General features: G+C 40.9%; 1 protein-coding gene across 2 annotated transcripts; it reads left to right on the top strand.

Moving 5' to 3' along the window:
• Window positions 1–4112: 4112 nt before the first annotated feature.
• Window positions 4113–120427, top strand: braf (B-Raf proto-oncogene, serine/threonine kinase). 2 transcript variants are annotated; one of them, XM_047389846.1, is made up of 21 exons: window positions 4113–4159; window positions 4577–4667; window positions 4757–4928; window positions 8433–8534; window positions 8630–8911; window positions 9838–9941; window positions 23043–23145; window positions 26130–26278; window positions 39728–39847; window positions 40397–40556; window positions 40910–40949; window positions 89073–89209; window positions 89286–89403; window positions 91071–91155; window positions 93188–93364; window positions 93437–93483; window positions 93603–93721; window positions 93826–93957; window positions 95486–95620; window positions 105218–105371; window positions 119576–120427. In XM_047389846.1, the coding sequence occupies exons 3-21, from the start codon at window positions 4773–4775 to the stop codon at window positions 119596–119598; spliced, it is 2343 nt and encodes a 780-aa protein (XP_047245802.1). In that variant the 5' UTR covers window positions 4113–4159; window positions 4577–4667; window positions 4757–4772; the 3' UTR covers window positions 119599–120427. The 2 variants fall into 2 exon arrangements, with proteins under 2 accessions (XP_047245802.1, XP_047245801.1); XM_047389845.1 differs by lacking the exon at window positions 4577–4667 and adding an exon at window positions 107822–107844 and having other exon boundaries at window positions 4114–4159.
• The last annotated feature ends 14020 nt before the right edge of the window (window positions 120428–134447 follow it).

Below are 134447 nucleotides of genomic sequence, written 5' to 3' on the forward strand. Positions count from 1 at the left end.
TGATTCTGATGGCGTTGCCTCCTTACTGTGGGTAGATCTGCTTGCAAATTTGGAATAACTTATTTTTCCTTATAGCAACAAACTGTACATTGTCTCTTTTGATATCCAGAATGCTTTGCCTGTCAGGGCATCTCACACACAGCTCAATTGTTTAACCACATATTAGACAAATCTGTGTTGATGCTCGGGGTTTGGTTGGGGTGTTTCCTGTCCTTCTTGGCAGTTGCTAGGGCAGCCGTGCTCCTTGGCTGCGGTTGGCCTGTGTGCTGGGGCAGCCTGTGTGGTCCGGCCCAGCACACCCAGATTATAGTTGTGGATTGCAGTGCAGAGAGATAAGGGGCAGGAAGGATCTCCTGTAGCGGTCTGTCTTAAAGTAGATTTCAAGAAGCCTCTGACTGAAGACACTCTGTTGTTGTACGACAGTCTTATGAAGATGATGCTCAGGGTTCTCCAAAATGTTCTTTATTTTATGAAGACTACTTCTTTTCAAAAATATCTCCAGAGGTTCCAAGGGAGTCCCGAGAAAAGAGTCAGTCTTCTTTATTAGCTTGTTGAGCTTTTTTTAAATCACTGGCTCTGATGCTGCTACCCCAGCAGATGATGGCAGAAGAGATCACACAACCCACAACAGACTTATAGAAGATATGCAGCATCTTGCTGCGAACACTGAAGAACCTAACCAAGAAGTACAGTCTGCTCTGTCCCTTCTTGTGGACATCTTCACAGTTGCATCTCCACTCTAACCTGCTGTCCAGGTGAACACTGCGGTATTTATACTCCTCAACCACTTCTACTTCATTTCTTATGATGGAAATAGTTTTTGACCTTTTCTTGTTTCTTGATGAAGAGTAACAGAATTACTCCAATCTGGAGCGGTGCAAGAGTGAGTCAGTTGCAGGGCAACATGCACACACCCATTCACACCTAAGGACAATTTAGAGAGACCAATTACCTAACAGTCAAAGTATTTTTTTTTTTTTTGGACGGTGGCAGAAAGCTGAAGTACCCGGGGAGAACCCACGTATGCAGAAAGACCTCCGGCCTGGAGTCTATTCCAGTATCATCTTGTTGCAAGGCAACAGTGCTATCAACAGCGCCACCGTGCATGCCAATATCGCTTTCAGTTCAGTCATTTTTAGCATTGGTTTCCATAGCCGAGTTTGGGGCCACACAGGGGAGTCACAAAACAGTAAGTGGTCTAACATAGACATTTTGTCTATGTTCTTCTTAGAGTCTCTATTCGCATATCCTCCTAATTTGTTCAACCAAAACATTTATTGTTTGTCTAATTCAGGCACCCCGATATGGCCTTCACAGGCTTCTTATCAAAACATTTCTCCTGGATATTCTGTAAATACGACGCTCTGCCCCAGCAACGCCCCTCATCTGTGAACTGAACTGTATGGCCGTTCGATAAAACTTCGATCTCTTTTTTTTTCAAGGACAATGGCACCTTCGTCAGTGCTGACAGTCTAATTCTTTGCACACACGCTCATACTTACTCCCGACTCCACCATGCCCCTGCAAAATCTTTGCTTATGTGTGTTGCTTTCCCATGCTGAGTTTTACCTAAATGTGGATTTCATCTCTTCTCCTTTTCATAGATTTTTAGATTTCTCAGGATTACCAGTGAAAGGAAAATATTACTATATATTTTTTTAATTTGAACAAAAGCTGTTTTTACACCCGTGACTCAGCTTCCTTAGTCAGAACTCAGTGATTGCTTAGTTAAATTTCAATGGATGCAAATGACTGTTATTATGGGACTACAATTGCATTATACCAGCGAACCCAAGGATCATTCTCTCTTTGCACAAGATGCTTTCCCCTACATAGAGGACTTAATGATATAATTACCTCTTTAGAAAGATTGGTTTAGAACCAGCTCTTACCAGTAAAACCCAAAGGATTATTAAGGTTATCTACCTTCTGTGTTTATTTTCTTTGTGATTGTATTGTAATTGTTCTTCCTCATGTACCGCGCTTTGATCGACTTGTTACTGAAAAGCGCTATATAAATAAACTTACCTTACCTTACCTAAAGATTCTCTTCAGAAATCAAACTGAAATGCAATCAGGCTATACAGGTCCTTCTCAAAATATTAGCATATTGTGATAAAGTTAATTATTTTCCATAATGTCATGATGAAAATTTAACATTCATATATTTTAGATTCATTGCACACTAACGGAAATATTTTAGGTCTTTTATTGTCTTAATACGGATGATTTTGGCATACAGCTCATGAAAACCCAAAATTCCTATCTCACAAAATTAGCATATCATTAAAAGGGTCTCTAAACGAGCTATGAACCTAATCATCTGAATCAACGAGTTAACTCTAAACACCTGCAAAAGATTCCTGAGGCCTTTAAAACTCCCAGCCTGGTTCATCACTCAAAACCCCAATCAGGGGTAAGACTGCCGACCTGACTGCTGTCCAGAAGGCCACTATTGACACCCTCAAGCAAGAGGGTAAGACACAGAAAGAAATTTCTGAACGAATAGGCTGTTCCCAGAGTGCTGTATCAAGGCACCTCAGTGGGAAGTCTGTGGGAAGGAAAAAGTGTGGCAGAAAACGCTGCACAACGAGAAGAGGTGACCGGACCCTAAGGAAGATTGTGGAGAAGGGCCGATTCCAGACCTTGGGGGACCTGCGGAAGCAGTGGACTGAGTCTGGAGTAGAAACATCCAGAGCCACCGTGCACAGGCGTGTGCAGAAAATGGGCTACAGGTGCCGCATTCCCCAGGTCAAGCCACTTTTGAACCAGAAACAGCGGCAGAAGCGCCTGACCTGGGCTACAGAGAAGCAGCACTGGACTGTTGCTCAGTGGTCCAAAGTACTTTTTCGGATGAAAGCAAATTCTGCATGTCATTCAGAAATCAAGGTGCCAGAGTCTGGAGGAAGACTGGGGAGAAGGAAATGCCAAAATGCCAGAAGTCCAGTGTCAAGTACCCACAGTCAGTGATGGTCTGGGGTGCCGTGTCAGCTGCTGGTGTTGGTCCACTGTGTTTTATCAAGGGCAGGGTCAATGCAGCTAGCTATCAGGAGATTTTGGAGCACTTCATGCTTTCATCTGCTGAAAAGCTTTATGGAGATGAAGATTTCATTTTTCAGCACGACCTGGCACCTGCCCACAGTGCCAAAACCACTGGTAAATGGTTTACTGACCATGGTATCACTGTGCTCAATTGGCCTGCCAACTCTCCTGACCTGAACCCCATAGAGAATCTGTGGGATATTGTGAAGAGAACGTTGAGAGACTCAAGACCCAGCACTCTGGATGAGCTAAAGGCCGCTATCGAAGCATCCTGGGCCTCCATAAGACCTCAGCAGTGCCACAGGCTGATTGCCTCCATGCCACGCCGCATTGAAGCAGTCATTTCTGCAAAAGGATTCCTGACCAAGTATTGAGTGCATAACAGTACATGATTATTTGAAGGTTGACGTTTTTTGTATTAAAAACACTTTTCTTTTATTGGTCGGATGAAATATGCAAATTTTGTGAGATAGGAATTTTGGGTTTTCATGAGCTGTATGCCAAAATCATCCGTATTAAGACAATAAAAGACCTGAAATATTTCAGTTAGTGTGCAATGAATCTAAAATATATGAATGTTAAATTTTCATCATTACATTCTGGAAAATAATGAACTTTATCACAATATGCTAATATTTTGAGAAGGACCTGTATATGTTAGAGATCAAAATAGCACTTATAAATAGATAACAAAGCTAATACGTTGACTGTTGGTGTTTTCGTTATACCACATTTGAATCGATTTGGAGGTAATTTTCTCTGATGGGGGTTAGGGTTAGGGTTAAAAAACAAAGCAGGTGTAAAGCCGTACTCACATTTACTACACTCTGCGCTCAGTTTTGCAATCTGTGCGCACGGATTAGATGCTAAACTATGCACCAGTTTCTGTATTCCGTCTGCGCGGTTTGATTGCTCCGTTTTGCAATATGTGCTCGCAGATTGCTCAGTGACATCTGTTGAGAATGCATGATGGCCCACACCTGCGAGGTAAGTTCATTGGATCTGTTGTCATATATAAACTTAAAGCACTGCCATGTTTTAATCAGCACATTTCACATCTTGTAATATGATTTTATTTTTGTTACACTACAACTGATCCACTGAACTTACCTCGCAGGTATGGGTCATGCGTCCAAACTCGACAGATGTCACTGAGTCACCTGCATGCACGGATTGCAAAACGCAGTTTATCAAACCGTGCGCACAGATTGCAAAACTGAGCACACAGTTTAGTAAAGCGTGAGCAGCTTTGTTCTTTTAGCCGCTAACACTTGCCAGGCTCCGTAAATGCCACATCAGACCAATAAAAAAAAAAAACAATTTAATACAGAAATGTGGGCTTAACGAACGGATATCCTAATTTCCTTAATTTGTCTGTATAGACTGAGTCAGCTGTTTGTCCCAATTTTTGGGGATAAGAACATGAAAAGTTTAGTAAGCAATTTTAGACTGGGTGATTCCATTTTTTAATTATTTGATGATTTGTCGTCTTTTTTGTCAACTTTTTTGGTTTTGTTTGTTTTGGATATATTAGATATAATTTTCATCTGAATGACTTCTCCGTCGTGAAACTGTATGTATTAGTAGGATCTATAGAATTGACTGTGTAATGGTCAGGTGGACAGGTAAGAACCCCGTCGTCTCGTCCTGCGTCTCTGTCTCCCCCTCCTGTCCTCAGCACGAGCCTGCTTTTCCTCTATTATTTTCCCCTCAGCTCCTCGCAGTTTAAAATGGCGGCGTTGAGCAGCGCCGAGTCCCCACCGCCCGTTTTTAACGGAGACGCCACGGAGCGGGAGCCGGGAAGACCGAGCGGCGTGGAGGAGCTGGGCCCAGGTTTGGACTCTTCGTGCACGTCAGGGATTCCCGGAGGTCCGCAGGAAGAGGAGGTAAGTGCTGCGGCGGCGGTGGCAGCAATACTTAGCTTGCTCCGAGCGGAGCTAATTGGATGGAAACGTTCAGGAAACACAGGCTGGAAAGCAAACCGAGGGAGGCAGGGGACGGCGGAGGGGCATGCAACGCGTGGTGCGGGATGATGAACCGAACTTCAACGATGCATTTTAGTCCCGCTTTGGCTTTTTGTGAGCAGGAAGATGCTGCAGGAGAGAGGGGGTTTATGCGGAGGAGCCTGTGTTTATTTGGGGCCTGCTTTCTTGCAATCGCAGCTTGCCAATTGGTTTTCCAGGCTCACCGCAGCTGCAGTCTGGTACCAAGAAAACGAGCACATAACGGCGCTGTTGATGCAAAGACACGCAATTATGGCGCTTTGTACGTTGCATTGTGCGGGTGCGAGCAAAATTTGATTTTATACAGATGCACATAAGCTGTGCACCCCACAACACTGATGTTGGAGGTGGTGGTTGTGATGATGATGATGATGATGATGATAGAGATGGAGCTGAAGTCGTGCTTCTGGTGTTTGTGGTTGGGCGCATATGCTACTTTCCAAATACACTCGCCTTTCTATCCCAGCTGACACAGAACGACACTGTTACATCAGGAAGCATCAGCCAGGCCTGACCTCATCCCTACAGATGCCATGATAGACAACTGCAGCATGGATACAGCCTTAATTACCAACCAAGATGCTTTAAAAACTTTAGTCGGTTTAATGATAAAATATACAAAGTATAGCACTTATTCTATATTTTAAATTCTAGTCTTGTTTCAGTATTCAAGAATGGAATTTCCTGTTTGACTGCCATGTTTTTTTTGTAGATTTTGTTTTTGTCAGTTGACCAACTGGAAATGTGGTGGATGAAGAGAGGGGAAGACATGCAGCAAATATCAACAGGCCAGGACTCGAACCCGTGACGGCTGCATGGGTCGCGTGCTTTACCTCTGCGCCACCACCATGCCCTGACTGGCATGGTTTTGTTGTTCATTTCCAGGCTTTTGAGAAACTCTTGAAAGTTGCTGTTTGAATGTTCAGGCTCCCCGGACCTTAGAGTGAGACTCAATCAGCTCCAAAATCCTTGGATCCTGCAAGAAGCAAATTATTTTTTAAGTGGCAACAACACTGGAACTCAAGATTCTGACATTCATAAAGTCAGCTGCTCATGAGAAAACATGAGAATTGTTCTGACGTTACCTGCTGTCGCTCACTGTCAGTGTTATGTGTTCAAACTAGTTTCATGTGTCTGAGCTTTAATCATAGTCTGAAAAGTGCCATTGGCCATGACTTAAGTAAAGGATCAGTCCGCATTGTTGAGACACCGCCACCAGTACATGAGCTGCTGGTTTCGAATGACTTATTTGTAACTTGTATATTATACAGCAGATTCCTTAACCATAATTATGATTCAGAAGAAAAATGTTGTTTTCAATAGAGTTTGCTTCATGATCCTAAACCTCCACTGGCAGGTTGCACCATTAAACAAAAAATCTTCTTCCCAAAAGTATAAAAAATACCTGCGTTAACAGCGGAAATCCAGATGTGAGTAGGGCAATAACTACAGGAGACAACAGTAGAGTTCTGCATATTTTTGGACTGTGGTAAGAAGGTGGAGTACCCAGGGAGAACCCACCTTTGCACGGGGACAACATGTATGAAAAAACCCAGGGTAGGATTCAAACCCAGGACCTTCTTGCGGCAAGGTGACTGTACCACGATACCCTATTTGTTACAAAGTACAAAATACATGCATGCGTGCATGTCGTGTGATGCACAGGTTGGAGGATTTGGACTTTTTTTTTTTGTGCAGAAGCCTACAGTGTAGTAATGCAGAACTTGAAGTCAAGCTATTTCTAAATAGAACTTCTTGTCAAAGTATTAGACACAGAAAATTAAAACAAATGCCAAATGAAACTACTTGAGTAAAACAGACATTTAGTTCAAGCTAAATTTAGACAAGTAGTTCAAGTTAAATTTACCTCAACTGCAGAGAAGAGCAATCTTCCGTGGGCAGAATTGTTTGGTAAATATTTATTCTCCTTGACAAAACTCCACTTTAACTATGCGCTGTACCATAAAGATCGACTGGTACGGTATGTCATTAGATTACCAGATCCTCGTCTGAGCTCAATTATTACAAAAAATATTTTTCAGCATTTGAAGGTTATCTTAAAAGTGTGCCTTTCAGCATGTTTAAGGTCATGGAAGTCCAACTTTAACATTACCATGTGCCAGAACATGAAGAGCTGAAAACCCAGGTTAAAATGCAAAAAGTTTCTGCATGTGGAACTTCCAGAGTTCTTTCATTGTCTCCATGTTAATGATCATGTTGTCATATTGTCTCATCCATCTTTACCGCCTAAACCTGTTACTTTACTTAGAACTGTTTCAGCTTCCAATATTCTGCATAAAATGATGTAGAAAAGTAAGAGCAGTGGAGTTGGAAAGCTCAATCATTCGCTAATCTTTGCCCCAGGTGGTTACTAGTGTTCAGTTTTATCCTGTGTTCTTGTGACCAGTGAACTTGATGTTACAACATCTGAGATGGTCCTAAAGTTAGCACATTATGCATGATCTCTTTGAAGACACGGCGAAAGTTGCGGAGACACGAGACTTCCCCCCCCAACAATATTCAATGGTCATATACTGACCTATTTGAAGCCCCACCCCCTGAGAACAGGAAGTGTATCATGATGGTCCTAGTTGGTCTCCAGAACTGAAAGGTTTGGCTGGAGGGTGTGGCAGTGGCCGCGTGGCAAGATCTGACTTCACGCCATGGCCTTATATTTCGCCCTAATTGACACATGCATGGTCCGATTTTCTCCAAACTGAATATAATTCATCTTTGTCATCTCCGAACAGCTCTATTGGTTTAGATTGTAATCTGGATTAATGGTGCCACCTAGGAACCTTCAACCACTTTATCTCCCTCATACATCACTAGATCCACTTCAAATTTGTTATGCATCATCATGGACAAATGCTGACCACGTTGACACAGCCAATTGATGACATCACTTTAGCTCTGCCAGCTTAGAACCGGAAGTCAAATGTTTCACTGTTGGATGTCCTCCTTTTAAATTCTCACTCATGCAAGCTTCAAGCAGTTTTTCTTTGTAATCCCCAAAACTGCTCTGATGGATTACCTTGGAATTTGGATCAAAAGCACCCCCTAGGAAACTTCAACTGTTTTATCTCCCTTATACATCATCGGATCTACTTTAAATTTGGTATGCATCGTGGACCAACACTGAACACATTGGTATGGTCAACTTATGATACAAATTTGTCCCCAGCCATGCTTTGACATAGCATTGTGAAACTTGGTACATCTCTATCATCATAAGATCTACAAAAAACTCTGTTGCCCAAACCCCACAGAAATTTGGCCATTTGAATTAAATTTGCCATTTTTGCCAATTTCTTTTCTCCGACCATTTACACATCTCGTATTGTCACTCACTGTTACTAATTGTGAAGCTCTTGCATTTCTCTGCAGATCTGGAACATCAAACAAATGATAAAACTGACACAGGAACACTTAGAGGCTCTATTGGAGAAATTTGGGGGAGAACACAACCCTCCCTCTATATATTTGGAGGTAAGAATGCTTTGGTATGAAAGATGGAATAATGTTATGTCTCTGGAGGCTTAGAAGCTGTTCAGTCAGTAGTGTGTTTGTATCATTCTTGGCAGGCATACGAAGAGTACACCAGTAAACTGGACGCGCTGCAACAGAGGGAGCAGCAGCTGCTGGAGGCCATGGGGAATTGCACCGACCTGTCCACTTCTCCTATGCCAGGACTGATGGAGTTTAAGATACAAGGCAATGAAGTCCGAGGTGGAGCTCAGGCCTTTCCCTCAGCCCCCAACACATTAGCAGTTCTGCAGACCCCCACTGACACTGGACGAGCTAATCCACGCTCCCCCCAGAAGCCTATTGTCCGGGTGTTCTTGCCAAACAAACAGAGAACAGTGGTATGTCTGATGACTTGCTTGTGAAAGAGAACATGGGTTTAAAGGAGCAAAGCTAAATTTGCAAAGAAGATGCCAAAAACGTTATTGTTCTGATCATCTCAACTGAATATTTTCTGTTTTTGAAAGTTTTTTTTTTCCTAATGGTAATGGAAAAATCTGAAGGCCATCTGTCATTTGACAGATTGCAAATTACACCACTGACCACTTGGTGGCGGGTTAGCATATTAATTGGCTGTTTTCTTCACTCGGAAAAATGTCACGGTAGCTGAGCGTCCGAAATTTCCTCACAAAGCCCAATAATGACGATGGTGTTGGAGGAGGTTAAGCAGGAGTACAGAGTTCAGTGGGAGTAGTAGTTCTTCTGGCTGAGGAGGGAGTATGGAAAAATGTCCTGCAACATGTCCGAGGTTGCACGAACATGCAGAAATTAAATGATGAAAATGAATGTCATTGAATCCTTAAATATTATCATTTTAAAAAATAAAGTGACGGGTAAAAGTAGATAATGACAGGATTTATTTATTTTTTTGACCCCGTCAGTCAAAATGACAGATAATTTGTCTCAGAAGAAATAAATTAGCTTTTTTACAAACCCGAAGAGCCATAGCATACATAGCATTTGTAAGTCCTGGGGTAATAGTGAACTCTGTTCACATTATCTGTGTTTAGGTGACTTTTAGCCGCATGGTACATTTGCTTAATATAGATACAAAGAGCAGTTCTGTACGATATTCCATGTTGGCCAACTGTTTAATTTGCTGAGATGGGACAAAGTTTGAGAGCAGCTCTGGCTCAGGTTGGGAGCTGATGTCCGTTGAGTCTGTGAACATTGGCCCTCAACTACCAAAAGTTCCTCCTGTTGTTTTACCTCGTCTCCGATGATGTTGGCAATGACAATTCTGTGAGTGGTGGTGTTTTGTGTTTAGGTCCCAGCCCGCTGTGGGATGACTGTGAGGGACTCGCTGAAGAAAGCTCTGATGATGCGAGGGCTCATCCCAGAGTGCTGTGCAGTCTATAGAATACAGGATGGGTAAGTTTCTGTTAAAATGCTGGGCTAAACAGAAAGAAAAATTCACTGTATGACCATTAAGAACGCCTCTAAGAATAATTCAAGTGGTCATGATTAATCGCATGTACGTTTCTTGAATGAATAACAAATCTAGATTCACCCCCCCCCCATCCTGAACAACCTGAAGCATCCACAGCTTTAAAAAAAATGAAAGTATTGTTTCTTACCATTTAGTTTTAGCATAGTTAGCATGAAAAAACTCAGCTGCTGCTGAAAGTTATAAACTCCTGTAACATCACAGGTATGTTCAGAGAAGACTTTGTGACTTTTTTAGCCGACAACACAATTGCAAAAGCATTTTTAGGAGGTATGTATAGGAAAAGTTGAAGAATTCCAAGCCTTGATGCTAGCTGTGGTAGCACTGCAACAATTTAAGAAGGTTAATAACCGTACTGTTTCTGCAGCAGTGTAGTAGTAAACATGCAAGAATACAGACTACACTAATATGACTCAAATAATAGTTTCTTATGGACAGCAGCATTATGTTGTGCCGCAGCCATGAAATAAAGCTTGAACTGGTAAAATGCTGTATTCTAGATAGTACAGCATTAACCTACTTTTAGGACAGCCAAGGAAGGAGGAGTTAGAGCTTGAATCCCCGTGACATCATAGTACAAAACTTTGGGTCGCAGCCGTGACATCATAGTACAAAACTTTGGGTCGCAGCCCTGTTTGCTCTCTTTCACTCGCGGTCCCCAATCTGCCTGCATCAGGGAGAAACGCACGTGAATGTCCTGATTTTGCTGGCCAGGCTGGACTACTTCTTCAAAACTTGGATCCAAAGCCAGGGATTCCCCAAGAAGAGACAGTATCTCTAATCACATCAAGTGAAGCGGCTACCTTCTTTCACTGCCCTGTGAGAGGACAGTGCCGGTCTGGGAAGCAGAAGCTACTCTAAGTCTTCTGCGCTCATCGCCCGCTACACAATTCATTGCCCCTATGGGCCCCTGTCCTGTTCATAAAAATAGTTCACAGTCAAGGTGGTGTTAAGACAGAGGAAATTAGTTTAGGATTAAAACAACTAAATATTATTTATTTCATTGTGTTTTGCTTTGTTTGTGGTGCTAAAGGCTAAACTATTTGCAGGCTACCTGCAAAGCTAATTCTAATGACTATTGCGCCTGAATGTTAACAGGCCTCTTATGCCCCTTTTAACATGGTTTGATTAATTTTTCAACAGGAGTGATGTGATAGAGACACAAAAAACACAACCGTTTAGACTGCTGCTCCATTTATGGCTCTTGATCCAGAGAAGGCTCAGGGCAGCAAGACCTAAAGCACTCTGCAGGGTAAACTAATGCTACATAATGCTAGCTTGCTATATTAGTGCAAAATAAGCCCAGCGTAAAATGATTTACCAGTTGAAAATATTAGTCATTGAAATATGCTGTGACTAGTGTCCCCTAACCAATCAGTGACCAACAGTCTTCTAACACCATATTTTCAGTGCGACTTGGAACGGTTGGAACCACAAGCAAGCAGGTTCTAAACATAGTTATGGAAACACCAAAAAAGCAAGTCAAACCCTTGCGAATTAGGAACTAGTGGAAAGGGGCATACGCCTTGAGACGAGATTATTTTGGATTGTGTTTGAAATTTACGACAAACTTTAATTCAATGAGTGGCTCATCTGCACATTAGTATTTAACTTAATGGTAGTTAAAGGTGTGTGTGTGACTTAATGGAGTTGCTAAATTGGCTGTTTTTCCCATTGATAACTGAGCCACGATATCACGATGCAGGGGGAGGGCCCTCCGCATCATGAAGGACTCCACCCATCCCGCACACAGACTGTTTCTGCCCCTCCCCTCAGGCAGGCGGCTGAGGAGCATTCAGAGGAAGACCACCAGGCTCAGAAACTGCTTCTTCCCTGAAGCTGTCAGACTGCTGAACTTGAGCTACAATCTGTAGACTCTCTTACTACACGCTGATCTGTACTAAAAACTTCCCCCACCAAAGGTGCAATGTTTCACTCTCTTATACACTCACTGGCCACTTTATTAGGTACACCTGTCCAACTGCTCAGTAACGCAAATTTTTAATCAGCCAATCACATGGCTGCAACTCAATGCATTTAGGCATGTAGACATGGTCAAGATGATCTGCTGCAGTTCAAACCGAGCATCAGAATGGGGAAGAAAGGTGATTTAAGTGACTTTGAATGTGGCATGGTTGTTGGTGCCAGACGGGCTGGTCTGAGTATTTCAGAAACTGCTGATCTACTGGGATTTTCACGCACTACCATCTCTAGGGTTTACAAAGAATGGTCCAAAAAAGTGAAAATATCCAGTGAGCGGCAGTTCTGTGGGCGCATATGCCTTATTGATGCCAAAGGTCAGAGGAGAATGGCCAGACTGGTTCGAGCTGATAGAAAGGCAACAGTTACTGAAATAACCACTCGTTACAACCAAGGCATGCAGAAGAGCATCTCTGAATGCACCACACGTCGAACCTTGAGGCAGATGGGCTACAACAGATGTCCACACCGGGTGCCAGTCCTGTCAGCTAAGAACAGGAAACTGAGGTTACAGTTCGCACAGGCTCACCAAAATTGGACAATAGAAGATTGGAAAAACGTTGCCTGGTCTGATGAGTCTCGATTTCTGCTGCGACATTTGGATGGTAGGGTCAGAATTTGGCGTCAACAACATGAAAGCATGGATCCATCCTGCCTTGTATCAACGGTTCAGGCTGGTGGTGGTGGTGTAATGGTGTGGGGGATATTTTCTTGGTACACTTTGGGCCTCTTAGTACCAATTGAGCATCGTGTCAACGCCACAGCCTACCTGAGTATTGTTGCTGACCATGTCCATCCCTTTATGACCACAGTGTACCCATCTTCTGATGGTTACTTCCAGCAGGATAACACGCCATGTCATAAACACGAATCATCTCAAACTGGTTTCTTGACCATGACAATGAGTTCACTGTACTCAAATGGCCTCCACAGTCACCAGATCTCAATCCAATAGAGCACCTTTGGGATGTGGTGGAACGAGAAATTTGCATCATGGATGTGCAGCCGACAAATCTGCAGCATCTGTGTGATGCTATCATGTCAATATGGACCAAACTCTCTGAAGAATGATTCCAGTACCTTGTTGAATCTACAGGTCCTTCTCAAAATATTAGCATATTGTGATAAAGTTCATTATTTTCCATAATGTAATGATGACAATTTAACATTCATATATTTTAGATTCATTGCACACTAACTGAAATATTTCAGGTCTTTTATTGTCTTAATACGGATGATTTTGGCATACAGCTCATGAAAACCCAAAATTCCTATCTCACAAAATTAGCATATTTCATCCGACCAATAAAAGAAAAGTGTTTTTAATACAAAAAACGTCAACCTTCAAATAATCATGTACAGTTATGCACTCAATACTTGATCGGGAATCCTTTTGCAGAAATGACTGCTTCAATGCGGCGTGGCATGGAGGCAATCAGCCTGTGGCACTGAGGTCTTATGGAGGCCCAGGATGCTTCGATAGCGGCCTTTAGCTCATCCAGAGTGTTGGGTCTTGAGTCTCTCAACGTTTTCTTCACAATATCCCACAGATTCTCTATGGGGTTCAGGTCAGGAGAGTTGGCAGGCCAATTAAGCACAGTGATACCATGGTCAGTAAACCATTTACCAGTGGTTTTGGCACTGTGAGCAGGTGTCAGGTCGTGCTGGAAAATGAAATCTTCATCTCCATAAAGCTTTTCAGCAGATGGAAGCACGAAGTGCTCCAAAATCTCCTGATAGCTAGCTGCATTGACCCTGCCCTTGATAAAACACAGTGGACCAACACCAGCAGCTGACAAGGCACCCCAGACCATCACTGACTGTGGGTACTTGACACTGGACTTCTGGCATTTTGGCATTTCCTTCTCCCCAGTCTTCCTCCAGACTCTGGCACCTTGATTTCCGAATGACATGCAGAATTTGCTTTCATCCGAAAAAAGTACTTTGGACCACTGAGCAACAGTCCAGTGCTGCTTCTCTGTAGCCCAGGTCAGGTGCTTCTGCCGCTGTTTCTGGTTCAAAAGTGGCTTGACCTGGGGAATGCGGCACTTGTAGCCCATTTCCTGCACACGCCTGTGCACGGTGGCTCTGGATGTTTCTACTCCAGACTCAGTCCACTGCTTCCGCAGGTCCCCCAAGGTCTGGAATCGGCCCTTCTCCACAATCTTCCTCAGGGTCCGGTCACCTCTTCTCGTTGTGCAGCGTTTTCTGCCACACTTTTTCCTTCCCACAGACTTCCCACTGAGGTGCCTTGATACAGCACTCTGGGAACAGCCTATTCGTTCAGAAATTTCTTTCTGTGTCTTACCCTCTTGCTTGAGGGTGTCAATAGTGGCCTTCTGGACAGCAGTCAGGTTGGCAGTCTTACCCATGATTAGGGTTTTGAGTGATGAACCAGGCTGGGAGTTTTAAAGGCCTCAGGAATCTTTTGCAGGTGTTTAGAGTTAACTCGTTGATTCAGATGATTAGGTTCATAGCTCGTTTAGAGACCCTTTTAATGATATGCTAATTTTGTGAGATAGGAATTTTGGGTTTTCATGAGCTGTATGCCAAAATCATCCGTATTAAGACAATAAAAGACCTGAAATATTTCAGTTAGTGTGCAATGAATCTAAAATATATGAATGTTAAATTTTTATCATTACATTATGGAAAATAATGAACTTTATCACAATATGCTAATATTTTGAAAAGGACCTGTATGCCATGAAGGATTAAGGCAGTCCTGAAGGCAGTCCTGAAGGCAAAAGGGGGTCCAACCCGGTACTAGCAAGGTGTACCTAATAAAGTGACCGATGAGTGTAGGTGCAATATTAAAGACTACCTCTTGCCTTACATGTGTATTTAGTATTATGCAAAGTTAATTTCAGCTTCACTATTTAACTGTGTATATTTTCTTTTGTTTTTTGGGGGTGGGCTTTTTGCTCTTTGCTCCATATATTTTTACTGATTGCTATTTATTGTTAGATTTAGCCATGCATGTTATTCTTTGTTTTCTTTTTAATGAAGTATTAGGCCTCTTAACCGGGACCTGAGTCCGAATTTCGTACCTTTTATACTTTCCTACCTTTTGTGCCTCATCCCAAATTCCTTAAAATAAACCTTGGTCCTTAAACATAAATATCCACACTGAATTTTGCTATTATTGCATCATTTATTTTGGTTATGGTTTATTCCTTTTTTCCCGTTTTCATAGTTTGTTGGTTCTCTCTATACTTTCATTTTTATTAAGTAGTGTAGTTGAATGTTACTAGCCTAGTTGAAGAGTTTGTTAATTAAATTATTTAACCTGAAGTTTAATTATTTTTGGTAATACATTCTTATATCTTGGAAAGTTGTGTGTTTATTCTGTATATGTGTTGCATGGTTTGCTGTTTCAAATGCCAGTAGTTGTATCTATGGGCAGAAACCTATCATCAGAAATTAAATTTGAAATGCTCAAACTCAATCTGTATTCATATACTTTGAAATTCAATGGATTGGTTTGAAAATTTGTTTCATTAAATTGAAACTGAATTTAATGGTTTGAAACTGAATTAATTTGCTTAGAAATTGTATTTTGTTTTATTGAAAATTCTGTTTATTTTAACAATCAAACAGATTAACCGTTTTACGTTTCACATCAGGTTTAACTTCCTTTATGGCATCTTGTGCTGGATCAGTGCACCGTCTATGAGCTTGCCAGATGTCGTTCACCAAGCAAAATGACCATCTGTAAGACGGGCCAGGAAAAGGACACATTTGGAGGAGACTTGGAATTTGGAAAGGCTTCGTCGCCTCACTATGACGTAATTGGCCTGCTAATGTAGACTTCAAAGGATGCAGCCCCTGAATTTTACGCTGCAATAATGAATGACATCCGTGAATCTGTGTTTGATTACTCGGTGGCTTTCCTCAAGGACCAGGATATGTGATACAAGAAAATACAATTTTGGAAATTAAATTGAATTACAGAACTGAAAGTGAAAGTAGTCAAACTGAATTTATAATACCACAAAATACGTTTTTAAAGCAAATTAATTCAGTTTCAATTTAGTGAAATTAATTTTCAAACCAGTGCATTTAATATTAGTCAGTCAGTCATTTTCTACCGCTTATTCCATAGTGGGTCACGGGGGAGCTGGTGCCTATCTCCAGCAGTCTATGGGCGAGAGGCAGGGTACACCCTGGACAGGTCGCCAGTCCATCACAGGGCAACACACAAACAACCATGCACACACTCATTCATACACCTAAGGGCAATTTATAGTGACCAATTAACCTAACAGGCATGTCTTTGGAATGTGGGAGGAAGCCGGAGTACCCGGTGAGAACCCACGCATGCACGGGGAGAACATGCAAACTCCATGCAGAAAGACCCCTGGCTGGGAATCGAACCTAGGACCTTCTTGCTGCAAGGCAACAGTGCTACCAACTGCGCCACCATGCAGCATTTAATTTTAACTTACGTGAATACAGATTCAGTCTGAGTAATTCAAATTCAGTTTCTGATGGCACAAGTTTCTGCATATACATATCTTTCATCTACTGTTGGTCTGTGTTGCCCCATCCCACCCAGTGAGGATTCCAAATCCTAACCATGCAACCTAACATGGATACGAATTAATGCAGAAAAATGTTTATCATTAGAGGGCTCCACGAGCTACTTAATTATGAAAGGGTGAAACAACCAAGGCCCCCTAATTCTCCTTTTTTTAGGCGTAAAGGAATTGGCAGCTAATGTGACAAATTATCAAACCAGTAAATATTAACAAGCAGTGGAGCCAGACTGAAGCTGCAAATTGGAGCAAATACTAGTCAGAACCAGTGGCAATCTAACCTGTTGATTACCATAGAAAATAAGTGCCTTCACCGCCCTTGGCATTTTTCATGTTTTGTTGCTTTAACACTGGGAATTATAATAGATTGTTTGAGAGTTTGCACCATTTCATTTACAGAACATGCCTACTACTTTGAAGATGTATTTGCTTTTTTGTTCGTCTTTTCCTGGCGTTGGATAGGTTTCCTAGTCCCTGCTGCTGAACAACATCCCCACAGCATCATGCTACCACCACATTTCACTGTGGGATGGTGTTCTTGGGGTGATGGGATGTGTTAGGTTTGTGCCAGACATAGCATTTTTCTTGGTGGCTGGAAAGTTACATTTTTGTTTAATCTGATGGACTTGATGGTGCTTGAGGGGAACATTAACGATTTGAATATTTTTTTTATAACCTCACCCTTACCTTTTCTTGTACTTCTCAATAACTGTCCCTGATTTTTTTTGGAGAGCTCCTTTGTCTTCATGGTGTGATGCCTCTTGCTTGGTGGTGTTGCAGCCTCTGGAGCCTTTCAGAAAATGTATAATGACAGATCATCTGACACTTAGATTGCACACAGGTGTCATTTCACTCATCATGTGACTTTTGAAGGTAATTGGAAGATACATAAGCACATGCCAATTGTATTATCTTTTTGTTTAAATTATTTTCTTTACATATTTTCTCATATTACCTTACCAACTTAGATTATTTTGTAAAGATCCATCACATAAAATAATATTAAAAACAATTAAATTACAGGTTGGAATGTAATAAAATAGGTAAATAGCCAAGGGGGGTGAATACTTTTGCAAGGCATTGTATAATGCAAAATTACCAGAAACATAGAAACTGAACAAGACTGCTGGGAGAGAGTTTGAGTAATGTACGATGACCAGCGCACTGCCTTTGGCTTTCCCTTAAAGCTGTCCAGTTACCGGACTGGACAGCCAGAAATCAATGACATACAGGGGTTGGACAATGAAACTGAAACACCTGTCATTTTAGTGTGGGAGGTTTCATGGCTAAATTGGACCAGCCTGGTAGCCAGTCTTCATTGATTGCACATTGCACCAGTAAGAGCAGAGTGTGAAGGTTCAATTAGCAGGGTAAGAGCACAGTTTTGCTCAAAATATTGAAATGCACACAACATTATGGGTAACATACCAGAGTTCAAAAGAGGATAAATTGTTGGTGCACGTCTTGCTGGCCCCTCTGTGACCAAGACAGTAAGTCTTTGTGATGTATCAAGAGCCACGGTATCCAGGGTAATGTCAGCATACCACCAAGAAGGACGAACCACATCCAACAGGATTAACTGTGGACGCAAGAGGAAGCTGTCTGAAATTGATGTTCGGGTGCTAACCCGGATTGTATCCAAAAAACATAAAACCACGGCTGCCCAAATCACATCAGAATTAAATGTGCACCTCAACTCTCCTGTTTCCACCAGAACTGTCTGTCGGGAGCCCCACAGGGTCAATATATACGGCCGGGCTTCTATAGCCAAACCTTTGGTCACTTATGCCAATGCCAAACGTCGGTTTCAATGGTGCAAGGAGCGCAAATCTTGGGCTGTGGACAATGTGAAACATGTATTGTTCTCTGATGAGTCTACCTTTACGGTTTTCCCCACGTCCGGGAGAGGTACGGTGTGGAGAAGCCCCAAAGAAGCGTACCACGCAGACTGTTGCATGCCCAGAGTGAAGCATGGGGGTGGATCAGTGATGGTTTGGGCTGCCATATCATGGTATTCCATTGGCCCAATACTTGTGCTAGATGGGTGCGTCACTGTTGAAAGATTGGTTTGATGAACATGAAAGTGAAGTTGAACATCTCCCATGGCCTGCACAGTCACCAGATCTAAATATTATTGAGCCGCTTTGGGGTGTTTTGGAGGAGCGAGTCAGGAAATGTTTTCCTCCACCAGTATCACATAGTGACCTGGCCACTATCCTGCAAGAAGAATAGCTTAAAATCCCTCTGACCACTATGCAGGACTTGTATATGTCATTCCCAAGACGAATTGACACTGTATTGGCCGCAAAAGGAGGCCCTACCCCATACTAATAAATTATTGTAGTCTAAAACCAGGTGTTTCAGTTTCATTGTCCAACCCCTGTAAATTTCATTCACCTAACCCTAACACTTGTTAGATCAAGGATATAGTAACAGATCTCTTGGTGTATTACTAGCTGGTGTACGTAACCTGACTGGACATAGAAGTGTTCCTCTAATTCAAATGCCTCTTACATGTCTTACTGAAGTGTATACAGTACTTAATTTTCATTTCAGGCCATGTTTATGCTGTAAAAAAAATCTTCAGAATAGAATCATCCTTTGTTCCTCAGTAGGAAAATGTCAGTATATTAGCAAAAAAAATGACAGGGGAATGAAAGCACACAGATGTACAGTACGTTGCGAAAGTATTTGGCCCCCTTGAACTAGTCAACCTCTTGCCACATTTCAGGCTTCAAACATAAAGATATAAAATTCGAATGTTTTGTGAAGAATCAACAAGTGGGACACAATCGTGAAGTGGAATGAAATTTATTGGAAGTATCAAACTTTTTTAACAAATAAAAAACTGAAATATGGGGCGTGCAGTATTATTCGGCCCCCTTGCGTTAATACTTTGTAGCGCCACCTTTGCTGCAATTACAGCTGCAAGTCGCATGGGGTATGTCTCTATCCGTTTTGCACATCGGGAGACTGAAATTCTTGCCCATTCTTCTTTGCAAAACAGCTCGAGCTCAGTGAGGTTGGATGGAGAGCGTTCGTGAACAGCAGTCTTCAGCTCTTTCCACAGATTCTCGATTGGATTCAGGTCTGGACTTTGACTTGGCCATTCCAACACCTGGATACGTTTATTTGTGAACCATTCCATTGTAGATTTGGCTTTATGTTTTGGATCATTGTCTTGTTGGAAGATAAATCTCCGTCCCAGTCTCAGGTCTCTTGCAGACTCCAACATGTTTTCTTCCAGAATGATCCTGTATTTGGCCCCATCCATCTTCCCATCAATTTTGACCATCTGCCCTGTCCCTGCTGATGAAAAGCAGGCCCAAACCATGATGCTGCCACTACCATGTTTGACAGTGGGAATGGTGTGTTCAGGGTGATGAGCTGTGTTGCTTTTACGCCAAACATATTGTTTTGGATTGTGGCCAAACAATTCGATTTTGGTTTCATCTGACCAGAGCAAGGCACCTTCTTCCACATGTTTGGTGTGTCTCCCAGGTGGCTTGTGGCAAACTTTAAACGAGACTTTTTATGGATATCTTTGAGAAATGGCTTTCTTCTTGCCACTCTTCCATAAAGGCCAGATTTGTGCAGTGTATGACTGATTGTTGTCCTATGGACAGACTCTCCCACCTCAGCTGTAGATCTCTGCAGTTCATGCAGAGTGATCATGGGCCTCTTGGCTGCATCTCTGATCAGTCTTCTCCTTGTTTGAGATGAAAGTTTAGAAGGATGGCCGGGTCCTGGTAGATTTGCAGTGGTCTGATACTCCTTCAATTTCAGTATGATTGCTTGCACAGTGCTCCTTGGGATGTTTAAAGCTTGGTAAATCATTTTGTATCCAAATCCGGCTTTAAACTTCTCCACAACAGTATCTCGGACCTGCTTGATGTGTTCCTTGGTCTTCATGATGCTCTCTGCGCTTTGAACAGAACCCTGAGACTATCACAGAGCAGGTGCATTTATACGAAGACTTGATTACACACAGGTGGATTCTATTTATCATCATCAGTCATTTGGGACAACATTGGATCATTCAGAGATCCTCTCTGAACTTCTGGACTGAGTTTGCTGCACTGAAAGTAAAGGGGCCGAATAATATAGCACGCCCCACTTTCCAGTTTTAAATTTGTTAAAAACGTTTGACACATCGAATAAATTTCATTCCACTTCATGATTGTGTCCCAGTTGTTGTTGATTCTTCACAAAAAATTTGAATTTTATATCTTTATGTTTGAAGCCTGAAATGTGGCAAGAGGTTGACCAGTTCCAGGGGGCCGAGTACTTTCGCAAGGCTCTATATTAAAATGGGCAAGAATTATACAAAATAAATAATTAGCACAACTAAATCCCTAGTTCATACAGTACAGACCAAACGTTTGGACACAGCTTCTCATTCAAAGAGTTTACTTTATTTTCATGACTATGAATATTGTAGCTTCACAATGAAGGCATCAAAACTATGAATTAACACGTGGAATTATATACTGAACAAAAAAGTGTGAAACAACTGAAAATATGGCATATTCTAGGTTCTTCAAAGTAGCCACCTTTTGCTTTGATTACTGCTCCGCACACTCTTGGCATTCTGTTGATGAGCTTCAAGAGGTAGTCACCTGAAATGGTTTTTCAACAGTCTTGAAGGAGTTCCCAGAGATGCTTAGCACTTGTTGGCCCTTTTGCCTTCACTCTGCGGTCCAGCTCACCCCAAACCATCTCGATTGGGTTCAGGTCCGGTGACTGTGGAGGCCAGGTCATCTGGCGCAGCACCCATCACTCTCCTTCTTGGTCAAATAGCCCATACACAGCCTGGAGGTGTGTTTGGGGTCACTGTCCTGTAAATAATTGATGGTCCAACTAAACGCACACCGGATGGAATAGCATGCTGCTGCAAAATGCTGTGGTAGCCATGCTGGTTCAGTATGCGTTCAATTTTGAATAAATCCCCAACAGTGTCACCAGCAAAGCACCCCCACACCATCACACCTCCTCCTCCATGCTTCACAGTGGGAACCAGGCATGTAGAGTCCATCCGTTCACCTCTTCTGCGCCACACAAAGACGGTTGTTGGAACCAAAGATCTCAAACCTGGACTCATCAGACCAAAGCACAGATTTCCACTGTTCTAATGTCCATTCCTTGTGCTCTTTAGCCCAAACAAGTCTCTTCTGCTTGTCACCTGTCCTCAGCAGTGGTTTCCTAGCAGCTATTTTACCATGAAGGCCTGATTCACACAGTCTCTTAACAGTTCTAGAGATGTGTCTGCTGCTAGAACTCTGTGTGGCAATTTTCTTCTACTTATTGATTTTATAGTAAACACACTGTAACACTGTAATTGTTTGAATTGCTTTGCTCGTTATTAGAAAGAAACCTGTGCATTCAAAGGAGGTTGGTGTAGTATTAAAAATGGTACAGCGTATTAAGCTTTTCTTCGCTTTGTCATTGAGTTTCAAATTTGAACACTGTGAGAATCCTAATGTAATCGAAAACCAGCATGATATGAGGTCTCATGTTCTTTTTTTTTAGTGTTTTTTGTCACGGACTTTTAATGCAGCTGTAGCAAAGCTAAGATCTTATAGAGACCATAAGGCAGCGGGTTGCAGTTGTCAATTCTCCCTGTGCTACATTAGCGAGCCTGTATTAGTCTATATGTTGGACTGAGTGAAATGGTTCAACACTGGCAATGTTCCTGATTCTCTAATAGTTTATTTCTTTAGATTAAAGGTGATGCTCTGATTTTTGACCTGATCTTTGCCAGTGTTTGGGGTTTATTTTGACAAGAAAGTGTGAAAACAATATCCTTCAGAGTTACAATATGTTGGTGCTGATGTGACAGAATTCTGATTAGATGATCTAAATTGCCTTGATGCAAAATTGTGGCAGACTAGGAGAGGGAGGAAAAAACTCTGGACAGGAATCTCTTCAGCTCAGTAATGAAACTTGAGCTTCAATAAGGATTTTTTCAACATTCACTTTATATGCAGTTATTCAATATTATTTCAGGATACTATGGATGCTTAGCAAAATATGAACCTTTGTTTTTTTAGTTAATACTGCTCTCTGGCTTTTAACTTAATGTGCATACAAGCAATTAAATAGACTGATCTTTTTCATTTTGAACTGATATAAAAGTGGTTTAGATACATTTTTCATAAAAACATCAGTGAAATGTCTAAAATGTGAGCACCTATTTCCTGAAATTGTATGAAAGGTGAAAAATGAATTTCAAGGCATTAAGAAGAACAACCTGTACATATGAAATCTGGTTTCTCGGATACCTCTTTCAGATTTGTGTATGGATGTAGTTTTGCAGGGTGGAGTGCGTTACAACATTGATGGTTTGTTTGCATCAGTGGAGTCTTCTAGTACATGATTGCTTGAGGTAGAAGTGACCAAAGTACTAATGCAGAAGGATGTTTTGTTTTCTTTTTGTTGAATACTGTCATGGTTGTATTTGGTGGTGGGCAAACCAACAGCTGTTGTACTCTTTACTTCCTGTTTTAGTGAGAAAAAGCCTATTGGCTGGGACACAGACATCTCCTGGCTGACTGGAGAGGAGCTCCATGTTGAAGTGTTGGAGAATGTGCCGCTTACCACGCATAACTTCGTAAGTTTCCAAAGTTATGTAAGTACATTAATGTGCCCGCCAAACATTAGGGGTGTAACAATACACATATTTGTACTGAAAATATCCAGTACAGCCACGTCGGTTCATTATGCACATCTACCAAACAAGTACCCCATCATTTTCTACCAGAACACATGCAGAATGTTTGTGTGAGTCCACAATGCAACGTTCTGTAGCGCCACTTTAGAAAGAGACAACAAAACAGCACAGAGAGGACTCCCAGCTGTCATTAAACTCTACTGTTTATGTACATTAAGGTTTCTCAGTGGAGAAAGAAAGGTGGACCGAACCAGAACTTTATATTTTACATAGCTCTCTCTGCACTTAACTGAATCATTCACCTGAAGCAACATCAAGCTGAATGTAAACATCACTCGTACTGGAGACAAACAAGCTCAAGTCCAAATCCAGCTGCCTGCAGCATTCAACCAGTCCAAACCACTGCACAGCATATAAAATGAGACAGCACTGTAGTAATGTCCTGAGGGGGCCCTCTTATTTCACATCTTCTATGGTGCATTCAAGTTCATCTCGTACTCTGGATTGAAATACCAAAACAACTTCAAAGTGATTTAAACCTTTTTTATTAATTATTTATTAATTAATTCCTAAACCACACTGACTTTTATTTTGTTTTATTATTGTATAATCTGACAGTCTGTCCATCCAGTTGGCCATACCTGCTGTTGTGATTATGAATATATTATTTGTTATTTAATATTACAACTGTAATATTTTATTAAATAATATTTCGATTTGTTAGGAGTTGTCCTGTGAATACCAGCCCAATAAGGTGGTGGTATTAGGACAAAATTGAAAGGCATGAGCCAAGCTCTGACATTATTGAACAGCAAAACTCTGCACACACACAGAATGAATTCTCACAATTTCTTAAAATACAAGAATTTATTAACAAAAATAAGTCAACTCAGTGTCAAACATATTTCAATCAACAAACTCTTTACTATGCTAAAACAACCCAACTAAACCACCAAGCAGAATGAAATAATAAGGAAGACTAATGAGCTATGTACAATATAAACAAGTGAATCAAAGATGGTTGAAAACCATGACCGAAAGAGTGATGCAACATTACCATGCAATGTTTTGAGAATCAAGAATAATCTTGAAGAATCTGGAAATGAATTTAAATTAGTCTTGGAACTAACTCGGGCAATAATTGGTATGCCTTCAAACAACCATTCACAATGCAAGATCAGATAAAACATTATTTTAATAAAATAACATTTTAAAGAACGATTTGATGAATAAAACCAACCTTTTGGATGACTAATTCTCAACAGTGTTTAATTATCTGCCCTTATTTAGTACAATAATATAAAGAAAAATATTAAGAGAATATTAGAATAATATTTAAGGAAATATTATTTCGAATAAGAACCAAACCTTTCTGGATAAATAGGTCTTAATGCTGTTTAATTAGTTATTACGTTTAGTAAAATAATATTTAGGGGAATATTATTTTCTAGATTGGAAACTTAACAACCTTTCTAGGTAAATGATCTTCAGCTGACTCAATGTGGGCGAGCACGTGTTCTTAGCCGTTAGCGGTTCCAGCTAACAAAAGAAGCTTATCATCAGAATCAAACACATACTTTTACAATACCACTAGTAAAAGGGTTGAAATGCATAAGCGTGGACGACGCTTTATGGCCGATCTCCTGTGTTTAAAAACCACCCTTTACATAAAGTTTGTCTTAACTTTAAAAACACAACATAGAACCATTAGCTGAGTTTCTCAACACAAACAAAAATAAACATCATTAAACGAACATTATTTAGATTATTTAACTCTAAAGTAATCTTCACTTCCCAAACACTACCTCTCATGTGAACCGTGCTGTGGAGAAGTTGTCCGGGGCGTTGAGGAAAACATCCATGTTAGTTGCAAGCTAACAAAGGCTTAGCTTGCAGCTAACCTCTGTAGCTGTGGGGAAGGGCTTTTAGCTGGCCCGACCAAACCGTACGACAAAGGCACACGATGGCCACGATGCGGCAACGTAGTTCTCACTACCTGGACGTACACAAAAAGCAAATGATTACTTATCTTTGTTGCATATGATTGTGTGATCATATGACTCTTGGATCCAGCTTAAAGAGTTATGTCTGCTTGCCAGCAAGGAGACATAAGCGTGCCTCTCCTGTCTGGTTCCCATCTGGAATCCGCGTTGAAAGAGGTCTGTTTGTTGGAACGCAGAGTTTTTAATTCAAACAGTGACGTCACGGGAAGTATGCTGTTACTCCTTTTTTGTTTCTGGCTGTGCTGGAAGTAGGTTAATGCGAATCATTTTGAAAGTTCCAGAAAAGTTCTTACTGGCCTTTCACGTTGTAACCCATGGCTGGGTCCCAACACCGCTTATCCTTTATTAAAAAAAACGCCAATCAAACCAAATCTACTGTCAGTATTAAAGACACTTTTTATTTCTGTCTCTCAATGAAAGCGAACCGAAAGCATACCGAACTGTAACTTTAAAACTGAAGTGTGTACCAAACCGTGATTTTGTGTACCATTGCAGCTTACTTGTAAAGCCACTGAAACATGGATTTACAAAATCTCAAATGTTAAATAGATTTCTGTTCAGAGGAAAACTGCTTTAGGATTTGTGCATCGTCTTACCATCTACTCTAGTAGTGACTTCTTGCACCCTCTAAAATCCCCCTCACACACACACACAGACACACCCAAAGATACACACACCTTTTAAGACTGGTTAAACTCCTAACTAATGAATGCAACAAACAGTGTCATAATGTGATGTAACCAGTCCAAGTGTCTAGAACAGAATCTGTTTACCGCTGTCAGACTGAAGGTTCGTGCCAGATACTGGCTGCTGAGGTACCATCAACTAAGCTGCACGTAAAGTCCCTCTGGAGAAGAAAGCCAACTACTCTGTTCTTCAGACCCACATGCTCTTAAATGTGTATTTATGTGTGTTTGGCAGGTGAGGAAGACCTTCTTCACATTGGCCTTCTGTGATTTCTGCAGAAAGCTGCTGTTCCAGGGTTTTCGCTGTCAGACCTGTGGCTACAAGTTCCACCAGCGCTGCAGCACAGAGGTTCCTCTCATGTGTGTCAACTATGACCAGCTAGAGTAAGTCCCAGACATGAAAGGTTCATCCAGCTGACCAGCTTGGAAATGTACACATCTACTTAATCAAATGATGTGGTCATGAGAGCTGTGTTTTAATACTTCCCGACACACTTATCAATAATATCAGCCACAAAGCTCCTTTGGCCTGTGACGGCTGTGTGGTGGTGCACTGCAGCCGTTCTGTGGATGCTAGCCTTTCTGTTCTTGCTCAGTGCAAAGCGTGTTCTACACTGTGTTGTCTATCATCTTCCAGTTTTAATTCCAATAGTCATTGCCAAAACAAAGTAAACGCTGTTGTCTCTAAGGTTTGACATATCAGGACATAATAAAATGATCATTGCCTGAGAAAAGAGGGGTGTTGAAAGGTAGATTTAGTCCCGGGATCACGGTGCAAACAAACAGGCATTTCCAAATTGTTCAATGCATTCTATTAAATTTCAATTCAGTTTTATTTATAGAGCGCCTATTCACAACACATGTCATCTCAAGACACTTCACAAAGTCAATTCAATCGAATCATACAGATTTAGGAGAATTCTCTCTGCTTTTACGCACCAGTCTGGGATGTGAGCAGCTCTTGTACCTGCTGCATTCAGAAGATAGAGAGGAGATTGCAGCACACCAGAGAACTTCTTCACAGACAGAAGTTCATTTAGGCTATAGCTGGTGACATCATTTTGTACAATACAGCAAATACTTATTCACCTCAGTTTACATAGTGTTGAGATTATTATACTGCATCTTGTCTAGAGTGTTTCTTTGTGTATATGAATGTTTTTAAGTTTTTCTAATTTTTGCCAAATCTTTTTTTTTTAAAGCTATTTACAGTCTGTAAATATTTAAATAATTCTGTACTATACTGTTTGTAATTTTGTTCACTTTTTATTCATGGTTATTATGTTTCTATTATTTATTTATCCTTCCTAATATTACCTTGCTACAGGATCTACTTTAATCTGTCCTGGTGCCCAAACTATTTAATTTCCCTTTAGGGGATGATAAAGTTTGTCTTTTCTCTATATTCATAATTTTATGATTGTTTATGGAAGTTTATGTGCTCATTTATTTGACTACTTAGGGGGTTTATCTCTGCACAGTCGAGTAGGTAGCATTTCATTAATTCACTGTTCATTGTTCTGAGAACATCTCTTCTTTCTCTCTGTCTTTCCGGCATCTTCTCTGCTTAAGAAACTCTTAGGCTCACTAAAAGTCCTCCTCACAACTCTTAACATTTGTTCACTTTAGAAGCTCTCATAAGGCCTAAGGTGTTTTGTGAATAGCTTATCTTACTGAAGGAAAATTCATACCAAATATGCCCTGATTGATCAATGGGAAAGGGCTGACATACCAATACACATGAACACGTGAACATGTAAGGTAGCTGCCAATCTTGTGGGTGCCCAGGTAAATTTGCGCCACGTCAGACCTTGCAGTGTTCAGAGAAACTGCAAAAAGAGCCTGATTTCAGACTCTACTAGGCTGGTTTACCTTGTTCAGTATTAAATTCATGGCAGGATGATTAGAAAAAGATTGAACAAGCATGGTTAGTTTGAAAATGTTGCCAGGAGAAAGTATTTTCTCTTTAAAAAAAATATGGTAGCATGACGTACTTTGCATCTTATTGAACCACAAGATTTTGGAAAGAAGAAAAAAAAATGTTTTGCCACAATGCAAAATACCAACTCGCAAGCATAGTAGTAGGGGGTGATGATTTGGGGCATGTTTCATAGACACAGGACCTTAGCACAAAGCATGTCTAGTGGTACTACAAAGTGACTCAGTAAGTCAACCCAGGGTTATAGGCTCTAGATATGTGTGCTCATGTAAACCATCATGTGCAGATATTGTGCCATCCGGACTAGAGCTGCACAATATATACACTACTTACAAAAAGTGAGGGATATTTCATTTGGGTGAAATTTCAGGATGTACCTAAAATGCACTATGATCTTTACAGGTGAACTTAATGTGACCTCTAAACCTTTGAATAGACATGTCCAACTTCAATATTTCTGTCCTTTTTGCACAACTTGCTGTTATTTAACAAGGAGCTTAACGTCAAAGTTCACAACAGGTATTTGATTCTTGAATCGACCAGTATATTTCCTCCTCATCATGCTGTCAACATTTTGACATTGTTAGAACAGGACAACACCTAAAAATTGATCAACAGTACCTCACCATTACAAGGCTTTAAACAGGATGTTCTCAGAGGGAAGTTGCCACTGAGCTTAGAGGGTCACACAGTGTCATCAGCAGGTTGCAACAGATATACAGAGACTGGAAGAGTCACAAGAAGGCATAGAAGTGGACGTCCTTTAGCCATATCCCACACTGATGACCCCTTTGTTGTGAACAGTGCTCGGAATGATAAATGCCACTCAACTCCAAGCATATTTAAGGAAGGTGAGAAGCACCCCAAGGCAAAGTCAGACGATTTCAAACCGTTTACATCAGCATGGTCTGCTATGCTAGATGACCTGCAAGGGTACCCGACCACACCACCAGACACAGGCTTCATCATCTTGCATGGGCCACGGAGCATTTATGCTGGATGAGGGACTAGTGGGCCTCAGTGCAGTTCTCTGTTGAAAGTTGATTCACACTGAGCAGAAATGATGCCCGCTAATGATGTTAGAGACTAGCTATACATCAGTGACTGATGTCACCAGACGAGCCTTTGGTGGCTCATACTACCTGAATAACATCATTAGTCCAGTCTTGATGCCCCTGCATGAACCACCCAGACTTAATTTCACCCTCATAGAAGACCATGCTTTCAGCTCATCAGGGTCACGTTAGGGAAGGGCTGCTGGAGACTGGGGTACCTGGAATGGAGTGACCTGCACTTTCTCCAGTCCTAAATCCCATTGAAAACCTATGGGATCAGCTGAGTCACAGTCTTGAGGCTCGTAACTCTGTACCACCTCAATGACCTGAGGGCTGCCCTTAAAGAAGAGTGGAATGCCAAGCTTGTCGAGCTGTAATTGAAGCACAAGGGCACATCGGATTCAATTCAACAATACTTCGTTTAATTTCTCTTTGGGATTAATAATGTTGTAGCTCATTATGTAGGTTTCTTCAAAGAGCCGTTGTAGATGCTGATGTCTGTGGGCAGGAAGGATCTCCTGTAGAGGTCTGTCCTTCAGCAGATCTGATGAAGCCTCTGACTGAATACACTCTGTACTGTAGTACGACACTCTCATGAAGAGGATGCTCAGGGTTCTCCATATTGTTGTGAAGTTTCATTCTGTGCACAATGATCTCCAGAGGTTCCAGAGGAGTCCCCAGAACAGAACCAGCCTTCTTTATCAGCTTGTTGAGCTTTTTTAAGTCCCTGGCTCTGAGGCTGCTACCCTGGCAGATGACTGCAGAAGTGATCACACTCTCCACAACAGACTTATAATGACACATTATTGACATGTTTTGTTGCGGTCTACCCACCACTGTTGTTAGCTTTTGTTTCAATAAATTGTTCGGGATGAGGATCACCAATGCATGATTCTACCTAAATGCCCTACTTTCATAATATCATATCTCTGTCGTGTGAACTCCACATGTTCAGTATTACAATTGTAAAATTTATTTTGCAAATTAAAGCAAAATTAATTCTGGAATTCAAATCATGTCGTTAACATTTTAATTGGTTGTTTGTTACCATGACCCCACCTCTAGCTCCTAATGAATTTGACCCAGCTATAGCTGGGGACACACAATTTGTTTTTTGCCAATTTTACACACAATTCCTACTCGGGAAAAGTCTGTGTCAGTCCGCAGTAGTTTTGCGGTCAGTTGGCAAGGCGAATTGGGACCAAAAATCTGTTAGTGTGAAATGGGATGAACACTAAAATCTAAACGTGTGAGGGGAGAACCGACCCGACCTTTTCACAGTTAAACATGTTTAAATTTTTTGAGGTGGATCTGGACACGGTCAGGAAGTCTGAAAATGAGCTGTGAGCTGACTTTTTTTTTGTAGCTATACAATATTATGAACACAATGCACAGAGCATTATGCAAACTATTAGCTAACTAATTATAATGACATACTGAGAAAAATCAAACAGAAAACTAAAGCGAGATTCTCGGATATTTAAGATTAAAACACGAAGCTCATTATTAAAAGTAACCAAACAATTCACATATGGAACATAAAGGTAATGAGACTTTGCCTGATGTCATTTCTAATGGTAGTCATTGTCCAATGGTGTTATTCAACAGACTAAAACTCTGTTATTAATCCATCGACCCCTGTTCTGCACAACACATCAGTCTCTGTGTAATAGTCTCTATAAAGTCTCTGTGTAATAATTTTCACCTGTTAGACACAGCACTGGCTCATCTACTACTGTACATCTTTCTGTTGCTCCTGCTGTTTCAGCTGTATCTTAAGTTTGTCTTTTACATTTTTAGATAAGACTGTGCAACATATGAAACCCACTAATTGTCCTCTTGGCTGTCTTCCATCTAAATTGATGGAGGTTTTTATTACTGTTTCCTGACTTTTAATAACTTTTGTCTTAGCTCAGGAATCATGCCAATTGTTTATAATTGTTATGCCCCATCCTAAAAAATTGCACCTTGATCAAGGGCTGAAACAATTCCTCGAATGATTTGAGTGCCTGAATTACTAAAACTCCTCGAGGCAAATTATCTACCATAAGGGTTTCGTTAAACTCTGTTTAACTATTCAGCTTGTTCCGGCCTGGGTGGTTGTTTGTGCTGCACGACGCTCTCACTTCTGCTAATGATGGCCTATCCTGCTGATGTGGATGCCAAGCATTCTTATAAGCTATAGAGGGAGCAGTGGGGGAAAAAGAAGCACATAGAAAACGAGAATGTGTCAAAGTGTGGGATCACTTTAAACTTAACAGAAAAGAAGAGAACCTAGTGTGTGTACTGCAAAAATGGTAAATGGACTGAATTTATATAGCACCTTTCCAGTCATACAGACCGCTCAAAGCGCTTTACACTAGAGCCACATTCACCCAATCGCACTCACTAACGCTCACACATTCATACACCGATATGCAGATCGGTAGGCAACTTGAGATTAAGTGCCTTGCCCAGGGGCACAATGACATACAGCAGGAGGAAGCTGGAATCGAACCCACAACCTTCCGATTGCAAGACAACTACTCTTCCTACTGAGCCGCAGTCGCCTCAAAACTGAATTAGCATTTCATGTAGCACGTCCTCGATGTTCCAACACATGAGCAGAAAACATATGCTTCCTCCTCTCCCACGGGATGACACCCCCACTCCCAGCCACGTGTCAATTTGTGACTAAGGCTATGTTCACACTGCAGGCAAATGCTAAGCAAATGCTACATTTTTTTTGCCAGTCATGGCAGCCTAAATCTGATCTTTTCACCTCCAAGAAAATCTGAATTACAGACTTCTCATACAGACTTCTCTGCAGAAGTAGCAGTCACTGCATGACAAAAGGCCATTGTTAGTGTTATGCTGTCTTTTTTTCTTACCTCTCTTTGTCTTGTGATGATGTGGTCATAATATTGCCGGCTCCCATTGCTCTACAACTTAATAAAACAGTGACGCCGGGATCCATTATTACTTCAGGAAACAGTGTGATGCTGGTTGACGCCTATATTCATCTGCACATGTGGGTCACTTTGGGGTTGTGAACTTTTCAGCTTGGGACAGTACTCTCACCTTTCCTTTTCACTCTGTACACCTCAGACTTCCAGTACAAGACAGACTCCTGTCATCTGCAGAAATACTCAGATGATTCTGCAGTTGTGGGGTGGATCAGAGATGGACAAGAAGCTGAGTACAGGAAGGCGGTGGACCGCTTTGTGGCATGTTGTGGAAACAATCCTCTCTTCTTGAACGTGACTAAAACAAAGGAGATGATCTACAAGAAGGGACAGAGCAGACTGTACTAATTGAGGAAGCTTAGGTCCTTCAGTGTTTGCAGCAAGATGCTGCATATCTTCTATAAGTTTGTTGTGGAGAGTATGATCTCTTCTGCCATCATCTGCTGGGGTAGCAGCATCAGAGCCAGGGACTTAAGAAAGCTCAACAAGCTGATAAAGAAGGCTGGCTCTGTTCTGGGGACTCCTCTAGAACCCCTGGAGATCATTGTGCAAAGACGGATTCTTCATAAAATGAAGAACATTATGGAGAACCCAGAGCATCCTCTTCACGAGACTGTCCTACAACAACAGTGTCTTCAGTCAGAGGCTTCTTCAGATCTGCTGTAAGACGGAGCGCTACAGGAGATCCTTTCTGCTATCAGCATCTACAACGGCTCTTTTGAAGAAACCTTCATATTATGAGCCACAACTACATTTAATTTCCCTTTGGGATTAATAAAGTATTTTTGAATTGAATTTTGAATTAAAGTATGATGGCGGTTGAATTTAATCAGTAGTTTGAATGACCATCAAAAAAATCAGAATTTTACATCAAGTCTTGCAGTGTGAACACAGCTTTTGTTGCGCATTATCAACTCAGGCTTCGAAAGCACACTTCCGTAAACATTGGATGTGTGCAGAACAAGAACAGGTGCATATGATATACATGGGGAAGCTACTTCTTTTTTATGGTGGTTGACAAATCAACCATAAAGGTGCATTCCCACCACCAATTGAATTGGAGCGTGGACAGTAAACTAACAGGAAAAAGAACCCTAGATTACAGGTCCTTCTCAAAATATTAGCATATTATGAAAAAGTTCATTATTTTCCATAATGTAATGATGAAAATTTAACATTCATATATTTTAGATTCATTGCACACTAACTGAAATATTTCAGGTCTTTTATTGTCTTAATACGGATGATTTTGGCATACAGCTCATGAAAACCCAAAATTCCTTTCTCACAAAATTAACATATCATTAAAAGGGTCTCTAAACGAGCTATGAACCTAATAATCTGAATCAACGAGTTAACTCTAAACACCTGCAAAAGATTCCCGAGGCCTTTAAAACTCCCAGCGTGGTTCATCACTCAAAACCCCAATCATGGGTAAGACTGCCGACCTGACTGCTGTCCAGAAGGCCACTATTGACACCCTCAAGCAAGAGGGTAAGACACAGAAAGAAATTTCTGAACGAATAGACTGTTCCCAGAGTGCTGTATCAAGGCACCTCAGTGGGAAGTCTGTGGGAAGGAAAAAGTGTGGCAGAAAACGCTGCACAACGAGAAGAGGTGACCGGACCCTGAGGAAGATTGTGGAGAAGGGCCGATTCCAGACCTTGGGGGACCTGCGGAAGCAGTGGACTGAGTCTGGAGTAGAAACATCCAGAGCCACCGTGCACAGGTGTGTGCAGGAAATGGGATACAGGTGCCGCATTCCCCAGGTCAAGCCACGTTTGAACCAGAAACAGCGGCAGAAGCGCCTGACCTGGGCTACAGAGAAGCAGCAATGGACTGTTGCTCAGTGGTCCAAAGTACTTTTTTCGGATGAAAGCAAATTCTGCATGTCATTCGGAAATCAAGGTGCCAGAGTCTGGAGGAAGACTGGGGAGAAGGAAATGCCAAAATGCCAGAAGTCCAGTGTCAAGTACCCACAGTCAGTGATGGTCTGGGGTGCCGTGTCAGCTGCTGGTGTTGGTCCACTGTGTTTTATCAAGAGCAGGGTCAATGCAGCTAGCTATCAGGAGATTTTGGAGCACTTCATGCTTCCATCTGCTGAAAAGCTTTATGGAGATGAAGATTTCATTTTTCAGCATGACCTGGCACCTGCTCACAGTGCCAAAACCACTGGTAAATGGTTTACTGACCATGGTATCACTGTGCTCAATTGGCCTGCCAACTCTCCTGACCTGAACCCCATAGAGAATCTGTGGGATATTGTGAAGAGAACGTTGAGAGACTCAAGACCCAACACTCTGGATGAGCTAAAGGCCGCTTTCGAAGCATCCTGGGCCTCAGCAGTGCCACAGGCTGATTGCCTCCATACCACGCTGCATTGAAGCAGTCATTTCTGCCAAAGGATTCCCGACCAAGTATTGAGTGCATAACAGTACATGATTATTTGAAGGTTGACGTTTTTTGTATTAAAAACACTTTTCTTTTTTTGGTCGGATGAAATATGCTAATTTTGTGAGATAGGAATTTTGGGTTTTCATGAGCTGTATGCCAAAATCATCCGTATTAAGACAATAAACGACCTGAAATATTTCAGTTAGTGTGCAATGAATCTAAAATATATGAATGTTAAATTTTCATCATTACATTATGGAAAATAATGAACTTTATCACAATATGCTAATATTTTGAGAAGGACCTGTATTTCTATTAGGTTAGTGTTTTTCAAAAATGATAGGATTTTAGCTTTTATTTAATTATATGAACTCCAAAAAGATTTTAAATGGTGTAAGTAACATTTAGTTGATTCAGTGCTTATTTGCGCTGCCTCCCTTCTGGTTAATATACGTTGCATTCCATGAAAACAAGCTGTACAGATTCGTGTATGCTTTTAAGTGTTTTATCAAGACCTGTGTGACACATTCTGAGACCTGTAATAATTTGCAAGGAAACTAAAACTGAGGTTTGATATACAATGGGGAGAACTATGACCACAGTCTCAAAGATGACTATAGTCGTCATCATTGAGACTGTGGTCCCAGCTCTCTACAGGTCATTGTCTAGGTTTTGCCACGTAGTTCTGGGCTGGTCCCTCACCTTCCTCATGATCATCACTGCCATGGATTAAAATCTTGCAGAGCAGGCAGGGTCCCCCTGCTCAAGCCAGCGCATGTCCAGGCCTGTCTGAAGTTTACCAATGAGGAAAGGGAGATGGTCAGGTGGTCTGATGAGACAAAAATAGAGCTTTTTAAAACTCAACTCACCGTGCTTGGAGGAAGAAGAAGGATGAGTACAACCCCAAGAACACCAACCCTACTGTGAAGCATGGAGGTGGAAACATTATACCTTGGAGATGCTTTTCTGCAAAGGGGACAGGACGACTGCACTGTATTGAGTGAAGGATAGATGGGACCTTGTATCAGAAGATCTTAGCCACCAACATCCTTCCCTCAGTAAGGGCATTGAAGATGGGTCATGGCCCCTTACCATTTTCTGGATTTTGTTTTAGATTCCGTCACCCACAGTTGAAGAGAACCTATGATGAAAATTAAAGACTTTTACTTGCTTTGCAAGTGGGAAATCCTGCAAAATCTGGCAGTGTCTCAAATACTTGTTCTCCCGCTTATAAAAGGCAGTGTTTATTATGCCTGAATGTAAATTGCTGCTTACCTTTTTTGATAGGTAATGTGTAATACTTTTTAATTATTGTCTGTTTTTGCGCTAAAAAAGAAGAGTAACTTCGCCTTTAAGTACACAAGGGTTTTATTTCTTTGAATAACAATATGCTTTTAATAAAAACAAAACAATCTCTTTCACTACAGAGGCAGCTTTTGACAGGTTAATGCCAGAACCTTTTGTTTTAGCTGCAGATGCATCCTTTGCTACTAATTTTTAAGTGTACACTAAAGACATGCTATGTTATTGCATTTTATGCAATAAAATGTTTTTTAAAATAATAATTGTTTACTTGCATTTTCTCTTACATATTTCTATTACTCATAAAATAAGCTTAAGTAGTTAAATGAAAAATCTGCATAATCTGCACTATTTTTTCTATAAGATTACTAAATTAAACGTCAGGATAATTGATAGGAATCTCAATTAATTAATAGTTAGCTGCAGCCCTTCCATTATCCCTTGGTTTCTTTTCATTTTAGACCAGTTTCCAAATTTTCTTTCCAAGGGTTTAGAAAAAAATGCTTTTAGTCAACAACTTTTTTTAAAGGTTAAAGTTTTGTTGGACCCAACAGCAGCCTTTGACCACAGTGGATCATTGTGTTCTTTTGTCCTGATTGAACCACTGTGTTGGTATCCATGGCACAGCACTAAAGTGGTTCACTTCTTATCTGACAGAACTTTCTCTGTCATGATTAATAATTTTGCCTCTTTTAGTGCTCCTCTTTCATGTGGGGTTCCACAAAGCTCCATTCTTAGCTCTAGTCTATTTTCACTTTATATTCTGCCACATGGAGCTAATATGACTCAGCACCAGTTATCCTTATACTGCTATGCAGATGATCTACAGATATATTTGTCTCTAAAGCCAGGTTGCTTTAATGCTCTTCATTATATACTGAATTTTATTACTGGTGCCAAACAGTGGTTGGGCCAGAATGTTTAGTTTTTAAACGAACAAAAAACTGAATGTATTTTATTTGGCTGCAGCACCACTAAATATGTCAGTGTTTTGACAGTAACATGGGTTTAAAACATGAGTTTAATATTTAAAAATGATTTTTCATTTTAAAATTAAATTGACTCTGTGTTCAGGGGAAGCTTTTTCAGCTGCATCTTTTGGCTAAAGTTATCATCCTGACAGGGGAGAAGGCCATTCATGTTTTTATTAGCTCCAGACCTGATTACTGTAATGCTCTCTATGTTGGTGTCTCCCACATGAGCTTCAGCTTGCCAGAATTTAGCTGTCCGTCCTATAACTAACACCTTCCGTAATGCACACGTTATCCCAGTATTATATTCTTTACACTGGCTTCTTGTTAGTTTTAGACTTCATTTAAACTATTACTGTTTGTTTTTAAATATCTTAACTGCCTTACACTTACTTATCTATCTGAACCTTCAAGTATTTGCATGGCGGATTCTTGAGGTCATTCAGTCAGCTTTTTTTTTGGATGTTCCAAGGACTAAGCTAAAACGCTGGGCCTTTTGCGTGATGGCACCAATGCTCTGGAACCAGCTTTCTTTGGATCATCCTGCCATCACCTAACCAGGCCTTTTTTAAAAGCAAATTGGAGATGCATTTGTTCAGAAAGGCTTTTAATGTTACTTAGCACATTTCCTTATAACTGTATTACTTTATTTTCTGTAGTGTTTGTGACTGGTTTTATGGCTTTAATGTTGCACTTTGGATGTTTAAGTGCTTCACAAATGAGTAAATAAAATGAAGTAATGAATACATTTATATTTTCTGAATGAAACATTTTCCACATAGGATAAACCTATTTATAATGCATTTTAATGATTATTTGTACAATCAGGCTTAAACTTGATATTGTTGTTTGTTCAGATAGAAACACATTAAGTCATCCAAAAGCCCACTGACAAACTCAACCTCAAATACACGCGTGGACAAAATTGTTGGTACCTCTCGGTTAATGAAAGAAAAACCCACAATGGTCACAGAAATAACTTGAATCTGACGATGGTAATAATGAATAACAATTCTATGAAAATCAACAAATGAAAGTCAGACATTGCTTTTCAAACATCCTTCAACAGAATTATTTAAAAAAAATAAACTCATGAAACAAGCCTGGACAAAAATGATGGTACCCTTAACCTAATATTTTGTTGCACAACCTTTTGAGGCAATCACTGCAATCAAACGATTCCCATAACTGTCAGTGAGGCTTCTGCACCTCTTAGCAGGTATCTTGGCCCTCTCCTCATGAGCAAACTGCTCCAGTTGTCTCAGGTTTGAAGGGTGCCTTTTCCAGACTGCATGTTTCAGCTCCTTCCAAAGATGCTCAATAGGTTTTAGGTCAGAGCTCATAGAAGGCCACTTTAGAATAGTCCAATGTTTTCCTCTTAGCCATTCTTGGGTGTTTTTACCTGTGTGTTTTGGGTCATTATCCTGTTGCAAGACCCATGACCTGCGACTGAGAGCAAGCTTTCTGACACTGGGCAGCACATTTCTCTCTAGAATCCTTGATGGTCTTGAGATTTCATTATACCCTGCACAGATTCAAGACACCCTGTGCCAGATGCAGCAAAGCAGCCCCAGAACATAACAGAGCCTCCTCCATGTTCCACAGTAGGGACAGTGTTCTTTTCTTCATATGCTTCATTTTTCCATCTGTGAACATAGAGCTGATGTGCCTTGCCAAAAAGTTCAGTTTTTGTCTCATCTGTCCATAGGACATTCTCCCAGAAGCTTTGTGGCTTGTCAACGTGTAGTTTGGCAAATTCCAGTCTGGCTTTTTTATGATTTGTTTCCAACAATGGTGTTCTCCTTGGTCGTCTCCCATGAAGTCCACTTTGCCTCAAACAACGTCGGATGATGCGATCTGACACTGATGTTCCTTGAGCTTGAAGTTCACCTTTAATCTCTTTAGAAGTTTTTCTGGGCTCTTTTGTTACCGTTCGTATTATTATTGTATTGTCTCTTTGTTTTTTCATACATTTTCCTCCTACGGCCACGTCCAGGGAGGTTGGCTACAGTCCCATGGATCTTAAATTTCTGAATAAAAGGTGCAACTGTAGTCACAGGAACATGAAGGTTCTTGGAGATGGTCTTATAACCTTTACCTTTAGCATGCTTGTCTATAATTTTCTTTCTAATCTCCAGAAACAATTCTTTCCTTCGCTTCCTCTGGTCCATGTTGAGTGTGGTACACACCATGTCACCAAACAGCACAGTGACTACCTGTAGCCCTATATATAGGCTCACTGACTGATTACAAGAATGTAGACACCCGTGATGCTAATTAACGGACACACCTTGATTTAACATTTAACATGTGCCTTTGGTCACTTTATTTTCAGGGGTACCGTCATTTTTGTCCAGGCCTGTTTCATGAGTTTATTTTTTAACATAATTCTGTTGAAGCATGTTTGAAAAACAATGTCTGACTTTCATTTGTTGACTTTCATAGAATTTTAATTCATTATTACCTTTATCAGATTCAAGTTATTTCTGTGACCATTGTGGGTTTTTCTTTCATTCACCGAGGGGTACCAACAATTTTGTCCACATGTGTACATGTTCCAAATTCAACATGACTATTAAATAATTAAATAAGCATCAAATCACATTCACTTGTGGGTTAAACTTCACATTATTTACATTTTATTTTATGACGGAGTGTAACAGAAATATAACCTGTCAGCTTTGAAAATACCTTTTATTACTGCCACCTACTGGAATGTTTGTTCCTTCAAATTGTCAACCTCGTGGTAGTTTCAACGAGAGTTTGATGCATTCAATTGGTTATAGTTGGTTTGATAAATCTTGTAGTCTGTGATCCCTCAGCAGATCCAGTTAAGTGCATATTCCTCAGTCATGAAAATTTTAATATTTTATTTTATTATTTTTCTCATGGTTATATTTTCACACAGAGTCTAAACAAAACATGTATTTCATAATATGTTATTATGTACTTATCTTTTGACATAACATGCTGGAGCTAACATTGTAAAAATACTGTTACTATAACCACATGATGGTGCTATGGTCTTATTTCTACAAACAGCAGAAGTCTGTCTGGCCTTTTAACAGTGTGTGGGGTCTACATGCTTTCCTGGTCCCTGATAGTTTGCCTAAGATACCACAACACATTGATCTGAACGGCATCATGGCTCCTCTTCTGAGCTCATGTCTTGAGAATTTTTAAATGAATTGAAGCAATAATTTAATCTTAATGTGTGTGTTCTGCAGCTTGTTGCTTGTATCAAAGTTCTTTGAGCATCACCCGTTCAGCCAGGAAGAGGTCTCCTCGGAGGGAACCACGCCTGTGTCTGATCTCTGTCCATTTCTCCCTCCATCAGACTCCACTGGGTAAGTGCTTCTTTGCTATTTAGGAGTCAGCAACTGATACTGTTCCCAAAATCTATCCAATCATATCTCAAACACTGAATGTTGATGTGGGACACTGAGGAGAGTGTTTTAGTTACTATGCTAAAAGTGGATACAGTGTATGAAAAAAGGTTGTTGAACTCAGGCACTCATGCAACTGCAATTTTCCCGAGTCCAACCAGTGACCTCATTGCACTTGTGTCTTCCTTATTTTTACTGTAAATTATTTACAAGCTTTACTTACAGCAATGTGTAAATACTGGAAAGTTGCTGTTTGTTACAGTTTTCATGATATTCCATTGCAATATACTAAATATTATTATGGGGTATTTTCTCTAAGCATCCCTGGTGGGTTTAGGAAGGCAGCAAAGGTGGGTTAACCTGCATTTAATCCACCTCTTCAGTTTCGGTGACATCTAAACATGCTGTATGAAGAGAGCTCAATAGCGCCTTTTGCTTTTGAATGAGAAAAAATGCAGTGCAGAAGCCAGTCTGTTGACCTCACCTATTTCTTACTCATCATTTCTTTAGGTCTATATACCACACTACAGTGTCCCCGTCTAAGTCTATCCCCATCCCAACTAGTTTTCGGACAAGTGAGGAGGACCACCGCAACCAGTTTGGCCAGCGAGATCGTTCGTCCTCTGCCCCCAATGTCCATATTAACACCATTGAGCCAGTCAACATTGATGTGAGTCTACTGGACAAGTTGAATAGAATAAATTATATCTCACTTTCTTAGGGTAGACAGTACTGTTAAATAGAAATATACTGATTTAGTTTCTGGTCTGGTTCCAATATATGTAAAGTCCATCATTGACAGCTTACAAAATAAGCTGGGTGAGTTGAACATTTGATTGTGTCTGTAATAAAATCTCACTTTCGTGTTGCCTTTAGCACAACAAACCTGTTCTCTATTACTCCTTAGGATGTGACACTTAAAAACGTGCTCTGATAATTGTCACTCATTGCTGCCAGCAGCAGATGTTCTACACAGATTTTTTTCTTTACATTTTTACAGTTTGTGTCTTTTTCTTTTCTCAGGACCTTATTCGTGATCATGGTTTGCAGAGGTCTGATGGAGGTAAGAATCATAGCAGTCAACAGTTTATGCCCCTTTTCTACTGGCTTGATTTGGCCCTACTCGACTCCACTCGGCTGCGAGCATTTCCATTACAGTTTTTTACGTACCGGTACTGAGTCGGGACAACTAGTGACGTCACTAATTGGCCATGGGACCAGGAGAAATTAGAAGGTTTTTGCTGAGGTAGTGCAGAGAAAAGTTAATGAAACTAAAGAGCGATTACAATAATATTAAAGGCCACATTTGCTGGAGCAGGTCAAACCCGAAATAAAATGTTATTATATACAAATTATAAACCATGCCTGAATTACACGCAGGTAGGGGGTGCTGTATTTGATAACATTCTAAACCAGCTGATCATGCATAAAGTCAGCTGTTTAGACTAACAAATATTTCCCCTAAAACACACAAAACTATACCGCCATGAAACAGCATGTTTGGTTTGGAAATGTATTTATAGTCCTTAAGCGAACCAGCGTCTGCAGGAGGGAGCAGGCAGAGAGCAGCTGCCCATAATCAGACTGCCTGCATCAGATCAAACTGTAGAATGAGCCTGCTGAATCCGTGGAGCACGAATAGCCAATGTCCAACCTAAAACTTCAACGTAGCTAAAAGTCTGCGGTTTTGCTCTTTAAAGTCCTTGTCCTTGTTATTGCCATGGCTGAGACAAAAACTTCCTCATAAAGCCCAAGAGACATTAAGGACATCCTTCAATCAAACGAGGTGTGAAAACTTTGACAGGTGGGCGGGACTTCCGGTGGCTGGGACATCCTAGGGCGGGACTTCCGGTGGCCGGGGCTTCCTGTGACGTAACCGGATATCATCATTAATTGGATGTTGTCATTAGCCGGATATCATCATTAATCGGATGTTGTCATTAACCGGAAGTTGTCATTACAAGGAAGCGAATCTTTCTAATTGTATGTTTTTAGATGTTTTTTACATCTAAAAACAAAACATGTAGTTTCTCCACTTTAAAAGGTCACTCAATTTAATGCAGGCACATCACACAAAATTCTGATAAAAAGAGAGAACCTGACATTGTAAATTCATTTTGTTTTAACACAGGGGGTTATTTAGATGCTATTTAGAAAAGAAGGATGAATTGGCTTCTGTTGTAGAGATGAACTGAAAAAAATAAAAAATAAAGGTTATAAAATCCTCAGACATGTCACTGTTTATTGAATTAAAGCAGACAACTTGTGTATTGTCTCAGACAGTCTTCACACCAACTGTAGTCAAAAAGTAATTAAGAGGAAAATAGCACTTTCCTGGCTATAAGTCTGGAGCATTGTCTGACAATACACATCCACTGTTTAATGAATAGATGGGCAGACTTCTAAACATTCACAGGTGTTTCTTGTGCATTGTCTCAGACAGTCTTCACACCAACTGTAGTCAAAAAGTAATTAAGAGGAAAATAGCACTTTCCTGGCTATAAGTCTGGAGCATTGTCTGACAATACACATCCACTGTTTAATGAATAGATGGGCAGACTTCTAAACATTCACAGGTGTTTCTTGTGCATTGTCTCAGACAGTCTTCACACCAACTGTAGTCAAAAAGTAATTAAGAGGAAAATAGCACTTTCCTGGCTATAAGTCTGGAGCATTGTCTGACAATACACATCCACTGTTTAATGAATTAACGCGTCTGCGCTGTTGCTGAGGTGTCTCGGGGGGTATGGCCAAGGGGCGTAACTAAGCGCGCTAATAGGATTTGGTCATTAGGGGGCGAATCTAGAATCAACAAATTAAAAAACAGAGGGGCGTTCTTCATTGTTTGTTTTAAATACTAGCGGAAAACGCAACAATTTACCTGCAGCATTTGCTGGAAAAGAACACTTGTTGAACAATGGTTAGAGTTAAGAGAGTTTTTCATCAAACCGGGGAGAAAAGCAAGATGTGCCAAGATGATGAACAACCATCTACATCATCTATTTCCTCGTCTGAGATACCTATCGGAATTCCTATCGTAACATACTCTGCAGATGATGATTCAACTTCACCAACAACAATGGATGAAAAACAGGCCTCAGGTCAGCTAAGACGTACATCTCTTCTGTGTGAAACCCCAGTAACTGTCTACAGGCATACGCGCCGTGAAATGGATGCCCCGAAGAAATCAAGATATTACCTATGCAAGGTACAAAGGCCTCCGTTCGACACTCTGCAGGAAGAGTGGTCTTTGGAACCATATGGACTGAGCGGTAGCTGGGGGTATATTTTCATGTACGAAATAGGAGAGCTCTGCCTGTATCAATTGGATCAAGACGAGGTATTTAATGGATCATTGGCTCTGTGTACTCTCACCCATAACGACTGGGGTGTGTTACGGATGGCAATCCCACACCTTAACGATAACCCTGAATCAGTCTCAGTGTACGAAAGGGAAGATGAAGATGAAAGCTCTCCTCGACCAGCAAAAAGGATGAGAATGTGTCCTTCCGATGTTGAAATAGCTGTGAGAGAACCTCTCTTTAGTGCAGTGTGGGGGTCAAAAACCACAGCAAATGGCCACTGGTCTTTTCAGGCAAGCAAACGCAAGAATAACCAGACGACCCCCTCAGATCTGTTTGTGTTGGAGGCATTCAATCAGAACTGCGGTGTATTTAAGACTGTGCTGGCTCTACCGTATGATGCTTGGGTTGAGAAGATGAATGAAATTGGACAGCGTCTTTCCAACCTTTTCGAAAACTCACGCTGCTGGATTGATGTTATGTCAGTGAAAAGAATCCTGACGTTCCCTGCTGTAGATCTAAAGCCCACCCTCTTTTGAGGACCCACCCTCTTTTGAGGACCCACTCCCCTTCTTGAGGACCCTCCCACCTTCCTGCACTATATATCAGGGTCTAACTGCGAGCTCACAGACTCTTCTTCTTCATAACGGCGGGCGGCAGACCTTGAGAATGTATGGAGCGTACGGGAAAACACCATACTGGGACCTCTACAGCCAGCAAGAAGAGACCGTCTTCTCTCCTGATCATGATGATAAAAGCTTCAACACCGAGCCGTATCATCCACCTTCTCCAGACCTCTACTCACCAGCCGCCTCATCGTCACATCTCTTTGAGTCCCTATTCAGTTCAGGGACACCGACAGGATACAACCTCAGATCATATCATCCGCCTTCACCCGGCCTCTATTCACCGCTATGCGTGGCTGAGTCTGTACACACAGATATCCAACCTGAAGACAAGAGGGTGATCGTGGAGGACGAGGCAACCATCAGCTACTCACCCTCCCCACAAACTCCAGACCCGATACCTGCCCCTCAGCCTTCACCAGAGGAGGAGGAGAGTAATCAGGGTGATGAAATTGACGGCTGGATCTCAAGCGCTCTCATCAATACGGTGAAAACAGCAATACTTCATTTATTCAACATAACCTGTTTGAACTATGTCAAAGAAACCTGTTATGGGTGCATTACGAACCACCCGAGCCAACGACAGCATCAGTGCCTGGAGATATTGGAGGAGGAGTATTACCAAGTCAACTTTCAACGCATCGTGCGACGACTCGTAAACCCCAAGCTCCTTCCTGCTATTCGGAAACTTCTGACACTTCGACGCATACAAGCAGATGACTTCAGAGTGAAAACGATTGCTGAGACGGTTTTATATGAACTGAAATCGGTACAAGGCTTCCATAGTGCAATCACTGATATGTACGATAAGATGAGCGGTAATGATTGTCTCAAGCAGCTTAACTCTGTCTCAGAGTGCTACGATCCGATCTCAGATGATTGATGACTTGTTTTGTCTTTTCTGTATTCTCTCTCAGCTTTCTACTGGTATACATATATAACATTTTTTTTTTTTTTTTTTTAAAGATTGCAATGTTTGAATTGATCTTTATTATCTGAATGTGTTTTTTTTTCTGTTTCTCTATTAAATACGGGTACAAAATAAAAAAAGAAGTATAAATATACCCTCAGGTGTTTGTTTTATTCATTATTTAACAAGTAGTCGTCAGAGTGAACATAAAACTGGGATGTCTGAAAGAAGGATCATGAAAAATGTATATTACAACCCATCAAATCCTGGAAGTTTAGGGGGTTTAGAAAGGTTGAGGAGGGTTATACAAGATGAAACGGGGAAGAAGGTAGCGGTTGAAAAAGTTAAAGATTTTTTATCGGGAGAAGATACCTATACTCTACATGAACCTGCAAGAATAAAGTTCCCGAGAAACAGAGTTTTTGTCACCAGACCATTGAGACAGTTTCAAGCCGATCTCTGTGACATGCAAGCTCTGGCCAAGGAAAATGACGGTTACAATTATTTATTAACAGTCATTGACATCTTTTCAAAGAGGGTGTATGTACGTGTTTTGAAGAGGAAAACTGCTGCAGAGGTGCTAAAGGCTTTTGAATCAGTTTTTAAAGAAAGTCAGGTCCCAAAACAACTTCAGACTGATGCAGGGAAATAATTTTTTAACAAGAAATTTAAGCTTCTAATGGAGAAACACGGTATTGAACATTTTGCCACAGCAAGTGAAGCAAAAGCCTCTGTGGTTGAGAGGTTTAACCGTACGTGAAAAACAAGGATGTGGAGATATTTTACTGCTAACAACACCCGGCGGTACATTGACGTCCTGCAAAATTTAACTAGAAGCTACAACCACAGCTACCACACCAGCATTAAGATGAGCCCAATGGAAGTGACCTCAGAAAATGCCTTTCAAGTGTTTCAGAATCTGTACGATGTTACCTCCAACAGATATTGCAGGGACTCAGTGACAATGTTTAAACAGGGGGATCTTGTCAGAATATCCAAGGTACGTGGAGTGTTTGACAAAAAATACAAACAGAGTTTTACGGATGAAGTGTTTACAGTGTATGAGCGGATACCCCGATCTCCTCCTGTATACAAACTCAAAGATTTGGATGGAGAACCTATTGAGGGTTCTTTTTACGCTGAGGAACTTCAAAAAGTAAAAATATTTAAGGACAAGATGTATCAAGTGGAGAAAATATTAAATCAACGCACCGTCAAGGGTGTTAAACAGGTTTTTGTACGCTGGAAAAATTGGCCTGAGAAATTCAACAGTTGGATCAAGTTTGATGAACTACGAAACGTATAAAATAGGTGTGTGCTAAAACCTAATGATTCATACAGCATCATGGAACGCAAGGCAGAGGATGACGGTTTTTACATTACCCTTCCCTCTAATGCTAGCATGGAAGTGTTTAAAAATAATACCAGTTCGAGTTTCCGTGTAAATTTAGCTCAACATATTGATTTAGAAGGCCAATGGATGGTTGCATTAGTAGAGATTTCATACCCTCATACATGGCATAATTTACCGGATTATGATGCCTACTTTGAATGGAGGAAGGTTGGCGATGTGGAGATCAATACGCAAAGGATCAGAAGTGGCTACTATAACAGCGTTATTCAACTCAAGACAGAGATGGAACTGTTTTTCAAAAAAATGAACTCGGGTATTAAATTCAGCAAAGTTCAAAAGAGATTTGCATTTCAAGCAAGCGGTCCGTATGAAATATGCTTCTTCAACATTCTGGCTTATATTCTGGCTTATATGATGGGCGTGAAACCAGGGGAATGGATTCATGTATCTGAACCAAAACTGGCTCCTTTCCCGGCAGATATAAAGGCTGGTTTCTATCACCTATACTGTTACAGCGACGTGGTCAGCCCGCAAATAGTAGGCGACACTTTTGCGCCTTTACTGCGGACCGTCAAAGTACAAGGCGACTTCAGTGATATGGTTACTCTGACGTTTAACCCTGCCCACTACCTTCCAGTTTCCAGAAGACATATTGAAAATATCCATATAGAAATTAAATCGGACCAAAATGTTCCTGTAAATTTCGCCTACCGGTGATATCACAACGTAGCCTGAGATAAATTTTATTTGTATAAACAGAGATATATATAACCTCTAAGACTGATTGATTATCATTCATATTACCCTGGTCCTTCAACACTGCATCAAGCAGGCAAGAGAGAACATGGCACATCTAAGTCTGAGACGTGATCCAAATCGCTTTGTAAATTACTATGTAAGTCAATCAGGCGGTAATCTGCCAGGGTTTTATGGGGCCCCGGTCATGTACGAACGCGGAATTGGATCATTATTTTCAAAATTATTCCGCTTCATATCCCCTCTGGTTAAAAAAGGATTTGCTATTGCAAAACCCCATCTTAAAACGGCTGCATCAAATATCGCTTCGGATGTCATCGGTAGAGCCGTGAGTAAAATGAGTGGTTCTACATGCACCGAAGGTCAAGAAGGTTCAGGAATTATGGTTTTATCCAAAAGACCCAGAACAAGACCCCCTGGTGATCGTTTAAGGACGGTTAAAAAACAACGACAAACGCGAAAAAGGAGATCAGTTGGAGCTGACAAACGAAGAGGAAGGAAGTCATCCGCATGTTTTGATATATTTAAATAATGGCTCTTTTACATAACAAATCATCAGAGTGCACGCTGGCAGAGTTGGATTTATTTTCTGCCCCGATGACGCAGCTATCGATTGAAGATAAAATTTACACCGAGATCCAGCCTTTATCAGCAATCACCGATGGAGGCCCGATCGAGTTTTTCATTCCGGGAGATGGAGAAAAGTATCTAGATCTCAACGATACACTGTTGCATCTCAGAGTGAAAATTACTAACGAGGATGGAACAAACCTGCCGGATGATGCACCTGTAGGGCTCATCAACTACCCGTTAAACACCATCTTCAGTCAGTGTGACGTCACTCTCGGAGATCGATTGATTTCACAATCCAGCGCTACACATCCATACAGAGCCATGATTGAGACATTGTTAAACTTTTCTGAGGATTCTTTAAAAAGCAAGTTTAGCTCTGGTCTTTTTTATAAAGACACTGCAGGGGCTCTGAACTCTATTGTTACAACTAACGGCCCTAACCAAGGTCTTAACAACAGAGCAGGCTTTACGGAAAATTCCAGGGAGGTACATCTCCTAGGCCCCCTGCATGCAGACATATTTTTCTGTGAAAGACTTCTTTTAAACTCTGTTGACCTCAAAATTAAACTTACAAGAGCCAACGATGCCTTTTGTCTCATGGCCGCAAGAGACTCTACTTTCAAACTCAGGATATTAGGAGCATCTCTTTTTATCAAAAAAGTTACTGTCTCTCCAGCTGTACGACTGGGTCACACTACAGCTTTAATGAAAGCAAATGCTCTGTATCCACTTTCACGTGTGAATGTAAAAACATATTTCATCCCTGAAAATTCAAGGGTATGCAACCAAGAGAATCTTTTCTTAGGCATCTTTCCCAAGTATGTGGTGATTGCATTACTGGATCATGACGCTTTTACAGGAACACGCAATCTCAATCCGTTTGACTTTAATCATTTTGATATGGAATATTTAGCTTTGTGTAAGGATGGCAGACAAATTCCAGCTAAGGCCTTCCAGCCCAATTTTAACCAAGGTAATTCAGTGAGAGAGTATTACAACTTGTTTACGGCTACAGGACGACATCTAAAAGATCTTCCGCTGAGTATAACACGTCAGGAATTTAATCAAGGATACTCTCTATTCGCATTTAATCTTAACCAGGGTGAGGACACAGATGCTCTATCTCCAGTTTCCAGTGGGAATTTAAGACTGGAAATGCGTTTCAGAAACCCGTTGCCTCATACCACCACGCTGATCATCTACGCTTGTTATGACTCTATTTTAGAGATTGATTCAAAGAGGTGTGTGCTGGTGGATTATTATTAATCTAATCAGACATGAATAATCATGAAATTGAGAACATACTGCATCATCTGCTGGGAGATTTGTTTTGCGGTGTGTGGCCGTGCGACCAGCTCCCGCTGCTAGCTGACAAATTCCCAGGGCCGGCCTACTTTATTGTGAACACACATCCTTTACACATGCCTGGAGAACACTGGTTAGCTCTGACTTTGGATGAGAATGGTCAATCCAGCTTTTTTGACTCTTATGGATTCTCTCCGGATTTTGAGTTCTACCCGTCAAGCATCGTAACATTTTTAGAAGACAGATCCTCAAAAATATTGTATCATAATAATCAGCTTCAAAACACTATGTCCACTGTGTGCGGTCACCATTGCATTTTTTATCTATGTCATAGAGCGTGCGGATTATCACTGCAGCAAGTGTTGTCAAAATACACCGGAGATGTGATTAAGAATGATTTAATGGTATCTAACTTTGTGAAAAAATATCAGAAATGTGTCATTAATCAAAGTTGTACATTTTATACTCACGGAGCATGCTCTTTGGAGATGTTTCTGGATTGTTATGGAATTTAAATTGTCTTTTTTTTTTTTTTCCATTGTTTTTTCTTATGATATAATATTTGTGTAATGACATCATATGTTAGTGTGTGAAGTAGAGAACGAAGCTAGACTTGAAAATATAATCAATAAATATTTTATTGAATAAAAGAAATGGGCTACATGTTTCATTTTCTTATAACGGTTTATGGTGAAAATGTAATCCATCGGGGTGGTAGTGTCGTCTTACGAAGAGACTTTTTTGTCTTCCCATCAGCATTTTTTGGATCTTCCAGCTCGGATCTCGACCAATGGGGAGAATGAGTTATCTGCCTTCTTCTTCTTGTTCTTCTCTGCTTAATGCTGGGTGGTGTACCCCCATTTTCAATAGATGTACCCCCTGTTTTGAACTGTCTATATTCTTCACGAGCATAAGGGTTAATGACTGAAGATATGGGGATGTTTACCTCTGACAAGGTATGTAGAAAGTCTGACCATCCTTGGGGTAGCCATGCTCCAGATTTTTTAAATGGAAGGATGAGATTTTTCAACAAGTCAATCATGTGGGACCCCTTTACAACATTCCATTTATATACAAATTCACCTCGCGAAGTCCAACTCTCACTTCTTTCGGATAATTTCATCAAAATGTACTCAGCATTTTTACGGTTATGCTTCGGTAGGCTTTTCAGTACATCAGTAACAACCTGATCCTTAGGGGCCTCGTCCTGCCCTGGGCCTTGTTTTTCTTGGGACCGCTCATGTTCAGGAACCTCTGTGTCACGCTGCAGCGTTAAACTTACCCGCTGTTCTTCTTTCACACCTTGATTGAGTAGAGTCAGATACCTCTGGAAAAGTGCATCATATTTCTTGATTTTTTCATAAGAAGTCAAACCGGGCTCATTTATTATCGCTCTCATTTCAGCATCCAAATTCTCCTCCGCCGTCTGTCTGATGGACGTGTCTGACTGGGTCAGACGCTTGAATTGATGAGGGGAAATGAGAAACATCTTCTGCGATGTTCTGAGAGACATTATCTCCTGATTATACCACCCACTAGATCACCTATCAAGGGAGCAAGAGCCGTTAAGATGGGGAGAATAAAACCACCTCGTTGCCTTTTGAGAGCCAGCTGTTTAGTTTTTATTCCGGTTTTTTTATCACCCAACAATCTGATGATTTGTCTTTGCTTCTTCAATTTCCGGTGTTGAGATGGAGATAGTTTAATGTTACCTTTTAGGATATTCAGAGCAATCTCGCACAGAGCCTGAAGAAAGTCGGGAGAGCAATGTGCAAGAATATCTTTGCGCTTCTGCGGGGTGGCCTCAAACAAGGCTCTGAATAATGGTACATTCCTTTTTATACGTGCAGACATAATGACTTACTTTGTTCTGGGCACATACACAGCAGGCCACTGGTGAGGAAGTATGCCTGTTCACAATCTGAAATGTTCTGGGCAGGTAGGCGTAAAATCGATGATTAAATATCCATGAGCTTCTCTCGTCGCATCTTCAAAACTCTCCAAGAAGAGACCCTTTTGAGATGGAAATATTTGACGGGCCAGTATATTCAGCTGCAGCTTATCTCTCGGGTTCTTAAACAACACCATATAATTACAGTTCAAACTAATAGTGCGACTGAACTTTCCTTGATGAAAAACATTCTGAGTCAACATCATAACACTCATATTACGATGGTGACGAAACTGGGTAAAGACCTTCATCACGTTTTCATCATCTGAGGCTCGAGCGATAACATCGTCTAGAATAATCAGATGATTCTGATCAGGAGGAAACAGGTTTTCATCTTCAAAAGAATGAGGCAATCCTTCCACAAATTTTATATTTTTATTCATCTTCTGCAATTCAGCATACATGGGTTGAAAAGAAGTGTAAATCCACACAATATTTTCTGGAACAACATCCATGACATGGTTACAGTTCTGCAAAACACTTTTTACAAAAACGGTTTTTCCACAACCACTGGGTCCTATTATCATACATGAGAAAGGCGCTCTAAATCTAGGATCAAAATCAACCTCCTGTAAATTGGCAGATTGCAACATTTTTATTTTATCTTTCTTCTTCTTCTTCTTATGCTCTAATAACCGAAAGGCAGAGTTGTCCCGTCAGAAAAAAGGCATCTCTTGTCATACACCAACCGAAACCTTTTAACAAATGCAGCATTTCTTAAGAGGAATCTCTTTTTATCCCTCCTGATCGTGTGCTGAGGGATTTCAATGACATCCTCAGTTGACCCCTGTAAGTAGCCCTGGACCAGCCCTTTGATGCTGTCCAAATTGACCCTCTCGCTGCATTCATGCGTCTGAGTGATACCCTTAGCACGTATCACTAGCTTTTTCTGGTTTTTGGTTTGATATGCATAACTCTTGGGTCCTGTTGATGCAAACTCCGAAATGCTGTCTCCTGCGAGCTCGTCAGTAAGATCACCCAGATAATTCCCCAACTCCAGAGGAGTTTCACCACTTTTTGTCACATAAATCAAACTGTCTGTGTCAATATAAATCAATCTGTCCTGCAATTGCTCCATGCTGCTGAGAAGTTTTAAACGCGCATAAGCGGTGGTGAATGCTGCAATAAACACATTGTTTACCTTGCTTGGGGGGGAGATGACACGTTTGCTGTAGTTCCACTGCACTACACACATTTCAGGGTTGAAGAAATGGAAGTAGTTAACCCTGTATTTACTCGAGAACATGAAGCTGAAAAACTCATCAGGGTTAGTGATGACTGTGGTCTGAGACAGATCACTTCGCTGCGCAAACTTTCCCCAAAAGCTGTTTAAGCACAGTTTCGCTACCTGTCTTTTGGCACCTCGATTTTCCCTGCGTCTAATTGGATACCCTGGTGAAGTTTGTAGTCTGCGACATACTTTGACCTGCTCTCCTCATCCACCGCTTCAGATGGGTAGCCTGAAGCCTCCTGCTTACCCTTTAAAAAGCAGTGAATGTAACCTTTAAAGATTGTGTCGCTGGTCTTCTCAAAATGCCAAACTTCAGTGATTTTAGCTAGGCGATAACCACACTGCAGCGCTTTACAAAACTCTACACTCACCCACACACCTGTCAGAGCTCTGTCCTCATCATTATGCCTGCAGGGACCTGACTGGTTATTTATTTCAGCACATGTGCGGCAGAGAGTAAACACCAGTTTACCTTGGGATGTTCTGTAAGGCAAAACAGGGAAAAAGAGCCCTCGTGGGGGGTAGACCACAGCTCTGATGAGGCCAAAGTAGCTGCTGGGGTCAACAAAATCTTTGTAAATGATGGTGGGGTGCCCGAGGGGAAAGACGCAGCTAGCATTTACATAGGGGTACAGAGATGTGTAATCCACATAGTGTACAGTTTTACCTGCCCCCGCTGTGTACCTCAACCTCATAGGACAGGTGCGTCCACCATACAGAGCATCTGTAGCGGTTCGGGTGCATTAACTTTCTCAAGAAAGCTGATCACCCCTGGGTCTGATTTTTTCATTTCAGTCCACTCATGCTCCCAGATAACCTCGAGACGAAGACCGTACACAGTTTGGAGCACCTTGCTTCTCTCAACAGTGGCTGCGTAAAACTGTTCAAATGCGACTCCTCTCAACGGACATTTGTCATGAGGCATGTAACACTTTTTACAGCCGTGGAAAAACAGCCGTAAAATTCAAACACAACTTTGACACCGTTAATCTCTGCCTACCCATCCACAGAATATGGACCAATTTTCCTTTCCCCCATGTTTAATGCATGTTCGATGTCAATTTTTCTGCTGTCTGAAATCCAGCCAAGCCATTGAATGGACGTGCTGGAAAACGTCTTACTACTACCCCTGTAGTCCAGAGGTGAGGGGATGGCCAAGGTTTTAGGAGGAAGGAAATTGGTTACAAAAACCTTCATGCAGGCTGAGGCTATCGTGACGCATTTAAGCGGATCCACACTTGTCTCCTTAAAGAACTCATCCCTGAATTTAACACAACCTTGATAAAGAATGTCCACATCATTTTTACAATAACGAAGAGCTTCCTTCTCAAAGTCTAAGACCCCTTTGCTCGCTTCTCTGTACCAGCTGCTAAACACCTGTTGTTCTTGAAGGCTCATGCGTTCTACAGCGTAGGAGGATGGAGGAGGAAAAGACCCCACATACTGGAGATGTTGCTCAGACGAGAATAGGTGGGGGAAAAAACCTTTGGTCTTATCACTAAAACCTAATGCTTTCGGCATCGCACTAAGCTTCATACACATGAATGACAGACTATCAATGTATTTTAACCTGTAATCAGGGTTGGTTAAACAGAGACCTTTACTTCCCTGCATGATGAGATGAGGTTTAATGCCTAACTGCAGCATAGCTGTGATAATCAGGTAGCTATCATACCCACGTGCGTTATGAGCTATTAAGGTAAAGCCTCTGTACATCGGTCTCCTGAAATGGAGAAGTAATTTTTGGGTGCAATTCAATCCATAAGCATGCCATTCCTCACCTTTCAGCATTTTAACACAGACCAGATAGGGGATGTGCACACCGTTCTCGTCAATGAAGCATTCAAAATCATAAAAAACCAGTTTATCATCTAACTGATTACAGGCTTGGGCTGTTTGAATGTAATACAGATGACCATCGCACGTCACATCTAAATCAGGAGGTATATTCTCACCACAAATACGGCATTTTACATTACACACGTGTGGTTTATCCTGCTTGCTGATGGGAATAACGTATATCCTTTTGCACACCTTGCAGTTTTACCAACTCACCGTCACTCATGGGCCTGTCAGCACTAGGTCTTTTGCGAGGTTCCCTGTGTCTACTGAAACAAGAAGAGTTACGACAGATTCTGTGACAACCTGCACAGGCGACAGGTTCGTTAATTTCACGCATACACTGGTATGAGTGACACACCGGACAATAGCCTTCACAATGGTGTGTCTGGCTTTTCATAGCTCCCGTAACAATATGCACAGATGTATCTCGATCCTATAAAACCCTTGAGATTTTTTATCCCATAGTAGTGACCTTGAAATAACAGCAGAAAGAGAGGGTTTGATCGATCAAGGAAACTGGTCTCAAATTTACACAGAGCTGCAGAGTCTGTAACGGTTCTGTGAAACACTACAATTTTTCTCTTTAGAATGTTTTCAAATTTACCAATGTCGCTGAAAGTTACTGCTGTCTGATCATCTAAACCAGCCCTGCATTGCCACTCCCTCCCCAGCTCTAAAGCCTGATTATCAGTAAGGTTAGAGTCAGAGACGTGTGCAAGACTTACGGCAAAGCATAACTGATTACCGGTATTATCTACAATATACAGGTGACGCTTTTTCTTATTAATCAGTTCACAGTCTAACGTTCCTTTAACCTTACGTTTTGACCCTCCTGCAGGGTCATTAACTACCTGTAGAACAAATTCCAGGTTATTATCTGCAGGCATTTCAGCGTTAGACTGTATTAACTCATCCAGAAAATTCTCAAAAGCAGGCAGAATCATATTCCCATCATCGTTAATGGTAAACGTGACGTTACGGTTCAGATTTTCCCCGACTAATTCTAGCTGCACAACATCGTTACATCTGGCTAAAGATCTTGCAGTATCGGCTAATTCAGTGAGAATATGCATGATGTTTATATAGATTGTAGCAAGATCAGGAACATGACCAGGGCAGGGAGGCGGGATGGTGAAAGGTCTCCTTATTTCAATGTTATTAAAACGTTCACGTTCAACAGTCACAGGAGGATCTCCCTCAATCTGATCAGGGTTGACTGCAACCTCTGGATTGAAATTACCGCCATGCTGCCCAGTATGATCAGCGGCGTGTGACGTTGAAGGAATTTGTAAGTCAGCTGATTCATTTTGCTGAATGCTGGATGGAGATGGTGTTCTATTTAAATCTTCAACAGCCTGTTCTAATGAGCTAAAAAAGTCACCGTACAGATTTTGATTTATTACATTTTCACTGTTAGCAGGAGATGCATTTAACCCGATGTTATCTGCTACATCAGCATTAACAGGAATTTCATTAAGATGAGCAACAACATTCCTTATCTCATTCAGCGCATGTGTGATCTGGCTTTCCATATTAACATGAGTATCAGAAGAAGACCCAGCTGATTCATTTTGCTGAAGGCTGGATGGAGATGGTGTTCTATTTAAATCTTCAACAGCCTGTTCTAATGAGCTAAAAAAGTCACCGTACAGATTTTGATTTATTACATTTTCACTGTTAGCAGGAGATGCATTTAACCCGATGTTATCTGCTACATCAGCATTAATAGGACTTTCATTAAGATGATGCGAATTAATTCAGTAGGTAAATGAGTATAAGAAGAATTAAACTTACCATTCAATAAACCTTTAACAAGCCTTGCCCTAGTATAAAGAGCACAGAGTCGCCGTCTTTTCCTCAATTTAAGATATTCTGTGAAACAAAATAAAGTTGCCTTACAATGCAGGTCTTTTGAAAAAGAAAAAATCTTGTTTCTGTGAAGATTTGAATATAACTATAACTTACTCCGTACACAGGGTATTTGAACGGTTCCAGGCGGTTCCAACTCTTCCTGCACTGAACTGCTACAGTTCTGCTGAATGTTATCCAGGCTTGGGTTCTGGATGAAATCATTCGATATATCTGTAAAATATTTTATCAGGGGTTAAAACAAGTCTGCAATATCGCATAGACTTGTGAAAACATATGCTTAGAAATATATATATATATATATATATATATATATTTTTTTTTTTTTTACTTACTCTCCTCTTCCGGAGCTGTTAATTTTTCCGGCGCACGGTCAGGTGACTGTGGTACATGAATGGTTTCGCCCTCTATTTCATGTTTCGCTGGGATCGGATTGTCTTTTTTAAATCACAAAATAGCATTCACCAGTTGACTAAACTAGATGTTGTTGTTGCAGTTAATAATTACCATAGTCAGACTGTGTAAAAACGATACCATCCAGCTCATCACTCGTGGGTTCTAAAGAATATAAGTTAAACATTATTATTATCCAACGAGCATTCACAAGCACTTAAAGAATTCTTAAAGATGAATACTTACTACTGAAGATTGCGTTGTATCTTTCGATAGAAGCAGAATGTTCACCTTCTTCGTTTCCTGAAATATTTTCTGACATTTTTTTTTCAGCTTCTCCTTACAAGTGTTCTAAAAATATTTCAGTGTAATTGGTTAAAAATAAACTTTTAGCTACCAGATTTGAAGCCGATCTCCCAGTAAAGATTGCGCTGTATCTCTCGATAGAACCAGGGATGACTGACTCCTCCACCTTCAGCGCGCTTAGTTACGCCCCTTGGCCATACCCCCCGAGACACCTCAGCAACAGCGCAGACGCGTTAATTCATTAAACAGTGGATGTGTATTGTCAGACAATGCTCCAGACTTATAGCCAGGAAAGTGCTATTTTCCTCCTAATTACTTTTTGACTACAGTTGGTGTGAAGACTGTCTGAGACAATGCACAAGAAACACCTGTGAATGTTTAGAAGTCTGCCCATCTATTCATTAAATAGTGGATGTGTATTGTCAGACAATGCTCCAGACTTATAGCCAGGAAAGTGCTATTTTCCTCTTAATTACTTTTTGACTTCAGTTGGTGTGAAGACTGTCTGAGACAATGCACAAGAAACACCTGTGAATGTTTAGAAGTCTGCCCATCTATTCATTAAACAGTGGATGTGTATTGTCAGACAATGCTCCAGACTTATAGCCAGGAAAGTGCTATTTTCCTCTTAATTACTTTTTGACTACAGTTGGTGTGAAGACTGTCTGAGACAATACACAAGTTGTCTGCTTTAATTCAATAAACAGTGACATGTCTAAGGATTTTATAACCTTTATTTTTTATTTTTTTCAGTTCATCTCTACAACAAAAGCCAATTCATCCTTCTTTTCTAAATAGCATCTAAATAACCCCCTGTGTTAAAACAAAAGGAATTTACAATCTGTCAGGTTCTCTCTTTTTATCAGAATTTCGTGTGATGTGCCTGCATTAAATTGAGTGACCTTTTAAAGTGGAGAAACTACATGTTTTGTTTTTAGATGTAAAAAACATCTAAAAACATACAATTAAAAAGATTCGCTTCCTTGTAATGACAACTTCCGGTTAATGACAACATCCGATTAATGATGATATCCGGCTAATGACAACATCCAATTAATGATGATATCCGGTTACGTCACAGGAAGCCCCAGCCACCGGAAGTCCCGCCCTAGGATGTCCCAGCCACCGGAAGTCCCGCCCACCTGTCAAAATTTTCACACCTCGTTTGATTGAAAGATGTCCTTAATGTCTCTAGCCCAAAATTGTAACTTCTTCAGGCAAACTTGGGAGCTTTACCAGTCCAGACAGCAGCATCTCTCCTCTCTGCTTCTCCTGCCACAGTCCCTCACATCAGAACCTGAGCCTTATTTTACAAGTTTTGGCTGGACTGTGGTCCAGGTTATTCGGTTTTCACCCTCATTTCTCAGCTTTAGTGAGAACAAAATTATTGAGCAATAAATGAATAGGGTTTTCTGGACTATATTATGTAAACATGATTAAAATAGTTCCATAGCCACGTTCATAAGTTGGAACCCACAGTGGTTTCTCAAAGCGTCCACAGAACAAAATGTATTTTGTTTTAGAGAATCTTTGACTTGCTTTCATCTAATGTGGGCTTCACATTAGAATAGTATGACATAAATGTTCTGCTATGAAAACTTCGTTGTTCAGGGAGTGTTAGTTCTGTATTAGTTTACAACATCCTAACTGCAGTAAATAGAGGAAAACAGATGATTAAACGCTTTAAAACCTTTTAAAAGCTGGTGACATTATTTCATGTTAACTGGGGAGCCATTTGTACTAGGATACCCAAGAAGAAGGTGAGCTGGCTCATTTCTTTTTATTAGAGGTATTATTATTAAGACTCAAATTGTAATATTGAGTTACTTCTGTGATCCTTTTTATTTTGTTCGGATATAATAATTTAACTTCTTTTTCTACATTAAAGTCTCTTTTTTTTTTTGTACCACTAGGCGGCTTTAATCATTAGTAATTAGACAATAAATGAGCAGAGAAAAGAGAGGGAAGATGTGCAGCAAAGGTCCCATTAGGTCAGTCATGGAACCCTTGGACAGCTGTGTTGAGGACTTAAGCCTCTGTGAATAGGGCACCTGCTCTACTTCTACAAGAAGTGTCTGTACTTTGAGCTTTACTTCATTATGCTCCTTTCACAATTGCTTTTTACCTTCTTCTGTCCCCACAGGTCTTAAACTGCTTCCTGAAATGAATCAGAGGCTTAACATATGTTGGCTCAATAATATCAAGATTAGAGGCATGTTGTTAACTTAAAGTGATACTGATCGAGGACTTTTTATTGTTACTTCTATTATTGAGGGGATGCTCCTGTTTGCCTCCAACTATGAGTAATAAAGCCTGGCATGTTTGCTAAACTTAGCTTCCAGCAAGAGCAAGTTTTGTTTGTAGAACTGCCGAAGTTTCTGATGTGTAAAAATGTGATTAGGCTACCTTCCTCCTTAATGTCACACATGTAAAGTGACAATAAAGGAATGCAGCATTTAATTAAAAGTTGTAAGCTAAATAATCCATGCTATAGTGCCTGCTGAAAAAAACATTTGGTATATTTTTATAAACGGAGTTATATAATTTTATTCAGTTCAATTCAGTTTTATTTATAGCGCCAATTCCCAACACGCCGTCTCAAGGCACTTTACAAAGTCAATTCAATCTAATCATACAGATTTTAAGTCAGGCACAAATATTCCAATTAATCCTAACTATCAAACAGTGCAGTCGGATTCAGTTTATTATTCAAATTGGTTTAGAGTTTTTCAATAAATTCTACATACGTCCTGCTCCGCTCCGCTCAGGCCCGTTCTTGTATTTGTTGCAGTCTGGACCTGTCCTGTTTTGTGGATGAGCCAAACCACACTGAGATGGATGAAGACAGGACAGACTGAATGATGGCAGTGTAGAAGATGACCAGCAGCTCCTGTGGAAGGTTGAACTTCTTGAGTTGCCTCAGGAAGTACAGTCTCTGCTGGGCCTTCTTTCGAACAGTGTCTATGAGCGAAGACCATCTCAGGTCCTCAGAGATGGTGGTTCCTAAGAACCTGAAGTGGTCCACGGCCGATACGGTGTCGTTGAGGATGGTGAGGGGGGTGTATGGGGTGGTGTTCTCCGAAAGTCCACCACCATTTTCACAGTCTTGAGTGGGTTCAGTACAAGGTAGTTCTGACCGCACCAGTGTACCAACCGATCCACCTGCTGTCTGTATGCAGACTCATCACCGTCCTGGATCAGTCCAATGACAGTGGTGTCATCTGCAAACTTAAGGAGTTTCATGGACAAGTCCGATGAGGTGCAGTCATTTGTGTACAGAGAGAAGAGGAGTGGGGATAGAACACACCCCTGGGGGGCACCAGTACTTATTGATCTGGATCGGGAGAAGATACTCCCCAGTCTCACCTGCTGCTGTCGGTCTGTCAGGAAGCTGTTGATCCACTGACAGGTGGAGGCTGGGACGTTGAGCTGTGTGAGCTTCTGGTGGAGGATGTCTGGTATGATAGTGTTGAAGGCCGAGCTGAAGTCTACAGACAGGATCCTGGCGTACGTCCCAGGGTGGTCGAGGTGTTGCAGGATGAAGTGTAGACCTAAGTTAACAGCATCATCTGCCGACCTGTTTGCTCGGTAAGCAAATTGCAGGGGGTTCAGCAGGGGGCCTGTGATGTCTTTCAGGTGCTTCAACACCAGCCGCTCAAAGGATTTCATGACCACAGACGTCAGGGCTACAGGCCTGTAGTCATTTAATCCTACGATGGTGGGTTTCTTGGGAACCGGGATGATGGTGGATCGTTTGAGGCAGGAGGGGACCTCACATTTCTCCAGTGACTTGTTGAAGATCCTTGTGAAGATCGGAGCAAGTTGATGTGCGCAGGCTTTCAGACATGATGGGGAGACGTTATCAGGTCCTCCAGCTTTCTTTGTTTTCATGCGCTGAAAGAGCCTGTTTACCTCTTCCTCGGAGATCTTTAGTGCAGGCAGAGGATCTGATGGTGGTTGCTTTATGGGAGGAATTTGTTCCTGAATGGGATGTAGAGGGGATGATTTGAGGTGTGAATGGCTTCTTGTCATGTCTGCAGTAGAAGCCATTCAGACGGTTGGCCAGGAGACGACTCTGTTCAGGATGGGTGGAGGGGCTTTTGTAGGCAGTCAGGTTTCTTCGACCAGTCCATACAGCTGAAGTGTCACCAGTAGAAAGGCTGTTCTTAAGCTTCTCACTATAGCTTCTCTTAGCTGCTTTGATCTCTTTTGTTAGTCTGTTCCTGGCCTGCCTGTACCGCGCCCAATCTCCACTGCTGTGAGCTTCTTCCTTTTCCCTGCACAGATTCCTGAGGTGTGGAGTAAACCATGGCTTATTGTTCCCAAAGGTGCAGAAGGTCTTGGTCTGCACACACAGGTCCTCACAGAAACTGATGTATGATGTCACCACATCAGTTAGTTGGTTTAAGTCAGTGGCTGAGGTTTCAAAAACAGTCCAGTCTGTGCATTCAAAGCCGGTCTGTAGCATCTGCTTTGATTCCTCAGTCCACTTCTTAACAGTGTGAACCTTGGGTTTGGAAGCTCTTAGTCTGTCTGTAGGTTGGGATGAGGTGGATTAGATAATGATCCGAAAAACCCAGAGCAGCCCTGGTAACAGCATGATATGAGTCCTTTAAAGCTGTGTAACAATGGTCCAGTGTGTTTTTGTCTGTGGTGGGACACTTAATATGCTGTCTGTATTTGGGGAGTTCATTTGAGAGGTTTGCGCTGTTAAAATCTCCCAGTATTATGACGAAAGAGTCCGTGTATTTTTTCTCCAGGTCTGTAATCAGCTCAGCAAGATGTTTTTCCACGGCAGAAGTGCAGCCATGCGGTGGAAAATATGAGCCGATTATTATAAACGAGGAAAACTCTCTCGGTGAATAAAACGGCTTACAGATTATGGAAAATGACTCCAGATCCGGGATACATGTTTTTCCCAGCACTTTTACGTCTCTGCACCAACTTTCATTTATATAAAAGCAGATTCCGCCTCCTCACTTCTTCCCCAATAGCTCCGCGCTGCGATCCGCTCTGAGCAGCTGGAAGTCGTATCAGCAGTGCGCGGTCCGGGATGTCTTCACTCAGCCATGTCTCGGTAAAGCAGAGAACCGCTGATCCGCGGAGGTCCGTATTTTTACTGGTGAGAAGAAGCAGCTCGTCCATCTTGTTGTTGAGAGAGCGGACATTTGCCAGGTGGATTGAAGGCAGTGGTGTGCGAAGTCCTCTTTTGCGGAGCTTTACCAGCGCGCCAGCACGCTTTCCCCTCCGCCGTTTTCGGCGCAGAATCCCATATAGAGCCGCAGCTCCGCTTGCCAGGAGCTCAGTGAACCTCGGATCAGTGAAAAATGGTGAATGAGAACGGCTTACCCTTCTCCGTGAGTGCTCCGAACGTCACCGTTGACGGACAGGCTCTCCGTCGTTCTCCGTAAACTTACGGAACAACTTTTCTGGTCAGCTCCGGCCGCTCCAGCTGTGTAAACCAATGTACCTCTCGCGCATGCGCTATTCGGGCTCCATGGACCTTTCAGCGGGGTACCGTGGATGCAGTAGGCGTTGCTTTTCACGGACTGACGGATGCGGTCTGGAGAGGAGCGGAGTATGTGGAATCTAGGGGTTATTAAAACCCAGCAGATTGCATCGAGTGAGTGACTTGCAGTAAATGAACTGTAATAATACATAGATCTGTCTATAATATCCCGATTTTCCTGAGCTTTTTAGGTGATTCATAGTTTATCCAGTAAAATATCTGAGGATATTTAATCAGAGGCAATTTCTACATGTCATCAACACAATTCAATTCAATTTGAATCAGCACAATCAGCACAATCAGCAGTAATTATATTATTTAGTAGATAAGGTGAAAGTGGATTTTCCTACAGGTTATCAATATTTGGCTTGTGGGAAAGCATTTGTTTACATGTACAGTGCAACGCTTCACTTTTTCCTCATGTTCTGTTACAGTCCTATCCAAAAAAAAAATTAAATTCCCTTCTCCCCTCAAAGGTCTACACACAACACCCCAAAATGACAATGCAAAATAAGCTTTTCAGATTTTTGCAAATATATTGTTGTAAAATGAGAGTTTTTACTCTCTTTCTGCCCTGTGTACCACCGGGTCCATTTCTCTCCAGTTCCGAGACCCAACCAGTAAAACCAGCAAAGTATGTACCTTGTGAAATAATGAGAAATGGTTAAGTATAAAATCAAGATGTAATATAAAATTAATCAGTGTACAAAATATGCCAATGAACAGATACAGAGTGACATTCACCTTCGGTACAGGGCTCCACTTAGCACATCTAGGCTGAGCCAAATGAAGCCAAGAGCAGTGCGCAAGTCCTGCTTTTATCTATGCCTGTTCGTAACCCTCCTAAAGGGTTTCATCCTCTTGTATCAATTTATCCTTGACTATGTGTTGCATCTTATGTGATATCAACAGTTATGTTGTGTAAGCTGTAGCAGTGAGCGGTGCGGCAGATAAGCAACAAGGGCAGAGATATTTAATTAAGGCAGCAAAGAGATGATTAGAAAAGGCCACAAAATCATACATCCGTAACAATCCTCCTGCTGAGGTGGAAAAATCCACCTCACATCAATCAACATGTCTAGTGCATATGGACCTAAGCTAGAATATGGCAGGCAGTTCCTTCTGGCCGTTGTGTAACTCCGCCCCCCCCCCCAAACGGAGTGCCAACTCTCCGGTAACTGCCTGCAGCCCTCAGTGTGTGCACCCCCTCTGTTTCCCATAGAACAGTCCTATGCTGATGTGTGTCTGAAATTTCAATGATTAAAAACATTGCAAATAGATAATAATGCCCTGTTGAAAAATTAAAAACAACCCAAATAATAAAAACCTAGAAGCACAGCAGAAATGAGCAGCACAATGTGTGTCAGTATATTGCAGACCCTGAATCGTAGACCCTGTTCAATTATCTGTTGCTGTCGTCTGGTACTGTCCCCCTCCAGGCCGCAGGAAAGGGTTGGTCATCCTCCTGGTGTGGCATCCTTGGCTCCCCATTCCTGGTTGGCCTTAGTCAAGGCCTGGTGTTGCACCCTCGGTTTATGGCTGTGATTTAATTTTGCTCCCATTTTCAGGCTGGCTCTGAACAATGGGTTCCGCCCACCTCCTCACTGCACAGTATCATAATTTCTCTATCACATTGGTTTGGTTCCTTGGGGTCCACATCATTACTTGTGCTCAAATATTCAGTGGACAACATCAGTGCGTGCTCTGGCACCACATCCATTTGATATTCTGGTAATCTCAAACCTCTGGTATCAATGGAACCAATTGCATGATCAATACACCTGAGGATGAGAACTCATACAAAAGCATACAACAGCAACCACAAATAGAAAAAAACAGTAATTGCAATAATAATAGATGTGAATATACTTACCATTGGTCCCCACTTACCAAACCACTTTCCAAATAATTCAGAGAATGGATTTTTTGTTCCTGAATGTTCCTTCATTTCATTAGACAGGTCTCTCAGTGTCAGGTTCAAACAACCTAAAATACTTATAACATCACAAAAAGAAGAGAAAGACAAAGAATTAGTTTCTTACTCGCTGCGAGGAGAACGGACAGAGATGTGCTTCAGTTACAAATCTCCTACCGCTCTGAGAACACATCTGTCCGATCCTCTTTTTTTATCTTTAGGGTGGTCCCTAGTTACATGAATGTTGCTGCTCTAAAGGGTGGGATAAACAGCTGCAACGTAAACAGGTCATATACACCATTATCTTGTAACAGCATGAATGTGCAGCATTTTTCTCCAAGAATTGCACAAACTCCTCCTTTTTCAGCTAACAACATGTTTAAAGCAATTCTATTCTGGAATGCCATCAGGGAAGTTGAAGCCAATTGGTCATGGACAGCTTCAAACCTGCTTTGTGTCCAATTTCCTAGTTTTTGAACATTGTAGTGGATATAGTTGATCCTGTCTACGTTTTTGTTCATTGTACACCACCAACAGATACTTGATTCAAATCCTGCAGCTACTTGATCAGCCAATTTATATGAATCTGGCACCCCTCGAGGTACCCCTATAGCATCGATGTACGTAGGGTCTCCCTCAGTCTGCTAAGCTGGAGCTCTGCGCTTTCTATTACGCCAGTCATGTGGTATTACACTAGATACTCCACGTGTTACCTCATCTACTGACATAGGCTATACTGAAACTGGTAACAATAAAGTAACTAGAGCACAGAGTCCCGTTACATTTGAAGGTAATCGATCAAATAACCTATCGTCACCATACCACCACCAAATGTCTCCTCTAGGGACTGGTTTAAAATACTTATTTACTTTTACAATTGTAGTACACCATACTGCAGTGAGATTTCCCAATTTATTGACTCTCTCTGTCATATTTATACATGTGTAGTTTCCAGTGGTGACCCGTTTATGGAATACTGGTTTGTTCTTATCTGCTCTAGTTACAGGAAAAACAGAATCCCAGTGCTGACACATTTCAGTAAGATTGGTTTGATTCATTACTTCCATCATACAGGGTTGTGGTATCACAACTGGAATTACTTGTAACAAAGGCCTGGGACCCATACACACAGCACAATCTCTTTTAGTCATGTTAGCCTCTTGCTATACCATCAATAACCAGTTATTTGTTCCTGATACTTCAGTAATAACCTGGAACCAGTCATCTGCGGTTGAGTTTCCTAGCATAATTTTCACTCTCTTCGCTGTGGTTTTAGGAGAGAGAGTTGTTTCAGTTTTTACTTCACAAACAAAAAGGTCAAAGTTTGGGTCTGACCCTGAAACCCAGGCCCACATGATAAAACCCCAACATTTTCCTCCTGATGAAACGTAGTCGGGGGGAAATAGAGAGTTATGCGTGAGGTTAATGGTTATCTGGATTGCATTATCAGCTTTATGGAGTCTAAACAACTTCTTTTGATGACTAGCATAAGCAGTGGTGCCCTTCTTTGGTGTCCAATTGTTTCCTTCATCAGCTACCATCGTGAACCATGAGGTGTCTCTTCTGTCATTAGTTAAGCACCATTTATAACTTCCATAATCCTGTCCTTTCCTTCCTTGTTTGGTCAAGCTAATGAGTGGGATCAGCACCACAGCGTTTGTATTAGATTTCCCACACACTTGAATGCCATAGATATAAGAAGTTTGTTCAGTACACATAGTTGGGTTATCTTGCCTTCCTTGGTTTAGCGCTACCCGTTTAATATGACTCATAGCAGGTTGATTTATCTTGTTTGGTTCCCAGAGGTACCAGAAAAATAAGAAAATCAATATGAGGAAAAATATAAATGCCCAGCAACGGACTGCATTGCTTATCCATCTAAGAGTCATTTTGGCTGAAATGTTGACTCCTCTAAGTGGTTCCAGTGTCTTAATTTTCTTCACTGACTTTCGGGTCTCTCCAGCCTCTAAATGTCTGGGTCCACCCTATTATCAGGCTGTAAATTCACTTCCCCTGGCAGAGTTTTCAACCGAAATGACATTTTTACAATGTGTAAGGTGAATCCAGGTTGACCTCTCAGCTATTTTTACTTACTGCTGTAGGAGTGGTTAGTAATACCTGATATGGGCCCTCCCACTTAGGTGAATAACAATGTTTCTTCTTTACACTCCTTATTAACACCCAGTCTCCTGGTTCCACTAGTTGGTTTTTTCCTGCTGGGAAATAGAACATTCCTCATTAGTTTGATTTTGTTTCTGTTGCTTTTCTAACATACTCCTCATATAATCAGCTAGGTTGGCTTCTTCATCTAACTCCCACTGATTTTTGAACTGTGGTAATCTGTATGGTCTTCCAAATAACGTTTCATAGGGTGTTAGCCCTGAGGTGCTTGTAATGTGTATATATAGTTTTACTATATCCAGACAGTGTCCATGGTCTTCCTGTCTCTTCAATACACTTTTTCAGGCGGTTCTTTATAGTCCCATTCATTCTTTCCACAAATCCAGCGCTTTGAGGGTGGTAAACGCAATGGTTTCTTAGATCTATGTGAAACATAAATCCTATTTTCTTTATTATTTGATTTACAAAATGGGCTCCATTATCACTATATATTTTCTCAGGAATCCCATATCTGGGAATGATATCTTTACACAGTGCTTTTGCTACAGTTAAGGCATCTGGATGTTTAGTTGGAAATAGTTCTATCCATTTAGAAAATGCATCTATAATGACTAAACAGAACGTTTTCCCCTTCACTGGGATTTAGCTAAATAAAATTCATATAAATTGTTTGGAAAGGGTATTGTGGTTTTGGAAATTGTCCCCTTCGTGGTCTTAGATTCCCTTGTGGATTGTGTTTTGCACATTTTAATAAACATGTTCTACAAAAATGTTTTGAATAAGAGTTAAATCCATATGTTGTATAATATCTATCCTACCATTCCTCCCTGTTGAGATATGTGAAACACGATGGCTCAATATTGCTGCCGATTTGTATAGGTTCTATGGTAGGATAGGTTGATTATCTGGTCAATTATAGATTTAATCATTTAATGCAGCTCAATGTTTTTTCCATGTTGCTATCTCCTGTGGTGGGCTTTGTTGTTGCATTTCTTTTAACACAATATTGTCTATACTATGCTGTTTTTCCATAACTAATATTTTGATTTGTCCTGCTGCAGCTGCTTTTGCTGTCTTATCTGCTAATTCTTGAATATCATGTTGAATTCCAACTTCAGGTGTGTTTAACAATGTTGCTGAGTTTAAAGTGGGGCACCTTTCTATAGTTAAGTGTGGTTGTGACAGTAAGGTTGACATGCAGGACAAATGTCTAGAAGGTGATAGAAAGGTCATATTTGTTTGACTTCAACTGCCATTGAGGCTGCAATTATAGCTTTCACACAATATGGTTGCGCACACGCAACACTGTCTAGTTTTGAAGAGAAATAGGCTATTGGTTTCATTTTATCTCCATGTTGTTGAACCAGAACTGAAGTCATAAAATGTCCCTTGCAATCTACCATCTGAACAAACAGTTTACTATAGTTTGGTAATGCTAAAGCAGTACTGGAAACTAGAACTTGTTTTATGTTGGTAAATGCTTCTTCGGCTTCTACACTCCATTTCAGTCCAGACGTCATTTTCAGCTCTTCCTCATACATTAGTTTGTTTAATGGAGCTACTATTTCTGCATAATTTGGCACCCGGTTTCTACAATAATTAGTTAGTCCGAGGAAGGACATCATTTGCTTTTTTGTTACTGGTTTTGGAACTTGTAATATTGCAGTCTTTCTTTCTTCTATAATTGTGCGTCCCCCTGCGCTAAGATTGCGGCCTAGGTATTTAACCTCATTTTTGTACAACTGTAGTTTCTTTTTACTGACTTTGTGTCCCTCTTCTGCTAAATGTTTCAATAATGCTATTGTGTCATTTTTACAGGTCTCCTCATCAGGAGAGGCTAATAGCACATCATCAACATATAGTAAAACCTGACTACCTCCTGGAGGGTCAAATTTGGCCATGCTGGCACTCATTACCTGAGAGTATATAGTTGGACTTTCACAGTTGCCTTGAAGTAGTCTGGTATAAGTATATTTTTGTCCCTCAAAAGTGAATGCAAACCAAAACTGACTATCTTTATCTATAGGTACAGAGAAAAATGCTTTTTAACTGGAAAAATGGGGGTGTTACATGGTGAATCTTCGCATTTTATTATCACCCCTGGAGTTATTAAATCCTCTATTACTGGTTTTATTCCTTCACATGCATCATGTTTCAAAGGGTATTGTTTTACACTGGGCCTGTATTGTGTTTTTGCTCTGATTTGGACAGGTAACGATCCTTTTACTAAACCTACGTCAGCAGGGTCTTTTGACCATAACTTATCAGGGACTTCACTCAAGAACTGTTCCTCCACCATCTTAAGATCTGTGTGTCGTTTGTTCTGCACAATCAGCCACCATCTTTATGACATCCTCAACTGTGACTGCTTCCTTCCCTGCCCCACCTTTGATCCTTGATTGCAATTATTCTAACACTGAGCCCCTGTGGTGTTTTTGTCAATGAGCCATCTGGAGCTGTATTGTTGGGGATGAAAGTACAACACAATTTTCCAAACATGCTACAGACACCTCCCTTTTCTGCTAGGATCATATCTAGAGCTAACCTATTCTGGTAGGCTACAAGGGCGGTGACTGACAGTTGTTCATGCACAGCTTCAAATCCATCTCTAGTGAAATTAGCCAATCTCTGCGCATTATAGTAAATATAATTTATTCTATCTACATTTTTGTTAGGCTTTATCCAAATAAAAATAGATTCAAACCCAACGTTCACCTGATCTGCCAATTTGAATTGGTCAGGCACTCCTCTCGGTACACCTATAGCGTCCAACCACACGGAGGAGCCCTCCTCCCATGAAATGGAAGGTTTTTCAATATTATTGGGATGCAGGTGTATATTTATATTTGGTGTCCGGATGGTATTTTAATGGTATTTTAAGATACGCTATTGGAATCACCTGGATGGGAGAGAGAAGAGCACATTGTCCTGCCCAATTGGCAGGTAACCATCCCAACAGTTTATTTCCTCCACAGTACCACCATACATCTGCTCTATTGACTGTTAATTGCCTGGCTATAACAGTACCTGTGAGGGTAATAATGGTTTTGCAGTGTCTGGGGTTTAGCCAACCAGCATTCCACTTACCTGAGGCAGTATTATTATTACAGAAACAGGTTACCTTAGAGACAACTAAAGGCTGAAAAATGGGTGGAGTTGTGTTTTGAGGTGCCACAGGAAAAATTTTATTCCATCCAACACAATTATTATCCAAATTATCCTTAGACATTACTTGCAACAAACATGCCATATCACTTTGGTTTGTTTTAGATTTAGTTCCATTCACAGAGTTTTCAAATGCTGTTTATATTAACACGAGATTTGGTCTGGCCTGGGCACATACAATACAGTTACCTTCATTTGCTTGTTTTGCAGCATCCTGTGTACTTTTGAGAATACCCTGTTTCCAGAAAAATCCTTTGGTCTAAGGAAATTTTATCAGTACTAATAGTTTCAACCTTCTTGTGTTGTCCGCTAGGAGATTGAAAAGAGCCTTTTGTGGCCGGAGAATGCATATTAATTTTTATTAGTCCCATGGGATCCTTCCCTGACACATCTACTCCTACATAAAGATACCATGTTTTCTCGGGGTCTAGCTCTGTGTAACATGAGGTTTCACGGGGTACGGGTCGTTGTCCCGTGAATGGACCTGTTTTAAGGTGGGAATAAGTGTCACTAAGAGGGAGTTCATGTCATTGTTTTTATGTCCATGTGTGGTTGTCAACCTACCCCTCCTCAGGGTAATGTTCCGTACCATTTCTTGTGTGTCCTGGGATTTTGGTTTGGCAGAATAACAAAGGCCAGTGTACCACCCTACCGCAGACCACTTACCACACCAAAATTTTCCCATGGGGCCACCCAATGGAGGACTACACATGTACACATCATAATCTTTCCGGGAGGAATCTTGGCCATTACATGAGATAATACTGCATAGATCAAATCGGAATGTCGTCTCAGCTCCTTCAATATAATCAAGTTCAATTCCACCATAGTTTTGTAAGCATTTGTCCTTAGGTTTTTGTTGTGCATAAATTGTGGATCTTCTGGTTCTCCATATATGGGTGACGGGTTGGGTTATCCTAGCATTTTTCCTGGCCTGATTTTGCATCCATAATGGGGAAGTAGCAATTGTTATTATTACTATGACACTGAAGCAGGTTAAGTTTACCATGAGATGGGCCATTCGGTGGCCATTTTGGGTTTAGTGTATACTGTTGTGGTAAAACTTGCTTTAGGTCTCTTATAGTTATTAATTATTCCTTAAAACTTTAAGTTATAGTTTATTGTTAGTTATTCACGTGATAAATTTATTTAATTAAAATTGATATTTAAATTACTTAAACACTTTAATTGATTAAAAGTTTATAGTTGCATAACTAAGTTGATTTACACTTAAATCCTTAAATCCCTTAATTTGGTTTTAATTAAAGTTTGATTTGGGTTTGTTATTCTTCCTCCTTCTCGTCCACTTCTTCACCTATATCCCTCAGGTGCTTTTTGATTTCCCTGAGGTTTCTTTCAGTGGGTGGTTCCCCCATCCTGCAGTGTGATTTGTGCCAGGGTTTACTGACCTTTTTCTGGTGTTTTTCAAGCCACACTCTGAGACTGTAGGTAGTAGCGGTTACCACCTTGAAGGGGCTGATCCACCTCGGTTCGTTCCAGGTTCAGTGGAATACCTTTCTGTATATCCACTTTCCTTCTGCAATCTCCTCTGGTTCCTTTCCTGTTGACGCCTTTGTTAGTGCGTCCTGTACATTGTACAGCAGACTGCAATTGTTTAAAATAGTCATTAAACTCCTCCTACTCAGCCGAGCAGTGAAGGGACAGGGCATTTTTCTCCCTGTCAACAATTCATGTGGGGTCAACCCCAACTTTTCGCTTGGTGAGGACCTGAGGGTGAACATCACCAATGGAAGCGCATCCAGCCACTTCAGGTTTGTGTCAGCATAAACCTTTGCCAACTGTTGTTTGATGGTTGAATTAACCCTTTCCACCAGGCCCTGCAGGGTGCTACGCAGAGCCAAATTTATGCTGGAGGCCAAAATACTCCTCAACCCTTTTTGGACCCTCTGCTGTAAAATGTGTGCCGTTGTCTGATCTAATGATCCTTGGCAACCCGTACCGAGGGATTAAATAATTAATTAGCCAATTAATGACTTCTTTTGCAGTTTCGGTTTTGGTGGGTTTTTGCTTCGACCCATCTTGTGAAAACATCGACGCAAACAAGCAAATATCTACAATCTTTAACTCTGTTTCCTGCACCCATGTCAGGGAAATCAATCACTATCTCCTCCCATGGCTTCTGAGGAACAGGAAAAGCTCCCATTCCCACCTTCAAGGTTTGTTTGGGATTATATTTAGAACTGTCAAGGATTAGATAGAATAGTGATTCAGTTTGAGATGTGAACACTACAGGAAGATTCCATCCAGAAATCCTTTTATCAGCTTTAATATGGTAAATCAGGAGTCATCATATCCACAGGTGGATGGTGTCTAGTGTCTAGTGTCAGTCCTTCCGCTTGCCATAACCGGCCACCAACTCTGAGAAGCTCTGTATCTTTGTCATATACCAGTGATAAAGATACGCGGTGACTGTTTGAATGCAGAGTTCGTCCAGCCTTGAGAACTCTCAATTCTTCGGCAAAACAGTCTCCTTGAGCTTTCTGTAAAATCAGTCCTTGGTTGCAGGTAGTCAGCAGCCGAACAGGTGACTGGAGTGCTGACGTAAGCCGCCCCATGAAGGGACCTAACAGTTTCGTGAAGAAGCCCTTTCCAGGTTGAGAACTTGCTAGGGTCAGGAAGTTCAGTGGACGAAGTACTGACAATTGCCACAAAGGCAGATTTCCTAACCTCTATTATGTCTGGTTCCATCTCGAGTGAGGGCATGACGGGCCACTCCGTCTCGGAAAGGTAGAGGAAATGTACACCCCGGTTCAAACGGTGATCTTTGGCCAGTCTACTTTCAATACTACTTACTACTTACGGCATCAAAGCATCTCGGGAGGCATGGAATGTAAGGGCTGGTTGACGGCATAGCAGTGGAGTAGCATATCGCTGGGTTCCATCTACAGCTACACGTTCAGATGCTGTCTGTAGAAGAGCTAATGCTTGCTAGTTCTGCTTGGAGCGCACTGCAGTCTTTTCACTGACATGGAAGGGTATCGATCTGCCAAAGGTTTTCCACATTCCTGAAGCGTTCAGTATATGGAGACTCAGTGGTGAGGTGCAGGCAGGAAACGTGGTTAGACTTGACTGGCATGATATCAGAAGGACCTCGAAGAGACCATCCTAGCTTTGTGCAGATAGCTATGGGACTACCAGGAGGGCCTGCTCTGGTAGGCTGTGTCGGAATAAAGAACTGTGGCAGGTCTGAGCAATTGAGAAGGAGCGGTTGTGCTCGATGGATGAACGGCAGAGGAAGTCCTTTAAGATGCGCACACTGCTTCTGCAGGGCTGCTACTGGGTATGTATGCAGTAAAGGCGTGCTCAATCCGATATTTCTCCTTTTGTTTAAAGACAGAAGATAGCTGAAGTATGACAGAATACGCTTTCAACTCTTTAACCTCTGGGTGCACGGTCCTCAGGTGGAGTATTTCAGGTTGCTGAGTGAGTTGTAACTGTTCTACAGCTTGTGGAAGGATAATGGTTCTCTCGGAACCATTGTCAAGCACTGCAAATGTTTCCAGAACGCGGTATCCATTGTGCAGTTTCAGCAAAACTCGCTGAGGGCTTCGTAGATGTTCAATGTAAATGGTAGGCTTCTGATTTCTAACCATCAGAACCTCCTGAGATGACTCTTCAATGGCCTCATGTAAGACCGTAAGATGTTTCTCCTTACACATCTTACATTGACGTTTAAGCGGACAGACAGTAGCTTTATGACCGCAACCGCATTTCCACCACCGATCACCTTCCTGAATCCACCTTGTAATCTCAGGGCTGGATAGTTTTTTGAAGTCTGAGCACGAGTTAAGATAATGTTCCTTATTATTACAAAATGGACAATAGGGACTGGATTTGATTGTCTCAGACTTCTGCTGTGTGATCTCTTTATGTATCTGTTCAATGGTTAGGATTAATTGGAATGTATTTACCTGACTTTTGTGAAGTGCCTTGAGACAACATGTGTTGTGAATTGGCGCTATATAAATAAACTAAATTGAATTTATTAATGGCTGTATCTCCAGAGCAGAGGAATACGGATGCTCTCTTGTCTTTGGGGTGTGAACCATGTTGCTCTCTCTTTGAAGGGGCAGTAGAGGAGAGAAGCTCTGCTGGCTAAACGCTTAGCTTGAGCTTTTATTTGAAGCCATGCAGCAAAATCAGGTAAGGTGTACGTGAGCTCAGTACCTGGCTGCAAAATGCCTCGGAGTAGACAGTACTCCACGAATCCATCTGTGTGGGCCGGAGACAGTTTACTAAGAAGGCGGTCTACATGGGAACCACATCTGAGTTCGTAACCAATGGGTCCCTCTAAAGTCCGCAACATGCCTACTAACGACTGAACTGATAGGGCTAAGAAGTCAAAGACTTCTACATCTCCTGGCCTAATGGCAGGGGAATTGAGTATTGTGCCTAGTTCAGGTTGAACTAATTGTCTTGGTTGGCCGTATTTGTCTTGTAGAGCTCCCAACGCAGTTGTATAGGGTGCTGAGTCATACATATATGCTTTGGCTAACTGCAAGGCACTAGGGACCTTTATCCAACTCAGGAGAACCAGATATTTATAGTGCTCACTGAGACAAGGATGACTGTTCATCAGGTTATCGAGTGCCATCTTCAGTAATGCAAAATTGCTCTCCTTGCCATTTTCAAAGAGAGGCAGTGCCAGTTTGGGTATTCCATAGGAGTTAGCTATCAGGGTTTCCATACGTTATCAGGTTTCAGGCGTGATCGGATGAAACCTGATAGGTCCATGGCGGTGCTGCTGGCATTGGGTTTGGTGCCGACCAGTTTGGGGTTGCATGCATTACTTCAGGATGAGGTCGATCTGCTTCTATTGCTCGTGACTGTATAGTAATACATGCAATAGCATTCGGAGTCCCTAAGGGCTGGGATGGGAGATTAGTCATAACAACGGTTTTCGTTTCGCCTGTTGCACTCCTGCCGTGTAGGATGGTGGTGAGGCATGACTAAATGTGGGTTGAATTGGCGTAGGTTGGCCTACAGATGGAACAACCATTGGTAGAGGTGCCAACCATGATGCTTCAGTAACTGGAACAGTGTCAGGTACATTGTTTTGTATGCTGGTAACAGGATTAGTGGGTGAATCGAATGATTGGTCTCTAGACGTACTGGATGAAGGCGTTACCTGGACTTGAGCGGCCACTGGTAGTTGTATGGGTGGATGCTGATTGGTGCTCACCGGCAGAGAAGGTGGCTGTTGGACTGTAAGTGATGGTAGAAGTAACTTGGAGGGCATGACAGGAATCACCTTGGTCAACGGCTCCTCATCATCCGCTTCTGATAAGTAGAACTTTACTAAACTGGCAATCTGCACCTCCTTCTCTAACTTCTTTAAACGTCTCCTTCGTCTCCTCTCTTTGACCATTCTCTCTTTAGCCAGATGAGCTTCCTCCTGTAGCTGTTGTCCTTCCCTGGCTTGGGCATCCAATGCAGCAGCTTCTAAGTCCGCTTTCCTTTCCTCCTCTATTTCCTGTTTTAGGTCGGCAAGCTCTAATCCTTTGATCTCCTCCTCCAGGGCAGCTGCTTGAACATCAGATGTGCCTTTAATTAGACTGAGCCTGCGCGATGACAGAGAAGACCATCGTGAGGATGCAGATGACGGGTAACCGATCAAATTCCTATTCCTGGTTGATTGGGCCTGGCGTGATTGTCCTGTAGGAATTGAGGAGTCTTGGGCGACAGGCTGCTGAGAGGGAAGGAGATCGACGTCATATTGCGCCAAATGCTGGGGAGGACGATGATCTCTTTTAGGTCGGACAGACGACTCCTGCTGCTGATTCCATAGTGTCAGAAGAATCCCAATCTGGCTCGAAGGACCATGTCAAGGATTAGATAGACTAGTGGTTCGGTTTGGGATGTGAACACTAGAAAGATTCCAGCCAGAAATCCTTTTATCAGCTTTAATATGGTAAATCAGGAGTCATCATATCCACAGGTGTGTAGCTACACAGAAAAACAGAGGAAAACAGTACAATAGGTATTATAATAAGTAACATAAAAACTGTTACATAACTACCTCTATCCACAGCAGCGTGGTACATTAACAAAGTGTAACAAATTCCTTCTCTATAATTACTCTTTAATGTCTGTTCTAACCTGGCTCAAACACTGACATAACAGTCATTTCAGTTAACGTTACAATAAACATAAATGCATAACACAGATGAATATACGGGTGAACTAACAGGCCTAACCCACATGTCATCTAGCTCTTCATGGAGGGCAGATACAAACTACAGCCTAAGGTTAATTAGTCACGTGACTCAACACTACGTAACTAGTTCGAGGTAACAAACTTAAACACACAAATATTCAAGGATAGGTACTATAAATGTGCCACATCAGCTTCGAACTTACTTAAACGCACCATAAACGCACGCAATGGGAAAAACAGGGTGCTCAGTATAGGTTCTCGTCAGCTCCGTGCAGCAGCTACTAAGCAGCGACCTATCACCCCATCAAAGACGCAGCTTACGTGATGATGCGTTCAGGTGCTCTATCGGAAATCTGTTCAATCAATTTTTTCGTTCTTTTCCAAGATAGGTGAGCCCTGTGGTGTGCCTGTTCACACAGCAAGCTCAGACGTTTTGAGGAACACACAACCCTCCCGTCATGTGATCTCCAGAAGCCAGTTATTGTGCATTTTGTTGCTCCTTTTTCAATCCATGCTTGTTTTTCATGTGGCACTGCCATGGACACTCCATGTCCAAAATTTCAGTTTTGGTTTTTGTCTGCGCTGGTCATAGGGTTAACACAGTCCTGCAACATTTGAAACGCAGCCTTCTCTTTGTTTTGGTAACCGGCTATTTTCTTGGCCGCTGCGTCCGAGGCATTATTTCCTAAAGTTATTTTCCCTGAACCTGTTTGGTGACCAGCGCATTTGATGACCGCAACCCCTTTTGGTTTTCTTAGGGCCTCATTAAGTTTTAGCATTTTGTCATGTATTTTACAGGTTTCCCTGTAGTAGTAAGAAAGTCAGTTCACATCGAATGAGCAAGATCCACATGAACAGCTTTGACCGCATAAGCAGAGTCTGTGTAAATATTGATGTATTCTCCTTCATTTAGGTCACATGCTCTCGTGACTGATATAATTTCTGCGAGTTTGGCTGAAGCGGGTGAGGGATCGAGATCTGCCTCGACAGTCTTGTAGATAAAACTACAACTGGGACTTGGCTCAGCAACAACAGCATTTGATGCTACAATGCCACCTCCTGGTGTGGCATGACTGTGACCATCTGTAAAGATGTCAGTAGCATTTGGTAGGGGTTCTGTTGACACATTGGGATACATTCATTTCTTCCCTTGTTAGAGGTTCACATTCATGAGGAACATCACTGGGAATAGGGGAAGCCATATTTGTATCAGAAGCTTTATAGTGGACATTGGGCTGAAGGAGGATTTCCTGTAGCATAGTAGTTCTTTGTTGACTGAGAGTAAACTTTTTGCTAGAGATATAGCTGGTTACGGCATGATTTGTGTGTACTGTAACATCTTGTCCTCTTGTGACATGGGAAGTGCCTTTGAGGGCCTTAGCTATTGCACACAGGGCCTTGGTGCATGTTGGCTGGCTTCTTTCAACAAGGTCTAATCTTGAACTGAAATAACACAACACCTTTCTCCCTAGCATTCCAGGTTGCCACAAAACTGAGCTAGGAAATCCTTCTGTCTCTTTCACATCCAGGTGAAACATGCTGCCTAAATCTGGAGAAGCCAATTCAGTGGCTTCATTCAAAAGTTGTTTCAGTAACACAAATACTTTTTCAGCTTCTATGTTCCATGTTAGTGGAGCATGGAAGTGAGTGTTCCCTACAGTGGTGATAAGTTTTCTCAAGGGGGCAGCAATGGTTGTGTAATCTGGTACATAATTAGGCCCGAGCAGGAAAACTGCAAGGGCCTATGTATTGTAATCGCTCGAATTCTTATTCTTTTTTCCGCTGCCTCTTTGCGGGGCAATATGGGGACTTTGCCATGCCCCAAAACTCACCAAACTTCACCCAAAATTGTCCCCCGCGTGAAATTCTTGATCCTTAATGTCGTCGTCAGTGGGCGTGGCCAAACCACTTAGCCACGCCCCCAAACGGGAGATAGGCCGAACCGTAAGTCGTACAGATCTGAAATTCGGCACAATGCTAGAACTCCTAAAACCAAGAAAAAAAGTCTCTTGGGGGTATGTCCTAAAATGCACAGGAAGTTGGCCATTTTGGATTAAAGGCTGATTTTTGCCCGTTTTTCACTTTTACTCACCTCGAACTTTAACGAACTCCTCCTAGGGATTTTGAGCTATCGGGTTCATATTTGGTCTACATGCAGTTAAGGGATGGGGGATTAAAAGTTATCAAAATCGTGAGTTTTTGGCCATGTTTAGGGGGGGTGGCCGGGGCACGAACTTGGCGTTCGCGCCGAAAGTGAAAAATTGCAATAACTTTTATCACAAGTAAAAACATTTAATATAAAAACGAGTAAGAAAAATACTTTGTATGAGCGAAAACCCACGGACGGTAAACAGATTATATTTTGTGGGAAATACTCATACGGCCCCGCCGCCCTCGGCGACCATTAAAAGTTAAATGTTGATTAATACTTGAAATCATAAAAATAAAAGAATGATACTTGAAATCATAAAAATAAAAGAATAATACTTGAAATCATAAAAATAAAAGAATAATACTTGAAATCATAAAAATAAAAGAATAATATTTAATGAAAACAGTGAAACATAATAAAGGAATTTAAAAATCTGCCCTGTTTATGTCATCATTGTACTTTTTCTCATTTCACTTAAGCAACAACTTCTTTCGATTTTCTGCTGTAAGGTCATTTTATGAAATACAATGTATGAGTACACTCAGGCTTTTGATGTGATTTATTTACAACATGTCATCATAATCGTCCCCTTCATTTTCGTGCATTTCTACCTGGTTCAGTGTTGCATATACCACCATGACTGACTGAGTTACTATTCTTTGTACCATGCATTTGCAACATGGGATAATACATATTGACAGGAGACACAGAAGGCCCATGCATGCTATTACTGCAACTAAGAGAACCTTAAACAGATTTATCCATCCCCCTGTGAGCATCCAATCTAACCAAGAAGAGTTAGGATCTGGGTGGTCATGTGCCATGACATTTTGCAGATTCCGTAGGTTGTTTAATGCTCCCGTTATGTTTGCAGAGTGTATATTATCTGGGATATATGTGCAACAGGTGTATTCAATAGAACACAAACGCTTGATGCTGTTAGAATATCCAAAGCCATGCGGTTCTGAATTATCATGGCTCGCATAGCGCTCATTTCTGTGTTTTGACCCTCTTCTACTATTATGGAGTTATTTAGAAACAATTCAAATCGATAACTTAAAGTTTCCACGCGCAGCATTAATTTGCCCACACCTAACCAGGGTAAGAGAGATAATAATGTTTTATCATCTTTAGACCAAAGTTTAAATTCATCTGGGACATTTGTTCCCTAAATGGGGTCATGTGGTTTAACATCTATTTCCCTTTTTGATCTCCTATGTGGTATAACTATAGTCTGCTTACTAAGTACCACAGTGTGATCTGATGTGAAAACTGGGGCACATACACCATACCAACTGGGTGGAAGTACATAAGCGTTATTATCACATAACCATGCCACCCCTTCTATCCAGTATGTGCCGTTTCCGGGATTATTCCTGTAAGTGTAGAAGTAGTTACATTTCATAGTATTGCCTACAAAATGAGTATGATTCCCTGTAATATTTTGTCTTATGCAGTGTCGATGGTTTCCGGGGTCTGTTACATATGCTTTGAATGGTTCTGATTTCCCTGTAATGTTGAGAGGTTGCCATTGTTCTCTGTCGCAAGTGCAGTTTTCTGGGTCACAACTGTAATTTAATCTCTGGTTACTGAAAGATTGGTCTGGCATAAGAAAGAACTTTTTATTTGTATATCCTATCAGGCCCATTGATATGGCGCAACTTGTCTCGGTGAGGTTCATAGCTTTGACATATATGGTGGGGCCTTGGGAATTCACGGGCATTATAGAACACACATAACAATCAGTTTTATTTTGAGTTTTAGCTGTGTCATACACATAACGATACCAGTAATTTTGCAGAAATGGGTGTGTGTCATGTCCTTCCGTCAGTGTTCTGAGATGGGTCCCGTCTGATGTCCATCTCTTCTGGTTCGGTATCACCTCCTGTGGATCCTGCTTTAGATAGAGAAAGAGTCCTGCTACCAGAATTAAGCTCAGGCTTATCAGTCCTGTCCACATGTTACAGAGAGCCATTTTATAATTGGGTGCAGATCAGCTGTTTTCTTCACCGGTTTGAGACGCTGGGCCATATGGGTCCTCCAACTCCTTTGAACCCGGACTTCCTCTGCTACCCCGTCGGTTGGTTTGACTCCTGTAACGGCAAAACTGGCTTACAGTGGCTTTTATGGATCCAGGAAGGCCTCTCTGCTATTTTCAGAGCTGTGGGCGTTGTCAGGAGCACTTGAAACGGCCCTTTCCACCAAGGAGTGCTCCAATCCTTCCGGTGGAGTGTCTTAATCAGGACCAGGTCTCCAGGCCTCAGGTCATTCTGTGGGATAGGAGCAGAGATTATCGGCAGACCACTGGACATTTGTTCTTCTTTTGTCTGCAACATTTTATTCATCCACTCAGCTAATGAAGTTTCCTGTTGTGCTTTCTCTATTTCATTCATGTCAGAGGGCAGAGAAAACGGTCCGCCATGTACTATTTCTTTGAGAATACAAATTCACATCAGCAACTTGGTGTCACGTGATCTCAGGCTCAGAATATAGTGGGTGGAGTTATACAATGATGTACAGTAGGTGGCAAATGGAGTAAGACCAGTTTGATTTGGAGTTATTCTCATCCATAATTTAACCAGGGATAGGCATTCGGGCCATGGCCTCCCTGTTTCTTCCATTGTTTTCCTTAATCTTTAACTGAAACCCTAATGCTTTAGAACTTAGTTCTATTACACTGTTTACAAAATGAGTTCCCTTATCTGACCTTATAATCTGTGGGATACCATATGTGGGGAAAAAAGTTGTCACTAGGTTCATCTATTACAACTAGGCAATATTTCTTCCCCCGTGTTTGCAACAAATTATGCATGATCTGCAAAAATTCTTTGCATAGTCAGAAAAATTTATAGTGTAGCATTAATGCTTTACCAGATGTGACATATTCCCCCCTTGACACGTGGGTCTTCCCAATGTGTCACTGTAGCCGCTGTGTTGTATAAATTTTTTGGGAGGATTGGTTTATCTTCTATCTGATAGATGTCATCTTTTCTCTGTGCTCCTCTCTTTAGCCAGGCCTTTATTTCTGTCTTGGGTGCTGACTGTTGGGCGTCTTTCAGCACATCTGTGTCTATAAATAGCAGATCTGACATTTTCTCTTTAATAGGTTGAAATGAGTTAGTTCTGTCCCTGATGATGTTTTAAAACCTCTATTTTGCCAAATCTTAGCATGGTGATGTACTGATCCGAAAACGTATTGGCTGTCTGTGTATATAGTAAGTATTTGTCCCTCATGTAATTCGCATGCTCTTACGACAGCATATAATTCTGCTGTTTGGGCTGAGCATGTATTGGGTAGAGATTTAGCTTCTATTATCCTATCGATGGTTGTTACTGCATAACCAACTCTATTCTTTCCATATTCATCTTTAGATGCTGAGCCATCTACAAACACAACACATTAATCTGGTATAAGGGTTTGAGAAATGTCTTGTCTGGGTTTGGTGTCTTCTTCAACTTTTGCTTTATAAGAATGTGGTTTTCCATCTTCTGCAGTAGGTATTAGAGTTCTTGGATTTAAAGGGCACATCTTTTTAGAGTTATGTTTGGCTGTGATAATAATAGCAATGTCAGTGTGATATGCCTTGCATGTAGCGTCAGGTGCTTCTCTTAATATTCCTGACTTCAACATATCTTGTATTACTGGCTTAGTACCTTCTTCAGCTTCTGGCTTTAAGGGGTATTGACGGACTAATGGCCTTTTTTCAGATATTAGTTTAACCTTGTATGGTGGGAACCCCTTTATAAGTCCTACATCAGTTGATGATTGGGACCACAGTTCAGGTGGGACAGCAGCTAGGGCAGGATGCATGTTGCTCTCTTTGCTCTCAGCTAAGCCCTGTATTTGTCCCTCTGCCTCATCTAAATGTGTCCTTGGATGGACTTTGACTGTCCACGCCAGAGTGAGCTTCCAGATTCCTGTATTAGGATCCACTTTCGACAGTGTCAGGGCTGTTCCTGCAGAGGTTTAAAGCCTCTGTTTTTCCAAATTCTTATTATTCTTTTTTATTATATTTTATATGTCCTTATTACATTTAAAAATGAGATCACTATTTTTGGTAGTTGCTATTATTTTAAATAATGCTTGGTTTAGTTCTTATTAAAAATAAAAATAAAAACTCACTCACTGATGAACACAAAAAATGAAGGGCATATTATATCTTATAATCTTAGTTTATCTTACCCAGTTTTATAGATACAACATACAGTTTCAGTCAGCTTTGTATTTAGTTCAAGTAACTAAAGTTTGTTTCAATTAACTCAAGTTTTCTCTATTTCAGTCCAGTCCAGTAATTCTGTTAAGGTTCATTTCATCTTATGTTAAGTTTGAGTCTAATTCAATCATTTTGAACCTGACTGGAAAAAGTCTAAACATCTGTTAAAATCTTTTTGTTTTACCATAGAGAACTGACCTAATATTATTATGGTACTGTTGAGGACTCTAATTTTTTACATAACATGAAACAGACATTTATTTCACAAAAACAGAAAGTCAAACACAGACATTTGGCCACAAGAAAGTTTAAATACCCTGTTTGTAAAAGAATTATGAAAAATTGGAGACGGGTCTATGAACTTTCTTGTGGTTATCAGTATTTTCAATACAGGTAGAACCTTTGCCATCTTTATATGATTTTTCGAAAAAGATTCTGGAAACCTTATCAAGATATAAGTTTGGAAATGAACATCAGACCTTTATTAGTGCTTTTAAGGTCCCTCAAAGATGCATTACAATGAAATCAGTCATTCCCATTCACACACATTCACACACTACTTACGTATTTCTCTGTCAGAGTAATTTTATTTGCAAAAATGTGAACATAATTTGACTTCTATTGTTCTTAAAATGCACATTGTTTCCTCATAACCCCTTTTCTTTCCACTAGGTCTGTTTTGAACGCTTCAATTCTTTTTTTTTTTATTCACCAAGAATCAATAAGGTGGTCTTAGTGGGGTCCACCTTAAAGGTGTTATCTGTTGGGTGTCATGTTATCATTGTCAGGTCAGTGAGGTTCATAAGTCAGTCAGAACCTTGGTCATTTGTTCTGTGCACATAATGTTTCATAGATCCAGCCTATGATTAGTCAGCAAAACTTCCACCTATAGGAGAAAAATTGATTGTTAATTAATGAGCTGCATTTCCTAGGAACACTGTCTTCCTCCTGGATGAGCATCACCTGTTGAAAAACTTTCATCATTGTTTGTTTCACATATTCACTCACATCTTTATATTATACCAGTAGGTGAAGTTGTTAGTATCTCATGTAGACTGACATATACTGTTGCATTTGGAGAGGATCTCAGATTAAATAAACATAGTTAGAGCTTCAATCCAAGTTCATTTTGTGTCTGCAGACTTTAGCCAATTTTTCTTTTCTTTTTTTTTTTTTTATACATAAAGAGCAAGATTCAAAACATTTTCAAAAGGCAGATTGTGGCAGAATGTAGACAAAACTGCTTATTGATTGACAAAATAACATTCAAGCACACAATCACCATATTAAAAGGCTCTACTTCTAGAGAATCACTAGTGCAGGAAATTCTGCTTTTTCTGTGGCCCCCCTAATGCTGTGGGAATTGATTTTGATGTGGAGCAGAATGCGTTCCCGTTGTCTGCTGATTTTGTTTTCCTGATCCAAAGGATAGAGTGGGAATTGCTTCCACGCAGTCTGAGGAGACATGTATTTTTTTCTGGCTCCTCCCCTGTTGTATTCCCTTCTTTTTGGGGGTTTATGCTGCTGTAGGCAATATTTGAACATATGGCCTGGCTTGCCACAGTTCCAACATATGAGATGTATTATTTTCCTTTAAGGAGAATAAGTGTAGGGCCTCTGGTACATCTGGTATGTTTCTGGGTCACAATATTCAATGGGTGGGGCTTGGGCTCGTTGTTCAGCTACAACCAGTTGCAACTTGTTGTTTGTCCTCTTTCTATTTTTCATTGATTTTGTCCCTGAATTTTCTGAGCTGTTCTTTCATGACCTGTGCTTTAAGTTTCTCTGTCTCTGTCTCTTCCTCTGTTTTGTGTTTTGTCTCATATCTGTCAAGGTGGTGAACCAAGGTCTCCATCCACAAATCTAATCGCAAAACCCAACCTCCTACTAATGTTTTGCCTGTGATCATAGCTAGTTTGAACAGTTTCTGCATGGGATCTGATAGTGGGACCTGGCCTACTTGTTCCTCCCAGGTTTTTAACAACCTGGCCACATAATTCTTCCCTGTTTCTCCTGGCTGTCTGGTTGTATTATTCATTATTGCAGAATCAGTGTTAAAAGGGTATTGCTCTCTTAAGGTTGCCCAGAAAGTTGGAGCATAGGATGCGAACAGCTGTTCAGGTGATAAAAGCTCTGTTCCTGCTTTACTTTCAATGTTCTGTAACTCGTTAACGTCAAGATGAGCAACTAGGCATGTGTGAACGTCTCCCAGAGCTAGTTCCTGACCAGCAAATATCTTAAGGAATTCTTTAATCCAGGCATTTTTTACGTGTTGATGAAAGACGTGGACCATCCTCTTCACTGCAATCTAGTTGCATTTTGTAGGCTGAAAATCGTTTTTCAAGTTCTTCCATTTGTATTTGCATTGTGGTGCTGAGCCGAACCCAATACTCCTCTTGTCATCTGTTTGCTTTCTGTTCTTCATTGCGTGTAGGTTTAGAGGTGCATTCCCTTTCAGCTTCTTGTATGGTAAATACAGGAAGCTGAAGTTCAATTTCATGAGCTTCTAACATCGACTTAGGTTCTTCATATGGATTCTGTGGAGCTGCTTCCTCCCCATCTGCGTAATGGGGGAAAGCGTCTGTGGCCTGTTTCGTGCTTTGAACATTTGTTTTACACACTCCCCCAAAACAATTTTGGAAATGCAGGCGCCTAAGTTTGTACAGATCGTTTAGTTTTGTATCCTCTTTTTGTGTTAACTTTCCTGCGTTCATAGTTTTCATTTGAGCTTCTCTTAATTTATTCTTCACCATTTGTTAGCAGGTGTGAAAGTAAGCCGGTACCGTCCGGTACTGTGTTCCACTAAAAGATCCTGGGACGGTACGCAGTACTGGGAAGAGGGAAGAACGGCTGTCTACTATGAAGCCGTCATCCAGAACCAGTTACGGCTGCAAAAACTCACGAACACACAAAGAAGATCAGATCCGCTACCGATAGGCAGTCTAAAACACAACTTAATCTGTTTATAAATATAGCTATTTTCCCCTCATTCCACATTGTTTCTGAATTGTTCTGCTATGCTGGAGCCTCAATGCTCCTGCTTTGCTTCTCTCCCCTCGGAGCTTGAGGCTTTTGTGAACGGCCAGCCTTTAAAACGAGCACCGCTACGTTTAACGTCTGTCTGCTTGCTGCTAAATACCCCAGTTAAAAGCAAAGGGAGAGTAACTAGTTGTGTTTCATGTTATTTTGCTGAATTACAACAATGCAGTACAGCTCGAAAACACCGCTTATGACCAGAGATTTCACATACACTACACGAGAGCGCATGCGCACTTACCTCCAAAACAGAGCGGTTACCAAGGAGATCGGTGCGTTTGATTTAATGGACCGGGAGATTTTATACAGGCGGTGTACAGACATAAAAAACCGCCGCTTGCATAAGGACAGGACGAACAATAAATCACTTACCATCTACAGACTTATAAATAAAAACCGCGAAAACAACCGGACTGTCAAATTTTTTATTTACATGAAATCAAAACTTGATCACAATGCAGTGAACAATAACTTCTTTGTTCAAAAGAAAAAACGGAAACTGAAGATTAAATGTTATGCATTAGAAAATGGTTTATCATTGTTTCATACATGGCAGTTCTTTAACATTTGAAATATATATATATATATATATTCTACATTGTCAAGTGATTCTAATTTCTGCCTTATACAGACAGCCTACAGTAAAGTAAAATATTGATACGTTTTAATTAGTCTGAGTTTGGACTTTGCTGAGAGAGAGAGAGATCTCGAGGGGGCCACAGATGAGAGTGACAATCAACGCACACACACATTATTTATATATATATATATATATATATATATATATATATATATAATATACCCCCAGTGCCCGGCCCCCCCTCTAGCTCCGCCCCTAAGTACTAGCAAGAATTTAAAACTACTTTCACCCCTGTGTGTAAGTATACTTCCTGCTGGGACGGAGACGGAGGGTCGCCTACAAGTTCACCAAACATCATGCGTTTGTTGGCACCAGCTTTTAAAAAGGTCCAATTGCAGTTCTGTGGTTTTAGCTGGATTTGAGTTTATGATTTGCTGTTTGCCATTTTCCAGCAGTGCCTCCAAGGACGCTGGTGGATAAGGGGTATTAGTCTCATTCATACTCACTCAGTTTCTCATGGGGCCGCCTCCATGACTTGCTTTTTATTCACAACACTCAGTTCTGGCCAACCGGAACGTATGACACGCTATGTTCCGAGCTCCCGGTCCAATTGAAAGCGCTCTAATCGGCTTCTAAGACACCAGAACACATTCACTCCACCGGAGGATGGATTCAGCATGCAGTCCTTGTTATCACCGCTAGGTTTCTAGACTACACACTTCCTCAATCCACCGATCTCTTTCACACAGTATGGCATAACAAGTTCTGTAAAAACATTAATCATCATTCACAATACTACTGTTTACCGAGGCAAGCCTGTAAAAACAGGTGGAGACTATCTTTTACTACGCCGAAGTTTCAACCGATTTCCGATTCACCAAAGCCGAATTCTCTGTCTTATTCAACCACTGTGAGAAATTTCCTGATTACTCTCAATCAACATCAATACTACTGTTTCACGTGAGGCATGCCTGTAAAAACAGATGTGGACTTATTTTGTTTAACTTTGTAAGCAAGTTTCCCAGAGTGTCAAGATCATTGAGTCATCAATCAATCAACCAATCCACAGATTAAATCCATATAGATCAATTTACCAATTAAATCAATCAATCAACCCTGAGGTCAACCGATCCCCGCTCCTCGAGCCAAATCTACTATCTTGTTCAAACCTTTCTTCATTAAATCACTGATTAGTTTTTTTCTATCTCATGCATGAGTTCTCTATTTCTGATGTCTTTTTACCTCTTCATCTTTTTCACCATTTTCCACAACAGTATAGGCTGAGTGAATGTCACTCCGTGGATCAGTGGAGTCCCAGAAAAAGACGTGAGAGCTGAGCCTTGCAGTAAAGACGTCTAATAGCCGCCTTGCAGAAAATGTTTTAAAAACAGGTATTTCTGCCTACCCGATGAGATGACCGCGGTCTGTACTGAAGGCTCGGTCCCCTCTGCTGCCGCTGTCTGGGGTCCTTCTTGCGGGGTTGGTCTCATTCGGAACCTGGACAGCCGGATGAGCCCCCACTGTTGTATAATGGGAGTTTTGCTCTCTTTCCTCCCTGTGCACCACCGGGTCCGTTTCTCTCCAGTTCCGAGACCCAACCAGTAAAACCAGCATTCACCTCCCATTGCCCTGTTTAGAACACAGCTTTAGGAAGAGCCCTGATGGTTCCTAACTATCCATTTACGAATGATGGAGGCCTCTGTGCTCATTGAAACCTTCATAGCAGCAGACTTTTTTCCTGTACCATTCTCCAGATTTGTTCCTTGAGACAGTTCTTTCTTGTGGGTACTTCATGGTTGGATTGTTCTCTGAAATGCACATTCAAGTGTGGGTTGGGATTATGAATCTGAAAATATTAATATTTAATATTAATATTTTATCAAATAATATTTTGGTCTGTTAAGGGTTGTCCTGTGAATACCAGCCCAGTAAGGCGATGGTATTAGGACAAAATAGAAAGGTGTGAGACAAGTTCTGACATTATTGAACAGCATAAACTCTGCACACACATGGAATGAATTCACATAATTTCTTAAAGTACAAGAATTTATTAACAAAAATAAGTTAACCCAAAGTCAAACATATTTCAATTAACAAACCCTTTACTATGCTAAAACAATCCAACTAACTACTAATGTGCTATGTACAATATAAACAAGTTGATTAAAGATGGTTGAAACCATGACCAAATGTTTATGTTTGAGAACCAAGGATTATCTTGAACGGTATCTCAAATGGTTAGCTTCTAGCTAACCTCCGTGGCTGTGGATGAAAGACGGCCCATTCTGTCCACTAACCACACTGCACGTTACCGTTACCATGGTGATGGGGTCTCTGCTGTCTTCCTTCCAGACTGGGAGACCGCTCCGCTCGGCTTCGTAGAGACCGCTTCTCTGTAGGGAACGTCTCTGGGACGGTTTGCTTCTGCAGGCCTCAAAGAGAGAAAGTCAAGCCAGGGGTGTACCTTAATTCTTAATTATGAATGAATACTGGGTACACAAACAGTTATTCACTCATACTTAACTTGTGCATATGATCGCGTGATCTTATGACACTCCTGGATCCAGTCGAAGAGTTATGTCTTTTTTTGCCAGCAAAGAGACATCAGCGCAGTTGTCTCCCCTTTCAAAGGCCGTGTGGAAGAGGGCGTATGTACCAACAGCTGTGCTTTTATTTGGGCAGTGGCGTCACAGGAAGTCCGCAGTTATTCTGTTTCCTGGCTGTGCCGGAAGAAGGTTAATGCACTTTATTTTGAAAAGTTCCAGAAGAGTTCGTACCGGAGTTTTAATGTTGAAATCCATGGCTGGGTCCCAACATGTGAGACTTATAAAGACAAAGGTATACCTTTCAAATTCTATCTAATCAACTGAATTCACCACATGAACTTCAGTTAAGGTATAGAAACATCTCAAAGAGGATCAATGGAAATGGGATGCCCCTTAGCTTAATTTTGAGCTTCATGGCAAAGGCTGTAAATTGTTAGTTTTTCATTTTTTTTATATTTACAAAAGTAAAAAAATACATTCTTGCAATGGGTGTTGTGTAGAGTTCTGAGGAAAATAATTCAGTACATTTTTGTATATTAATCTAACATAGCAAAAAAAGTGGAAAAAGTTCAGAGCTGTCGATACTTTCTGGGTGCACTGTTGCAAAACATTTTGGTCCTCAGATTCATGAGGAATCCATGTCAAGCATGAAGGGTAAATGGAATAAGGTGGTATTTGTTCCTTTCAGATCATCTTTCAGTTTGTAATCTACATGTGTTTACTGCACCAAGTGATGAGCTGACATGTACTCACACAAAGGGGGGTGAGGGGGTTGACCAACCTATGTTACGCTCCTAATCTGCCACGAGAGGTACAGGGTTCCTACGCACTCTTGAAAAGTAAAAAAAAATGTCTAGAATTTTCTTTCACCGTTTACCAGGTAATGGATAACTATAGAACAAAAAACCATTGGGTATGGAAAAATGTTTAATTTTTCAGACTTTTTTTCTCATCGTCAATTTTCTGAAGTACAAAAACCTAATGCATTGCTAAATGGCATGGATTTATTTTTTTGACATTGTTACTACTGAAAAACATTTCTAGAGTTCCTAAAGTGTCCCAAAGGTTTCATAAATAAGTTCACATGGGTGATCTCTTTTTCTCTATAACATTCTAGCTGTTCTGTAAAGGCCTCAGAGGGTGGTTAAAGAACATTAGGAACTACATAACTTCATAAAAACTAAGGAACAAATTACATAGGGCAGGGTGAAAGTTGTTGAGAAGGCATAGGTCAGAAAACAGTTTCTCAAGCATTTAATATGTCACAGAGCCGCGATCAGTCCACCACCTTAAAGATGGGAAATCTCAATCTTTTTTTCAGTCCTACTTACCTTTTATTTGTTCTTCTCCAGGCTCCACCACTGGGTTGTCTGCCACACCTCCAGCATCTCTTCCTGGTTCACTGACCAATGTCAAAGCCCCACAAAAGTCACCATGCCAACAAAGGGAGCGCAAGTCCTCCTCATCATCTGAGGATCGCAATAAAATGGTGAGAGCCTGTCAGAGATGGTAGTGTTGCACTGCAGAGTAGAGTGTGCATTTTACCAACTCCATGTGTCGAACAGAAAACCTTGGGCAGAAGGGACTCCAGTGATGATTGGGAAATTCCAGAGGGTCAAATCACGCTTGGTCAGAGGATAGGCTCTGGATCCTTTGGAACTGTCTTTAAAGGAAAGTGGCATGGTAAGTTCCAGGCTAAAGCTTGGTTTTTGAACATCATTCAACAAGTTAAAACAAACTTGTGGGAATCACTTCAGTGAATGTAAGAGTGAACAATATGTTGCTCTACTAAAGCAGAAAGATTGTTTCGTGGTCTGTATGGAGGAATCTGCCTTTTGCTGTTCTCTGCTCTTGCATAGACGCATTAGTTTTTCTAGCCAAAAAACACGAAACAAAACCCCACCCAGCCAACCCAGGAGGAGAAATCTTTTTTTTTTTTATTCACAATTCTGATTGACTTTTTATGCAATTTTATCTCTGCATACACAAAAATATTCCCAAAACATCTAAGCTGGGCGGCAGAGGGCTTACCCTTTTGCCAGCAGACGATATGATTTAAAATTTACGGAGAAATATAGAATATATGTCATTAAATATAGACATAAGTATTGTTTAGCTGAATGTTGTCAAGATGTAGGCCATACCCCTTTTTTTCCACCATCCCAGACACATGCTTTTAAAGAAAACATGGCTTGTGATGTCACCAGACTGACTTGTATGAAGTAAAAGATCATAGTAATCCACAAAGACTAGTAAGTGGTTGCACGTTTATTGGGCAAATATGATCTTAACGGATAATTTATCTCTGACAGCCCTTTAATAATGATGGATTCGGCAGTACCATGTTTAACTACTCAGTTTTATTTTACATCTAGATTATGTAAGAAAAAAACAGTAAGAACATTAAGTACTGTTAAAGTCTGTTTAGTTGTGATTAGCATAATGCTCATTGTCTCTCTATCTTATTCCTGCTGTTTTTAGTGAATCAAAACGTTACTTTTTCACTTGTGGAAAGTTATGATCCATAATCAAAGCAATAGGGTGTTGTTAAGGTTTTTGCTACCGTGAGCAGCAGATTAATATCTCAAAAACTCCCAACCTCAAAGATTTAGAGCTGATCACCAAAGGTAAATCATCAAGTTAAATAAATGATCAGCAATTGGAAAGAGGATTTGATTGCTTTAATACCAATAGGGGTTTCTCCATTGATTTAGTGAGAAGTGCATAAATAATTTTCAGCATGCAATTTTTGTAAAATTCAAATAAAAAGCACATCCACGTTTTTATATTAAATTCCTACTTTTTTTTTTTTTTTTTTTTACATAATTGCATTATGTTCTTAATGATGCGTCTCTCATTTCCTATTAGATTCCTACTAGAAAGTTCTTGGTTGAACAAAAATAATTTTATATCTAAATCTGCCATGGGTATGAATAATTTGGTCCCTATTTATATCATCTCAAGAAGCACAGTTCTCTTGGATGCTTAGCTTTTTTTTTGTTTGTTTGTTTTTTTTGGCTGCTTTGTGTTTTCTGTAATGTTTGAGAATCAGGGCTGTAAAAACAAATATGGAACCAGGTGACAAGTCCCCACAACAGGATTAATAATAAAAAAACAACCAACTCACTGTTGTAACATGTTTCATGTGTAAGAAAGCAGCAAGAACAATTATCATGAACTTAACAGAATAAAGAATATTAGCCTAACATATTGGCCATCCATCATTAGAAATTTTAACTATTAGCATAGGCAATAGAAATCCTGTATTGACCTCTGTTTTATGAAATAGTAGCTCATTAGGCCTTTATTTATTAACTTTATGATGAATGTCTCCTCCCCTTTACTCCCAGGTGATGTGGCTGTGAAAATGCTGAACGTGACTGCTCCCACTCCACAGCAGCTTCAGGCCTTCAAGAATGAAGTGGGAGTCCTCAGGTAAATTTAGCTTCTTGTCATTAATAAATATTCTTTGGGTGTCTTCATCTGTCACATTCAAATGCAAACCCAAACATACTTGACAATTATTCTTTAAATGGAAAATGGTCTGCACTTCTTTCTACACAACCACACCAATTAGTCTGTTCATTGTCTTCAGCGTGTTGAGGTTAGGAAAAACGACCTTCCGAATTTGGAAAATCCCACCAAACCACTCTGACCTTTCTTATGTTTACTTTCAAACACATTCCAACAAATGACACTGAGGTAATTTAGAGATACCAATGAGCTAAAAATACCCAATTCTTAAAAGGTGATGACCACAGATGAAAGCAAGTCTGACTTGGTTGAAAGAATAACTTTGTTGTCAATGTACAGTAAAACAGTACAATGAAATAATAAACACAATGTCACAGAAAGGTTGAGTCTTTGAGATGCCAAGATGCACTTAGGATCTCCTACTTGAATAAATTCACTTTACTCATTAAAAGCAAATTTCCACAAAGAAAGTTTGGAAGGGATTTTCCTGTTTTTCCATTTGTAATGCAGAACATAATTAAATCATTGAAGGAATCTGGGGAAATTCCAGAACAGGATGGACCACCATAAGATGGACTGCTGTGATACCACATCAAGACCCACAGTTCATCAATGGCTGATAGAACCACACTGGCAAGAGATTACTTCAGGGGGTTACCTTTGTCACGCTTTACAATAGGGGTTTGCATGGAGAAATACCACTTGAACTTTCAACCGTGCAAAAAATTTACCTTTGTTTAAATCTATGGGTGATGTCACCCAGGCTTCTCTGGGCTGACAGCAGGGCTTCTTCAATTGAGGGTCACGCTCTGTAACTGGCGCTCAGTGTAACTAAAGCAACCTAAAAACTTTTTCTGTTTTGCTCAATTAATAAATTAGCATTCCCTGTAATGATGGGGCAATGTGTGACTAGGTGAGTCTTTCAAGCTATGGTTTTATAGTTTGTTGAATCACCTTCAGTTGCAATTGCAGGGTCAAGTCTCTGCAAGCTCGATAGACCTGTTGTTTTTATGTTTTCTCTCCTCCATAGCTCTGTCAGAGCTATGGAGGAAGGGCCTACAAAAACCTCTGACTGAAGACATTCTGTTGTTGTATGACAGTCTGATAAAGAGGATGCTCAGGGTTGTTCGTAATGTTCTTCATTTTATGAAGAATCTTTCTTTTCACAATCGTACCCTAAGATTCCAGAGGACTCCCCAGAACAGAGCCAGCCTTCTTTATCCGCTTGTTTAGCATTATTAAGTCACTGGCACTTGTGCTGCTACCCCAACAGATGATGCAGAAGAGATTACACTCGCCTCAACAGACCTATTGAAGATCTGGAGCATCTTGTTGCAAACAAAAAAGGACCCTACCTCTGTCTCTTATAGGCTTCACTGTTACATCTTCAGTCCAGTCATTCAGCGGGTTGGAGACGTTGTCCCAAGATGCTGTTATTTAGAACAGAGTTGGCCTTCCTGACGATTTTATCTAGTCATTTCATCTCAGCTTTTCATAAGCTGCTGCTCCAACAGACAACACAATATAAGGTGGCTGATGCCAATCCCAGGGTCAAAAAAGGTTTTCAGGAGCACCCCCTGCACTCCAAAAAACCTCAGTCTTCACAGCAGGCGGAGTCTGCTCCAGCAATTCTTGTAAAGAGCATCAGTGTTCTGGCCCCAGTCCTGTTTATTTTTCAGTTGAACACATAGGTTCATATCTCTATGGAGGTGGTTCCACTAACACCAGTGTCCAAAGTCCTGTTTCCGTTGTCTGTATTGTAAATCGTCCTCATCTGTGATGGGGTCATTAATGTCCTCCGAGGAATCCAGAACGGAACAGTTCTTAAAAAATTAAATGAAGCCTACCACCTAACATCAAATTACTTTGTACATTTTCCTCCAAAAATATTTTGCAACTTTTACTTTGTTTGTTTTTATTTTATACTTTATTGAAGTTTTGTATACAACTGCAGTTCATTTGTAGCTTGACCACAGTGTCACTTCTCCAACAGGAAAACACGCCATGTCAACATCCTGCTGTTCATGGGCTACACAACCAAGCCCCAGCTGGCAATTGTGACCCAGTGGTGTGAAGGCTCCAGTCTGTACCACCACCTGCACATCATCGAGACAAAATTTGAGATGATCAAGCTGATTGACGTCGCCCGGCAAACAGCTCAGGGCATGGAGTGAGTAACTTCCAAACATCGACTGTCGGGCTTCTCCAGCAGTGTAATTAGATCTTTTCTTTCTGCCCTCAGTTACCTGCATGCCAAGTCCATCATTCACAGAGACCTGAAGAGCAACAGTATCCGTGTTTCTTTCTGCTTTAATGTTGATATTTACAGACATAAAGATAGTAAAAGAACTTAAGGTTAAAAACACTGTAGTAGAAAATATGATTTCCTTGACTTCATGACCTCCAAGATATTTTCCTCCATGAGGATCTGACTGTAAAGATTGGTGACTTTGGTCTAGCCACAGTCAAGTCTCGTTGGAGTGGCTCCCACCAGTTTGAACAACTGTCTGGTTCAATACTTTGGATGGTCAGTGTCTTCTAATCATCATTGAAACTGTTTTTCATTGCTGTCTGTCCTAGATTCTAATGAAGTTAATGTAATACAGCGTGTCTTTGTTTTGATGTCATCAGGCTCCAGAGGTGATCAGGTTGCAGGACAAGAATCCCTACAGCTTCCAGTCTGACGTGTATGCTTTCGGCATTGTGCTTTATGAGCTCATGTCAGGAGCTCTGCCCTACTCGAATATTAACAACAGAGACCAGGTGAAACTTTTCAAAGAGCAAAATGACAGCTGGCTCATGCATCAGCATCTCTATCAGTATGGAGCACAATTAATTTGTAGCATTTACTGCCATAACAATGCCAGTCATAATAAAAAAATAATTTCTAAATTTATTGTCATCATAACTAAGTTAATGACTAAATTGTACACAATCATTGCTTGATGTCATCTTACAAAAACATTGATTTAAATTATGCTCTTATGGAACCAAAAATAGGGAAAACAAGTCAAGTCAAGTTTATTTATATAGAGCTTTTCAGCAACAAGGCACTCAAGGTGCTGTACATGAGGAAAAACATCCCAATAATACAGAAAATCAAACAGAAGTAATAAAAAATAAAATAAAATATAGAGAATAGAATGATGGATAAGAAAATGAAAGGAAAATTGGACTGAAAACTTTACTAATAATGTTTAGTTGGCCCTGTCAAAGGTCACTCTAAACAAACAAGTTTTTAATCTTGATTTAAAGCAATTTAGGGTTTTGGTGCTTTTACAGTTTTCTGGGAGTTTATTCCAGATTCCATAAGAACTAAAAGCTGCTTTTCCATGTTTGGTTCTGGTTCTAGGTATGCAGAGTAGATTTGAGCCAGAAGACCTGAGAGGTCTGGGTGGTTGATACACTGACAACAAGTCTGTAAAGTATTTTGGTGCTAAGCCATTCGGTGATTTATAGATTAACAGAAGTATTTTAAAGTCTATTCTCTGAGCTACAGGGAGCCAGTGTAGGAACTTTAGAACCGGGGTGATGTGCTCCACTTTCTTAGTTCTAGTGAGGATGCAGGCAGCAACGTTATGGATCAACTGCAGCTGTCTGATCCACTTTTTAGCAGACCTGTGAAGACACCGTAGCAGTAATCAGTTCTACTAAAGATGAATGCATGAATTAGTTTTTTTTAGTTCAAACTGCAGATTTAACAATACCAGCCATACTGTCAGTATTTGGGGTTTGCAAACATTTATTGTCACAGTAAATCAGAATTCATAATATAACTTAATATAACTTTTTCCACAATAACAAAAACAGTGCAACAACTGCCCAGCTCTACTTACCACTACTGCACATGTGGTCAGCATATCATGGTGATCTTTTTGGCAGCATTTTTGAGATTGATTAATGGCTGCTAGTCAGTATAAATAGCATTGCCGCCGTCACAGAAATGTTATATGGAGTAGTCAGTACCATATACTATAGATGCCACATTAAGCAAGATGACTGCATACATTGCTACGTCCTGGTACGTTTGAGTCTTCATGTCACTGAGCACTCATTGTAATGTTAAAAGCCTTGAAGATTAGTGTTTTGATTTCCTCCGTTTAACATTTTCTGTGATGTTTTATAGTAACAACTGTTTTTTTAATAATTTCAGTATGGTTTCAAAACTCTTCCACGCTGACAGGTTAAGTAATTTAAGCGTGTATAACATTTTCACCTGTTTAGTAACATGTTTGCTAAAAACACTTGCTTTTGGTCAGTTCAACATTATTGAAACGTTCCCTTCCCTCAGATTATCTTTATGGTGGGTCGAGGTTACCTTTCACCAGACCTGAGCAAGGTTCGCAGCAACTGTCCTAAGGCCATGAAGAGACTGATGGCAGATTGCTTGAAGAAAAAGAGAGAAGAGCGACCTCTCTTCCCCCAGGTGGGCTCTAAGTGCTGCTTTAGAGTTTCATGGAAACAACAGATGTGTTTTTATTATTATTTTTTTTATTTACCTATCAGGTAACAATATAATCTCAACTCAGCCTCACCGGGTATTGAAATTAGCAAAATGTTAAATAAATATCAATGAAATGGTAAAATGAAAAAAATCAATGAAACAGTGCAATTTTTCCTCCAATTTTTGTAGCAATTTTGCTCTCCCCATCTTGTTGATTTCTTTCCCGGATTCGGAAAGCACTAAATACATGCAGAAGTATTTTGCTTTTTTTGCTTACCAGAAAATCATTTGACGTGTCAGGCAGTCGTCACGAGAAGACAGCAGCCCGTCATGTCACTTTTTTCCTTTTTTTACAACCAACTTTTTGTATTCGTTATTTTGTACGTGATAACTTCACCACTTTGCTAAACGCAAATTGTTTTCAGTTTTGGAAATCAGTCATTACTGTGTTCTTACTACTGGGGGTGGGTGCACTCCCTGGGATGATGGGAGGGCCTGTTCCTGCGCGGCTATGGATGGCGATGTGGCTGGGTCGTGAGGCTCTGTGCCCTACGTCTCACTCTGTGAATCTTTGGCCTAAGGGCTGCTGCTCCTGTGCCCCTTCTGCCGTCATCTGCTGGGGTAGCAGCATCAGAGCCTGGGACTTGGCAAAAGCTCAACAAGCTGATAAAGAAGGCTGGCTCTGTTCTGGGGATTCCTCTGGAACCTCTAGAGATCATTGTGCAAAGAAGGATTTTTCATAAAGTGAAGAACATTATGGTGAACCCTGAGCATCCTCTTCATGAGACTGTTGTACAACAACCGAGTGTCTTCAGTCAGAGGCTTCTTCAGATTTGCTACAGGAGATCCTTCCTGCCCACAGCCATCAGCATCTACAACGGCTCTTTGAAGAAACCTACATAATATGAGCTACAACAACAATTAATTTCTAATTTGAATACAGTTGGATTAATAAAGTATTTTTGAACTGAATTGAATTGCTGGTGACCTACCAACCTACTTCTGGTGCGGGCTATATGGCTGCTCTGGGGTGTGCCACCTAGAAGCTATGGCTAACAGCTAAGGATGCTGCTTTTAAGTTGAGAGATGGTGTGATTCTTAGGTCAACTAGAGCTCTGACATTCAAGGCCATCAGGCAGAATGTACAAAAGATACACAATCTCCTCTACTCCACTATGATGAGAAGAATTTAATTTGTAATAAGGCGTTGACAGATATTCAGGATACTTGTGTTTGTATTAAGTCTATTGCCCTAAAGCTATACATGCAATACAGTAACCAATAGACAAGGTGGGTGCAGCTCATCAGCCAAAGGCTGAATCCGACATTTTAACTTAAATAAAAAATCGCAAAAACTTTACTGAGCAAAGACTTTTCGGAAAGTTTCTTTAATTGTACTTGAACATTTGAAAAACTATAATTTATGGTGTATACTAAAGTCGGTAACTCAAATTTTGGTAAAGTTTATAAATAAGGAAAGCATTTGTTTCTCTAATTCTGTTTGCACCTATAATTAGGCACACTTCTTTAATCGACCTTGCCTATAGGTTATACACTGCTCAAAAAAATAAAGGGAACACTAAAAAATTTGGAGTCACACACAAAAGTGGAAAAACACACTACAGGCTGATCCAACTTTGATGTAATGTCCTTAAAACAAGTCTAAATGAGGCTCAGTATTGCGTGTGGCCTCCATGTGCCTGTATGACCTCCCTACAACGCCTGGGCATTCTCCTAATGAGACGGAGAATGGTCTCCTGAGGGATCTCCTCCCAGACCTGGACTAAAGCATCCGCCAACTCCTAGACAGTCTGTGGTGCAACGTGGCGTTGGTGGATGGAGCGAGACATGATGTCCCAGATGTGCTCAATCAGATTCAGGTCTGGGGAAAAGGTGGGCCAGTCCATAGCGTCAATGTCTTCATCTTGCAGGAACTGCAGACACACTCCAGCCACATGAGGTCTAGCATTGTCCTGCATTAGGAGGAACCCAGGGTCAACCGCACCAGCATATGGTCTCACAAAGGGTCTGAGGATCTCATCTCGGTACCTAATGGCAGTCAGGCTACCTCTGGCGAGCACATGGAGGGACTTACGGCCCTCCAAAGAAATGCCATCCCACTCCATTACAGACCCACTGCCAAACCGGTCATGCTGAAGGATGTTGCAGGCAGCAGATCGCTCTCCATGGTATCTCCAGACTCTGTCACGTCTGTCACATGTGCTCAGTGTGAACCTGCTTTCATCTGTGAAGAGCACAGGGCACCAGTGGCCAATTTGCCAATCCTGATTTTCTCTGGCAAATGCCAAGCGTCCTGCACGGTGTTGGGCTGTGAGCACAACCCCCATTTGTGGACGTCGGGCCCTCATACCATCCTCATGGAGTCGGTTTCTAACCGTTTGTGCAGACACCTGCACATTTTTGGCCTGCTGGAGGTCATTTTGCAGGGCTCTGGCAGTGCTCCTCCAGTTCCTCCTTGCACAAAGGCGGAGGTAGCGGTCCTGCTGCTGGGTTGTTGCCCTCCTACGGCCTCCTCCACATCTCCTGGTGTACTGGCCTGTCTCCTGGTAGCACCTCCAGGCTCTGGACACTACGCTGACAGACACAGCAAACCTACTTGCCACAGCCCGCATTGATGTGCCATCCTGGATGAGCTGCACTACCTGAGCCACTAGTGTGGGCTATAGAGTCCATCTCATGCTACCACGAGTGTGAAAGCACCACCAACATTCAAAAGTGACCAACGCATCAGCCAGAAAGCATAGGTACTGAGAAGTGGTCTGTGGTCCCCACCTGCAGAACCACTCCTTTATTGAGTGTGTCTTGCTAATCGCCAAAGATTTCCCCTGTTGACTATTCCATTTGCACAACAGCATGAGAAATTGATTGTCAATCAGTGTTGCTTCCTAAGTGGACAGTTTGATTTCATAGAAGTTTGATTTACTTGGAGTTATATTATGTTGTTTAAGTGTTCCCTTTATTTTTTTGAGCAGTGTATAAATGTGTAATATATATATAAAATTTTAATAAGTGCATGAATTTGGTGAAAAATATTTAAAGTATTAAACACTATTAGACAAGTCTTTGATATAGACTGGTTATTGTCATTTTGTTTCGGAAAATTACCTCAAACTCCTAATGCCAACAGAATGCCAAGAGTGTGTGGAGCAGTAATCAAAGCAAAAGGTGGCTACTTTTTCCTTTCTCGACAAGAAGGGTTGTCGAGAAAGGAAAAAGTCATGTTGTCCGCAAGTTGTAAGTAAATCCAGTAGTGGATAGTTATTTCCGTTGCTCCAAATGACAGCTAATAGAAACACAACACGGCCTGCAATGGGCTTTCTCAACTCTGCTGTGACATCAGAGCTAAAATGAATGCTGGAAGGTGTAGTTGCAGTACTTTCTTCCGGTAAGGCCTAACATCAGAGTGAGCTGAAAGTGCAGTGATAAAATGGTGGAAAACAGAAGTGTCATCAATATTTAGACACTATACATTGGCAATGTACCGTGTTAAAAATTGTATTTTTAAATATCTGGTTATAATAATTATTAAAGGATCTCTGGATCAGAGATGGGTTCTTTGCAAGTAATTGTTTGTAATGGCTAAACCTCTCAGTAGGAAATTGCATTTAAGATAGTCAGGAGAAAACTGGTGCACTGAGTGAATCTGTTTGTTACAAATATCTTTTCTAAGGTAGCACAATGTCTCTTTATAGTATTCAGCTCACATTCCAAGTATCATAACTGTGTGTAAGGGGTTTAAATTGTATTTTATAACACTGCTTGTTTGTATTGGCTTTTACTGTTGCTAGTTTGTTTGCTCAGAAGGCTGTCGCTATGATGGATTAAACACTCACAAAATCTAGCACTGCATCCTTAAAAAGCACTATGAAAGAAAAAGTAGGCTTCCACAAATGAACTGAAGCAATTTCAGAGAGAAAGCTTGACAAAAATTGATTTACTAGGATACAAGAAACTAATAGAATCTTTAAAATAAAAGTCAATTGTTGAGGTTTTGCTGGTTGGTTGTACAAGCTTGTACAACCACCTTTGGACATCAGTTTTTACTGGTTTTGGCTCAGCTTGGAATCAAATAGATAAGAACATAGTGGCATACAGCCCAGCACGGCCTCACAGCCACAAAATCCTGGGTACAGATCCCAGCTGGACTGGATCCTTGATGTGCCTGGCATATTTTCCCATTTACGCATGGATTTTCTCCATTAGTTCTGCCACAGTCCAAAGGCATGCATTTTAAATTCATTTGAGATAGTATGATTGGGTATGTATTGAGTATGTATGTGTGCATTAATAGTTGTTTGTTTCATATATGCTGGGCATATGATCATCCGGTGACTTATCCTGTGTGGACCCTGCCTCTTTGCGTAGACAACCAAAGGTTTTTGGCACAGCTTCACCGATTGCCAAGGTGCATGTAGAGGGTCAAAGATCTAGTGAGTTGAAGACTCCAGTATGACTTGGAGGAAAAAGAGGGCAACTTTATTAGCAGACCCACATGTTTCACACAAGCCATCCACGGAAGGCGTTGGTCTGCTAATAAAGTTGGTATTTTGTAGAAAGACACCTGCTTGTTTTATTGCTATAAAGACCATGATGGCGCCGACGATGGCAGCCTCGGAGCTTTGCTCTCTCTTTCTTTGTGTATTTTGTGTGTTTTTATGTTTTTCGAGCCACAGTACTTGGTATCGGACCACAGTTCTGTGGTCTCATTCAGCAGAGGGGAACTTCTCAACATCAGAGAGTCCTCTCTTGGGATTTTTTCACTATCATTCATCGATTCGAGTTTATGGCGAGCGGAGTCGCGGCATTCTATGGGATACTGCGCCGAATGCGTGCTGGTGCGCTGGTAAAGCTCCGCCAAAGAGGACATCGCACACCACTGCCTTCAATCCATCAGGCAAATGTCCGCTCTCTAAGTAACAAGATGGACGAGCTGCTTCTTCTAACCTGTAAAAACACGGACCTCCGCGGATCAGCGATTCTCTGCTTTACCGAGACTTGGCTGAGTGGAAACATCCCGGACCGCGGACTGCTGATGCCGGGCTGATGCAGCTGGAAAGCTGTTCAGAGCGGATCGCAGCGCGGAGCTATCGGGGAAGAAGCGAGGAGGCGGAATCAGCTTTTATATAAATGAAGGTTGGCGCAGAGACGGAAAAGTGCTGGGAAAAACATGTAGCCCGGACCTGGAGTCATTTTCCATAATCTGTAAGCCGTTTTATTCACCGAGAGAGTTTTCCTCGTTTATAATAATCGGCTCATATTTTCCACCGCATGGCTGCACTTCTGCCGCGGAAAAACATCTTGCTGAGCTGATTACAGACCTGGAGAAAAAATACACGGACTCTTTCATCATAATACTGGGAGATTTTAACAGTGCAAACCTCTCCAATGAACTCCCCAAATACAGACACCATCTTAAGTGTCCCACCAGAGACAAAAACACACTGGACCATTGTTACACAGCTTTAAAGAACTCATATCATGCTGTTACCAGGGCTGCTCTGGGTTTTTCGGATCATTCTCTTATCCACCTCATCCCAACCTACAGGCAGAAATTAAGAGCTTCCAATCCCGTGGTTCACACTGTTAAGAAGTGGACTGAGGAATCAAGGCAGACCCACTCAAGACTGTGGAAATGGTGGTGGACTTTAGGAGAACACCACCCCCATACACCACCCTCACCATCCTCAACAACACCGTGTCAGCTGTGGACCACTTCAGGTTCCTAGGAACCACCATCTCTGAGGACCTGAGATGGTCCTCACACATAGACACTGTTCGAAAGAAAGCCCAGCAGAGACTGTACTTCCTGAGGCAACTCAAGAAATCCAACCTTCCACAGGAGCTGCTGGTCATCTTCTACACTTCCATCATTCAGTCTGTCCTGTCTTCATCCATCTCAGTGGGATTTGGCTCATACACAAAACAGGACAGGTGCAGACTGCAACGAATAATCAGGTCTGCAGAGAGAATAATCAGGGCTGACCTTCCCTCCATCCAGGACTTGTACAGGTCTAGGGTCAGGAAAAGAGCTGCTAAAATCTCTGCAGACCCCACACACCCTGCAAATAAACTGTTTGGAGTTTTACTTTCAGGCCGCCGCTACAGAGCACTGTTCACTAAAACCAGCCGCCACAGAGACAGTTTCTTCCCCCAGGCTGTTTCTCTGATGAACATTTAATAGAGTACCAAACAACTGCATGCTGAAGTTGCAAATGCACCTTTGTATATACAGGGGTTGGACAATGAAACTGAAACACCTGTCCTTTTAGTGTGGGAGGTTTCATGGCTAAATTGGACCAGCTTGGTAGCCAGTCTTCATTGATTGCACATTGCACTAGTAAGAGCAGAGTGTGAAGGTTCAATTAGCAGGGTAAAAGCACAGTTTTGCTCAAAATATTGAAATGCACACAACATTATGGGTGACATACCAGAGTTCGAAAGAGGACAAATTGTTGGTGCACGTCTTGCTGGCACACCTTTACTGTTTTCCCCACTTCCGGGAGAGTTACGGTGTGGAGAAGCCCCAAAGAAGCGTACCACCCAGACTGTTGCATGCCCAGAGTGAAGCATGGGGGTGGATCAGTGATGGTTTGGGCATCATGGCATTACCTTGGCCCAATACTTGTGCTAGATGGGAGCGTCACTGCCAAGGACTACCGAACCATTCTTGAGGACCATGTGCATCCAATGGTTCAAACATTGTATCCTGAAGGCGGTGCCGTGTATCAGGATGACAATGCACCAATACACACAGCAAGACTGTTGAAAGATTGGTTTGATGAACATGAAAGTAAAGTTGAACATCTCCCATGGCCTGCACAGTCACCAGATCTAAATATTATTGAGCCATTTTGGGATGTTTTGGAGGAGCGAGTCAGGAAACGTTTTCCTCCACCAGCATCACGTAGTGACCTGGCCACTATCCTGCAAGAAGAATGGCTTAAAATCCCTCTGACCACTGTGCCGGAGTTGTATATGTATATGTATACGAATTGACGCTGTATTGGCCGCAAAAGGAGGCCCTACACCATACTAATAAATTATTGTGGTCTAAAACCAGGTGTTTCAGTTTCATTGTCCAACCCCTGTATGTATATTTAAGGACATAAAGACATATGCATAAATATATCTTATAACGCATTAAAAACAAAACAAAAAATGAAACAAAACAAAAAAATCCAGAGAGCACAGTGCACCGGAGTCAAATTTATTTTTGGTATGTACAAACTTAAGCAATACTTCTGATTCTGATGAGGCTTAACGTGTCATTCTTTGGTTTGGAATGTTGAATTTTTCTACCCTGTGAAACATCAACAGTGGCAGTAGATTATCACTGATCTCAAAAGCAATATGGTACTGCAAGCTTTCTGAGAAAAGACCATGTCTTTACAATCACCTGAGTTTGTAGAAATCTTCTCATAGGTTGTAGTCTTAAAACACACTTGCAGACTTGATACTTCAATTAAATCCTGGATTTTTTTAGAAAACCTGTCTAAGTAGATTTTTGGGACAGTGTAAAAACACTCTTGGCCAGCAGATGGTATTATGGGTTTACAAGTTAAACTAAATATCCACCCATCCATCCATTATACAGTACAGACCAAAGGTTTGGACACACCTTCTCATTCAAAGAGTGACCAATGAATATTGTAGCTTCACACTGAAGGCATCAAAACTATGAATTAACACATGTGGAATTATATACTGAACAAAAAAGTGTGAAACAACTGAAAATATGTCTTATATTCTAGGTTCTTCAAAGTAGCCACCTTTTGCTTTGATTACTGCTGTGCACACTCTTGGCATTCTGTTGATGAGCTTCAAGAGGTAATCGCCTGAAATGGTTTTCCAACAGTCTTGAAGGAGTTTCCAGAGATGCTTAGCACTTGTTGGCTGTGGAGGCCAGGTCATCTGGCGCAGCACCCATCACTCTCCTTCTTGGTCTAATAGCCCTTACACAGCCTGGAGGTGTGTTTGGGGTCATTGTCCTGTTGAAAAATAATTGATGGTCCAACTAAATGCAAACCAGATGGAATAGCATGCCGCTGCAAGATGTTTTTGTAGCCATGCTGGTTCAATATGCCTTCAATTTTGAATAAATCCCCAACAGTGTCACCAGCAAAGCACCCCCACCCCATCACACCTCCTCCTCCATGCTTCACGGTGGGAACCAGGCATGTAGAGTCCATCCGTTCACCTTTTCTGCACCGCACAAAGACACGGTGGTTGGAACCAAAGATCTCAAACTTGGACTCATCAGACCAAAGCACAGATTTCCACTGGTCTAATGTCCATTCCTTGTGTTCTTTAGCCCAAACAAGTCTCTTCTGCTCGATGCCTGTCCTCAGCAGTGGTTTCCTAGCAGCTATTTTACCATGAAGGCCTGATTCACACAGTCTCCTCTTGACAGTTGTTCTAGAGATGTGTCTGCTGCTAGAACTCTGTGTGGCATTGACCTGTTCTCTAATCTGAGCTGCTGTTAACCTGCGATTTCTGAGGCTGGTGACTCAGATGAACTTATCGTCCACAGCAGAGGTGACTCTTGGTTTTCCTTTCCTGGGGCGGTCCTCATGTGAGCCAGTTTCTTTGTAGCGCTTGATGGTTTTTGCAACTGCACTTGGGGACACTTTCAAAGTTTTCCCAATTGTTCGGACTGACTGACTTTCATTTCTTAAAGTAATGATGGCCACTCGTTTTTCTTTACTTAGCTGCTTTTTTCTTGCCATAATACAAATTCTAACAGTCTATTCAGTAGGACTATCAGCTGTGTACTGTTATCCACCTCCTGCACAACACAACTGATGGTCCCAATCCCATTTATAAGGCTTGAAATCCCACTTATTAAACCTGACCTTGAAGTGAAAACCATTTCAGGTGACTACCTCTTGAAGCTCATCAACAGAATGCCAAGAGTGTGCGGAGCAGTAATCAAAGCAAAAGGTGGCTACTTTGAAGAACCTAGAATATAAGACATATTTTCAGTTATTCCACACTTTTTTGTTCAGTATATAATTCCACATGTGTTAATTCATAGTTTTGATGCCTTCAATGTGAAGCTACAATATTCATTGTCATGAAAATAAAGACAACTCTTTGAATGAGGTGTGTCCAAACGTTAGGTCTGTACTGTATATACACACTTATTCTTGCAGAGGGGCCTATCTCCAGTAGTCATCGACCAAGAACCAGGGTATACCCTGGATGGGTCGCTAAGCTATGACAAGGACACAGAGAAACACTGACAAGCAACTCTGCACCCAAACAGATGCTCCTAAGGGAACAGTAGAGAAAACAAATGTACTTTTTCTTGACTACAGGAGGAAGCCAGAGTACCCAGGGGAGTCAATATAAACACCGGAAGAATAAGCAAGTGCAAGACCCCAGGCAGGGATTTGAACCCAGTACCAGCTTGCTGCAAGGCAACAGTGTTAACAGTGAAGCCATAGACTGAAGAAATGCTTGTTACTTCTATGTTGATGGACTGAATTTGATGTACAATGAGTTACCGATGGTGGTCTAAGATTTTGACAACTGAATGTGTACCATCTATTCCCTCAGATTTTGGCATCTATTGAACTGCTGGCTCGTTCGTTACCCAAAATCCACCGCAGCGCCTCAGAGCCTTCCTTAAATCGAGCTGGCTTTCAGACAGAAGACTTCAGTCTGTACTCCTGCGCCTCACCGAAAACCCCCATTCAAGCTGGAGGATATGGTAAGCTCATAAACAGATTTCTCTTTAAACTAGTACACAAATAGACAGTAAACTGAAAATATTAATGCTGTAAATGTAACAATTAAAATATTTAAAGTGAAAATGGAAATTATGGTGCCCCATGTGCCATGTCAGCGCTGCAAGCCAGATGGGGAACAGGAATAAATGTTGTTCTCGAGCAGACCCTACATTGGGACAAGCAAAAATAAGTCCACTGGATTTTTATCAAGCTGTTAAGTCTAGTCTGACTCAAAAGAAACCGTATAGAAAATAAGAAAATAGCCCATAACACATTCATTATCATAGGAACAAAATTGATTAAATAATAGGTATAAAACATTTTTAGTCATCATTATATAATGTATAGCAAAAGCCAAAAACAGACATGACAATTTAATCACATAATGATGCTTTAAGATTTAAAATAGTTCAGTAAAAATGTCTAGAGGCAGAGGCTAAAATTAATACGGCTTTTATAGTCATCTTTCTTTAATATTAAAAACCACCTTGCTATTTCTGTCTGCATGCATGTCAGTTTGTAACCACAGCATTTTACAGTAATGAGGGCTAAGTTACATGTTGACTTGAGGTAAACTGGGTAATGTAACAATCATATTAATGTGCTGAACACAGATGCTACTTCTGAAAGACAGATTTAATACTCGGATTTCATGATGCAGATGTTCTGGGTAGTTTAGATACAGGTTCTCGTACTATATATACAGGTCCTTCTCAAAATATTAGCATATTGTGATAAAGTTAATTATTTTCCATAATGTCATGATGAAAATTTAACATTAATATATTTTAGATTCATTGCACACTAACTGAAATATTTCAGGTCTTTTATTGTCTTAATATGGATGATTTTGGCATACAGCTCATGAAAACCCAAAATTCCTATCTCACAAAATTAGCATATTTCATCCGACCAACAATAAGAAAAGTGTTTTTAATACAAAAAACGTCAACCTTCAAATAATCATGTACAGTTATGCACTCAATACTTGGTCGGGAATCCTTTTGCAGAAATGACTGCTTCAATGCGGCGTGGCATGGAGGCAATCAGCCTGTGGCACTGCTGAGGTCTTATGGAAGCCCAGGATGCTTCGATAGCGGCCTTTAGCTCATCCAGAGTGTTGGGTCTTGAGTCTCTCAACGTTCTCTTCACAATATCCCACAGATTCTCTATAGGGTTCAAGTCAGGAGAGTTGGCAGGCTAATTGAGCACAGTGATACCATGGTCAGTAAACCATTTACCAGTGGTTTTGGCACTGTGAGCAGGTGCCAGGTCGTGCTGAAAAATGAAATCTTCATCTCCATAAAGCTTTTCAGCAGATGGAAGCATGAAGTGCTCCAAAATCTCCTGATAGCTAGCTGCATTGACCCTGCCCTTGATAAAACACAGTGGACCAACACCAGCAGCTGACACGGCACCCCAGACCATCACTGACTGTGGGTACTTGACACTGGACTTCTGGCATTTTGGCATTTCCTTCTCCCCAGTCTTCCTCCAGACTCTGGCACCTTGATTTCCGAATGACATGCAGAATTTGCTTTCATCCGAAAAAAGTACTTTGGACCACTGAGCAACAGTCCAGTGCTGCTTCTCTGTAGCCCAGGTCTGGGGAATGCGGCACCTGTAGCCTATTTCCTGCACACGCCTGTGCACGGTGGCTCTGGATGTTTCTACTCCAGACTCAGTCCACTGCTTCCGCAGGTCCCCCAAGGTCTGGAATCGGCCCTTCTCCACAATCTTCCTCAGGGTCCGGTCACCTCTTCTCGTTGTGCAGCGTTTTCTGCCACACTTTTTCCTTCCCACAGACTTCCCACTGAGGTGCCTTGATACAGCACTCTGGGAACAGCCTATTCGTTCAGAAATTTCTTTCTGTATCTTACCCTCTTGCTTGAGGGTGTCAATAGTGGCCTTCTGGACAGCAGTCAGGTCGGCAGTCTTACCCATGATTGGGGTTTGGAGTGATGAACCAGGCTGGGAGTTTTAAAGGCCTCAGGAATCTTTTGCAGGTGTTTAGAGTTAACTCGTTGATTCAGATGATTAGGTTCATAGCTCGTTTAGAGACCCTTTTAATGATATGCTAATTTTGTGAGATAGGAATTTTGGGTTTTCATGAGCTGTATGCCAAAATCATCCGTATTAAGACAATAAAAGACCTGAAATATTTCAGTTAGTGTGCAATGAATCTAAAATATATGAATGTTAAATTTTCATCATGACATTATGGAAAATAATTAACTTTATCACAATATGCTAATATTTTGAGAAGGACCTGTATAGATCCTTCCTGCCCACAGCCATCAGCATCTACAACGGCTCTTTGAGGAAACCTTCATAATATGAGCTATAACAACATTTAATTTCCCTTTGGGATTAATAAAGTATTTTTGAATAAGCCACCAATGTAGTTTTCCCTGTATACAATGTTTTTCAGGTTCCAATGGTACCAAAGGTGAGGTAATAATTTTTCCTTCTAGTGCAAGTTAGTATGTTTTTGATATTTTCATGTCATAATGACTAAATATTTGCCTGCTGATTTCACACCTTCACATGCAATCTAAAGAACTAAATTATGTCTCATTGTAGACGCATCTACAGTCATATTCAGTAAATTAGAATGTGTTCCACTGACGATTGTTTGTCAGATTAACAGTAATTTATTTTTTTTCAAAATAACAACTCGTAAGCAGGTATAAAACATACATTTCAAAAGTCCCACATTCTCTATCAAAAAAGTTGTTTTTTATTTGTCTGATGTAGTATTCAAATTTTAAATGTCATATCTTTATTAGCTGTAAGCCTCCGAGAAAATCCTCATAATTAACAGAAATAAAGGCTTAAAAACATCAGTTTGTCTGCAGTTAATCTATATGTGTTTCACTTTTTGAGCTAAGTTGCTGACATAAATGAACTTTTCAACAATATTCTAATTTATTCAGTGGGTCTGTATATGTACACTGCTTTTGGAATTTGAATAAACATGAACATAGACATCCTTAATTAATGCTTAATGGAATTCAGACCGCAAGACACATAGCAGGTTTTAGAGAATTACATCACCTAAGGAATTTGTTCTTAGTTTTTATGGCTTGCACCAACTTTCCATTACCTCTCACAAGACGCACCCTAACAGACTACTGCACTCTTGGGTGTTAATTAGGTTTGTCAAAAATCTCTATATTTTAATATAATCAACACTGAAAGTCTCTAAAGATGCTCATAACTGAGGCAGACTGAGCCATTTTCGTCTCCCAAAACTGATACACAACTACTTATGCACAGCAGTGTTGCAGACACTCTGCCTTCCCCTTTGTGCATGGCTCAGTGCGCAGTGATCTGTCCTACTGCGGGTTCAGTTAACTCCAGACGGAACCTGACAATTAGAGCAGAGACTAGTCATCCCTTAGCCAATATGCACTTTTAAGTTGAGATTTTTCAATCCTGAATTTGTTTTGTTTCAAGTTGGACATCTGAATCTAAATATCTGCAGATACAGATTTTTCCAGTGTAGAAGGTCTTAATACTTTCTGTGGGGCTGCATAATATTTCACAAATATATCGTCATGACAATATCAGTTTGTGCAAAATTCATATTGCAAAGGACTGTTTAGAGTGCAATAATTGTTAGCTAATATATTCCAAATGTTATGAAATTGTTTTACATGCTAAAAGCAATATTTAGCCAGTTGGACAGTCTCACTGTAGCAGATGTTCACAACAGACACAAACAACATTGCCTAAAGTACTAAAGGTCACAGAGTGATGGAAGCACAGATGAGAAAGAGAGAAAATAAGAAAATCTGTATATACAGTGGGGAGAACAAGTATTCAATAAACTGCAGATTTTGCAGGTTTTTCCACTTGCAAAGCATTTAAAAGTCTTAAAGTTGAAGAGTGTCTGATAAAAATTAGAGTGACGGAATCTACAACAAAAATATAGAAAATCACATTGTGATTATTATTTTTTTTTTTTACTAATTAATTTTCATTTATTGCATGAAATAAGTATTTGATCACCTAACAACCAGTAAGAATTCACAGGCCTGTTAGTTCTTCTTTAAGAAGCCCTCCTGTTCTTGTAGAAAAATTGGTATCCAGAGACTGATGATCGTCACTCAGAATCAGCTTTATTTTAATCTTGCAAGAGAAGGATTTTACAGCATTGGAGATGTGCTCAGTAGTGCTACCAAATCATTCTGACTAGACAAAGCAAAGGTTCTCCTTATAAGCTACAACAGTTTTCAAGGTAACTCTCATGAGACCCAGAGAGACGAGGTCCCAGACATTATCTTAACAGTGTGGCATACATATTATCTCACACAGCTGCAAGCAGAAGGCTGAGAAACCATTACTCTAAGACTAAATAAAAGAAGAATGGAACAACACTTGGGGGTTCTAATACTTTTGTCAGTTCCTGTAGAGTATCAAAGAGCAAATCAAGCAAGGAACAAAAAATTTCTATAACAATCCACCCTCTTCGATCATAATGAAACAAGTTTCATATGTTATCGAACACCCAAGAAGATTTTTACTGAATGACAATGAAGGAAAGTACAAGAAAATGAATTTCAAAATATGAATTGATTAGTAATAAAATGAATACTAAAAACGAATCAAAAGTTGATTATATGAAACAAGTAGTAATACAAATTGACTAAATAATGTAAAATGAATAATGAAACATTATTACAAAGCTAAACACTACAACACTAAACTACTATAACTGTCATCTTCTTTGTTGGAAATAATTTGTCATTCTGATGGAAAGCATCTCTCCAATCAACAACGTTTTAAGGAATGATCATATAAAATGAATACACAAATAATATAAAGAATTCAAACAATCAAAAATTAAATGAAGAAAATATAGTAGAATATATTAGTTCACCAATATACTAGCAAAATTAAATCATGAGTTATCATCTACCCTGTGTGTGTTCAGTACACATCTACATCATTAGAATTAGATGTAAATTGAATATCGTACATTTATTAGAAAGCGTCATCATCATGAGAGTCGCTGTCAGACTCATCAGAGCAATCCATGGGTTCCTCTACACCTCTGAGGAGAGGGATCTGATATGACCAAGAGGGGTCCTCCTTTGACAGAGCTGTAGTGATCAATCTGTTAATTAGAGTGCGCAGACAGGGAATGGCACAACATCCACAGCAAATGAGAATACCTGTGAAGATGGCAAAGGAAGTCATACCTGTAATAAAATCCTTCCATTTACCAAAATGTCAGCAAACCAATCAGGTAAAGGATCTACACCAGAGTCTTCTGTCATGTGATGAGCCAGCGTGCGCAATTCATCCAGGGCCCTGGCTACTGAACCATCAGGGGCTGTGTTATTTGGAATAAAGGTACAGCATAAAGAACCAAACATGGCACAAACACCTCCCTTTTCAGCTAACATGTCTAAGGCCATTCCGTTTTGCCAAGACATAAGAGAACTGGAGGATAATTGGTCAGTTACGCCTACCATTACATCTCTGGTAATGTTTGCTAAGCGCTGCATATTGTAGTGGACATAATTAATGCGATCAACGTTTTTGTTAGGACTAATACAAAGAAATATTGATTCAAACCCATTGACTATAGGATTGACTAACTTATACTCATCTGGAACACCACGTGGAACCCCAATAGCATCGAAATAAGTGGGATTGGTATGTCTGAAAGAAAAATCCACTGCACGTTTATGACGAAGAATCGAGGATGGAGAAGTTGGCAGATGTCCAAGCAAAGCCACTACTAGAGTTAATCTAACTAAAGTACATGTTCTTGACCAAGAAGAAGGCAAATAACAGTGTCTTCCCACCACAATACCAGAAGAGGTCAGCACATGCATGGAGGAGTGAACTAGCATTATCCCAGGTTGTAACATTTATGGTATCTGAACACCAAGACTTAGACATGTGACCTACAAAGCTGTAATTCCTCCTGGTAAGGCATGTGTAATTTCCTGTTCTAGGAATGAAAACAGGAGGGAAGGTGTGGTTGTTAGCAGGTGGGAAAAGGTCACTCAAAGTGGAACAATGTTTATGTGAGGGAGTCATGTGTAGAGCTAACATGCAGTCAAACCCAGGGCGGTCTGTGTTATATAACAAAGGAGCAGGAGTAGTGAAAAGTTGTGGTCTGGATGAAGACCAGGCAATACACTCATGTCATGTTATTTGTTTTAGCAGTAAATGTAATCCATTCTAACCAGGTGTTTTTGTCAGAAAATCCAGTTTCAACTTGTAACATTACTTCAGGTGATGAGACATTTAAGTAAGTGACCAATGCTTGAGGAGGTGTGGTTGGGCTAGGAGAAGTGCTAACACCAGAAATATCTAGACTTTCATCAGGAGGTTTAGGTTGATCCACAAACTGAATTCGAAACAATTCCTGTGGGTCGCTTCCAGAAACATCAGCTCCTAAAATCAAAACAAGTTCATTAAGATCTGCACGATAAGCAGTAGGTCAGGGATCCTTACAATCCTTCCACATTCCCCTGACAGTTATTACCAGTGGATTATATCTAGTGTTGTCAGCTGGCTGGGTAGATTTGTCTCTAATCAAACTGATGTGTTGCCACAGGCCCTGTGGAATCATTACCTGTATTAACTGCACCTGTTTGAACTTGTTATCTGCATAAAAGACACCTGTCCACGCACTCAATCAAACAAACTTCAACCTCTCCACAATGGCCAAGACCAGAGAGCTGTGTAAGGACATCAGGGATAAAATAGTAGACCTGCACAAGACTGGGATGGACGCACATCATAACGTTATTTGCCAACTGCCAAAAAATAACACAGAAGAAGAAGAAGACTGGGATGGACTACAGGAAAATAGCCAAGCATCTTTTTGAGAAGGCAACAACTGTTGGAGCAATTATAAGAAAAAGGAAGAAGTTTAAGATGACGGTCATTCTCTCCTGGTCTGGGGCTCCATGCAAGATCTCACCTCGGGGGGGCATCAGTGATCATGAGGAAGGTGAGGGATCAACCCAGAACTATACAGCAGGACCTAGACAATGACCTGTAGAGAGCTGGGACCACAGTCTCAAAGAAGACCATTAGTAACACACTACGCCGCCATGAATTAAAATCCTGCAGCGCACACAAGGTACCCCTGCTCAAGAAAGCACATGTCCAGGCCCGTCTGAATTCTGCCAGTGACCGTCTGGATGATCCAGAGGAGGAACGGGAGAAGGTCAGGTGGTCTGATGAGGCAAAAATAGAGCTTTTTCTAAACTCCATTTGCTGTGTTTGGAGGAAGAAGAAGGATGAGTACATGAGTACAACCCCAGGAACACCACCCCTACTGTGAAGCATGGAGGTGGAACCATTATACTTTGGAGTCCCTCTTCTGCAAAGGGGACAGGGATGGGACCATGTATCAGAAGATCTGTGGCTCAGTAGGAAGAGTAGTCGTCTTGCAATCAGAAGGTTGTGGGTTCGATTCCAGCTTCCTCCTGCCATAGGTCGATGTGCCCCTGGGCAAGGCACTTAACCTCAAGTTGCCTACCGATCTGCGTATAGGTGTATGAATGTGTGAGCGTTAGTGAGTACAATTGGGTGAATGTGGCTCTAGTGTAAAGCGCTTTGAGCGGTCTGTATGACTGGAAAAGCGCTATATAAGTTCATTTACTTAGCCACCAACTTCCTTCCCTCAGTAAGGGCATTGAAGATGGGTCATGGCAGGGTCTTCCAGCATGACAACGATCCGAAGCACACACCCGGGGCAACTAAGGAGTGTCTCCATAAGAAGCATCTCAGGATCCTGCAGTGGCCTAGCCAGTCTCCAGACCTGAACCCAATCAAAAATATTTGGAGGGAGCTGAAAGTTTGTATTGCCCAGCAACAGCCCTGAAACCTGAAGGATCTGGAGATCTGTATGGAGGAGTGGTCCAAAATCCCTGCTGCAGTGTGTGCAAACCTTGTTGTGAAATACAGAAAACGTCTGATATTTGTAATTGCAAACGAATGTACTCGTACTCGTCGTCTTCCGCTTTATCCGGGACCGGGTCGCGGGGGCAGCAGACTCAACAGAGACGCCCAGACGTCCCTCTCTCCAGACACCTCCTCCAGTTACTCCAGGGGGAGCCCAAGGCGTTCCCAGGCCAGCCGAGAGACATAGTCCCTCCAGCGTGTCCTGGGCCGTCCCCTGGGCCTCCTCCCGGTGGGACGTGCCTGGAACACCTCCCAAGGAAGGCGTCCAGGAGGCATCCGGTATAGATGCCCGAGCCACCTCAACTGGCTCCTCTCGATGTGGAGGAGCAGCGGCTCTACTCCGAGCCCCTCCCGGATGGCCGAGCTCCTCACCCTATCTCTAAGGGAGTGCCCGGCCACCCTACGGAGGAAGCTCATTTCAGCCGCTTGTATCCGGGATCTCGTTCTTTCGGTCATGACCCAAAGTTCATGGCCATAAGTCAGGGTAGGAACGTACACCAACCAGTAAATTGAGAGCTTTGCTTTTCGGCTCAGCTCTCTCTTCACCACAACGGACCGGCACAGCGCCCCCATTACTGTGGCAGCCGCACCAATCCGTCTGTCGATCTCCCGCTCCATTCTTCCCTCACTCGTGAACAAGACCCCGAGATACTTAAACTCCTCCACTTGAGGCAGGAACTCCCCTCCAACCTGAAGAGGACAAGCCACCCTTTTCCGGTCGAGTACCATGGCCTCGGACTTGGAGGAGCTGATCCTCATCCCAGCCGCTTCACACTCGGCTGCGAACCGCCACAGCGCATGCTGTAGGCCTTGGCTAGAGGGGGCCAGCAGGACCACGTCATCCGCAAAAAGAAGAGACAAAATCCACTGGTCCCCAAACCCGACCCCCTCCGGCCCTTGGCTGCGTCTAGAAATCCTGTCCATAAAAGTTATGAACAGGACCGGTGACAAAGGGCAGCCCTGCCGGAGTCCAACATGCACCGGGAACAGGTCCGACTTAGTGCCGGCAATGCGGACCCTACTCCTGCTCCGCTCGTACAGGGACCGGATGGCCCCTAGTAAAGGGCCCCCGATTCCATACTCCTGGAGCACCCCCCACAGGGCATCACGAGGGACACAGTCGAATGCCTTCTCCAGGTCCACAAAACACATGTGAACCGGTGGGGCAAACTCCCATGAACCCTCGAGCACCCTGTAGAGGGTATAGAGCTGGTCCAGTGTTCCACGGCCGGGACGAAAACCACACTGCTCCTCCTGAAGCCGAGGTTCGACTATCGGTCGGACTCTCCTCTCCAATACCCTGGCGTAGGCCTTACCAGGGAGGCTGAGGAGTGTGATCCCCCTGTAGTTGGAACACACCCTCCGGTCACCCTTCTTATGAAGGGGGACCACCACCCCAGTCTGCCAATCCAAAGAAACTGTCCCCGTCCGCCACGCAATGTTGAAGAGGCGTGTCAACCATGACAGCCCCACAACATCCAAAGACTTGAGGTACTCAGGGCGGATCTCATCCAACCCCGAAGCCTTGCCACCGCGGAGCTTTTTAACCACCTCGGTGACTTCAGCCTGGGTGATGAAAGAGTCCAACCCTGAGTCCCCAGCCTCTGTTTCCACCAGGGAATGTGTTATGGCAGGACTGAGGAGATCCTCGAAGTACTCCTTCCACCGGCCGATAATGTCCCCAGTCGAGGTCAGCAGCTCCCCACCCCCACTGTAAACAGTGTTGGCGAAGCACTGCTTCCTCCTCCTGAGGTGCCGGACGGTTTGCCAGAATCGCTTCGGGTCCAACCGGTAGTCCTTCTCCATGGCCTCACCGAACTCCTCCCAGGTCCGCGTTTTTGCCTCTGCCACCGCCCGGGCCGTGGCACGCTTGGCCCCACGGTACCCGTCAGCTGCGTCAGGAGTCCCACAAGCCAACCACAGCCGATAGGACTCCTTCAGCTTGACAGCGTCCCTTACTGCCGGTGTCCACCACCGGGTTCGGGGATTGCCGCCGCGACAGGCACCACAGACCTTACGGCCACAGCTACGGGCAGCAGCATCGACAATAGTTGCGGAGAACATGGTCCACTCGGACTCTATGTCTCCAACATCCCCCGGGATCTGGTCGAAGCTCTCCCGGAGGTGGGAGTTGAATACATCCCTGGCCGAGGGCTCCGCCAGAAGTTCCCAGCAGACCCTCACTATGCGCTTGGGCCTGCCAAGTCTGACTGGCTTTCTCCTCCTCCAGCGGATCCAACTCACCACCAGGTGATGATCAGTGGACAGCTCAGCCCCTCTCTTCACCCGAGTGTCCAAAACATGCGGCCGAAGATCTGATGATACGACAACAAAGTCGATCATCGACCTCCTGCCTAGGGTGTCCTGGTGCCAAGTCCACTGATGGACACCCTTATGTTTGAACATGGTGTTCGTTATGGACAAACCGTGACTAGCACAAAAGTCCAATAACAAAACACCACTCGGATTCAGATCGGGGAGGCCATTCCTCCCGATCACGCCTCTCCAGGTGTCACTGTCGTTCCCCACGTGGGCGTTGAAGTCCCCCAGCAGAATAATGGAGTCCCCGGGAGGGGCACTATCCAGCACCCCCGACAGAGACGCCAAGAAGGCCGGGTACTCCGCACTGCCACTCTGCCCGTAGGCTGAAATGATAGTCAGAGACCTCTCCCCAACCCGAAGGCGCAGGGATACGACCCTCTCATCCACTGTGGTAAACCCCAACACGAGACGGCTGAGCTGGGGGGCAACAAGCAAACCCACACCAGCCCGCCGCCTCTCCCCGTGGGCCACTCCAGAGTAGAACAGAGTCCAACCCCTCTCAAGGAGATGGGTTCCAGAGCCCACGCTATGCGTGGAGGCAAGCCCGACTATTTCTAGTCGATATCTCTCGACCTCCCGCACAAGCTCAGGCTCCTTCCCCCCCAGCGAGGTGACATTCCACGTCCCTAGAGCCAGCCTAAGCATCCGGGGATCGGGCCGCTGAGGTCTCCACCTTCGTCCGCCACCCAATCCTCTTTGCAAACAAATGTTTCAGTACCAAATAGTAAGTTTTGGTTTTGTGATGTATCAAATACTTATCTCATGCTATAAAATGCAAATTAATTTCTTAAAAATCACACAATGTGTTTTTCTGGATTTTGTTTTAGATTCTGTCACTCGCAGTAGAAGAGTACCTATGATAAAAATGTATGACTTCTTCATCCTTTGCAAGTGGGAAAACCTGCAAAACAGGCAGTGTATCAAATACTTGTTCTCCCCACTATATATCACACCTGATATCGCCATCGCAAGATTTTATAATATCAAACACTAACCCTTCATGAGGTTGCAAAACATTGCAAAATGGTCTGACAAGACACTACTGCCAACAGTAAAATCCCCACTGTTACAATATACTGTAACAAACCTCTGCCATAAAGAGTAGACAGTTATTCATCAGTGAAGCCAACAACATACACTACTCACAAAAAGTTAGGGATATTTTGCTTCCAGGTGAAACTTCAGGATGAACCTAAAGTGCTCTATGACCTTCACAGGTAACCTTAATTTGACCTTCTCTAAACTTTTGAATACACATGGCCAACTGTTCAGTATTTCAGTACTTTTTTGCACAACTTGCTGTTCTCAGGAACTAAACAGCAAAATTCACAACAGGTGTTTGGTCCATTTACATCAGCATGGTCTGCGTGCTAGACAAAGTGCAAGGGTACCTGACCACCCCACTAGGCACAGGCATCGTCGTCTTGCATGGGCCACGGAGAATATACGCTGGATGAGGGACCAGTGGGCCTCAGTGCTGTTCTCTGATAAAAGTTGATTCACGCTGAGCAGAAATGACGGCCACTAATGATGTTGGAGACTAGCTATGCATCAGTGACTGATGTCACCAGACGAGCCTTTGGTGGCTCATACTACCTGAATAAAAATATTTATCTAGTCATTGTGCCCCTGCATGAACAACACAGGTCGAATTTCATTTTTATGAACAACAGTGCTCCCAGCTCATCAGGGTCACATTAGAGAAGGGCTGCTGGAGACCAAGGTACCTGGAATGGAGTGACCTGCACTTTCTCCTTTATCCTGAATGCCATTTAAAACCTATGGGATCAGCTGAGTCGCAGTCTAGAGGCTCGTAACTCTGTACCACCTCAATGACCTGAGGGCTGCTCTTAAAGAAGAGTGGGATGCCATATTTGCTAAATTTCCCTTAGGTGTGAATGAGTGTGTGTATGGTTGTTTTTCCTGTATGTCTCTGTGTTGCCCTGCAATGGATTGGGGACCTGTCCATGCTGTACACTGCCTCTCGCCCGTAGACTGCTGGAGATTGGCACCAGCTTCCCCCGTGACCCTCTATGGAATAAGCAGTATTGAAGATGAATGAATGAATGAATATTCAAAATATGCACTACGGTTATGTCCTCAAGAGGTAAAAGCAGCACACGACACTTACATAAACAGAAGGCACCATGCTACTGCTATCAAAACAATGGCCTGTACGTCACTTTAACACACAAATTCATGTCTAAAATAAAGTTTGTCATTTTAGCGTTATTTGCAGCTTACCACTTTGCTGTGTCCGTCTGTATAATAGGCAGAAGGAAGTGACCCCTTAATCAAACATAGTCTTTCGGCAAATCCTTGATATAGGTGGAGGTAGCTAAAAGCACTCTTCCTTGAAGTGGGGAAAATAGGAATTTCCTTACTGATGTGGGAATATTTGAATGTTGAATTGAAAAAAAAAAAAACCATCAAGGACAATGGCCTCTGGGACAGTGACTGGAATTCTAATTTCCCCTCGGGGATCAATAAAGTATCTTTGAATTGAATTTGAATTGAATTGAACATTTCCATTGAAAAACAAATTTCACTTCTAAAGCTTCTGAATCTAGGGGATGGTGTAATGAATTGTGTGGGTTAATCCACCCAACAACCGAACTGTACTTATCCTCTTTCAGCATAGGCATATTTGAGCTTGGACTACAAAATCACAGCGAGAAATAAATATGGCAGATATGCAAATTTGATCAGCCGAAATAGACCTTATTTGACCAGCTGAACTTGTCCTTTTTAACTGTTTCACAGCAAATACTGTGACGTAACAGTTGGAACGTAACGGATTATAGAGAAAACTGAACGGATTGAAAAATATGACCCTTACCCGAATAATTTCAATTCAGTTTATTTATATAGCGCCAATTCACAACACATAGAATAGAAAAATATCTTTGCAACACCTCGAGAGACTAAAATTAAACTTTTCTGCACTCTGACAGACTCCAAGTACACAGCAATTTAAAGGCTAAAAAGGGGGATTTTGCATATGTCCCCTTTAAATGCCCCACTCTCATGGTATAATATCACTGTAACATGAACCTTTTATGTTTTTCATAAATTTCACCCGAGAGCTAAATTTCCCTAATTTTTTGTGAGTAGGCTTTGTGAGAGACTGAGATATGCCCCAAATAGCTCAATAAAGTAGAATTTAGAGAAACAAAACAAAATGTTTTTTTTTCTTAGATGTAATACACTGTGAGCACAATTACTAGGGAAGTTGTATTTTTGAGGATCGGTTTTATTATTGCCCAACTGCAAAGCAAAGCTGTATCAATCCAAAATGTTAATAATATTTAATATAGTAAAATTTAGGTTTTGGCTTTATTATGAAAAGTTTGGCTTTATTTATGACAGCAAAAGCAAATGTCCCCATGCTGATGCAAAAGAACATTAAAACTTGTTTATCCCAATGCACATGCACTATACAGAAAATAGGCTTTTGAAATCAACACACTTCGAAGATGTGACAAGACTTGATTTTCTAGTAAATGTGCTTCCTTCAGGCCAACAGAGCACATATTCTTTGATATGCGTGTTCTGCTGGACAAATCAGATCACACAGAGAGTGTCTATAAAGAGACTAAGAAAACACGTAAATGCATTAAGAAAACCTGTTTCCATGTTGTCGTTTTTGTTCTGTTTTTCAATAACTCAGTCTGGACCAGCTCACAATGACAAGGGTTTCGTGTATTTTATGCCTTGTTTTTTTTACTTCATTATAGAGGATGTGATAGATAGTACATGTAATGAAAATGTTATTATTTAAAACTGAATGCTTGAAGGATGTGTTTTTTTTATATAAAACTGTTTGAAAAACTTTCCTTTAGACATTTCTATTGGATTTCTATTCTTTAATATTGACAACCTGCATCAGTGGTGCCTACACACTTTTGTTTTTCTGTCTTTCCAGGGGAGTTTTCTGCATTTAAGTAATTACAGCCAGCACAGCGGGACATCTCTCATCACCTCTCAAATGTCTTGTGTTCTTGCGGTGGATTCATTGATTCCTGGGAAATAATAGAAAAACAAAACCTGAAATAAAGTTCAAAGAATGTGCAGTTTTTTTCCTTGGCCACCCTGAAGGAGACACCTTCACTATTGTCCCTTTCACAACAATAGGAAGGACTACTAAGGCGTTGAAGAAAAAGAAGATGCAAGATCTCTGGACAAAATGCTTTTAGATGAAACCTGCAAACTGAATAAATTGGTTTGTATGTTTGACGCAAAGCTAGAGGCTGGAATAGTAGTCCCGGGAGCTGAACTGCATTTTAATGGGCAGCGGAACCATGCCAAGTGAAGAATCTTCTCGTCCCTGAAAGAAGTCTGAGTTACTCCGGAAGAATGTTGACATGAAAAATCTTTTTCACTTCTCATTTCATATTTTTGCTAGCTGTTGCTTAGAGTGCAGACCATCTAAAGAGCCATTTTAGAGAAAAAGGTTTCCTCTGAGTCATGCTGCAGGCTTTCTTGTCTTTCTTTTTTTTTTCTTTTTAGATTATTTGTGTGGTACTCCTGGCCATTTATTTTATTTTTTCGAAAGTAGGCAGACAGGAAATGGGTTGGAGAGAAGGGGAAGACATACAGTACCGGGTCTCCGGGGTCAGAACTAGAACCCGGGACAACTGCGTCGAGGCATGAATTCTCCGTATATGGGTCACGTCTTCTATTGCCAGCAACATGCCGCACCCTTCCTGTGTTGCTTTGAGCCCTTTGTGATCTTAATTCTGCAAAAACAAAAACAGCTTTATGTTTGGACTAACACATTTTCTTACCAGTGTTAAAGAATAGCAGCTTACACCTACAAGTGTGTTCATTTTTAAAGAATTTCAGACAGCTCTGAAAGGCATGCTTTTTCCACAGATTGCAGATGGTAGATCCATTGCTCAAACCTGTTTTTCAACAGCAAAAGATGCTTAGTGTTTTTTTTTTGTTTGTTTTTTTTTTTTTGTTGAAGCTGTTATATAGACAACTTTCTACCTTTTATTTGACTTTTGGATTGTCTAACTGTATTACATTTAAACAATCTGGAGCCCACTAAACATATGATTTATCTTTTTGTGTGAGCTTTGTTTCAGTTTTTGGAGCAATGACATGCGATGTTTCTAAACCCTCTTTAAGATCTAAGCTGCAGAAGCTTTTCCAAACACTCCAAGTGTTCATATTTTCCACTCGTTCTTATAGTGGACTATATTGGATTGTGAGACTTTTCTCCAACTTACTCTGGATCTGAGTGTTTGTAAGATTGATAGATAAAAGTTGGGAAAACTGTAATACCTTTGTTGCCAAGTCTTAACAGTAAACCATATTCCAAAATAAAGTGGGAGGATTGATAGATTAAAAAAACAAATGAACGTTTGGAATGCAAGTCCATGTAAAGTGCTCATGGCTTCTTTGGTCTTCCAGGTTGTTTCTCTTAATTTATTTGCCATAGCTTTTCCTTAGCTTTTTTCCCCAGGTTGCCATCATGTTTTCCTTTCTGTACTGAGCAGCTTTAAAGTTACAGTTACTTTAAATGAGGGCCCAACGTTTGCTGTTAATGAGTGATGGCCTGGCATATTACCTACTGACTGATCCAGATCTCTAAGAAGTTCTGTTAGTCCTGAGAAGTCTGGAAGCTTTCTTTTTGTGACACCTTTTTATTTTCTTTAAACAATGCTACATCGTTCATTTTATTGTGTGTTAAGGATTGAAGGTGTTAACACTGGTTCCTTGAAATGTGTTATCATTATTGTTTGCCTTCTACTGTACAGGCAGGCCTGCAGATTTTGATATATTTATAAGAGTTTTTTTTTGTGTTTGTTTTTGAAAGATTGATGTCCAAAATAGTTCATTTAAAGCTATAGGTCTTTGTTAATAGTTGTTTTAGTCTTTGTAACCTGTGTACTTGCACTTTTGTAAGAGAGTGTCTAAGCAATTGGCCTTTCCTTTTTTCACCTGAAGAATTTAAAAAGCAAATGACTCTTGATTTAAATGCCACTTAAAGAGTCATCTAAAAGAGCTGGACTGTGAATATTGTGTTGCACACACTCAGAGATGGTGTTTCAACAAGTCCAACATTGCACAACCAGCTTTTAGCCTTGATGTTGGACAGTCTTACCCTAACCTGTTATTTGCACTTCTTTTGTTACCTTCCTCTTTGATCATTGCTTCTCACCCAGTTGTTCCATCAGCAAATGTTTGTAGCTTATTTGTGTCTTAATTGGACATGGCAACATTGATGTAACATTGCAAGCCTAGCTGACTTAACCCCATTAAGCCACTATAGAACATATGAATGCTATATTAATTGGCTACACGATACGGCTTTCTTCTGTTTTGGATTCTAATGACTGGTGTACACACCAAATTGAAAAGCTGGCAGCCTTGGTTGCTGAGATGAGGAAAAATAGGGCAATATAGTTTAAAAGCATAGAAGCTTGAGATAAGAGATTATGTGAACATCTGTGCCCCAAAGTAAATTAGAAATTAAAGTACATAGGAAATAAATGTTCTAAGTTTGTCCCATTTCAGAAAACGAAAAGAAAAAAAGTGACATAAAATTAGGTTTTATATGCCCTTAATGAGCACTGTCCCCAGTGCTAAGACATTCAGTGTTTTTCTGCTGTGGACACTAAATGACAACTGTAAGCAAGGTAAACTGCATTCAGAGCTTATAGAGCGTGTTGGAACTGCTTAGATGTAAAATTATGGACATAAAGTAGCTTTTAAATTGTTCTCATATCGTCCAGCTGTGGACTGTTTTCTACTATTGTGCGTGACTATGTCTATATGACTGAAAGTATTCCAGGTGAGAATACTTAGGTGAGAATAGTCTGAGAAGTTGATATTAAAGGCTAAATAGATTTTAAAGCTAGAAAACTTGAAAATCTTGAATGGCTAAAACAGTAAAAGTAAATAGAATTCGGTTTTATTTATATAGCACCAATTCACAACACTTCGTCTCAAGGCACTTTACAAAGTCAGTGCAATTGAATCATACAGATTTCAAGTCAGGTACATACCATTAATCCTAATTATCAAACAATGCAGTCAGATTACTTAAAAATAAACTTTTTAACCAATTTATCTAAAGAAACCCAGCAGACTGCATCGAGTCAGTGACTTGCAGCATTCACTCCTTCAGGATATGCATGCAACAACAGTGGACAGTCACAGCAATCCCTCATACTGAGCATGCATGTAGCAACAGTGGAGAGGAAATCTCCCTTTTAACAGGAAGAAACCTCCAGCAGAACCAGGCTCAGTGTGTGCGGCCATCTGCCACAACCGACTGGGGGTTTGAGAGAACAGAGCAGAGACACAGAAAGAACACAGAAGCACTGATCCAGGCGTACTTTCTATGGGAAAGAAAAGTAAAACCTTAATGGTTGTGGCTTCATTTAGGAGAGAAAGACTGCTAAGCAGATAGACTCTGAGCCAGTTTACACTTGTCCTTGCCATTGTTTTTTGAAGCAGATATATAATTTAAAATGCACTTTTCTGAGACAAAAAGAGCCTTTGGAGCTACGCTCCTCTAAACCAATATGCACTTCTTAATACTAATGATGTCATCTGGGACTGCAGGGCATTGCTGTCTGACAATAAAAGACCCTTTCTTACAGAATATGTTGATTAGATGTGTAGTTGCAGGGCAAGGATTCAATGAGCACCCTTACTATCCCCAAAGATCCAGAAACATGGAGATTGACCTGTCCTCACAAACCAAAAACATTCTTTATGTTAAAACATTTGGAAGTGGAGGGAGAAATATAAGAAAATCTGTAGTTTCATCTTGGTTACATTTTATGTCCTGTTTCTAATGCAAAATATCAGATGATGCCTATGAAGTGTGCTATTAAATGATTTAACCACTTTCTCATGCGAAAGCAGCTCCCCAACAGCCACACCAGTGGCATTGAGGGCCAAATGACATTCAAGACTAACTTTAGACAGACTTGTGCAGTTTGAGCAGGTTGCCTGTGTCCTGAGAATAATATTTTGACTACTATATTAGTGTTGTTGAGTTAAACAATCATGAGTAAAACAGACTATCAGAAACACTATATTGCTTCCTAATATAAAGCACGCAATTTCAGGTGACAGTTATTGGAAGAAATGGGTTTGTGTAAAAACCAACATTATTGGTCAAAACCTGTGCAGAAATTACTTCTTTCTGAATGCTGCCAGTATTTTCTTATTTTTAAGTACAATTTTGTCACACACAGACCTTCACTACTATAGGAAACACAGACCGACTTGCCATAGAGCAGAGCACATTTAATGTAGTGGATAGGGTGCCTGCCTGTTTGGTCTTCAAGCTACTCCCTGTCATTTAACATGTCTCCTGACCCAGTGGATAAATTACCATATAAATGTCCACCTTATGAACTATTTGATCTGGAGACTCTGCTACTACATATGGGATCTCTCTCAGCCAGTGATAATTAATAATCATAATAAGGAGGGCCACACTTCTACTGTTGTTTTGGGTGACCATTGTCTGTTTAGTTTTACATTATTACTCCTTAGCAGCTTTTGTCAGCATTTGCACCTGACTCTTCGTCCAAGCTTTTTCACAAATGAAAACTTTCTAAACAATTATGACATGGTCTTTAAATAACTGCAACTACCACAGCCACTCACCTCAAAGGACATATTTACAATTCAGCATCAACTACAAATTTTCTTTTTTTATCACTTTATATTTGTGTCCCCTTTTGCTATCCTTGCGAGTTTAGACTGTAAAATAGACAATACAGTACCCTTTTATTATAAATAATTGTCTGTCAGAAGGGAGGATTCACAGCTTCACAAAACTCTATATTTACTTCCATGAACTTCTTGGTGGTGAACTTTTAATACTTTGACCAAAAACATGAAAATGGCTTAGATGGACTTGTTTTCTTTAACTCTGAGCAACTAATCTCTGTAAAGCACAGTTGTGTTAAGCTGAGTTGAGATAGATAACATACAACCAGAACAGTCTTGACTGAGATGGTGTGATGTTTTGCATTTTATACACACTACGCAGACAAAGTGTATGTGCTCAAAAGTTGTACTTTCCAGCTTTGGTTCTTTACATTGGAAAGTGGTGTTTATTTTTAACCAAGTTAAGATCATGACGGCTGTATCTCTGAGGAAAAGAACACAACAGCCAGCCTCATTTTCAGGCATTTTCTGTTCCTTAGTGTCAAGGATATTCAGACCTTGTGAAATTTCAATATGACAACACATGACTACAAGACTACTAGTGGAGAGGAGGGGGTAAAACGGTGAGCTCCTAGGTGACAGCATATGGCCTTTGTTCTTGGAATCGACCTTCAGTGCTTAAACTGCATTTTCTACAGCACTGGCATAAGCTGTTTTCTCACAATGAAAGCTCGGGAAGAAAACGATAATGACCCTCAAAATGCTGTTTAATTTCTATTTTTAAAAATTCTGCAAATATAATGGATATATCATTGGTTCTACCAGAGCAAAGACTGAGCTCTCTGACTGGGAGAATTGCTTTCCTTTATCCAATGGTCATGCCTTAAACCTGCTCTTATCCACTCATGACTTACAGTTTAGTGTTTTCCATCTTCTGTGTTCTATTTTTTTCTTAAATATTTCCTGCCTCATCCGAGCTTGCACTTTTAATTAATGTCAAGTGTGACCTCTAAAGCATTTGTTTCACCTGTAAATAGTTGTAAAAAGAATATGCTGTCAGTTTGCTAGGAGGCATGGAGAAGTTAAGTGTAACAAATTCCTTGATACTCAAAATTGAACATTTTGAGATATTTGTGTAAAAATATTTAAAGCTGTTTAATATAGGGAGAAGGCTTTATGTTTTGGTTGTGAAGATGAAAAACTGATATATTAAAGCAGTGCATGAAAAGTAAATCTTGGTTGTGTCTTTTATTTTGTCTCAAATGAATCAAGCTCTGCTGTTTATCCTTTTTGTAGCATTTAACTGTCATGAGCATGGTAAGACCTGCTCCTTCAGTTAAGCAGTGTAATAAATCTCGCATTGTCACTAAGTCCTCAATGGAGGTATGAGCTACCCTTTTTCCCATGAGTGCTAAAACTTTTGGAACCCCATGTTACTTTATTCTGACATTCCCCTCTTCTGGCGCAGGGTCCAACGAATGTGACAATTCAGCAAAATGTTTGTACAAAAATGTTCTAGTAACCAAGATCACATTACATAGAACCAAAGAAATAAATTCTGACATAACTATGTGTCACTATGAATTTAACAAAAGCAACATAAAAAAAAAATCCAGATGTTTTAACTGCAATTCAGTTCCATTAACAACAAAACACAAACTTTAGTCAGTTCATCAATGCCTCACTTAGAAATAAGTCACATATCATCCTGATTTGTCTTGTATGAAGATACGTTTTAGATTAATGGACATCTAATGTAATTCAGATGCATAAACCCTACAAATTCGAATCTAATAAATAATTCCCACTAAGTATAAAGTCATGACTCAGATTCTTTATCAAAAATATATTCCTTACTCTTGCATATCTTGAACTGTCAGCTAGCTTAATGGTACCAGGGAAACTTTCAATCTAATAAATCACCAATGATTCTGCATGCAAAACTAATTCTTCAAACTAGTTTAAACTATTTCATTAACCTTTTAATAGTAAAACACATAAATCTAAAAGTCATGCTACATCCTTAATTATTATACAAAAAAAACATGTTTTTAAGGCGACAATCACTACAAGCATTTTGATTCTATTGTCTCTTAAACAGTGTTAAAACTCAGGAAGGGAGGTGCTGAGCGTTACCATGGGAGCAAAGGTATGAACCAACCTGGTAGGTGGGCGGAGTCAGGCAGAACTAACCTCTGATTGGCAGCCTATGGGCGTGACACAGTTTCTTCATTCCAACCCATCTTAGTGAACCTCAAACTGCAAAACTGTTAACATGCACCTACCTCAGAAACAAGCTGCTTCTTAACTCTCCTGAAAACTCAAAGTTTAATCAATCTGGGATTTAGAAACATTGTTCTAAACATGGATTATTGTTTCATGCAACATATATAACAAACATTCATTCCATCAAAACAAAGACAAAACATCAAAGACAAACAAATGGCCAAATTTGAAGCTTCAAGAATTCAAAGAAATTTTTAACAATCTCTTTTCAGAATATGTTTTCTCAGCCATATCTTTTAATGCTATAATTGATCAATGTTGTTATGACAATCTTCAGGATCCTTTTTTTAAAAATGAGTGCACATAGTCCAAAAAATCTCTAAGTATTTAGAAGCACAGCAACAGTTTTCTCTTAAATGAATCCAAATTTACTGATGCTGAAACCTTTTGCTAATTCTTTGTACTGTAACTCTATAAAAATAACTACAATCCTGAGAGTTATTGTTATAGTTCTCTTTTTGTTTGGCTCAATTTGATCGCAGCTGTATTGCAGAATTTCAAGTTAAATGCAAAGAATTATTTTTAATTTAATTCAATTCAAATTCAAAGATACTTTATTGATCCCCGAGGGGAAATTAGAAAAGTCGGCGTTGACATTTTATGGTATACCCAAACTAAACAAAACTGCAGTGTTTGACTTAATCAGAAATTATGATAAGAAGCTTGTCTCCAAACTGGACTTTTTCCCACATAGTGTTTAAAAAAGAACAAACATCATTTTCTTTAATTTGGGCTATTTAAATTTTGAGAGTTGGGGAGAACTTATTACTAGAACCCCTCTTTTACAATCCAAATGCTGATAAATGTTCCAATGATCCAATATTTTATCTCTTAGTAATCTGAAATCACCTTGTGTACCTTTGTACTCATATGTATTCCTTTAATCTTTAAACCCTAAGAAATCAAACAAGGAGACTGGAGTTTGAGCCGACCATCCTCTTTAGTGTTGAGAGCCTTTATTTCTTTTCTTTTCCTAAAATGAAGGATTTTACTTGTCTTGATTCTGTTATAAAAATCCTAACCTTGGTTCTAAAACTAAACTCTTCAACCCCAATCTGTGTTCTCCAGAGTAGAAATTTTGAGTATTATTGCATTTCAAAGCCACCAAATGACTGGAACTCATCATTGGCTTAGATCTATTTTAATAGGTAATCGGTCTACCTTTAATTAAATATTATAATTTGATGGACCCAAAATCTATGGCTTACGGGCTTCAGGAGTCCAGGAACCACAAGTTAAGTACTACTGCATTGAACAATGGTGTTAACTTTCTGCAGAGATTGAAGGATTGGCTAAATATATTATTTCTGCTTGGACAATAATCAGATTTAAAATTATTAGTTCACAGCTCCTAATTTACCTCAGATCATATTTGCTCCTATCCCAGTTCATAACAAGCTTCAGACAACATTATGCTAAAAAGCCAAAAACAAAACAAGCAAAAACCAGATCTGTTTTAAAATAAAGAAAAAGCATGCTTAAAAAAACTTGGTACTGTGGTGGAAAATAATTCCACGGTTCTGAAGGCCTTTTCATGCAGAGTCTTTTAGGAAACATGAGATTAGTTTAATTTTTGTGTGGTACCACTGTCCAATCAGATTCTTTCTAAATAACCCAATTTTTCATTCTCATTTTAAAGGTTTGTTTTACCAAGGGAAATGTGTTTAACAAAACCAATTACTCTCAAAAGTTTTAAAAGTTTTAGCTGGTGATATCTCAGAAAACAACAATTGTTTTAAGACTCCTATGCAACACAGAACTGATTAGGTTTCTCTTTCCTTCTCCAAAGGGAGAAAAAAGGAAACTCCAGAACCAAGCCTTTCATAGTTTTTGTCAGGACCTGATATAAGGTACAGTGTAAATCAACACGCTGCATGAATCAGAAGAGGGAAGAAAAACCTAATATAACCTCTTCCCAGCAGCTGCTGTGAAAAACAATGAATTTGTACCTTCCATAAGCGTCAGTTAGCGCTTGCGGACAAAAACTGCACCAAACTGTAAGTACTGTGTCAGAGACTGTATGAAGACCATCTGCAGTAGAACTAAGCCTGTTTTAATGAGGTCTCTACCCATTAGATTTATCTGATACAAACTCTGACAACAGAAAATAATGCCTGAAGGAGAAACCCATCAGGTTTTACGCATGCACTGGGTTTTATAAAAATGCTCCTTCATGAGAGCTGTCCTGAGAATAACATAGAAACACGTGGTTACTGCTGAGTTTTGGAGATGTTGTAACTTCCTCTGCTTTTAATAACTAGAATAATTGACCCTGAATATTCCACGATGAAAGAGAACTTGTTTCTCTAAAAGAATTAACCGGGAAGTATCAAATGAGCTAAGTTATCACCCTTTTAAAGATACTTTTCTAACCCTAAAATAATATTTTAACCCGCTATATCTGTCAAGCAAGCGTCACATGAGCAGCGGTTAATAAGCATTCTTCGTTGCAGAAAATAGGAAAAGATTTATGCAAATGTGTGTGTGTTTGTACGTTACCCCCCTTCAGTTTCTTAATCGCTCCAGAGTCAGACTGTCAGGCACACAGTTCTCCATCAGTCCAAAAAACAACCAGGCCCTTCCCAGGTCTGTTGGTGAGACATTGAATCATTCTTTGTCCACTTTAACTTCTCCAGGAGGGAGAAAGAAGAAACTTTGCTCCGGTTTCTCTTCTGCCCGCATAAGATGTGCTTTCAATATAAATCCAGTGTATCACTCTTCTGGCTCTTGCAAACAGCATGGATCTTTGTCCATCTCAGTGGGTTCGGGCCAGACTTCTTCTGAGTTTCGTTTTTTTGTGGAAACTCACACTGCGATTTGCAACAAGCAGGCAGGCAGGAAGGCAGATCTCTCTCTTTCAGGCCGTGCTGGAGAAGCGTCTCTGGTGGAGTAGCCATGGAGAAGGGCAGGTTTCTAAAATCCAGACTCAAAAATGCAGATGTTGAACTCAAATCCCATATATGTGTGTATTTGTGTGTGAGAGAGGCAGAAGAAAAAGTTTAGTATAGGTTCAGATTTTGCACAAAGAAATATTATCAGTCAGTCAGTCAGTTGTCCACCTGCCTGTCACTTCCTTTCATAACATGCACTATACTCCTTTCTAAAACAACTTTCTTTTCGCATCTCTAATGTCCCTTTTCACTTTTACCTTCTTTTCCGACTGATCGCAATATTTAAGACAAACGAAACCTCCTTCAGGAAAGTTTTGACTTCTTTTTTTTAACTTATTTACACTTAAACTTCCACACTGTAAAAAACCAATGTTATCTTCCAAATTAAAGCACATTTAACACAATCATCCCCACTTTTTCCTTTCATTATTGTTAGCAGATTTAACTTCACAGCAGTACTTTGACCCGTTATTCGTTCTTAATCTGACGGAGAAATAACTTCATACAGACTTGACTTTCAGCTTAGAGTGGCGAAGGAGAGAGATTCCTTCTGCTTTCACTCCATTTTATTAACTTTTACACGTCACAGAACAACAACATGCTTCATTGGCTATTCAATTAACATATCACTTCCCTTACTGACTTATGGAAATAAAAGCTTATACATATTTATATAACCGGGAGTATAAACCTTAACAATTATTTTATAAATCAGAGTATGAAGAAGGAGACACCCCTGATGCCTCAAGGTTCCGGAACCATTTTTTTTTTTACCCGTTCAGCGGCACGTCTGCCGTCTGGCTTTTCTCCTTTATGAGGTGTAGAAAATTGCTAAAAACCACCCGCAAAACCCTGTGTTCTGCTTTATCCCATTGTTACCAATGAGAACCTCCCTGCCATTCCTTTGCAGGGTAACCGGGCCCTCAGCTGATGTCCTCCCTCTCGCAACTCTGGAACCTAATTAATTAGTTAGGAGATGATGGTTAATGTGTAATAAAAATAATAATATACATGATATCATACAGAGCAACTTCTCACCCAGATATATTTGAAGACAAATAGTTCGGATCCAATCGGCCAGAAGCCGCAGGCGGGCACCAGAACTCCCCTCCTTAAAATGGAAGTGGACTGAGAACAACTCTCAGGCTGGCCAGGCGTCCGTGTCCCCCTCCTGCGGTCTCCTCTGGCACGTTAGATCCTGTTCGTGACGCTAAAATTGTTGTGGAATTTTCTTATCAAAGTGGGTAGAAGTTGACTCATAACAAGAGAAAATACGGACTTTGTCTTTATAAGTTTTATTCAAAGGCATTCAGCATTTGAATTACTCTGTCACTGAGGTTGGTCAGTGAAACAGAGCCCCGATCAACATTTACACACAGTATTTATACCAGAACATGACAGTGTTATCTCAACTTCAAAGAGTGTTTTTCGACCCCAGACCCTTCTCGGGTTCAGAGGTGACTAGGTTACCTAGGAACTACCATCTACTCTCCCCGAGGCATCACCCTAACAAATGGCCTTAACCATTAAACTTCTGATAATGGCTTTTACAGCTTACTCCCTAACACTGATGTTCACAGAAGTGAGGTAACCCAAAGGTCACACACTTTGGAACACTTAATAAAAGAATTTCCATCACACTTTCATACCAACAGACTGTTCCAGACTTGATATATTAAATGTATTTATTTACTGCATCACAAGCAGCAGTAAAATCAAGAATTAAAACAGCTGAATTGCCAGAATCAGCAGTTCAAAGTAAATCGTTCCACACCCTGAGAAGTGCAGTTTCAGTGTTGTGACAAGACTTAAACGGACTGAAACTTCTCATGAATATCATTAAGCTGCAGGTGCTCTTGTAGCTGATTAAAAACAACTTTCTCTAAATGTTTAGAAAGAAAAGGCAATTTAGAAATTGGACCAAAGTTTGAAGGAACAGTAGGATCCAAATTGCTCATTTTAAGAAGAGGTTGGACCCAAGCATGTTTAAAAGCAGCTGAAACAAAGCCTAAAGGAGGAGGTGTGTTGATGAAAATGTTGGTGCCTTGGTTTAGGACCTTAAAAAAGTATTCAAACCCCTCGGTTTCTCCTCTGTTGCAGACTTGATCTATGGCAAAGGTTAGGGTTCTTTTTAGTCTTAGAGAGATGGCTCCTCAGCCTTCTCCAGAGCACATTTTATGAGATAAGATGTATGCCACACTGTGTAAGGTTCAAATTCCTTTGTCAACATGAGAATTGCAACAGGTTTCAGCTTGGTCCCTTCTCTGTTAGTCTGTGCTCATGGGAATTATGTTTTGTTTTTGTTTTTTTTAATTAAGGGACAATGTATATTAATTACCATGAGTACATGAGACTATTATGTAAATGTGCCAGATTTAGCCACAATGGCTAGTTTTCACCTGTAGACCAAGCACATGGACACACATTTATGACAGGACATAACAATTACCAAGTTAATATTTAAACAGGTTAGCGACATCATGCCCATAAATCCAACACAGACACAATATGTAAAACTTAGATATACTTGTTTATTCATAAAATGTGTTAATTTAGATCATGAGTGCATTTTTGATTATTCAAAAGCCACTGTTTAAGGGTTTTATTAAAAATGTACAGTGATGAAATGTTCCTTAGTTCTAATGGTACTGTGTTCCAAGAGTGTGATGTATGAACTGAAAAGGCAGACTGACCAACAGAGCTTTTCTTGAAAGGTATGTTACAGTCTCCCCTAATAGCTGCCCCTGTATTTCTATATGACTTTAATTGAATAAAGTATCGTAAGAGTTGTGGAGCCAGTCCATGAAGCAATTTGTACACAAGTATTATATCTGAATAAATAGTCATATTGTCCCATTTTAGAAACTTATATTTACTTAATATTTTACAACGCTGATATGAATTTGATTTTTTATCCAGAGTTTTCAAGGTCTGCTTAGAGGATGTTTCTATTGACTGCATTTTGTTTGGGTCCAGCTTGTCATGCAATAATTAATGTGAAAGACATATTTATAATAATCTGGCAGTAGAAGCTTGAAAATGGAACATTCCATAGATTATATTTGATTGATGTAAAATGCACTTTTAATACATAACATATAATATTATATATACAGTAAATAACCATTTTAACCTTTAAACCATGGGCTATTTACCTGGGCCCAGATGTATAAGAAGCCTTTCATGTGTAACCCTGGACATCCATACATTCTCATCAAGAAGGGGTCTGATAATATGCTTCCCCAGGAGAAAATTTAAATTAAATGATAAATTCTGAATTTTGAGGATATAAATGGACAACATTCAGACAGGAGATGGACAAACCCCAAGTAAGACTAGGCTCTGTGATGCCAAAATGTTGTCCTTCTGAGGTGACGATCTGTCTGACCCGACAATGGCTTCCACCTTCCTTTTTCTTCAACTCTTAGGCCTGGTAGACAAGTTCAGCAATCCATCCCTGCTTTTAACTTGTCACTTCACTGCCTGCCTATTGCTCTTAGTGTGCGTTCACAACAAAAGCTACTAAAGCTTTAAATTGATAAGAGTGACAAAAATGACGGTATCACTTTATTTGAAGGGGATGACATAAGGAAGTTATGAATCTTTCAGAAACATAACATAAATCATGCATATGTATCATGAACATTAATAACATTTTTATTGGTCAGGACTGTTCTCATTAAGGGTAATTTGTTACACTTAACAAATTACACTTAAGTGTCTCCATTTTTCCCTCGAAATGTTTATCATTAAATAAGTGTGAATGGAAGTTGTAGGTATTGACAGTTGTGGGTAAACTAGGGCATGGTCACTGATATGGGTTGACTCTACAGAACATGCAGTTACTTGTCCCATAATCTGAAGTGCTACAAAAAAGTCAGTACTTGAAAATGAATAGTGTGAGTTAGAGTAGAACGTAAAATCCCTAACTGATGGAGTCAGAGTTCTCCACACGTCTACCAGTATTGTATTGCTTAACATTTTAATTAGCGTTTCTTAAGAAAGTTTAGTATTTTTTACGTTTTATTAGGTGATGTATCCCCTTATCATTAAGCGTACATAATTTCATATGTACATTGGGTTTTTTAGCTGTTTTGCTCCCATTTTTGCGTTACCTAAGACTACTTTACAAAGAATTACAATCAGTTTTATTAGAGTGGTTTGGTATTCAGTCAGTCAGTCATTTTCATGTAGGAGCCAAAGTACTTAAGATAGTGTTTAGGATGCTACAGACTCATATTTTATTTATTAGCCTATGTTCAAGGACTGGAGCCCAGAATAGCTGTTTCAGTTACAAGATACTGTTATTCTCTTGTTTATTGTAGTTAATGTTTACAATAATTACCTTGTTTAGAGACTGTATTAAGAATGTCAGTCGGGAAGAATGTTTTTTTATTTCGTTTTGGAATTCTTATGTATATTTAAAATGCTTAAAGGACTGATACTTTTTGTGTAGACCGGAGGATTTTAACGGTAGGAACGGCGGAAGTGAAGACAGGCTCGGAAGCTATACTGTTTTCTTACCGTAGCTGTACATTTATCGGGGTATTATCAGCCAACTGAAGTTTTTTAGGTATCAGTCATGGTCGAAGCATTCCATTAAGAGGATTTCTCTGTGGAAACTGAATAAACGTTCGTCTGTTATCCTTTACATCGGAGTACCGTGGAGGTTTGATTGATAGCAGCCTAGCCGCTACAGCGCGAGTAACGTAAAACAACTTCCGGTCGGATCTTCGGACCTGACACCTGCTGTAACTTAAACCTAACTTACATGTGAAACTTACCATTCCGAACATCAGTTCCGCCTCTGTTTTCACCTTAACAACGTTAGAAAGAAGAGCCAGAGCTCCCGTACCTGCATGCTATCTCAATTATTTTGCAAAGGAATAAAATTAAACATCTCTTTAACTACATTTTTAAACTGTGTAGGCTTACAATAATTTCATTAAACCAGGTCTAACAAAACAATTGTGATCT

The sequence above is a fragment of the Girardinichthys multiradiatus genome, chromosome 17 (genome assembly GCF_021462225.1).
Source record: "Girardinichthys multiradiatus isolate DD_20200921_A chromosome 17, DD_fGirMul_XY1, whole genome shotgun sequence".
In the NCBI taxonomy this organism is placed as follows: Eukaryota; Metazoa; Chordata; class Actinopteri; order Cyprinodontiformes; family Goodeidae; genus Girardinichthys; species Girardinichthys multiradiatus.

Bases quoted from the DNA above. Each gene is read 5' to 3' on its own strand.
- braf (XM_047389845.1), top strand. From the start codon at position 4,773: ATGGCGGCGTTGAGCAGCGCCGAGTCCCCACCGCCCGTTTTTAACGGA. The intron at 8,912-9,837 runs GTATGTCTGATG...TTTTGTGTTTAG, and splicing joins CAAACAAACAGAGAACAGTG to GTCCCAGCCCGCTGTGGGAT. The intron at 40,557-40,909 runs GTGAGTCTACTG...TTCTTTTCTCAG, and splicing joins TTGAGCCAGTCAACATTGAT to GACCTTATTCGTGATCATGG.